Genomic DNA, 144,179 nt, shown 5'->3' on the forward strand with positions numbered 1-144,179 from the left:
CATGATCCACAGCGACCAAGGGAACAGTAGCCTCGTATTTTTTGTTATATTGCTTTTCTTTCTTTCCCTGGCAGGGGAAGTCCTGTAGCGAGTAAACTTATACTCGCTCCATTATCTCATCATCTTAATGGCATAACTAACTACACAAGTTATAATCCTATCCTTATTTACAGGGAACGGTTTTTACACCCTCCTATCTTACTGTGAGCTGTGGTCACCCTATATAAGCCAGCGATTTGATGAATAGCAGCAAGGATCGCACTTATGATACGGGAGACATCTCCCATCACACAGGGTGCAGTCGCACCTCCACAGATCTCCAGTATCAGCTCTTGATACTGGTAATGGCTCAAAAGGGCCACCACTTACAGGCTATTCATGCCCGTGCCACCTCTTGGGTGGCTTAATCTTTATCAATCAATCAATCTGAATAGCAGACGGGAGACATCTCCCGTCACGCAGGGTGCAGCCGAACCTCCACAGATCTCCATGACTTCAGATGGAGTCATCTTCAGATCTCCATGACTACAACATGACTTCACGATGACTTCTTGACATGCGCATGATGACTTCATGTTGATGGCTCAAAAGGGCCACCACTTACGGGCTATTCGTGCCCGTGCCACCTTTTGGGTGGCTTAATCTTCATCAATCAATGAATAGCAGACAGTTCAATTTCCACAGTCAACAATGTAGCACATGGCGTGTACAGTTCTAATCGACCCAAGACACTACAGCTTCGACACAGAGCAGACAGCAGACTACGACCGCATCGAGCCGCCACGCTCTCGCTCCCCGAGTTCAGACACACAATTCCCAATCGAGCCGCCACGCTCTCCCACATAGAGCTCCACGACTCCGGCCTCACTCAGCTGTCTGCTCTGCTCCAGGCTTCGTCTCAACGTCTACGACACTGCTGTATCCAGGACTACTAAATAAATATGAAACTCACTAAACACTGTGTATCTAATCTACCTGTAACGATTCTATTGTTACGTAAAGTACGGTGACAATAAACACAGACACTAAGAGAATATATATATATTTAGTCGAGTATACAGAAGTACGCAGGTGATACCTTGGCGAGCAATGGTGTGAGTTGAGCGCACTGAGAGTCGGTATGGTATCTCGCAAGTGTCTGTTCTAGACCACACTTGAAAGTAGACTAGTTAATATTTGATTGATTGATTGATGAAGATTAAGCCACCCAAGAGGTGGCACGGGCATGAATAGCCCGTAAGTGGTGGCCCTTTCGAGCCATTACCAGTATCAAAAGATGATACTGGAGATCTGTGGAGGCGCAACTGCACCCTGCGTGACGGGAGATGTCTCCCGGACCAAGTGGTGACCAAATGGTGAGTTAATATTTGCTATTCTGCTGCTTATATGCTCGGGCAACACCTCACCTCATTCATCTCCAAAGGTTGACAGGAATATTAACAAAGCATTTGGCGAGTATATTATTGGGATAATCTTCTCGCTACAGAACTCCCCCTCTCTGGGGATGAAAGGAAAAATACTTGATCAAGGAACCTAGCTGGTCGGTGAATAGTACGCCCTGCTCGCGTTATATAACCATAAAAGTTAACTTCCTCCTCTTCACTGATGTCATCTAACTGGGATCTTAGGGTAGGAGGTCGCACTGGATCGTCCGTCGTCGTAGGATCAGGTGGCGGTGCGGCTGGTAACTGTGATCGAAAAGTGAACGGCGTAGTCGGCGGATGTGTCTCTGGAGGGATGTCTGGGGCAGCGTCACAGTGTGCTGGTTTAAGGCGATCGATGGAGATGTTTACCCGCTGTCCTCGGCGTTCAATGGTGAAGAACTTCGGTGTTCGAGAAACCACTTTAAATGGTCCTTCGTAAGGTGACTGTAGAGGGCGTCGAACAGCGTCGACTCTTACAAACACGTGTTCAGTTGTGTGGATTGATTGATAAAGATTAAGCCACCCAAGAGGTGGCACGGGCATGAATAGCCCGTAAAGTTGTGTGGAGCTCATGAGGCACATATGTAGCACGAGTTGTCGATTGGCGTGGTGGTGTAGGCACCTATGCTCGGGCAACACCTCACCGTGTTGCTCGGGGCAACACCTCACCTCATTCATCTCCAAAGGTTGACAGGAATATTAACAAAGCATTTGAGCTAGTATATTATTGGGATAATCTACTCGCTACATACCCAACAACGTAACATAATCGTACGTTACAGAACATTTCAATTTTTATTTATATAGATTTATTTATTTATTTATATACAAAAAGGTACATTGGGTTTGAGAGAATACATAGCATAGTATTTACAATCTTGTAAAGCCACTAGTGCGCACAGCGTTTCGGGCCTTAATCTTTTAGTTTAGTTCATTTATTGTGCACCCCATACCCATCTTGTGGGCGGTAGTGGAAAGGGTTACAGAAGCACATAATGGGCTCAGGGACTGAACCCCACAATTCATTTAGCTATGCAAGTTACAATCTTGATGAGCTAGTTACAAAATTCAATATAAATCGCGCTAACTGTAGGTAGTAACTGAGTGATTTTAACCTATCCACTGCTGCCCACTGTATGGGGGGGGGGCGGTGTGCAGGACAAACATATCAATTTTAACACTAGCTCTCCACATATGTCAGTTGCTTAACACTTCCCTGGATTTTCCCCTTGGAATTACGGGCGTTTTGCTTAACCGCTTGTCGGATCACGACGTAAATTTACGGACCGTGTTATAGTGGGTATTTACTACTCGATCGACTTGGGGTTTGTATGAATATGTTTGCCATTAAATTTTTGTTTTCTCTAACAGGCACAGTGCCTATTTGAGAAAACGGCAATGTATTGTAACTTAGAGGAGAGACTATTGAGTTGGTGACACAACGAGGGTAATCGCTCACTCCACACACTCTTGTGCTGGCCGCGATCATGATTCTACATTTATATGCATATGCCTGTGTAGAGAATTTTATTCCGAACACTATACAAACAAAAAAAATGGTGTGAAACAAGTATAAACTTGAAAAAAACATGAACAAAGTAAAAACTTTTTACGCTCACGGGTACAAACATGCGTAAGATTTTATTCGCCGCAAATTTATTTGACACTCTGTTGGCCAATTCTACCCATGTTCTTATAGAACTTTCTATTGTTATATATAAAACTTTTTATTGCGAACACATTGCTATAAAAATGAAATACGTAGCTCGAGAAATAATGTCAGGACAGTGAAATAAGTATAAACTTTCAAAGCGCTGCATCACAACAGTGTCGTCGCTGCTGAAATCACGGCTAACGCTTCGCCCAGTTCCCACACTCGTGCGGAACATAATTAGACATTGATAGGCATATGTCTGGGTGGGGAATTTTATTGCGAGTTCAGTGATATCAAAATAAGCGCTGTAGGATGACTGTGAGGCGAGTCAAGGTTCAAGGGTGCCGAGTCTGTCCTGTCTGTGGGTGCAGTTTATAGAATTCCTAACACTGATGTGTCCGAATTCCACTCAAACCTTAGAAATCTAATACTTGATAACAGACTGAACAAAAACCACCTAATTATCGCAGGGGACTTTAATATTGACCTCTGCGAGCCTGAACACCCTACTGCTGTTAGCTTCCTCAACTGTATGAATTCCTGCTTCCTCATACCCTTAATCACTAGACCTACTAGAATCACTGATAGCACTGCCACGACGCTAGATCACATCTGGACAAACATAACCTCTCCGCTTACTTCAGGTATAATCACCGATAGCACTACAGACCATTACCCCACATTTCTCTTAACTAACATTAGCAAACCACCTCTTGAGTCAAGAGAGATACGTTTTAGACTACACAATGAAACTGCTATAGACAATTTTATAACTGCTGCTGATAATGTCAACTGGGAGTCCGAGTTAGGTAACATAGTGGGCATCAACCTAGCAGTGCAATCTTTTCTTCAAAAAACTCTTAGCCTTTATAATACCCACTGTCCTATGCTTACAAAACAAGTCACAACCAAAAGGCTTAACAATCCCTGGCTTACAAAGGGAATACTTAAATCTATTAATAAAAAACATGACCTTGAGAAGAAGTATAGGTTAGGAATTGTCTCCAAAGAATTCTCAAAGAATTACTCATTATTGCTGTCTAAGATAATTAGACGAGCCAAAACTAAATACTACGAAGATAAATTTACCCAAATAAAGAGCAACATTAAATAAACTTGGAGAACAATTTCACAAATATTGGGATCAAAGAAGTCTTTAAATAACAAACCGACTCTCCTGTCTAATAACGATGGTCAGCTTTCAGCCTCTGATTCTGCTATTGAGTTCAATAGGTTCTTCTCTTCCATTGGTTCATCCCTTGCAAATGATATTCCATCTTCCAGTACTGACATTAAGGACTATCTTACAGGTAACTATCCACAGTCTCTGTACCTAAAGCCTATTAATTCCACTGACGTCAATGAGATAATCCTTTCCCTTAAAACCAAGTCTGGTGCCCTTGAGGAGATACCAACTTTAATTTACAAAAAAGCCTCCAGATCTTTAGCCCCTGCTATTGCTTTGCTCTTCAACAAGTCACTTGAACTCCAAACCTTCCCAGATATTCTAAAAAAAAACGAGAGTAACGCCTGTCCACAAATGTGGTGATCTCACAGATGTTAACAACTACAGACCTATATCTATCCTGCCAAACTTGTCAAAAATTTTTGAAAAACTAATCTATAAGCAGCTTTACTCATATCTAGCCAAACTCAATATACTTAGCCCTTGCCAATATGGCTTCAGACCCAAAAAAAGCACTAACGATGCACTTATTAGTATGCTTAACTCGATTCATACAGCTCTTGATAAAAATGAGTTCCCTGTTGGGTTGTTTGTGGACCTGCGTAAAGCTTTTGATACTGTCAACCACCAAAACCTTCTTCTTAAATTACATCATTATGGAGTCAGAGGACAATCCCTACAATACCTCAAATCCTACCTTACTGACAGGCTCCAATATGTTTCTGTGAATAATACAATTTCTCCCACCCTACCCATCAACATTGGTGTTCCCCAGGGCAGCATACTTGGCCCTCTCCTCTTTCTCATCTACATTAATGACCTTCCAAATGCCTCCCAACACCTCAAACCAATTCTATTTGCTGACGACACAACCTTCATTTACTCCAGTCCTGATCCCCTTGCTCTAAATGCCACAGTAAATATTGAGCTAAATAAAGTCCATCTGTGGCTAACTGCCAACAAACTCACCCTTAACATTGACAAAACTTTCTATATTCTGTTTGGCAATAAATCCTCTAATCAAATAAATCTCAAAATAAACAATACCGAAATTTGTAACAAATTAGATGGCAAATTCCTTGGCATTCTCATTGACCACAAGCTGAATTTCCAGGGACACATTCTAAATATATCAAAAAAAGTTTCAAAAACTGTGGGCATTCTTTCTAAGATCAGATATTATGTACCACGCCCTGCCCTGGTGACTCTCTATTACTCCCATATCTATCCATATCTCAACTATGGTATTTGTGCTTGGGGCTCTACTACCCAAAATCACTTACGTCCTCTAATTACTCAACACAAAGCTGCTATTAGGACAATATCCAATTCTGGCCCCAGACATCACTCGGTACCCCTACTTAAATCTCTGAATATGTTAGACATTAAGTCACTGCACATTCTCTCATGTGTATTATACATATATAAAACGCTAAACTATAATGCCAATCCTGATCTCAAAAGCGTCATAGAAGGTTGTAACAGAACCCATGAGCACCACACCAGAAATAAATACAGTTTTGATATTCCTAGAGTACGACTTAATCAAACTAGAAATGCTCTACAAATCAAGGGGCTCAGAATGTGGAATGACCTTCCCAACCATGTTAAAGACTGTACCTCTCTCAACCAGTTTAAGTTAAAAACGAAGCTATACCTAATAAATTCCCTGTAACCTACCTTACCCTTCTATTGTCAACCAATGTCTGTTTTTCTTTAAAGAGCGCTGTTTGTCGACATAATTGTATTTGTGCTGCTTTTTCATCTATGTTTTCATTTCTTGTTTTCATTCTACTCATTATGCTCAATTAGTCTTAAGCTTGTCATTTAAGTTTATCATGCCCGAAACGCTTTGCGTAATAGTGGCTTTAGGCATTGTATGTACTAGCTCTACCTATAAGTCAACCAATCCTTGTAAAAATTTATTGTATGTATGTACCTTACCTAAATAAAATTGTATTGTAACATTTACTTCCTGTTTGGGTGTCACGGCGAGTCATCTTCGTGTTTATTTACTTCGTGGTGGGATAGCAAATGCTTTGGTGACATTTTATGCATATGATCTTGTAGAGAATTTTATTGCCAACGCATTGATACCAAAATGAAAAACGTAGCTCGAGAATTGATGTTAGGAGCGTGAAAAGATTATACACTTTTTTGTGTTTACACTTGAGCGCCCAGAACGCCGCGCCCACAAGGCGCTTTTTTTTCACGAGTGCCGCGCGCACTAAAGTGCTTATTAATTTAGAACCTGTACTTGAAGTCGATCTCGAACCCATTGTTGATGTGACGACTTATATTGAATTTTGTAACTAGCTCATCAAGATTGTAACTTTTTAGTTTTTTAGTTTAGTTCATTTATTATGCACCCCATACCCATCTTGTGGGCGGTAGTGGAAAGGGTTACAGAGGCACATAATGGGCTCAGGGACTGAACCCCACAATTCATTTAGCTAAGCAAGTTACAATCTTGATGAGCTAGTTACAAAATTCAATATAAGTCATCACATCAACAATGGGTTCGAGATCGACCACAAGTACAGGTTCTAAATTAAGCAACTGACATATGTGGAGAGCTAGTGTCAAAATTTATATGTTTGTCCTGCACACCGCCCCCCATTCAGTGGGCAGCGGTGGATAGGTTACAATCACTTAGTTACTACCTACAGTTAGCAAACTGGGGATATTTGGCTAAAATTTCTGGTAGCAGATCATTTGAATGAAATATTGACACATCGCTGGAACATTGGTTATAGAATTGTCTCTAAATTCACGTATCTTTTCGCACTCCATCACATAGTGACGGAGGGTGTGCGAATAATTTTGTTGACACAGTTTACATTTGGTCAGGTCTACATCAGCAGATAATGAGAATTCCCAGAGATACTTGTAACCGAGTCTAAGCCGAGCAGTAGTAACATCTAGAAGTCTGCTGATTTTATTGGATGATCCATAGATGTGTGGCTCCTCTTGCATGATAGTATGATGATAGATGGAATTACTGGTGTCAATTTCACTTTGCCTCAGATCTACAAGATCTTGTTGAAGTTCTCGGTGTACTGCTGCTCTCAGATTGCTCATTGACAATCCAAGGTTACACTCAACGGCTCCTTTAAAGGCAGAATCTTTGGCTAACTTATCAGCTCTATCATGCATTCGGAGGCCAACATGAGATGGAGACCACATGAAATGGACTCTGTTACCATCCTTAATAATTTTGTTGTATTTGTGTCTAGCTTCGGACACGAGCATGTTACAGTTATGTCTTAAAGAGTTGAGAGCATTTAAGGATGATAAGGAGTCACTTACAATTAATGTATCAAGTTTTGAGACTTGTACACATTTCAGTGCAAGGATCAAGGCAAATAGTTCAGTCTGAAGGGTAGAGGCCCAGTTGTTTATACGGACTCCCCACTCAAAGTATAGGCCATCGCCCATTGTCAGGACAACTGCACTTCCAGCTGCACCCGTGGTGCGGTGTAGGGAACCATCAGTGTATATAATTTGAGAGAGAGAATGCTCTGTGGACAGAGCATCAATATGGCTTAAGGCGTTGAGCTTTGCCTCAAGACGAAGCTTGGGCTGATCTCTAATTTGCTTCTTGGGTGGAAAGGGAGGGATTAAAACTGGAAAGGGTGTAACCTCCCACGGTGCAGGAAAGTGCCGTTGTTGTTTCTCTTGGTACAAATCATGAACCCCATACATTCTGAGTTGAGTTCCAGTTTTTGTTATCCATTTGCTTAGCTAAATGAATTGTGGGGTTCAGTCCCTGAGCCCATTATGTGCCTCTGTAACCCTTCCACTGCCGCCCACAAGATGGGTATGGGGTGCATAATAAATGAACTAAACTAACTAGTCGTCACATCAACAATAGGTTCGAGATCGACCACAAGTACAGTTTCTAAATTAAGCAACTGACATATGTGGAGAGCTAGTGTCACAATTGATATGTTTGTCCTGCACACCGCCCCCCATCCAGTGGGCAGCGGTGGATAGGTTACAATCACTTAGTTACTACCTACAGTTAGCAAACTGGGGATATTTGGCTAAAATTTCTGGTAGCAGATCATTTTGAATGAAATATTTACACATCGCTGGAACATTGGTTATAGAATTGTCTCTAAATTCACGTATCTTTTCGCACTGGCCAACATAAGAACTGCCTTCAGAAACTTGTGTAAGGAATCTTTCAGAACCCTGTATACCACTTATGTAAGACCAATCCTGGAGTATGCAGCTCCAGCCTGGAGTCCATACCTAGTTAAACACAAGACAAAGTTAGAGAAGATTCAGCGGTATGCCACCAGGCTCGTCCCGGAACTGAGAGGATTGAGCTACGAGGAAAGGCTAAAGGAGCTGAACCTCACATCCCTGGAAAACAGAAGAGTAAGGGGAGACATGATAACCACCTACAAAATTCTCAGGGGAATTGACAGGGTGGACAAAGACAAACTCTTCAGCACGGGTGGGACACGAACAAGGGGACACAGGTGGAAACTTAGTACCCAGATGAGCCACAGAGACGTTAGAAAGAATTTTTTCAGTGTCAGAGTAGTTAATAAATGGAATGCATTAGGAAGTGATGTGGTGGAGGCTGACTCCATACACAGTTTCAAATGTAGATATGATAGAGCCCAGTAGGCTCAGGAATCTGTACACCAGTTGATTGACAGTTGAGAGGTGGGACCAAAGAGCCAAAGCTCAACCCCCGCAAGCACAATTAGGTGAGTACAATTAGGTGAGTACTCCATCACATAGTGAATCTAACAGATAATTTTAAGTAGGTAAATTCTAGCAGAATTAATGAAATGATAACAGATACATTGCAAGAAAAAAATGAGATAAGAGAGATACAAGCATCTTGCATGTGCATGACATGAGTTAGTTAGTTTTGCTCATTTATTATGCACCCCATACCCATCTTGTGGGCGGTAGTGGAAAGGGTTACAGAGGCACATAATGGGCTCAGGGACTGAACCCCACAATTCATTTAGCTAAGCAAGTTACAATCTGCATGGCATGAGACTTATAGTTCTGTAATTGCCAGGGATAATGGGCTTCAATATGGGAACGATTATTGCGTGGGCAACACTCAGAAATTATATATTAAACAGGTAGAGTAGTGGATTCCCAGACACTTCACACAGTGCATTGAGTATGGCGTAGGTGACGCCATCTTCACCAGGGATTCGTATCCTGTCCGGGGAGGATTGACTGGGCGCCAATCCTTAACTGTATCCTCTGTTCACCCAGCAGTGAATGGGTGCTGGTTGTTAAACGATTTGGCGGATCGTATTCCGGGGGAAAAAAATGGATTAAGGACCTGCCCGAAACGCTATGCGTGCTAGTGGCTTCACAAGAATGTAAGAACGCATGACTATATAAAATAAATAAATGAAAACTGATTACAAGGTCGAGGTGTTATCGTGATCAGCCGCCGACGACGACCTCCTCAGGAGCCGTACAACATGCCTGCACATTTCGGTGTGCGAGAAGTGGTGGAGGCCTACAGCAGGATCAGTGGGCATGTGCACAGGACGCCAGTCTTCACCTCCCACAGCCTCAATGTCTTGGCCGGCACGCAGCTCTACATGAAGGCTGAAAACCTCCAGAAGACTGGCGCCTTCAAAGCCAGAGGCGCCTGCAATGCTGTTAGTTCCCTAAACCTCATATTTATTTATTTACCTGTGGGCCACTAACACACTAGTGGCCTCAACGAGGATTGGAAGCCGGAGACTTGTCAAAGGTCCTCCCATTTGTCTTGATGATTTGTTTATATTGTATAGGGTAATATACAAACTAGTTTGTATAGTCATACTGAATTACTGCTTTCTCATCATAATTATTTTGACTAAAAAGGTAGGTTAGGGGTCAGGATAATGTTTGCTTATTATGTTTGGCTCATCTATGAGAGTGGTCATTGAGAATACTTAATCTGGGAGTAATCTTAATACTGTGAACATATTAGGATACTCGTCATTTCGTACTCAAAACGAGATTTGGTTATATCGTACAAAAGCATTTACTGGAGGGAAACTAACCCTAGTGGCCTCGACGAGGACAGGAAGCCGGGTGCTTGTCGAAGGTCCCCCCCTATTTGTCCTGATGAAGGAAGAAAGGGGACATCACCCTTGATGAAGGAAAAGGGGGACATCAAACTCAACATTTTGACAAGACTCCTTTTCTACTTTTCACAACAGTTTAATCATTAGTCATAATCATGGGTTATAAACCCATGGAACCACCTACCTGCCAAAGACATAAATGCCAAAATTATGTTAAGGTAATAAAATTTACCTGAAAAAAATCATCAAGGCAAATACAGGGGGGGAAGACCTTCGACAAGCCGCTGGCTTCCTGTCCTCATCGAGGCCACTTGGGTTAGCGACCCTTAGCTAAATTAGGTTATACTGAATCAGGTTAGTTGGCTTACCAACATGTTAAATCTAAGTAAGGTTACCTTCCTGTTGATGCAAGATTACCTGTTGATGACTTCAAGGATCAGTGTCCCCATGGCCAAGTCTCTGACTAGTCCTCCTAGTTGCTAGTCTAATCAACCAGGTTGTTAGATCCTTACAGCTGATGTACAAGTCACAGCCTGGTTGATCAGGTATACTTTGAAAGTGCTTGTCAAGTTCTCTTTTGACCACTTCGATAGGTTGGCCAGTTATATCATGTATGTAATTACCTAAGTGTAGTTACAGGATGAGAGCTATGCTCATGGTGTCTCATCTTCCCAGCACTCTTATCATATAACGCTTTGAAACTACTGACGGTTTTGGACTCCACCACCTTCTTACCTAACTTGTTCTTACCTAACTTATTCCAACCGTCTACCACTCTGCGAAAGTGAATTTTCATATATTTCTTTGGCATCTTTGTTTAGTTAGTTTAAATCTATGACCTCTTGTTCTTGAAGTTCCAGGTCTCAGGAAATCTTCCCTATCATTTTTATCAATGCCTGTTTCTATTTTGTACGTAGTGATCATATCGCCTCTTTTTCATGTATTTCTAGTTTTGGCATATTTAATGCCTCTAACCTCTCCTCATAGCTCTTGCCCTTCAGTTCTGGGAGCCACTTAGTAGCATGTCTTTGCACCTTTTCCAGTTTGTTGATGTTCTTAAGATATGGGCACCACACAACCGCTGCATATTCTAGCTTTGGCCTAACAAAAGTGGTGAACAATTGCTTTAGTATTTCACCATCCATGTATTTAAATGTGTATGGGGAAGAGTGTTGAAAAAGTCTTAAGCCTTTGGTGTTGAATGAGTTCTCTCTCAGCATGCCTACTGCACCACTGCTTTTCAGTAGGACTATTTTGCACATCCTGCCATGCTTTCTGGTCTCGTGTGTGCAGATTTGGAATCATTCCTTCTATTGTTTTCCAAGTGTAATTATTATGTATCTCTTCCATCTGTGCTCTAGGACTTAGATTTAAAAATTTTAGGTTAGGTAGATTTTAAAATCTGTTGGCAAACCATCTGATGTACAATGTGACATATCATCCAAGATAGTTTGCCAGCATTATAATGTATACCCAAGACAACTCACCCTAGCCTACTGCATATACAGTATTTGAAATAATAATGTACAAACATCTTTACTCATACCTAGATAAACATAATAATAATAATAATAATAATAATAATAATAATAATAATATTTTATTTAGGAAAAATACATACATAGATGCAGTTACAAACATTCTGATTTATAGATAGGGCTAGTACATACAATACCTAAAGCCACTAGTACGCATAGTGTTTCGGGCAAGGTGAGGTAGGGAGAAAACACTTAGACTAAAACTTAATAGTAATTGAGCTTAAAGTATAAATTGTGTTGAAAGAAAAAAATAAAAGATAAAAAATGTGAGGGGGGGGAACATGGTAGAAAATAGCTAATGTACAAGTTGGTCAACAAACGGTATTGTTTAAAAAAAATAGTAAGACGAGTTGACATTTAGGGGTAAGGTATGTTACATGGAGTTAATTAGGTAGTACTTAGTTTTCATCTTAAACTGGTTGAGAGAGGTACAGCCTTTGACATGATTGGGAAGGTCATTCCACATTCTGGGTCCCTTGATTTGTAGAGCATTTCTAGTTTGATTCAGTCATACTCTTGAAATATCAAATAGGTATTTGTTTCTGGTGTGGTGCCCATGCGTTCTGTTACAACCTTCTAAGAAGCTTTTAAGGTCAGGATTGACATTACAATTCAAGAGTTTTCAATATATAGAGAACACATGAGAGGATGTGCAGTGACTTAATATCTAACATATTCAGAGATTTGGGATTTAATGCCTCTCAACACCTCAAGGCAATTTTATTTGCTGTCAGCACAACCTTCATTTTCTCCAGTCCTAACCCTCATATTCTAAATGACCCAGTGAAACCTGAACTAAAAAAAAAAAAAAAAGTCTTTGGATAACTGCTAACGAACTCTACCTTAAAATTTGATAAAACCTGTCTATATTTTGTTTGGTAATAAATCCACTGATCAAATTAACCGAAGAATTTACAATATCCAGATTAGGAATGGAATAGATGGTAAATTCCTTGGTGTCCTCATTGATAATAAGTTTGAACTTCCAGGGCCATATACGTTTATACCAAAGCAGGGATGCAAAACTAGGAAACAGGATTGGTTCAGCAAAAGTTGCGAGAGGACCAGAGACCAAAAGACTCAAAAATGGAATCAATATAGGAAGAGGCCAAACCCCCAAACATACAGCGATACAAAGTTGCAAGAAACTACTACACGGCAGAAAGATATTTTGAGAAAGGGATAGTGGAAAAATGTAAAACAGAACCAGGCCTGTTCTATAAATTCATCAACAACAAATTGCAGGTAAAGAATAATATTCAGAGGTTGAAAATGGGAAACAGATTCACAGAAAATGGAAAAAGAAATGTTTGAAACATTAAATGAAAAGTTCCAAAGTGTGTTTGTACAAAATTAAATCTTCAGAGAACCAGACACAATAAGAATTCCAGAGAATAACATAGAGCACATAGAAATGTCTAGAGGTGAAGTGAGAAAAATGCTCATGGAACTAAGTAAGAACAAAGCAGTTGGCCCAGATGGAGTTCACCATAGGTTCTGAGAGAATGTGCACCTGAGCTCAGCATTCCACTTAACTAATTTATAAGGCATTCCTGGGCACAGGAATCATAGCAGAAGTGTGGAAAAAGGCTAACATAGGTCCAGTCTACAAAAGTGGCAGCAGGGAAGACCCACTAAATCATAGACCTGTATCATTGACAAGTGTAATAGTCTAAATATTGGAAAAATAATTAAAACTAAATGGGTAGAACACCTGGAGAAAGTGATATAATAACGGACGGACAGTATGGTTTTCGATCTGTAAGATCCTGGGTAACAAATTTACTCAGTTTCTATGATTGAGCCACTAACATTTTACAGGAAAGAGATGGTTGGGTTGATTGCATCTATCTGGACCTAAAAAAGGCTGTTAACAGAATTCCACATAAGTTCTGGAAACTGGAACATATTGGAGGAGTGACAGGTAGGCTTCTAACATGGATGAAAAATTTTCTGACTAGAAAATGAGTTTGTTTACTGATGATGCTAAGATAATAGGGAAGATAACAAACTAGGTGATTGTCATGTCCTTCAAGAGGACCTGGACAAAATAAGTGTATGGAGTACCACTTGGCAAATGAAATTTAATATGAATAAATGCCATGTTATGGAAAGTGGAATAAGAGAATGTAGACGCCACACAACCTATAAGTTATGTGAGAAATCTTTAAAGAATTCTGATAAAGAAAGAGATCTAGGGATGGTTCTAGAGAGAAAACTATCACCTGAGGACCACATAAAGAACATCGTGCGAGGAGCCTATGCTACACTTTCTAACTTCAGAATTGCCTTTGAATACAGTGGTAGATACCGTTTACTAAGCCGTTAGAAGCCGTTTACTAATTTAATCTGTTCCCAGAGAAGGTTTGTAAACCGAAACAAATTATTTCATAAGAAATAATGTAAATTAAATTAATCCGTTCCACACTCCCAAAAATATTAACTTCAAAATACATTTCATACATAATATTACAAATATTTTGTACTATAGTATGTACAAGTTATAGCTTACCTTTACTGATGACTCTTGTTGGCATATGGAAGACGGTGAGGATGGGGGTGGGGGGGGAGGTGTTAGTGTTTGGAAGGGGGAGTCCCCTTCCATTATAACATCAGGCAATAATGACTTCTCTGGGGTACTCTCTCTCCTACATTACACAGACATACCACTAGGACCTAGTTGTGGGTCTCTGCTTGCTTGTCTTACTAAGAATCTGTATGTAGACATTTGGTTTTTCCCTACGTTTAAACACTTGTCTGTAGTGAGACATCACATTGTCATTAAAATGGTTAATGCAAAGACCTATTAAAGCTTTATCTGGGTGACACTTTTCAGCAAAACTTTGCAATTCTTCCCATGCTGCTCACATTTTCTTAATTAATGAGGAAGGGACATCCTCTCTTGCTTCCTCTTCCCTTGAAGAAATTTCCTCAGCCGTCTATTATTGCTGCTTCTTGAGAAGGGCTAGGAGTTCGTCGGTGGTCAGTTCTTCGCTGTGTTTCTCCACCAACTCCTCCACATCAGCACCATCCAGCCTAGCTTGTACAACCACCCTCATACCATTTTCATGTTTGCAAATGATCTGTTGTTTTTTCTTAGGTTGAATCTTACCATTGATTTCTTGGGACCCATGGTGTGTCATATAATACAGTAGAACCTCGAGTGATGATCACCTCAGTTTGCGAGCATTTTGGGTAATGAGCGCCCAGATCGCAGACAATTCGTCTCGTATGGCGAGCACTCGTTTGAATAACGACAACACCTCGGGATGGGGGTCGCGCCACTTCTCGCACATTTTCGGATGCCTTGAACGATGCAAATAAATTATGTTTTTCTGGGGGGAGCCCCGTCGGCTCCCCGGAGCTATCCAGGCTGATTGGATATGTATAACTTTCTAGCATCAGTCAATGCATGGAGTTCTTGCCTACTGGGGACCATGAGCCAGAACCTGGCCCCCCTCTAGAGAGGCACGAGAAGCAATAGCCTATAGAGAAACCCCCCCCCCCCCCGTATGATTGGGAGTATTCTATGTCTACCATCGACCGGGATAGGCACCCAGAAAGGTAGGCGCCCCAAAACAAACCCCTATTCTGGTAAACTATTGCGACAGAAGACCGAACAGGTGGACAGAACACCCCAAACGAAAATTAGCTAACCAGCATGACGTCACCACGTCGCCGCGCCGCTGTCTGCGCAACCCCCCCCCCCCCTTCCCTGGAAGGGGGAAGGGGAGCCCCAGACCCAACCATTACGATTACGAGAACTGGATTATGAGAACTTTCAAATCCAGGGATCCCATCACAATGGTGGTACTCTTCAAGTCACTTGTGTTGTCCCGTCTTGAGTACTGCTCAGTACTCACTTCCCCCTTCAGAGCAGGAGAGATTGCTGAAATAGAGGGAATACAGAGAACATATACGGCACGCATAGACGCAATAAAGCACCTAAATTATTGGGATCGTCTCAAAGCCCTCCAAATGTACTTGCTAGAAAGAAGACAAGAGAGATATCAAATAATATACACCTGGAAGATACTGGAGGGCCAAGTACCAAATCTACACAGTAAAATAACAACGTACTGGAGTGAACGATATGGAAGAAAATGCAGAATAGAACCAGTGAAGAGCAGAGGTGCCATAGGCACAATCAGAGAACACTGTATAAACATCAGAGGTCCGCGGTTGTTCAACGTCCTCCCAGCAAGCATAAGAAATATTGCCGGAACAACCGTGGACATCTTCAAGAGGAAACTAGATTTATTCCTCCAAGGAGTGCCGGACCAACCGAGCTGTGGTGGGTATGTGGGCCTGCGGGCTGCTCCAAGCAACAGCCTAGTGGACCAAACTAGGTACAAGTCATGCCTGGCCTCGGGCCGGGCTTGGGGAGTAGAAGAACTCCCAGAACCCCATCAACCAGGTATCAACCAGGTATTAGTTCTTAGGCTGATGGGATCTGGTGCGGTCATGCCTCTGGCTCCTGTTTTCCTTTGCAGTTCTGTGTCTTGTGGTGTGAGCTGTCCCTTCAGGTGGTGTGTGGGCCAGGAGTGATATTCCATGGTGCTCGGCTGCATGCGTCTAGGGTCACCTTCCCTAGATGCCCTGTAAGTACTGCCCTTGGAGCTTAGGGGCACCTTCCCTGGGTCACCTTGAGGTCTACCTCCGCTGTGCTGTGTACTGCTCGGTACTTAGCCGCCCTTGGGGTCTGCTGGGGTTTTTTCTTGCCCTTGTTTGTCTCTGGGCAGGGGGTAGTTTTCGTCACTGGCAGGGGCGCGGGGTACTGCACAGCTAGTTTTCACCATTAACAGCGGCCAGCTCTGTTCTGCTCGGGTGCGTTGTCCTCTTGCGAGGTTTTTCTTTTGTTTTTGTTTTCTGCCTGTTGGGGGGGGGGGGGGTCTGCCTGTTGGTCCCTCATTGCTGTTCTTGGGGTTTGTCTAATTCTTTATTCCTCCAAATTTGTGTTGGTGGTCCCCCCCCGCTTGGCCCCGTGAGTGTACATGTCCCGGGAGTTCAGCTATAGCAGTTTGTTTGGTAGTTTGGGGTGCCGGTTCGCAGTACCCTGCCTGGGCTTCCCTTAGCGTGTTACCAAAGCTAAGGGCCCTGGAAAACCCTATGGGAGCTCCGTGGTCCGAAGGATGTGACCCCTGAGTTCCCCCTTGCATCCTGCGAGTTTGAGGGTTGCTCTGTTCCCTTGTCTCAGGGGGGACACTCACCGGTTTTGCCTCCGCCATGCTGCCTGTTGGGTCGGTGATTGTTTTGACTCGGAGTCGTGCAACATGTGTTGTCTGTATGTTCTCCAGTTCACCCAGGCTACTGTGCCTTATATGTGGGTGAGGGCAGCTGAGGCATTGCATGCTCGCTTTAGGTTGCTGCAACACGCTGGGTTAGTTGCTGCCTTGGATGCCCCGAGACTGCCCCGTTTTAGTTATAGGGACCCGGACATGGGGGTGGGAGTCTCTTCGGCTCTGGTTCCGTCCGCCCCTCCGAGTCCTTCCCCTTCTGTTGCCTATTCAGTCTGCCCCCCCCCCCCCCTTGCTGCCGGCTCCTAAACATCTGAGGGTTTCGGGTTTAGTTGGTTGTGAGACTCGGGCGGTCTCGGGGGGTGTCCCCTTCTGGGGCGGTGGCGGAGGCATTCGAGCCTGGTCCTTCTGTCGGAGCTTCTGGGTCTGGCCAGTGGACCCCCTTTGTTCCTGCTTTTTCGGCTGCTCCCACCTTTTCCTTGGGGGTGGGGGCTCAGGAGGACGGCTCGGTCCCAGGCCCTCTGGGCGAGGTTCCTGGGGTTGGGGGGGGGTTGGCTTGGGGGCCTTGGGCCTGTTGGACCCTGCCTGGGTTTTTCTGCCCTCAGAGCGGGGCTTGGTGTTACAAGGAGAGGGGTTCTCTTTCACTCCCTCCGCGTACGAATTGGATTTGGTGTCCACCCCCTCCCCGGGTTCAGTTCCGTGATCCCGCGGGTTCTTCGGTTCCGGCTTTCCGTGTTTCGTCTTCGGAGGTGCGGGAGGCCTTGGCGGCTTACCTCCTGCGTGACCCGGATTATGCCTTCATGATAGATCCACATTCCTTCCTGTACGGATCCCCTGGTTCATGCTGGTTTCGTTATGAAGTTCCGGAGTCGTCCTGGTTGGCAGACTGTCCTCTCTTTTTGCTAGAGGCTCGGCACACGTTCTGTCGGTCCCGCGCGCTTGAGTGGCGAGAGGATTCTACGGCGTTGCAGGTTTTCCTGGGGGGCGCCTTCGAGCATCTAAATGCTTGTTTGTTTGCCCCTACCCTTCCGCGGGATGTTGGTGTCATGCAGCTTCACGTGCAGGTTCCTTCCCTCTCGACTGCCTTGATTGTGGAGAATTTGCGGACTCGTGGCCTGCTTGCTTCAGCTCTGCGTTTCTTTTCCCTCCTTGAGCTGTCCTCAGATTGGCTCGAGTTGGATGTGGGAGCGCTTGGGGCCGCTGCCGGGTCCGGTGCGCTGCCCTCTGTGGTGCGGATGTCGTCTGCTTTGTTGAAGCTCTTCGCGCCTGTCCTGCGTGATGCGGTTTCGTGGTTCTATGCTTCTCGCCATGCGTGTCATCAGGTGGTGCTGGCTTCCTCCTTGGAGTCCGCCTGGGCCCTGGCTCTTCATTTGTCTTCGCCCTTTTGTCTGTTGCTGTTTGCGGAGTCTGCTGTGGTGCAGTATCTGCAGGCGGCCTCGGTCAGTTGTTGGCCTATGTCTGAGTTGCTGCTGCTCCGGGGGGGCTCGCGAGGGGCCTTCCTGGAAGGGTCGTGCCAGGGCTCGGGGGTCTTTCCGTCGGGGTAGGCCTTTGGTGCCAGATTCGGGGCTGGCAGCGCTTTCGGTTCCGGCTGTTGCTGGACAGAGTGGGGTCCGTCCTGTCCGCCGCTTCGGTTCTCGCAAGGCGCGTCGGCCTTTTCGCGGTTCGTCCCATTGATGGGGCGATGGGGGGGGGCGGCTCGCCCAGTTTGCTCATGCCTGGTCCCTCGATTTGTGGGCTTTTCGGGTCGTTTCGTGCGGCCTGTGGTGGCATTGGGTGGCTGCTCCTCCCTCGGGGGGTTCGGGGCTGGTGGGGCAGGCCTCTAATCTTGCGCTCTGTCTTGTCATCTCGGAGTGGGTTCGCTTGGGCATGGTCGAAACGACGGCGTCCCTCAGGTGGGTTTCCCGCCTGTTTCCAGTCCCGAAACGGGACTGCGTGGACCTCTGGTTCATTCTGGACTTGTCCCGTCTGAACCTGTGGGTTTTGTGCCCCTCCTTCAGAATGACTACACTGTCCCAGGTCTGTCTTCTCTTGGAGCGGGGTGCTTGGATGGTGTCCCTGGATCTCAAGGATGCGTATTGGCATGTCCCGGTTCATCCGGAGTTCAGGGACTGGCTCGGTTTTGTTGTTGGGCGTCAAGGTTACCATTTTCGTTGTCTTCCCTTCGGGTTGAATCTGGCACCTCGCGTTTTTACACGCCTTACTTGGGTCGTGGTGACCCGCCTGCATTTGCTAGATGTTCGGGTTCTGGCCTACCTCGACAACTGGCTGGTTTGGGCTCCCAGCCGGTCCACGTGTCTGCTCGCCAGGGATTTGGTTCTTTCCCAGCTCGCCGGGTTCGGAATCTTGGTGAATTGGAGGAAGTCCCATCTGGTTCCCTCTCGGGTTCGGTATTGGCTGGGACTGGTTTGGGATGCTCACACTGCTTCCTTGTCTCTACCTCCGGCGGCTCTGTTGTGCCTGCGGTCTCACCTTCACCTGTTTCTGAGAGGTTCCCGGGTCACGAGGCGGTTTCTCGAGAGTTTGTGCGGGAGCCTAAACCTTGCCATGATGGTCTACCCGCCGGGTCGGGTGTGGCTTCGTCGGCTGTTCTGGTTCCTTCGGGGACAGCCCTTCCGCCTCTCTCGCGATCGTTGGGTTCGGCCTCCGGGGGCTTTGCCTCGGTTGCTATGTTGCCGGCTTCCTCTTCGGGTTTTTCGGGCTTGGCACCGAACCCCAAAAAACCCCGTCTCTTGGCTGGGGTTTTGTGACCAGTGCTCACCAGGCCGGCCAGGGGCAGTGGGGTCTGTCCTTCCGTCAGGCTCACAGCACGGTCCGGGAGTTTGCAGCGGTGTGGATGTCGCTCTGGAGGGTTCGAGTTGCTTGCGGATCAATGATCAGGCTCAGGATCGGTCCAGCCCTGTACTAGGCTGGTTCGGTCTTCTCCTCGAGTCTTCACGTCTGGTGTTTTTGACTCGGGTTTATCATTCCTTATATGGTGCGCAGGTGGTTTCGTTGTTGGTCTCCCACCTGCGTGCTGTCTCAGCGGCAATATGAAGTTTCCTGGCAGTCCTTCCTGTTTTTCCCATCACTGCGTCGGTATTCCTTGGTCTCTGATAGGGTTGTTCTGTCCTTTCTCTCTTGGTTGTTTCAGGACCATCATCTTATGCTGAATGCTGTCGCCTCGTATCATGCGGCATTGGCGGAGCTGGTTCAGCTTGCTTTCGGTGTTGATGTTACTTCTGCCCCGTTTCACAAGTTGTCTCGTGCATTGCTTCACCTCCGGCCTGCTCATGCGCTGCCTGAGCCATCTTAGTCCTTGGACCGCGTGCTCTCGTTTCTCTCTTCTCCTTGGTTTGTTGTGGCCCCTTCCGTTCAGGATTGTCTTTTTAAGGCTCTTTTTTTCCTTTTGGCATTGGCCTCTGGGGGTCGGGTTGGGGAGCTTCATGCTCTACTCCGGCGCAGAGGTTTCTGCTCTTTCGGTCCTGGTGGTTGTTTTGTTCGCTTGCAACTGTCTCCCTCTTTTCTGGCGAAGAATGAGATGGCTGCGTTCCGGAGGGGGCCGTGGGTTGTTGATGCTTGGTTGGTCAGGCCGGGGGTGCATCATGTGTTGTGTCCGGTTGCGGCTCTCTGCCACTATTTGTGTGCTTCGGTTGCCAGGGATGCGCTCTGGGTTGATCTGGTTGTCCTTCTTCCCTGTTCCCGGGCTCGGGTTTCTCAGGTCGTCCGCAGGGTTATGTGTAGCCAGCTTGCAGTTTTTCCCCGGGCCCACGACATTCGTAAATTTGCTGCTTTGGCTGCCGTCTTTGGCAACATGTCTTGGGTGGACATTCGGGCCTGGGGTTTTTGGAGATAGAACAGGGTCCTAGCCGCTTGCTACCTGGTGAATGTTCGTGGGCCTGGTTGGGCCTGCATTGCATTGGGTCGGCGATTGCAGCCAGTTGTCTCAACTTCGCGTCGAGCAGTGAGGACGGACTGCCTCCTGGGTAAGTCCCTGTTTTTTTTCCTTATCTTTGGGTAGTTAGCTCCGGGGAGCCGACGGGGCTCCCCCCAGAAAACCAGCGTTGAATGTAATGAAACGCCATTTTCTGGGCGAGTCCCAGAGGCTCCCCAGCATCCCTCCCTCCCTCCCGTCGGCAGTGTTTTCGCGTTTTTGACATCCAGCCTAAGAGCTAATGATTGGGTCGCCGACGGTGGGGTCTGGGGCTCCCCCCCTTCCCCCACCCAGGGAGGGGGGGAGGTTGCGCAGACAGCGGTGCAGCAACACATGATGACGTCATGCTTGTTTGTTAATTTTCGTTTGGGGAGTTTTGTCCACTTGTTCGGTCTTTGGTCGCAATAGTTTACCAGAATAGGGGTTTGTTTTGGGGCACCTACCTCTCTGGGTACCTATCCTGGTCGATGGCAGACATTGAATGCTCCCAATCATAAGGGGGGGTCTCTGTAGGCCATTGCTCCTCATGCCTCTCTAGAGGGAGGGGGGGCAGGTTCTGGCTCGTGGTCCCCGGTAGGCAAGAACTCCATGCATTGACTGATGCCAAAAAGTTATACATATCTGTGGGACATTTGGGGCTTGACTCTATTTATTTGAATATTAATGTAATGAAATTCTATTACGAAGGACCACCCGCTTTTATAGTAAAGAGGGAAACTAATAAATTATGATCATTAGAAAATTCCTAGATGAACCAGTAACTATGGATAAATACTAGAGAATATGATCACTTATATAAATTAATGGGCTGTATAATTTAACTGAATCAAAGCCTCAAACACCTACATTGGGGGGTTATTACTGGAACTTCATATATGTCCAGGAACTAGTGTGGTTCATGCACCAGTTCATTATGCAATAATCTAATCCTATGACCAATTATAGAATCATTGTATTTGTCACCAATAAGAACATAGATTATGAACATGAGAAATTAATAATTATAATAAACACATGTCAATCCAAAGAAAACAGTGCTCTGCATGAATAATACTACAGATAATGGAATTTAAGGAATACGGAAAGGGTCTTAGCTTGAAGACGATTTCCAAGAAGTCGGTTACGACTCATCCTCGGAATCTCCTGGACTCATCATGGAACACTGGGAGATGATTAACACGGGAAATGACAGCTCGGGGAATTCTTCACACACGCTGTAAATCAAATTATATTCAGTAGCAACAGATTAAGCTACTAGACATCTATGTTCAAGAAATTAAATTAAATAATAGAGGTAAATAATAACCTGTGGTTTTTTATAGTCGCTCTGCGTGACGACAAGCTACCCAGCTATAACCCCCTCCTAGATAATGCATCAAATGGGAATAAAGGTACTTAGCTAATAGGGCACTGTGTAAGTTAAGGCTTGCCGAAGTTCGCGTCCTAGGTTCAGGCGTCGTTGTAACGATCACGTGGTGTCGAGCCTAGCCTAGATGTTGACGCGCTTATCTGGCCGGTCACGTTGTGCTACACGGAACAAATTTAACGGGTTCCTGATTGAATGTCAAATTAAATCTCTTGACAATTCAACACGATGTGTAAAGTGACACTGACACCAGCTAAGTTGTTGTCTGCAAAGTTCTTCACACCTCACAGTGGCGACTTTCTTCTGGAGCTCTTGGTGGCGTCTACCCTGGTGGCTTGGGTAATGGCGTCTCTCTCGGAGCGCGTCACCTCGTGTACTCGTGTCTCCCCTGCCCCGCTCCGCGTCCCGCGTTTGATACACAAATTATTTACTACGAATATTATCATTTCTCGCAGTTGTGATTGAAATGCTCGGATAAGGACGGGTTTATTATTCAGAGAAGTTAAATATTATTATTTGCCCGTTTTACGATGGTAAACAAGCAATGGAGATGAATTAAAGTCTCTCCAGGGCATTCACGCGTGACGTTAAATTTATTACCAGATAACAGTTATAACTATAAACGCTCTATTTGGCATTAGTTGGGGATCAGTTTATCTGCAATTAATTATCACACAGAAAACCTTTGTTTTATAGAGAATCAAATTCAATTCTCAGACACACTGGATATAGTTGTGTTTATTATAATGGAATCTGACACAATACTGGCGTCTGGTGACGTAAGAATTCTAGCCTTATTGTACAGATGTAATTATTAGTACATGTGAACTCTACGTTTGGTTAATTTTAATCACTACAATGATTAGTAGATTTAGTAATAATTAATAATAATATAACAGTGTTGTATTTAGTGTTGGAAATTTCCAATAATATCCACTCAGCCTGGATAGCTCCCAGGAGCCTCCGGGACTCGCCCAGAAAATGGCGTTTCATTACATTCAACGCTGATATTTTTTAAGATTTTAGTTTTTTCTCCTTTGTTTATTGTCTGATTTTGTTGTAACCTTTACATCCTGGAGAGTGCATACCCTTCCCTAACTATGTGAAGATAGAATGAAATTGGTCAACAAATAAATCAGTCATAACTCTCAGAACTTAGGACTGAATTTTTTTGGCTGATTTTCCTCAGATTTCAAACTCTATTTTCTTTGTCTCTTTAGGTTTTTTGATGATAGGGACCAGATTAGGGCTTTTTTACTTATATCAAGTATACCCTAAATATATCCCCTAAATCATTAAAATGATTATAATTATCCCTATATATATATTTTTTGGGGGGTTGGGGGGATTTTTTCTTGACTGCATTTCAACACACATTGACCTACAACTTTCACATATTCAAGTACGAATGCCAAACAATGTTTATTAAAACATTCAAATAAATTAACGAATTAGAACTACCTTTATTCATTGTCGATAACTTTAACTTCAATTATCTCTGAAACTAGAGTTTCAACTAAAACTGAAACCTAGAGTGACTTCTAAAATTCCGGCTTTTGACCAATTCTCACCATTTTGACATACAGTATTGTGTGCTCAGCTGTCTGTTCTACAATCCCTTCAGAATGTATTTTTCATAAACCCTTATACGTTTGGATTTATAATTTTTTCGGTCTAATTTTGCAGCATATTTCAAATGCCATATTGACAATATTTTTTTACAGTAAACTATACTGAAAACATATATTCTAATTTGATGAAACTGAAGATCATGTGCTATTCTGAGAGAATAATAACACCAAATGAACAATTGGTGATAGATTATATTTTTTATTCTGATTTGAAAATCTAAAGTTTTCAATACTGTATTCAATTATAAAATTATTTATGATTCTCTTGTTTTTCAAACTACGTTGTGATCATTTAGACAAAATTGAAGCATTTGCCTGGTTGATTATACACAAAGTTTTAAAAACTTGAGTTATGTCAAATCGTATATGTATGTTTTGCACGGTTTCAGGGTTATAGAGAAGAAGGTAGTGATTAAATCTCTGGTGCACCCCCATTTGGATTACTGTATCCAAGCATGGAAACCTCATCTTCAGGAGGACATAAAGAACAATGGTGCCTCCCCCCCCCCAACCTCCACTCACCGAAAAAAAGGACTCACGGATATGTTAAAACACTAATCATTATATTGCTATGTTAAAATTTTACTTTCCATAATTAGTGAAATTAGGAGTTGTTATATAACCTATATCTACAGGTTTTTCTGGAGAAGGAGAAAAATCCGAATAGCCCAGGAGTGGTAACACACAGCAGTGGAAACCATGGCCAGGCTGTAGCATATGCTGCAAGTAAGTCTGCAAGTTTATGGCATTTCACTTTCATTATGCATCTAGCACTGAATAACCCAGCAATGGGCTACAGGCTTAAATTCTGTTTAATAATAACAATAGTTAACTTTATAGCATTATAGCTCACCATGGCAATTCATGGCCTTAATAAGCAAACCTATAGGAGCCGTAATGAGGTGTTCGAACCTATGCACTGGGTGTTCCCAGGCACACGCACTAGACAACTATGCTATGACATGGTATATGTCGTGGTATAATTGTCTAAGAGTGTGTGCCTGGGAACACACAGCACATAGGTTCGAATTCATGGCCTCTTTCCACTTTTCACCCATTTTTGTGTTATACACATTAACTGAATTAATTAATTTATGCTACATTGAGCATTGTTTTGTATTTTTGTTAAAATTTCAGGGCATTTAGTCTATATTAAATTCCACTTTCAGGTATTGCTGGCTTTTAATCGGGCTCATTTGTGTAATTAGGCATCTATATGGATTGCCATGTGAAAGTGCTTGTTTGTTGCCTACTTGATTTATTGTATCCACCTTGGGTTTTGCTTGAATAATATCCAGCTGTGAAGGTTATTGGTGGAGACTGATCCACTTTCAGTTTCATGTTGTAAACTTTTGGTTGTTTCCGAGGTGGAGTTCCTGGTATTTCATGACTAGTCTTATGCCTTCTTCCTTGTTAGGATGCAGGGCATTACTTTGTTCTCTTGGTTGGTACATATCTTAATACCAGCAGTAGGGTCTGTGGTTGGAGACATGCCCGTGGTGACCTATTTATTTTTCCTCATTCCTGCAGGGATCATGATAAGGCTTGAGCTTTTATAAATAATGGCTCTCTTGTACATCTGCCACCCTATTATGATATGTAGATTTGATCTGTTTGCCAAAAAAATATTTTGACAGTACAATACTGCCTCTTGCTTCTTATCCCAACCGTTCTTTTCCCTAATCGGACAATTTCTTGTTAGGCAAAAAGAGCTTTCACTGTTAATTATGCAAGATTTTCAATGTTTGGGTATCTACCCTTTTGACAATTTATCTGAGTGTGCTGGTTTTGAGGTAGCAGCCGAATAAAGTAAAGGGTTCAAAATATGAAAAGTAGCATTATTTTCCTTCCCATGCTTCTGGAGAGAATCCTGAGGGGAAAAATCATTCACTTTCTCACAGCAAACAATCTTGTAAAATCAATGCAATATAGGTTTGTTAACCCATGTTGCCACCCACTGCTTCTCTGTCCTGGCAGATGGGCATAGACATTGGTTCTCCCCTGGTGCCCTCTGATTCAGTTCCCAGGGCAGTGGGAGTTGGTTGCGGGCCCCCTTGGGCTCCTATGGGCTTTCGTTGGCTGTTGTGCCTTTCATGGTGGGCCTTTTGTTGCAGGAGGTAAGCTTTATCTATCCTCTCCCTGTATGTTCTGATTGTGTGTGACTCTCCCTTGGGTTCAGTCCTGTGGGCATTGGGTTGTTGAGGTTGGTGCCCCACAGGTGCTTACCTCTTGGGCCCCCCTTCATGATGCCTCATGTGGTGTTTGCTTCTGCCCATCTTGGAGTGTGGGGTTCATGCAGCTGGCCTTCTGTTCTTCTCTGTGATACTTATGGCATTTCGCCTTTGTGCTCGTCTGCATTTGGGTTCCTCTCATGCGTGCCTGGACCTCTCTGAGCTGCTTTCTGCAGCTCTTAGGTGGAGCTTGGCTTCCACCTTTACTGAATCCACTGCGTTTCATGCTATTTGTTCCCGTACTCTTGGTGGCAGTGGCCAATTCCTTGATGTCCTCTTTTGGGGTATCTGACTGGTTGGTCTTTTCTTTGGTTTGGCGTTGGCCCTGACTCTCCTGTCCACTTTTTTTCTAGCTCTTTCTGCCGTGTTGGGAGTTGATGTTCTTTTGTGTTGCTGCTTCTCCACACATTTGGGGTTTATGTCCCCCATGTCCTCATTCTCGTTTCGTGGCGATTGGTTTGGGCTGAGGCATTGCCTGTTGTGGGCCAAGGTAGGCTTTCTGGGGAGTCAGATGTCAGGTCTCCAGTGTTCCTGGCCTATTATCCATCTGGTTGGTTCTAGGCTCTCCCTCTTGTGTGGGCAGCTTCTTCCATTCATGCTAGCACGCACTTTTTCTCTCTTCCCACTTTCTGGGATTTTTGTATTCCCCTAGGTTCACTTTGTGGTTGGACACCCTTCCCCTCCCCTTCCCCCCTTGTTCGGAGGTGGCGGGGTGGGTTCCGAGTGGGCCTCCTCCTTTCGCCTGTTTCAGGTCACCTTGGCACAGGTTGCTCCAGTGTTGGCCGCTTCAACTTTGTCGTTTCAGTAGGGTTTCCCCACGTATTCCATGTTCTGTCCTGTGGTTTGTTGGTCTTTTGTCTTTCACCAGCCCATCCTCTTTAAGGTTTCCCAACGTCAAGAAAATGGTAAAATTAAAGTGTTCTCTCCTAATCTATCAGAGCATCCAAAACAGAAAATGGGACAGTACGTCACTTTCACGCACGGCTTCCATTTTCAAGCACAGTACGGCAATTTTTGGCCTCATGGTAATGCATACGAACGAAATGCTACGTTCTTTGTTAGAGGACAGGTTGCTTTCACTGCTGTCCTGGTTTTCTCTTGCCACTCTTCAGCTGCTGACTTAGTCTGCAGTTGGTCTTCTTCTTAGGGTCTCCTCCTGGCTGATTACCTCGACTTCTTGGATATATCTTGGCTCGTCCATGTTTTGGTTAGGGTTTAGCTCTTTTTGGAATGTATGGGGTGAGTCAACTTGACATCTGACTTGCCTCTGTGCAGTGCCTCAGTAAAAAAGTGCCTTTGAAGAAGTTTTTTCAGTTTGGCTCCTTGCATGTTCACACGCTTGCCTTGGGTCATTGTGGCTTGTTATCGTGTTTTGGCTTACCTTGACAGCTGGCTGGGGTGAGCTCCCAGCTGTCTCTGTGTCTGCTAGTCAAGATTCAAGGGGTCTTCCTGGGTTGCCAGGTTCTGTTTCCTGTTGGGCTGATGGTAGTCTCTGTTAATTCTGTCCCAGCTTCGGCCTTGCACCTGACTGCTGTTCCACAGTCTGTAGGTTTTGGATCAGCCCTAGGTGCCTCGGCAGTTGGCTGGGCAATTGTGCATGTGCCTGCGCTTTTAATTCTCAGTGGCCTTTGCCAGTGTGACGCTCATTTAGGGACAGGCTCTGTTGACCCTCACTGGCTGCTGTGACACTGGCTTCTTCTTTGGGCTTTTGCATTTCTTCCCAGGTGTTTTCCTTGGCTTTATGTAACATGAGTTTGCATTCATGTGGATTGTACTGTGTGTGTGGGGGGGGGGGGGCATGGCTCTGTGTTCTGGCTCCTTTGGGGTTCACTAGTGTTCCCTATTCCTCTGGGAAAAGGGGGTTTCATTGCTCTCTTTCATTGTTTAGTTCCTAGAGGCTGGGCACTGTGTCTGGGCCTCTGCTGGGCTCTTGGTGTTTAGCTGTCTGCTGGTGTTTCTGATGGGGTCTCTTGTCTTCGGGGTCAGATTTCCAATTTCTTTCCTATTCCCCAGGTTGCTCTTCTTGGCCTCACCCCTTTACTGTAGTTTCTGTCTTCCCCATATGCTCGGCTCCATTCCCCATTGCATTGTGAGGCTCTTCCCTGGAAACACAAACCGTAACTGTGTCTATTTTCCGCTTGTTACAACTTGTAATAAAGTTGTTACATCTTGGCTTAACGTGTTTATGACGTATTAGAACGTTGTTACAACTTGCTATATTGGTTGTTATAACTGGTTAGGTGGCGTTAAAACTTGTTCGAACGTTGTACCAACGTTGTAGTTTCGGTGTGTGTTTGGTGGGTTGCTGCATTTGCTTTTGGCTGGTTTCTTCAAGTGGCAGTACGTGGGCCTTGCCCCTCTCATCACCCCCTCCCCCCCCCGGCCAGCTTTGGCTCCTGTTCCTTGCATGGCTGGGGTCTGCTTCAGGAGCCTTCCCAGTGCCTTGGTGGCTGGCTCAGCTTGGTTTAGGTGCTTCTTAGTTCCGGCCAATTTCCACGGCTCCGCTTCTCAGTGGATCAGCCGGTGTTAGTCTTCGCTAGCCTGTCCTTCTCCTTTGCTATTCACATCTGGGATTTTGATGCATTCTTCTCGCCATTTTCCAGCGGGATGGTGGTTTCTCGGAAAGTGTTCTACCTGTGACTTTGTAGTAACAGTGAGAGATTTGTGGCTCTTGTTTTTGCCACTTTCTTTCTCTTCCTTGTGGTTCATTGGTGTTTGAGCATGGTGTACTCTCCTTTCTGTCTTGTCTGTTTTTGGTCAGTTTCTTCTGAATACTGTCCCCTCTTGTGTGGTATTGGCGGAGCCGCTGCGGCTTGCGTTTGGGGTTGATGCTGCTTTTGTTTCATTTTGCAGGCTGTTTTGTGTGCCCCAGGCCTGCTAGTACACCACCTAAGCCTGTTCCATTTCCTGGTCAGGTTCTTTCTTTTTCTTCTGCTTAGTTTCCAGTGTCCCCTTTGGTCCAGAGTTTTGTTCCTTAGACCCTCTTGGGTATCTTGTATGTTCATGTTGGCTCCTCTTCTAGCAGAGTCCAAGTCAGTTGGCTTCTGAAGGGGTCCCCTGGTTGGCTTGGCCAGAGGTACGTTATGTGTTATCTTTGGTGGCACTTTGTGCTGCAACCTTTGTATCTCTCATTCTGCCTCGGTAACTCCTTGTGGGTTGTCTGCTGTGTCATTGTCTCACCAGTCTGCAGTCTTCTTTGAACCCTTTCTAGCCATTTGGTTCTTTGCTGCTTCTCGGGTGGCTGTGCAACCATTTATGGAATAATTTTGGGCGCACGGGTGTTGGGGCTCACCCAGAGTTTTGGTGGCCTGGCCTGGCCTCGCCTCGCCTCTTGCTGTGCCCGGTCCACGGCGCCCTTGTGTGGCTTTCAGTTGTGTGTCTTACCGAGTCCATGAGGTCTTTCAATTTGCCTAGTTTGTGGCCTGTTCTCATGCCCATTCTTTTTGCAGTTGTGCTGCTCTTCGGCTGTTCTGGCATATGTGTGCTGGGCTGCTTTTGGAGGAGGGGAAGGGGGAGGGGGCTTTTGGGAATTGTCCTATTTCTGGTTGCTCGGTGTCTTCTCTTTGTGCTCAGTCGTTGATGACTTTATTTGGCTTTAGGGGTCGCTTTTTGTGGCAGCGTGTCTTGTTTTTGTCTTGTTTTCTGCGGAGCTTTCTCCTCCCTGGTTGTTGCACTGTTGTTCCTTCTTTCTGTGTAGATAGCTTCAGGGAGCCACAAGGGGCTCCAAAAAAATCAGCACGTGAATGTAATGAAATACTAACTTCTTGGTGAGCTCTGGTGGCTCCCTGAAACCCTGAAACTGAAAAAAACTGAAAAGGGAGCCGGTCGGCCAAGCGGACAGCACGCTGGACTTGTAATCCTGTGGTCCCGGGTTCGATCCCGGGCACCGGCGAGAAACAATGGGCAGAGTTTCTTTCACCCTATGCCCCTGTTACCTAGCAGTAAAATAGGTACCTGGGTGTTAGTCAGCTGTGACGGGCTGCTTCCTGAGGGTGGAGGCCTGGTCGAGGACCGGGCCGTGGGGACACTAAAGCCCCGAAATCATCTCAAGATAACCTCAAGATAACCTCCATCCCTCCCTCCAGGGAATCGGGTTGTTTCCATTTTTCATATAACTGAGGGGGAAGTTCTTTCAGTGGTTTGGAGGCTGTGGTGGCCTGTTTTGTTTATCTGACTTTCTGGGTGCCTTCCCCAGTGGGTGGCAGACATGAATCATTTCATATAAATTTTTATCATACGTGCTGCTGCTCCCTGCACCTTTCTAGAGGGGGTCAGGTTATAGCTCAGGGTTCATGGTAGGCCTAAAAGCTCCATGACTGATGGCACCTTGTAGTTTGGCACTATATCAGCTTAGTAGCTTCTGGGAGCTAGCGGGGCTCACCCAGAAATTGGCATTTCATTACATGCAACACTGGGTTTTTTTCTATGATCAGGGAATGCATTTTAATAATACAGTATCAAAAAGGAAAAATATTTTCATTTATTTTTCCCCGCACATTATAAGATTGTTAGGGATTTTTTTTAGTTTTTTTTTATTTATTTTTTTTTATTATTTTCTACCACAGACGTGGCCACACATTTACAATGTTAACCAGCATATATACATTTTCTTCTGTCCTCCATGGACAGGGTTAGAGATGTGTTAAACATATAGTTCAAGGGTTGTTAGGGAATAATAGGTATGCAGACCAAACCACACACCAGAAGATAGAGGCGACAACGTTTTGGTCCATCCTGGACCATTATCACAATCGACTTAATAATGGTCCAGGACAGACTGAAACACCATCGTCTCTTCATATTTTGGTGTGCGGTTTGGTCATCATATCTTCAGTTATTGTGACTCATCGTCTGTAAATAGGCATGCAGCGCAAGGGTTAACATGCATGAGAGGAACCACACACACAACAGGGTTATATTTATCACAAATCCAATAATATTTACACTGAGCTAAACACCTCACAACAGTGAGATTGATGCTCCACTGTGCAGTCTAGAACACACCACCACCTTCGAATAGAAGCAGCTCTTCTTTGAGTGGCAAGAAGCGGAGAGTAGAGAAATGTTGCACAAAAGCGTGGAAAAGCTACTTATTCTACATACACTAATATAAACATTCTCCCCATTCATAAAGGGTCATTGAAATAATAAAACTGAAACAAACTTACAAAATACTAAAACATTGAAATTAATCAAAATATAAACTAGACATTGCAACTGTTTTGTGATTGTAATAAGTATTGATCACTATATGTACTGTACAGTATCTTTGAAAGCGTCGGAATTACTTTTACTGAAAAAGTGGCTTCCCACATGCTCAGTGCATATTTTTTCACAGAATGCGCTGGTCTTGCTTGCAGTGTGGTTGTTCCCAGAGGGACTCCTAAAGTGAAGTGTGATGCTATCAAAGAATATGGTGCTGAACTTGTCTATTGTGAGGCTACACCAGCATCAAGGTTAGGCACTTAAAAGTTTATGTTTTTATGTATTCAGTGCGACATTAGTTATCTGGACCATTTGGCATTTCCAGATGTCCGGATATCTGAAAATAAGATAATTGAATTCACACACTAATTTTCACCACCCTCTGTAGGTGAATTTCACTGATCTCAATTTGAATTTAAACCTCTCATATGATGGATCTACCTAGAAAACGTATCTGTAATGAAATTTTGCCTCGTGTGGCAAAGGGTAGTACAGTTGGGTTTGTTCTTGATGCACAATTAAAAATTCCGGGTAGGAAATCCGAAATATTTTTTCTCCTATGCAAAATCAAGATCAAAAACCACATCTAGTATCAGTCACCTGCAAAAGGGAGATGGAACTTTCACTGATGACAACAAAGAAATGAGCGAGTTACTGAAGAAGCCGAACGACTCTGTTTTCAGCGACCCACTAAACGCACTAAAGATTTATAACCCAAATGAATTTTTCACAGATACGATAACAGCATCAAATCATATATCAGACGTCACCCTATCCCCCACTGGATTTTGAAGAAGCCATAAACACTTCTTCTTGGAACTCCATATTCATCAAGAACTGTAAAAAACTACTATCGCAGGGCCTTCACATTCTTTGGACACAAAGCCTAGATACTGGCATTATCCTTGACATACTAAAAACAGCAGAGATAGCACCACTCCATAAAGGAGGAAATAAAGCAGAGGCAAAAAATTACAGACCGATAGCACTAACATCGCACATCATAAAAATCTTTGAAAGTGCTAAGAAGTAAGATCACAAAATACATAGAATCACAGCATCTCAATAATCCCAGACAACATAGCTTCAGAACAGGATGCTCTTACCTGTTACAGTTGCTGGACTATTATGACATGGCATTAGATGCCATGGAAAACAAACAAAATGCTGATGTAATTTACACAGATTTTGCAAAGCCTTTGACAAATGTGACCATGGTGTTATTGCACATAAAATACGTTCAGAAGGAATTACCGAAAAAATAGGTAGATGTATCTACAATTTACTGACTAAAAGAACCCATTGTGTAATAGTCAACAAAATAAAATCCGGTCCATCAACCGGGAAGAGCTCAGTCCCACAGGGTATTGTGCTTGCTCCAGTACTTTTTCTCATCCTCATATCAGACATAGATAAGGACACAATCTATAGCACTGTATCATCCTTTGCAGATGACACTAGGATTTTCATGAGAGTAGGCAACATAGAGGACACGGCAAACCTCCAATCATATGTAAATCGGGTCTTTCTATGGGCTACAGAAAATGATATGGTGTTTAACAAAGATAAGTTCCAGCTCATGCGCTATGGAAAAAATGAAAGTATAAAAATGGAAACCACGTAAAAAACTCAGTCAAATCATAACATAGAACGAAAAGGCAACGTAAAGGATTTGGGTGTACTCATGTCGGAAGACCTTACCCTTAAAGAACATAATAAAGTAGCTGTCACAACTGCAAGAAAAATGACAGGTTGGATAACAAGAACCTTTCATACTAGAGATGCTATACCGATGATGATATTTTTCAAAATGCTAGTGCTCTCTAGAGTGGAATACTGCTGCACAATGACAGCCCTTTTCAAAGCAGGAGAAATTGCTGACCTGGAGAGCGTGCAGAGATCCTTTACTGCTAGAATCCATTCAGTAAAACATTTAAACTGCTGGGACCGACTAAAGAGCCTAAATCTGTATTCCCTTCATTGCAGGCGGGAGAGATGCATAATAATTTACATGTGGAAAATAGTAGCGGGGCTGGTCCTAAACCTGCACACAGAAATAACATCACATGTTCCTGAAAATAGTATACACCAATGTAGATGGAGTGAGATCGAAGATACTGGAGTTAAGTGATATAATACAGCTGCAGACACCAGACATTGTTGCACTCACGGAGACAAAACTTGAAGATGTTATTTTAAATGAGGTCATATTCCCAAGAGGCTACTCAGTTTGGAGACGGGACAGAAAAATTAGGAAAAGCGGTGGCGTTGCTATGCTGGTGAAAGAACACCTAAAGGTGAACGAAATAATGATTGCCAATCCACGAGAAGTTGACGTAATAGCACTAGAAATCTGCAATGAGGATGATAAACTAATGATCATAAATGCATACAGTCCACCGCTAAGCAGCACATGGACAAAGGAGGAGCTAGATAGTAAACGAGAGGGTCTTATAACAATAATGAGAGATTATAGCAAGAGCTGATAAAGATAGATCAAGACTGTTGATAGTCGGCAACTTGAACTTGAAATCCATAGACTGGGAAGCATATGAAGCTAGAACAGAAGATTTTTGGACCTGTAGATTTGTAGACCTCATCCTGGAAACATTCTTGTATCAACATGTTAAACAAGCTACGAGGATGAGGGAAGGGGATGTTCCCTTCATGCTAGATTTGATATTTACCAGGAAGGAGGAAAAGATATTTGACATTCAGTACCTTCCTCCTTTGAGTAAAAGTGACCATGTCTTTTTGGGATGCAATGAAGTATGCAATGCATTATAATCTGGAAGAAAATAAGGAAGTTGAAGCAGTTGAAAAACCTGACTTCAGGAGAGGACATTATGGCGACCTTAGAATTTTTTTTAGTGAATATAATTGGACAGACTTGTTGCTAGGCAAGGAGGTAAATGAGATGTATTTCAAGTTTTGTGAAATATATGATAAAGGCACAAAAAAATTTATACCAAAGCAGAAATGCAGAACTTGGAAACAGGATTGGTTCAACAGAAATTGCGAGAGGGCCAGAAACCAAAAGACACAAAAATGGAATTAATATAGAAAGAGGCCAAACCCCCAAAGATACCAGCGATACAAAGATGCGAGATACAACTAGACAGCAGTGAGGAGAGAGGCAGAAAGAAATTTTGAAAAAGGGATTGCAGACAAATGTAAAATAGAATCAGGTCTATTGTATAAATTCATAAACAACAAATTGCAGGTAAAGGATAATATTCGGAGGTTGAAAATGTGAAATAGATTCACGGAAAATGAAAAGGAAATGTGTGAAACATTAAACGAAAAGTTCCGAAGTATGTTTGTACAAAATTAAATCTTCAGGGAACCAGACACAATAAGAATTCCAGAGAACAACATAGAGCACATAGAGGTGTCTAGAGATGAAGTGGAAAAAATGCTCAAGGAGCTAAGAACAAAGCAGTTGGTCCAGATGGAGTTTCACCATGGGTTCTGAGAGAATGTGCACCTGAGCTCAGCATTCCACTTCAACTGATTTTTCAGGCATCCCTGTGTACAGGAGTTGGAGCTGATGTGTGGAAAAAGGCTAACATAGTTCCAATCTACAAAAGTGGCAGCAGGGAAGACCCCTCAATTATAGACCTGTATCATTGACAAGTGTAATAGTCTAAATATTGGAAAAAATAATTAAAACTAAATGGGTAGAATACCTGGAGAAAAATGATATAATATCAGACAGACGGTATTGATCTTAATACTGCCTACTCATCACACGGCACTGGCAGAGCCTCTTCAGCTTGTGTTCAGGGAGGATGAATCTTTGGTCCCGTTCTGTAAGCTTTCTCATGCTTTGTTTCACCTCTAGCCTGCTCATGCGCCGCCTGAGCCATCCTGGTCCTTGGACAGGGTGCTCTCCTGTCTCTCTCTCCCATGGTTCATGGTGGCCCGTTCAGTTCAAGATTGTTTCTCCAGTGCTCTTTTTTTTCTGTTGGCATTGGCTTCTGGTGGTCGGGGTGGGGGAGCTTCATGCTCTCCAACGACGCACGGAGCTTCTGCTCTTTAACCCTTAAATGGCGCCTGGCTATTTAGCATGTCACCCACAGGCGCATACCAAAAAAAAAAAAAAAAAAAAAAAATATTCTTCTAAGCCTGTTAATTTGTGTTCACTGATCATGGGAAAATAATAAAAAATTCGTAAGTGGCATATATTGCCCGCTATAGGGTGGGGAAGTCTGGCAAAAAACAGGCGCTGACTCAGCGTGCGTCCCAGGCGGTCTGTTGCTCGCCAGCTGTCAGGCCGGAGTTGCCACAAAGAGATAATTACCTAATTATTTCAATGTCTCTGATTGATTTTTCGTAGTTTTTTTGCTGTAATATTATTCAATAGTGTGTAATGTGATATATTTATATAATAAAATGAGTGAATCATCGCTGTACTCAAAAATATGGTGTGCATATTGTTGATTCAGTTATGTTCATCAAACAGTGAACATATACTTTGTCGGTTATTACACTATATACACAGGTTATATATGAGTACTGCATGTTTTGTTCACCATAACGAACCACTAAGTTGCTATTATGAGTCAAAAAGTAACGAGGCGTGACCACCACACACCAGCCAGCCACTCGCTGCCACTCGCTCCCTCAACACCTCACTCCCCCACATTCTCCTCCCACCATACTGTTTTTGCTTTTATTCACTATATACAGACGTTATATACAAGTATCTACATTCATGTTCACCATAACGAACCACTAAGTTGGCATGCAGAGTGGCAGTGGCAGTCCGCCACTGGCTGCTACTTCCTCTATTTCATTGGCATTTTGTTTTGTCTTCCATGGCATCTAAGGCCACATCAGAGTGGTCTAGCAATTGAGAGAAGCAGGAGCACCAAATCCTGAACCTATGTTGCCCAGGGTTATGTAGACACTGATTCCATGCATTTTGTGATATTACTTCTTAGCATTCTAAAAGATTTTTGATGTGCGACAATAGAGCTATTGGCCTATAATGTTTTGCATCAGCTTTACTACCTCCTTCCTCAAGTGAAACAATCTTTCCTGTTGTAAATGTGTCAGGGATAACACCAGTATCTAGGCTTTGTTTCCAAAAGATGTTCAGGGCCTGTGATAGTGGTGTTTTTGCAATTCTTGATGAATATAGAATTCCAGGAGTCTAGGCCTGGTGCAGAGTGCATGGGCATGCTGTCTATAGCTACTTCAAAGTCCAGTGGGCTTAGGATAACATCTGATATATGGCTCGATGGAGGTGTCGCATTCATAAAAAATTTGTTTGGATCATTGATCTACAATGTGGTTCAGAAGTTCACTGAAAATGGAATCATACTGTAACCTCAGTACAGTATTTCACCCATTTCTTTGCTATCATCTGTGAAGGTTCCATCACTCTTGCACAAGGGTCCAATGCAAGATGTAGTTTTTGTTCTAGATTTTGCATAGGAGAAAACGTATTTTGAATTCCTCTCTATTTCACTTATGGCCTTTTACTCTATGTCTGTCCTGGATTTTATATGATTCTTGCAACCTTAGCTCAACCAATTCTCTCTCTCTCTCTACATAGCCTTCTTTGTCATTCTTGGGATAGAGTTAAGCATTTAAGATGTTCTGCAATTTGTTTTTGTTGTCTATAGAGGGAATGCTACTCTTGTTCCAGTTTGCATGTTTTTCTCTTTCTCCTTAGTGGTATGTAGCCTCCACATTTCTAGTGCTACCGTACCTAAAATGTCAAGGCACTGGTTTAAGTTTGCAGTATCGTGCCCTCACTTCCAGCATATTTTTTTTGAGGGCTTGGTTTATTTGTTCGCAGTTAATCTGTTTGTTATTGAAATTTAATTTGCTGAATTCTCCTCTTGGATTTAAGTCTTTCTGCACAGGTCTATTGCCCATGCATGTCTGAACTTCAACTAGATTGTGATCTGAGTAACATGTATTTGTAATCATTATGTCCCTAATCAGTTCATCATTGTTTATAAAGATAAGATCTAATATGTTTTGTTTCCTAGTTGGTTCTACTATTTGTTAGTTTAAGGCAAATCTGTCACACATCTGCAAGAGGTCATCTGTGTGTGACTGTTCACTTTAACTGCTTCCTGGGATTCTCTCTGGTATAACTGTACATGCCACATTCTCCATTTTAGGTGGTGTAAGTTGAAGTTGCCAAGCAAGATGATGTGTGGGGCAGGGTTTGTAAGATTATCTAAGCAGTATTCTATTTTTGCAAGTTCGTCTTTAAACTGCTGAGGATTTGCATCTGGTGATTTATATACAAGGACAATCACCACATTTAGGATTTCTTTTCTGTGGAGAGCCCCTTCGGCTCCACGGAGCTATACCGGGCTGATGTGTATATATTAGACCATGGCAACAGTCAGTCGAAAGAGTTCTAGGCTTACCGGGGACCAGAGCCAGAACCTGGCCCCCTCAAGATAGGCATGAGGCGCAATGACCTAAAGACACCCCTGTGTAATTGGAAGCAGTCTTTGTCTGCTATCTACCAGGTCAGGCACCCAGAAAGGTAAGAATTCCAAAACAAACTACTGCTGATAAAAAAAAAAATTGCAAACTGAAAGCCGAACAAACAACAGAACTCGCCAATCAAAACCAAGGAAGCAAGTATGACGTCACCACAAGTGCCGGACATCAGTCTGCGCACCCCCCCCCCTCCCCGGGAGGGGGACAGGGGGTGGCCCAAACCTCCACGCTGGTCAGTTCACAGGCTGTTGTGAGGGCGAACGGTTGATCGACTCTGGCTCCATCCTTAGAGCAGTGCTGCAGTGCGGTGGTGTTGCTCAGTTTTGGTATCGTGCGAGCCAGGAGTAGCACAAGAGTACTGGAGCTGCATGCACCTAGGGCTGCCTTCCCTAGGTGCCCTGTAAGTACTGCCCTTGTGGCTTCAGGGTTATCTCCCTGAGCCATTCAGGAACTACCTCCGTGTGGTTCTGTTGCTGTTCGGTGATTGGCCGCCCTTGGGGTTCAGCTGGGGTGGTTCTAGCTCCTGTTTTCCCTTGGGTAGGAGGTAATTTCATCGCTGACAGGGGCGCGAGGTACTGTGCAGCTGTCTGATAAACACACAGTGGCCGGTTCTGTTCCCCTAGAGACGTTGTGCTTTTGCGGGTTTTTTCTTTTATTTTTGTTTTGTTTTGCCTGGCGTGGGTCTGCCTGGTGTGGCGGTAGGACCACTTGTAGGATTGTGGTGGCCTTCCACTAGGTCTCTGTGCTTGCACACGTCGCAGCGGTTCAGCTTATAGTTATTTGCTTGGTAGCTCTGGGATAACAGATTAGTAGTACCTCGCCTGGGCTTCCCTTAGCAGTCAGCCTAAGGGCCCTGGAAACCCCCTTGGGGGTTCATTGGTCCGATGGAAGAGACCTCAGAGTCCCACCTCGCCTTGTGCGAGTTTGAAGGTTACTCTGTCCCCTTGACTTAGGGTGACACTCACCGTCTTTGCCTCTGTCATGCTGCTTGTTGGGTCAATGACATCTTTGACCCGGAGTCCTGCGAGTGGTGTTCCTTGTTTGTACTCCAATTCACCCAGTCCAATGAGATTAATATTCGGGTGCAAGCAGCTTTGGCGTTGCATGCAAGGTTTGGGTTGCTGCAATGCGCAAGGTTGGTTGCCTTTCCGGATGCCCCGCAGCTGCCCCGCTTTGGTTGTAGGGACCCGGACTTGGGGGTGTTAGTCGCCTCAACTTTGGTTTCATCTGCACCCCTAGTCCTTCCCCTGCTGTGGCTCATCCTGCTCCCCCCCCCCTGCTCCCTCCCCCTGCTCCCCCCCCCCTGCTCCCTCCCCCTGCTCCCCCCCCCTGCTCCCCCCCCTGCTCCCCCCCCTGCTCCTCCCCCTGCTCCTCCCCCTGCTCCTCCCCCTGCTCCTCCCCCTGCTCCTCCCCCTGCTCCTCCCCCTGCTCCCTCCCTGCTCCCTCCCTGCTCCCCCCCTGCTCCCCCCCTGCTCCCCCCCCTGCTCCCCCCTGCTCCCCCCCCTGCTCCCCCCCCCTGCTCCCCCCCTGCTCCCCCTCCCTGCTCCCCCCCTGCTCCCCCCTCCCTGCTCCCCCCATGCTCCCCCCCCCTGCTCCCCCCCCCTGCTCCCCCCCCCTGCTCCCCCCCCTGCTCCCCCCCCTGCTCCCCCCCTGCTCCCCCCTGCTCCCCCCCTGCTCCCCCCCCCTTCTTCCCCCCCCATGCTCCCCCCCTGCTCCCCCCCTGCTCCCCCCCCTGCTCCCCCCCTGCTCCCTCCCTGCTCCCCCCCTGCTCCCCCCCCCCTGCTCCCCCCCCTGCTCCCCCCCCTGCTCCCCCCCCTGCTCCCCCCCTGCTCCCCCCCCTGCTCCCCCCCCTGCTCCCCCCCCCTGCTCCCCCCCCTGCTCCCCCCCCCTGCTCCCCCCCTGCTCCGCCCCCTGCTCCGCCCCCTGATCCCCCCCCTGCTCCCCTCCCTGCTCCATTCCTGGTTTCCCCCCCCCCCCTGCCCCCCCCCTGCTCCCTGCTCCCAAATGTCTGTGGGTTTCAGAGTCGGCAGGGTTTGCCTGGTGGTGAGTCTCGGTGAATGCCTCAGATCGGCGGTGGAGGCATTCGAGCCTGTTCCTCCTGCTGGAGCCCTTGGGCTGTGCCAGTGGGCCCCCTTCATCCCAACTTTTACGGCAGACTCTGCCTTTTCTCCAGAGGCAGAGGGTTTAAAGGACTGCTCGGCCCCGGGTCCTGACGTGGAGGTTCCCGGGGCTGGGGAGGAGTTGACTTAGAGTGCTTGGGCCCTGTTTGACCCCGCTTGGGTGTTGGTACCCTCGGTATGGGGCTTGTTGTTAAAGGGGGAGAAGTTTTCTTATCCACCCTCCCTGTACGAGTTTGATATGGATGCGACTCCTCCCCGGGTTCGATTCCGGGTTCCCTTGGGTTCCTCAGTTCCCTCCTTCCAGAGGTTTTCGGCTTCCCGCATCACATCAAAGGTGGCACAGGAAGCCCTTGCAGTTTACCTCTTGCGAGACCTGGATTACATCGGCCCTTTTGCGGGTTGCCCCATTGACGGGGTGATAGGAGAGGGAGGCTCGTGCTGTTTACTCTCGCCTGGTCCCACGATTAGTGGGCATTTCGGATCATTTCCTCCGGCCTGCATTGGCGTTGGGTCGCTCCTCCTCCTTTGGGAGGATTGGGGCTGGCAGGGCAGGCTTCTTCTCCTCTGCTCTGTCAGGTCATTCGGGAGTGGGTTCGCTTGGGTGTGGTCGAAACGACAACGTCCCTCAGGTGGGGTTTCTGCCTGTTTTCAGTTCCGAAATGGGACTGTGCAGATCTGCAGTTCATACTGGACTTGTCTCGTCTGAATCCCTGGGTCTTTTGCCCCTCCTTTCAGTTGACTACTCTGTTTCAGGTCCGGCTGCTTTTAGCGCCGGGTGCCTGGATGGTGTGTCTGGACCTCTGGGACGCGTATTGGCACGTCCCGATTCATCCGGGATTCAGGGACTGGCTCAGTTTTGTCGTGGGGGTGACAAGCTTGCCGCTTTCGTTGCCTTCAACGCGGCTTTAATCTGGCACCTTGAGTGTTCACACGCCTTACCAGTGGGTTCGGGTTCTGGCTTACCTCGACGACTGGCTGGTGTGGGCTCCCAGCCAGTCCACGTGTCTGCTCGCCGGGTTCGGGTTCTTGCTGAACAGGAGGAAGTCCCATTTGGTTCCCTCTCAGGTTCGGACTTGGCTGGGTCTTGTGTGGTACTCTCGGACCGCTTCCTTCTCTCCCTCCTGTGACGCTATCGCGACTGTGGTCCCGCCTCTGGCTGTTTTTAGAGGGCACCCGGGCCACACATCGGTTGTTCGAGCAGCTGTGCAGGAGCCTGAACTTCGCCATGTTGGTCTACCCATCGGGTCGAATCTGGCTGCGGCGGATGTTCTGGTTTCTTCAGGGTCGTCCCTTCCGCCACTCTCGCGATTGATGGGTTCGGATCCCGGGAGCCTTGTGTCGGCTGCTGCGTCACCGGCTTCCTCTGCGGGTTTTTCGGGGTTCTGTGCCGTGGCGCCTCCCCGAGCTATCGCTTGATGTGCTCATGGATACCTCGTCTCTCAGCTGGGGTTTTGTGACAAGTGCTCACCAGGCCGGCCAGGGTCGAAGGGGTCTGTCTTTTCGTTGAGCTCACAGCACGGCGTGGGAGTTTGCGGTGGTGTGGCATTAGCTTCAGAGGATTCGTGTTGCTCGAGGAGCAACGATCCGGCTCCATTCGGACTGGTCCCTGGTGGTTCATTGCCTGAACTGCGGGGGTTCGATGTGGTCCTTGGTTCTTTGGGGCTGGTTGTTTCGGGTGACTCGTCTGCTGAGTTCTCGGGGTTTGGCTTTCCTGGCGGTTCATGTTCAGAGAGTGTCAAACGTCCTGGCAGACGGCCTTTCTCGGTTCATTCCCCTGTCCATGGAATGGACGGTTGACACGACTCGTTCCTTTGGCTCTGCTGGACGTACGGGCGCCCAGAGGTGGACCTCTTTGCATGGGCATGGTGGAGGCATCTTCCAGTTTATGTGGCGTCCTTCCCAGACTGCGAGGCCGTCACGGTCGATGCCTTTCGACTGAACTGATCGAGGTGGAGTTACCTGTACCTCTTCCCACTTGTCAGGTTGTTGCTCCGGATCCTGGCTCTGTTGGAGACTTACCAGGGGAGAGTTTTCCTGTTGGCGCTTTGGTGGCCAGCCCAGTCCCAGTTTCAGGCTCTTCTTGCTCGATGTCCGAACCCGAGGGTCTTCCTGCAGCTCCGCCTCTTTCAGCAGATTGGTCCGGTCCGGTACGTGGCTGGTTCCATCTTCTCCTCCACTCTTTGCGTCTGGTCTTTTTGACGCAGGTGTATCACCACTTGTATGGTGATCAGGTGGCTTTGTTGATGGTGTCCCACCTGCGAATTTCGTCTTGACGGCAATATGAAATTTCTTGGCGGTCCATTCGGCATTTTTTGTCTCTTCGTAGGTTGTCTTCGATTTCTGATTGGGTTGTTTTGTTCTTTCTCTCTTGGTTGTTTCAGGATCGTCATCTTATGCTAAATACTGTTGCCTCGTATCGTGCAGCGCTGGCGTAGCCGCTGCAGCTTGCATTTGAGGTGGATGTCACTTCTGCTCCGTTCTGCAATCTTTCTCGGGCGTTGTTTCACCTCCGGCCTGCTCATGCGCCGCCTGAGCGGTCCTGGTCGTTGGACTGGGTGCTCTCTTTTCCTGTTGTCACACGAAATAATTAAATCAAAATGAAAATATATTGAAATCTATGCAAATTCAATTTGTCAATGCAATCGGAAACATTGAAATGGAATGGTATCATATTTACTATAGCGTGTTTTGCTCTTACGCGAAACAGATGGTGCTTTTTTTTTTGTTAAAAGCATGTTTTTTCCTGTCACAGGTGAGGCATGTATATAGTATGTATATAAAAATCCGCTCGGATACGAATGGAACGTTTTGTCAAAATTTCAAAGCAATCAGTGAAGAACTTTCGGAGATTAGCGATTTTGAACAAACATTTTCATTTTTATTTATATAGATGAAATGTAGATAGTTATATATGATGTGTGTGTATATAGTGTGTAGTGGAGGCTATCAGTTATTAACAGGTGAGCAGTCCAAGGATTAAATAGAGATTTGGGTCTCATGATCATATTTGAAATAACATTTTTGACACCTCCACTGAGCCAAATTCAAATCTTCATAGAAAGAAACTTGCTGAAACTCCCGATATCCAAAACATAGACCATATGATTTTTTTCAAAAGAGCCCATTGACTGCCACATCTCAAACCTGTATATTTTATAATTAAGATTTTCTATGGCATTTTTTATTAACCCTAAAACTCCATTATTGAATATAATAAAATGCCAATTTTTGGGTGAGCCCCAGTGGCTCCCTGTAGCTATTTGCCGAGATCATTATCCTCTACTGAGTCATATCAGTTGTGTAATTCTAGAGGCCCACCCGGGACTGGAGCCAGAACCCGAACCCCTCTTCCTCAGAGGTGCAAGGAGTGGGGACTTTTATTTTCACTACCTTACTGGCGAAGGCAACCAGGTCATAGTCAAAACAAAGTACTGTACTGTACTGCTGGATTCAAAAGATACCGAAGCTTCGAAACGATCTGAAAGAACGTCCCCAACAATGAAAAAAATATATCAAATTCTTTGGAGACTAGCACAAGCTCGTTCGCCCCACCTCTCTCACTTGTTTGTGGTGAGGGGTGAGGTAGCCTATCAGCACCCAGCATCTCCAAGCTCATTTCTGGTGCTGATATAGTGGTTACTGGGTCGCCTCTCTCCTGTACTGGCTCTGATGTCCTGTTTATTCAGCCAAGTAGTGTATGTCTGAATTTCGATTAGGTTGTGATTCGAGTAACAAGCATTTTTTAATCATTGTCTCTGACCAGTTCATAATTTTTAGTAAAAATAAGGTCTAGGGTGTTTTCTTTCCTAGTTGGCTCTACTATTTGCTGGTTTAAAATAAAAGTAGTCACACATCTGCAAGAGGTCATTTGTGTTTTACTGTTCATTCAGACTGCTTCCTGGGAGTCTCTCTGCTATAACAGTATTTGTCACATTTTTCCATTTTAGATGCCTTAAGTTGAAATCACCAAACAATGATGCTAGGGGGCAGGGTTTGTGAGGTTTCTCAGTCATATTATATTTTCATAAGATGGTCTTAAATAACTGAGGATTTGTCTGGTGATTTATATACAAGGACAGTCATAACATTTACTATTTCTATTTTTATTATCGACACTTCTACCGTATCGTTTGTGGTGTTTAGCAGTTCGGTGCAGAAGAACACATGGTCAAAAGAGAACTCGACAAGCACCATCAAAGGATACCTGATCAACCAAGCTTTGACTCATGTCAGGCTGCGAATAGTCACATCAAATAGCCTGGTTGACCAGACCAGCAACCAAAATGCCTGGGTCAGAGACCAGGCCATAGGGACATTGATCCTAAAATTTTCAAACAGGTATTCAACAGGTAGGCTCGGCTATAAGTATCTCGAGGAATTTTCATTACCTGCTTATATAGACCTAATAAAATGTAAGCTGTCGGTAAAATTATTTACACATCCTCCGTCACTATGTGATGGATTGCAAAAAGATACGTGAATTCAGAGACAACTCTATAACAAATGTTCAAGAAATGTGTAAATATTTCATTCAAAATGATTTACTACCAGAAATTTTAGCCAGATATCCCCAGTTTGCTAACATTTATAATAGATGTGGGTGATTGTAACCTTTCTACCGCTGCCCACTGGATGGGGGGCGGTGTGCAGGATAAATATATCAGTTGGGACACTAGCTCTTCACATGTGCAAGTTGCTTAATTTAGAGACTGTACTTGTGGTCAGTCTTGAACCCATTGTTGATGTAACAATATACATTAAATTTACCTCCGATTATCTTCAGTTGTATGTTTTTTATATTGTATATATATGTGGAGGTTTGAATAATGTACAGTATATCCAGATTTCTGTCCATGTATGTTGAAGGTTTGCCAGAACTTGACTTGGAAGTTGACTGGTTCTTGAACTCTGGACTTGACTTGGATGTTCTGCCAATTTGCACTTTCTGGCCAAACCTCCAATTATCCAGATTACTATCAGGATATTGTCAAGTTTTGCCAAAAGATTATCCAGATGTGATTTTAGCTGGATACCTCAAATATTCGATTAGTGGAATCTGGATAAGCGAGCTCATACATTATTAATATATAAAAATAAATAGTTATTAATGCTTCAGATTACATAGTGTATTGGAAGCTTAAATGCATCTGATGGAATGATTCTGAGGAGGACTGGGAGAATATTATGATTATATGGAGTGAATTTTAATACATAAATCTCATTAACAGGCAGGCAGTTTGTGCAGAGATTGAAGCCAGGACAGGCAGAGCTGTCATCCATCCCTTTGATAACTATGATGTGATGGCCGGTCAAGGAACTATTGCATTAGAACTGCTTGAAGAGGTATGATAATAGCAATGACAAAACTGTTTACCTCTAAACCTTTGATGTTTTGTTTCTTGTTTGAACTGAGATACAAGGGGTGACAGAAACCTACATGTAGCCCCAACTAACCATAACCTACTATGTTCCATTTTCTCTTGGAATTATGCCCATAATTGCCGAAGTGTAATAACGTAAGTGTAGTCAGAGGATGAGAGCTAAGCTCGTTATGTCCTGTCTTCCCAGTACTCTTTGTCATATAACATTTTGAAACTACTGACGGTTTTGGCCTCTACCACCACCTAACTTAGCTTGTTCCAACCGTCTACCACTCGGCTTTCAAAAGAAAACTCCCAATGCATTTGAAGAGAAGCATTTGAGATAGAACTCCTATACCACAGCCAGTGTTTATGCAGGCAATGTGTAAAACCTCTGATATGAGATCAGAAGGTGCCTCAGGAACCTTAGAAGATTCAGTGGAATCCAAGGTTGCATTACTTTTGTAGTATATCATTGCCTAGTGGTTTAGGGCATGTGCTTAGGAGTACCCAGTACTGTAATTACCTAAGTTTAGTTATAGGATGAGAGCTATGCTCGTGGGGTCCTGTCTGCCCAGCACTCTGTCACATAGCACTTTGAAACTTTGAAACTACTAACGGTTTTGGCTTCCACAACCTTCTCACTTAACTTACTCCTGCCATCTATCACTCTGTTTGCAAAAGTGAATTTTCGTACTTTTCTTCAGCAGCTTTGTTTAGTTATCTATGACCTCTTGTTCTTGAAGTTCCAGGTCTCAAGATTTCTTATCAGCATTTTTTTTTTTTTATATATACATGAGGTACATCTGCATTTGTGCAGCTACCCTAGACTATATGAAGTGGAGTACAGTGTGTCAAAAAAAGCTAACTAGGTGATGCTAAAAAAAAATTATCAGTATTGTTGATTCCCTTCCTGACAGGGGCCTGACAGCTGAGTGGGTAGTGCTTCAGATTCGTAGTCCTGAGGTTCCGGGTTCGATCCCTGGTGGAGGCGGAAACAAATGGGCAGTTTTGTTCACCCTGATGCTCCTATTCACCTAGCAATAAATAAGTACCTGGAAGTTAGACAGCTGCTATGGGCTACTTCCTTGGGGGGTTAACAAAAAGGAGGCCTGGTCGAGAACCGGGCCACGGGGACGCTAAGCTCCGAAATCATCTCAAGATAACCTGTAACTATTTTGTGTGCAAGTTCAAATCTTCCTCATGGCTACTGCTGATTTTCTTATTACTGCATCATGTTAATATTATCTCTTCATATATTTAAAAAAAATGTTGGGATGAAGCTCGTACACCACAGGCAGAGTGTATGCATGTAATGAGTAAAACCCTCAGTCGGGATCAGAACATGCCTCAGGAACTTTAGAGGATGAATCCTTGGTTGCCGTACTTTTGTAGCAGAAGGGACATTTGCTACTGCCTCATCCTCCTCCACTGGAGAAACATCCTCAGCTGGGTCTTCTTGCTGTTCCTTTTGAAGGGCTTGGAGTTCTTCGGTGGTCAGTTCTTCGTTATGTTCTTCCACCAACTCCTCCACATCATCACCATCCAATTCCAAGCCCATTTGCCGGCCCAGAGTAACAATTTCCTCAACAATAGGTGCATCATTTGCAGGCTCAAACCCCTCAAACCTCTCAAACCTCTTTGAGAGGTTTGTGGCTTCAGTCACTTCAAAACATTTCCGGAAAAGTGCCTTTTCATAGAGTTTCTTAAAATTCGCTATAATTTTCTGGTCCATAGGCTGAATTAAAGGAGTGGTGTTAGGAGGAAGGAACTTTATTGTGAGAAATTTACTGTATCTGTGCATCAATTCATGTTCCAATTCATGTTTGAAAACCCTTCGATTTTCAGAATGATACACTAGGAAGGGTTTAATTTTCAAATCGCCACTCGCATTTGAACAGAGCACAAGTGTTAACCTATCTTTCATAGGCTTGTGTCCGGGCAAGGATTTTTCCTCCTTGGTGATGTATGTCCTCTTAGGCAATCTTTTCCAAAACAGTCCAGTTTCATCACAATTAAACACTTGTTGCGGTAGGTATCCCTCGGCCTCTGCAAACTCTTTAAATTCTTCAATAAATCTTTCAGCGGCTGGTTTGTCTGAGCTGGCAGCCTCCCCATGCCTCACAACACTATGAATACCACTTCTTTTTCTAAATTTTTAAACCATCCCCTGCTTGCCTTAAACTCTTTCGTATCTGCATTACTCGTTCCAGGGGATTTCTTTACAAGGTCTTCGTGCAACACCGTGGCTTTCTCACAAATGATGGCCTCCGAAACACTATCACCCTTTAACTCCTCGTTGTGTATCCTAATTAATAACAACTTTTCCACTTCTTCAAGTATTTATGGTCTTTGTTTCGTGATTGTTCTTACGCCTTTTGCCACTTTAGCACTCATAATGTCCTTTTTCTTGCTAAGTATAGTGCATATTGTTGACGTGGCTTTGTTGTACTGCCTACAAAGTTCAACAACACATGTACCATTTTCATGCTTCCTAATGATCTCTTGTTTTTCCTCTATTGTCATTCTCACATGAGCTTTCTTGCCTTGATCCTTACCACTGGCTTTCTTGGGACCCATGGTGAGATATATAATATCAACTTTTATGGTCAAATGACCAAAAATCCAACAAAACACTGAAAATCCGGGTGAAGAATTGACGTGGGATAGTCACTGGGTGCGAGGCACTGGTAAACTGAGGGGTGAGGGGCGGAGGAGCGACGATCGCCGTACCACCACGCGCTAGGTCGGCCTGGACGCATATCGACAAACTCGTGTTCCGAGGTAACCCTCGCCTTCCGAGGCACATTTTCCGAGCAAATCCTGCTCGTATTCCGAAAAACTTGTATACAGGGACACTCGTACTCGCCTATTTTACAAATTCATAAACAACAAATTGCAGGTAAAGGATAATATCCAGAGGTTGAAAATGGGAAACAGATTCACGGAAAATGAAAAGGAAATGTGTGAAACATTAAATGAAAAGTTCCAAAGTGTGTTTGTACAAAATGAAATCTTCAGAGAACCAGACACAATAAGAATTCCAGAGAACAACATAGAGCGGATAGAGGTGTCTAGAGATGAAGTGGAAAATATGCTAAAGGAGCTCGGGAAGAACAAAGCAGCTGGCCCAGATGGCGTTTCACCATGGGTTCTGAGAGAATGTGCATCTGAGCTCAGCATTCCACTTCACCTGATCTTTCAGGCATCCCTGTGTACAGGAATCGTAGCAGACGTGTGGAAACAGGCTAACATAGTTCCAATCTACAAAAGTGGCAGCAGGGAAGACCCTCTCAATTATAGACCTGTATCATTGACAAGTGTAATAGTGAAAGTATTGGAAAAGCTAATCAAAACGAAATGGGTAGAACACCTGGAGAGAAATGATATAATATCAGACAGACAGTATGGTTTTCGATCTGGAAGATCCTATGTATCGAATTTACTCAGTTTCTCTGATCGAGCCACAGAGATATTACAGGAAAGAGATGGTTGGGTTGACTGCATCTATCTGGACCTAAAAAAGGCTTTCGACAGAGTTCCACATAAGAGGTTGTTCTGGAAACTGGAAAATATTGGAGGGGTGACAGGTAAGCTTCTATCATGGATGAAAAATTTTCTGACTGATGGAAAAATGAGGGCAGTAATCAGAGGCAATGTATTGGAATGGAGAAATGTCACAAGTGGAGTACCACAGGGTTCAGTTCTTGCACCAGTGATGTTTATTGTGTACATAAATGATCTACCAGTTGGTATACAGAATTATATGAACATGTTTGCTGATGATGCTAAGATAATAGGAAGGATAAGATATTTAGATGATTGTCATGCCCTTCAAGAAGACCTGGACAAAATAAGTATATGGAGCACCACTTGGCAAATGGAATTTAATGTTAATAAATGTCATGTTATGGAATGTGGAATAGGAGAACATAGACCCCATACAACCTATATATTATGTGAGAAATCTTTAAAGAATTCTGATAAAGAAAGAGATCTAGGGGTGGTTCTAGATAGAAAACTATCACCTGAGGACCACATAAAGAATATTGTGCAAGGAGCCTATGCGATGCTTTCTAACTTCAGAATTGCATTTAAATACTGTACATGGATGGCGATATACTAAAGAAATTGTTCATGACTTTTGTTCGGCCAAAGCTAGAATATGCAGTTGTTGTGTGGTGCCCATATCTTAAGAAGCACATCAACAAACTGGAAAAGGTGCACAGACATGCTACAAAGTGGCTCCCAGAACTGAAGGGCAAGAGCTACGAGGAGAGGTTGGAAGCATTAAACATGCCAAAACTAGAAGACAGAAGAAAAAGAGGTGATATGATCACTACATACAAAATAGTAACAGGAATTGATAAAATCGACAGGGAAGATTTCCTGAGACCTGGCACTTCAAGAACAAGAGGTCATAGATTTAAACTAGCTAAACACAGATGCCGAAGAAATATAAGAAAATTCACCTTCGCAAATAGAGTGGTAGACGGTTGGAACAAGTTAGGTGAGAAGGTGGTGGAGGCCAAGACCGTCAGTAGTTTCAAAGCGTTATATGACAAAGAGTGCTGGGAAGACGGGACACCACGAGCGTAGCTCTCATCCTGTAACTACACTTAGGTAATTACACTTAGGTAATTACTCGTATTCCGAGGTACCACTGTACCATTTCACAGGCTTCCAGTTCCCCATCACGTTTTAGGAAAAAAAAATTATTCTTCATTCCTACTCACAATTAGACATTTGCCTTCATCAAGATGTACTTTTAGCTTCTCTCTGTCTTCCTTTGAAATATTTTGTCTTAATGACCCTAGTTTTCCATCTTCATCACTTTGCAATCAATTTCTAGACATTCCAAAGGACTTTTACCATTTGTTTCACCCAATTAAATATCACCCTTAACCACCGTGCTGCGCCGTGTTTATTGTGAAATTCCCCCTGTGCGCATGAAATAAAGTGTTCCCCAAAAATTCTTTTTCCTTCGTAAAATGATAAATTCCCTTCCCTGAACATGTCTATGTAAAAATAAATACCAAATTCCACTTTGGCTGTGGGGACGTGGACGAGGTGTGCTGTGACGTCATCAGGGGCTGGTCGCTCGTGCATGACTCGTCCAGACACGGTCGCGTGGGCCATTCAAGCACCGGGTGTTGCCACAAATATATTTTCAATTATTTGTTCTATGTATTTCCAATTCTGTTTTATTTGTTTTTTTATTGTATATGATGCATATTTGTGACCTTTACAATATGTATACAGTAAAACGTTCATAATGTTCTATGGAACTGTAATACGTGTCAGTAATGTGTCCACAATAAATGTTTATTGTCGTAATATTACTTGTTAAAAATTACTTGTTAAATTACTTGTTAATTTAAATCGTTAAATTACTTGTTAAAAAACTTGTTAAAGCGCGACTTCGCTCTTGTTGCACCAGGTACAGATAAATTTTCGCTTAATGTTTCTTCATTCTGTGTGCTTGCAAATAATGCACTCACGTACACCCTTGGCTTTAGTACTTGTAGGTTGTATGTAGCCAAGCTTGTAAAGCATAAGGTAATATTGAAAAGATTATAGGAAAAGATCAATTTGTAAGGTAGTCTTGAAAAGATCGCTTTGTGTGGTCCCACACAGAAAGAGCTTCAGCTTGCCTCAAAGAGTGTCCGTCAGTCAGAAAGAGATTCAGCTAGCCTCAAAGAGTGTCCGTCAGTCAGTAAGAGATTCAGGTATTCTTGAAAATATCTATGGAAAACACCACCATGGAAGCCGCTAACACTTCATCTATGGTACTTGTATCAGATGCATCATCACTGAACACGGAAAACGATTCATCTATGTATCATCTAAATAAATTGAGATAGCATAGGATTGCAAGGGTGACGCTCAGAGCTACAACTTGATACGCTCGCTGTATCGTCCTCATAGGTGCTGTATCACTTGCAACCGACCTTTGTGTTAGGTCCTTATTGCGCCTAGCTTCATCAATATTATGACCCTTATGTTCTTCAAACAATAAGGTTTGAATTTCACCGACAGGGCGTTATCTTTCAACACCGCATGAGACAGGTGTTTGGGAGTCAGAGGCGCGTGCGCTACCCATGGTTACTCACTTGGTTCTAACCCAGCCAGCAGCCCTAGGGCATTTTGGGATTTTTTTCCAAGATGGCTGCCTCTCACTGGAGGTCCTAAGAGTCCATTTTGTACACAACCAACCTCGCACATAATTAGAATGAGTACGGAAAAATCAAAGATAATTTTCTTGGTTGTCGCAGTTTCCCGCCGACCAAGAATACTTGGTTGGCGCAGTTAAGTGGTTAAGGGGTAATTCTTTTCTTTTTCACATTTGCCTATCCTCCTAAAATCAGACATTTTTCTTTGCTGTGAGACTTTTTCCGTGACCTACTATTTTCTCAATGGTTTTTCCTCTTCTGCTGCTCTCTCCCAGATGATATTTCCTTTCCCAAACACCCAAACATTATGATGTACAGTACTTGCTTTTATCTACAGTATTTTGTACATATTTACAGCTGGCGGCCAGTTCTTTCCAATTGCTTGTGTAATGTCCGTTTCTTGTTGCTTATTTCTGTTTTTGACTTCCAAACATAATTCTTTGATCGTTTCCTTCTCTTTTTACATCATGTGCATGTTTATTTTATATCCACTTTGTATTTTCCAGTCCTTTAGTAACCTGCGTGTGAGCTGTCAAGGTAGTTTCTCTTAGCATATCCTGCTAGGCTTCCTGTTTTGGCTTGCCTAAAGAGTTGCTCTGAGTTCTTCTCCACATGTATCGATTTTCCCTGTTAATTTCTTAGTCACCCTCTCCCCCCTCATTTTCTGTATCTCATTTTCTTTTTACTAGTTTATCGATTTGTACTTCCTGTCTCTTTACCTTTGTCAGTCCAGCTGGAAATTGTCATATCCTACTGAAAAATACTTCCTTTTAAATTATTAATTTCAGTCTTGAGACCTTCACTTTCTTGCTCTAATTTGAGAAATTTTCATTCATAATTCTTTAGGAAATTCTCAATCATCACTAACCTGCCCAAAAAAACTTTCATAATTTCTTCCTTAATGAAACCCTTGAAATTCTTGTCTGTTCTTGTGTTGTCCTTCCATATAGTGGTGGAAATCTTAGTTTTGTAGTGTGGTTGCCACATTATTGAGGGGTGTGTTAGTGTTCCTGGTGCCTGAGGTGAACTTTGTGTCAATGTGGATGCCCTGGATTTGGCTCCAGTGCATTTCTTGGATTCAGAATCGAGATGGTTGATATTTTCACCTTGGTCTGTGTTTACCTCACCATCCCCTGGCCTGTCTGGTTTTTGTTCTTTGGGCTTCCAGTCCCCCTTCTTGGTTCTTCCCTTGGGGCCAGGCCATTTCTGGGGGTTTGCCTTTTCCCATCAGCTGTGGAGGCAGATCAGCCCATGCTTTTCACTGGAGTTCCACTGCTAGTTGGGTGCCAGATTTTCACCCTCAACTTGTGCCTCTCTTGGAGGGCCAGGTTCTAGCCGTGATCCCCAGTAGGCCAATGAGAACTTTAACGACTAATGTGACCTTTTAGTATGGAACAATCTCGGCAAGACTGGCTTTCAGGGAGCCACCGGGGCTGCTCCAAGAAGAGGCATTTCATTACATTAAACTCCGGATTTTTATGCAAGACATCGAGCGTTACATTTGTTCTACTCGTACTGCAAGTTGGCAGAGCAAGCAATAACACATTCTTAAACATACAGGCAAAGAAGAAAAAGAAAACCTTAAACTATTAAAAACATAAGTCTTGCACCTTGTCCAGGCACCAGCTGGGTTCCACTGGGATGTGAAAGGGTCTAATAATAAAAAACACTCTACCTAACTTTTAAAAGGAAGGTAAGAAAGCTCAATTCTAAAAATGCGCTGTCCTGGATCTACCAGTGATGTTTGGTAGGTTATGATAGTATTAGGCATAAGGCTTCTTTCTCAAAATAATTAGATGAAGAAAGACATAAGCATAGAAATGGAGTGTCAAGAAGCACATCTCAAAATAATAAATTACTACAGAGACTGCCAAGTCATCTTTATACAGTACTTCTTTCTTGAAGATTTCTTATTTACCTGAATTTACCTGAGTGCCACTGACAACAGTGGCCTCAACGAGGGCAGGAAGCTGGTGGCTTGTCGAAAGTCCTCCCATTTGCCTTGATCTTTTCCAGTTGGATTTTGAAATTCAAGAGAGTCGTGCCATTTACGGCTCCGGTGGGTAGGCAGTTCCATGGGCTTATAACCCAGTGGGTGAAAAAGTATCTCCTGTCCTACATTGTGGCTTGTCAAGCTTGAAACCATTGCTCTTGGTTTGTGTTACATTCGACCTTTTGAAGAAATTGTCTGGATCAACATCCTCCAAATTGTTCAGTACTGTATTTTAAAAGACTGAGATTTGCCTTATGAGACTGAATGATGATATCTCAGACATTCACATTATAAAGATTAAAATATATTCTGCATTATAAATTCTACATGTGATGATCAGTGTAGAGCTTTGAGCAGGTCGAACAAACGTGATGAAAGATCTTCATGAGATGGTAAAGGGAAATCTTTACAGGAGCTGGACATCATACACAGTCTACTCTAGTATAAAAACCTTAAATTTACTACAGATAAACCACAGTAGAGCTGTAAACCACAGTGGGAGAACCAGATGGAACCAATGAGGATAATGCGACCAACGAGATGCTTTAAATTCCTCGGAATCAGTATCGAGGTGCTGATGCATTTAGATAATACAAATGCTGTTTGAAAAATGATTATTAAAGATTGTGCACAGCGGGAAAAGAATAGAGGCGTAGACCTCATCTAATAAATCATCTTGATGAAGAACGCAAGCAGTATGGAGAAGTCTGTTAACTACTGCTCACAGGTACACCACCAGTGAAGAGCTTGGTGTGTGTGTGTGTTTGCATGTACGTGTATAATAAAGCATAATATACAAATAAAATACGTGTATACCATGCAAGGTGATGGAGAAGATCGTGAGACAAAACCTAGTAACACATCTGGAGAGAAGGGACTTCGTGACAAATCGACAACATGGATTCAGGAAGGGTAAATCTTCCCTGACTGGCTTAATAGAATTCTACGACCAGGTGACAAAGATTAAGCAAGAAAGAGAAGGCTGGACGGACTGCATTTTCTTGGATTGTCAGAAAGCCTTTGACACAGTACCGCATAAGAGGCTGGTACATAAGCTGGAGAGACAGGCAGGTGTAGCTGGTAAGATACTCCAGTGGATAAGGGAGTACCCAAGCAATAGGAAGCAGAGAGTTACGGTGAGGGGTGAGACCTCGGATTGGTGTGAAGTCACCAGTGGAGTCCCACAGGGCTCTGTACTCGGTCCTATCTTGTTTCTGATTTATGTAAATGATCTCCCGGAGGGTATAGATTGATTTCTCTCAATGTTTGCTGACGATGCCAAAATTATGAGAAGGGTTGAACAGCATTGCTGTTCAGCTTGTGGCCCCAGCATCGCCGAAAAATGTCAAAATAAATATATAATTGCTATTATTTAGCGATGACAATATTACAGATGATCCCTGACTGTGATATAAATAACCAGGGGTGTGATAATAGCAGGATTGTTGTAATAATTAGCGCTGTGGGAGGAGTGATGCTGAGGGACGGAGGGAGATTTGCATCGTTTACTGACTGTGTGGTCACCTGTTATTGTCTGCATTCACCATACCAGCTCAGTGGTTCTCTATGGTGAATACAAATGTAGATACTTATATATAATGTGTGTATTAGTGTAATAACAGCAAAAGGATTATGTTGGGAGGAGCCATTTGGGTGATGGAGGTGACGTCGTCTGCATGATTTGTCTAGATGTGCAGAGGGTGGCCACTATGTTCTTTGGGCACTCTACAAGCTTAGGTGTACAGTTACGGTGCATACAACATGTAGATACTTATATATAATATGTGTATATAGTGTAATAACACTGCAAACAGTATTGTTAGGGGAGAAAGTTTAGTGCGTGTGACCTTGAATGAGTGAGGGAGCCGCCAGCTGACTGTGTGTAGAGCAACGACTCTTAGTGCCTGAACTAACTATATCAGCTTAGTTGTACAGTTGTGTTGAATAAAACATGTAGATCCTTATATATAACGTCTGTATATTGTGAATAAAGTATAAAGTAGGATGGTGGGAGGAAAAAGTGGGCGAGTGAGGCATTGTTGAGGGAGTGGCTGGTGTGTGGCGGTCACTCCTCGTTGCTTTTCGACTCTCAATACCAACTTAGTGGTTCGTTATGGTGAACAAAATATGCAGATACTTATATATAACCTGTGTATAGAGTGTAATAGCAGCAAAACTATTTGTTTATTGTTTTATGAACATAATAATTGAATCACTAATATGCACACCATACTTTTGAGTATAGCAATTATTCACCACTTTTATTATATAAATATATTACAATACACACTATTGAATAATATTACTGCAAAAAAAAATAAGAAAAAATCAATCAAGAGACAGAAATAGTTAAGTAATAATATTTTTGTGGCAACTCGCACCTGTCAGCACGGGTGACGCTGACCGGCTCTGACTACCGCTCTGTCAACGCCCTTTTTTTGCCAGACTTCCTTGGTCAATTTCGCCCAAAATATGTCACCTACGATTTTTTTTTCCCCGTTCTCAGGGAACACAAATTAACATTTTAAGAAGATGAAATAATTTTTTAGAATTTTTTTTTTCTTGCGCACAGGGGTGTAAATGTCCTCAGGGCCCCTGAGCAGTGGAAGGGTTAAGACAGAGAAGGACTGCTTGAGGCTTCAAGAAGACCTAGACAAGCTGAAGGAATGGTCGAATAAATGGTTGCTAGAGTTTAACCCAAGCAAATGTAATGTAATGAAGAAAGGCGTAGGGAGCAGGAGGCCAGATACTAGGTATCATCTGGGAGATGAAATTCTTCGTGAGTCAGAGAGAGAAAAAGACTTGGGGAGGTTGACATCACACCAGACCTGTCCCCTGCAGCCCATATCAAGAGGATAACATCAGCGGCATATGCCAGGCTGGCCAACATAAGAACGGCATTCAAAAACTTGTGTAAGGAATCGTTCAAAACTTTGTATACCACATATGTCAGGCCAATCCTGGAGTATGCAGCCCCAGCATGGAGTCCATATCTAGTCAAGGATAAGACTAAACTGGAAAAGGTTCAAAGGTTTGCCACCAGACTAGTACCCGAGCTGAGAGGTATGAGCTACGAGGAGAGGCTACGGGAATTAAACCTCACTTCGCTGGAAGACAGAAGAGTTAGGAGGGACATGATCACCACATTCAAGATTCTCAAGGGAATTGATAGGGTAGATAAAGACAGGCTATTTAACACAAGGGGCACACGCACTAGGGGACACAGGTGGAAACAGAGTGCCCAAATGAGCCACAGAGATATTAGAAAGAACTTTTTTAGTGTAAGAGTGGTTGATAAATGGAATGCATTAGGAAGTGAGGTGGTGGAGGCTGACTCCATACACAGTTTCAAGTGTAGATATGATAGAGCCCAATAGGCTCAGGAACCTGTACACCTGTTGATTGACGGCTGAGAGGCGAGACCAAAGAGCCAGAGCTCAACCCCCGCAAGCACAATTAGGTGAGTACACAAACATATAATTGTGTGCGTAGATATATATATATGTCGTACCTAGTAGCCAGAACGCAATTCTCAGCCTACTATGCAAGGCCCGATTTGCCTAATAAGCCAAGTTTTACTGAATTAATATATTTTCTCAAATTTTTTCCTTATGAAATGATAAAGCTACCCATTTCATTATGTAAGAGGTAAATTTTTTTTTATTGGATTTAAAATTAACGTAGATATATGACCGAACCTAACCAACCCTACCTAACCTAACCTATCTTTATAGGTTAGGTTAGGTAGCAGAAAAAGTTAGGTTAGGTAGGTTAGGTAGTCGAAAAACAATTAATTCATGAAAACTTGGCTTATTAGGCAAATCGGGCCTTGCATAGTAGGCTGAGAAGTGCGTTCTGGCTACTAGGTACGACATATATATATATAAATATATATATATAAATATATATATATAAATATATATATATATATATATATATATATATATATGCGAACAAGCCTGAATGGTCCCCAGGACAATATGCAACTGAAAACTCACACCCCAGAAGTGACTCGAACCCATACTCCCAGGAGCAACGCAACTGGTATGTACAAGACGCCTTAATCCACTTGACCATCACGACCGGACATAATGAGGTGATAGCCGAAGCTATTTGAACCACCCCACCGCCGGCACTCGGATGGTAATCTTGGGCATAGCATTTTACCAAATCACCTCATTCTTTGGGGCACACGTGAGGAACACAAATGCGAACAAGCCTGAATGGTTCCCAGGACAATATGCAACTGAAAACTCACACCCCAGAAGTGACTCGAACCCATACTCCCAGGAGCAACGCAACTGGTATGTACAAGACGGTATGTGATGGCAACTGGTATGTGATGGTCAAGTGGATTAAGGCGTCTTGTACATACCAGTTGCGTTGCTCCTGGGAGTATGGGTTCGAGTCACTTCTGGGGTGTGAGTTTTCAGTTGCATATTGTCCTGGGGACCATTCAGGCTTGTTCGCATTTGTGTTCCTCACGTGTGCCCCAAAGAATGAGGTGATTTGGTAAAATGCTATGCCCAAGATTACCATCCGAGTGCCGGCGGTGGGGTGGTTCAAATATATTCGGCTATCACCTCATTATGTCCGGTCGTGATGGTCAAGTGGATTAATGCGTCTTGTACATACCAGTTGCGTTGCTCCTGGGAGTATGGGTTCAAGTCACTTCTGGGGTGTGAGTTTTCAGTTGCATATTGTCCTGGGGACCATTCAGGCTTGTTCGCATTTGTGTTCCTCACGTGTGCCCCAAAGAATGAGGTGATTTGGTAAAATGCTATGCCCAAGATTACCATCCGAGTGCCGGCGGTGGGGTGGTTCAAATAGCTTCGGCTATCACCTCATTATGTCCGGTCGTGATGGTCAAGTGGATTAAGGCGTCTTGTACATACCAGTTGCGTTGCTCCTGGGAGTATGGGTTCGAGTCACTTCTGGGGTGTGAGTTTTCAGTTGCATATTGTCCTGGGGACCATTCAGGCTTGTTCGCATTTGTGTTCCTCACGTGTGCCCCAAAGAATGAGGTGATTTGGTAAAATGCTATGCCCAAGATTACCATCCGAGTGCCGGCGGTGGGGTGGTTCAAATAGCTTCGGCTATCACCTCATTATGTCCGGTCGTGATGGTCAAGTGGATTAAGGCGTCTTGTACATACCAGTTGCGATGCTCCTGGGAGTATGGGTTCGAGTCACTTCTGGGGTGTGAGTTTTCAGTTGCATATTGTCCTGGGGACCATTCAGGCTTGTTCGCATTTGTGTTCCTCACGTGTGCCCCAAAGAATGAGGTGATTTGGTAAAATGCTATGCCCAAGATTACCATCCGAGTGCCGGCGGTGGGGTGGTTCAAATAGCTTCGGCTATCACCTCATTATGTCCGGTCGTGATGGTCAAGTGGATTAAGGCGTCTTGTACATACCAGTTGCGTTGCTCCTGGGAGTATGGGTTCGAGCCACTTCTGGGGTGTGAGTTTTCAGTTGCATATTGTCCTGGGGACCATTCAGGCTTGTTCGCATTTGTGTTCCTCACGTGTGCCCCAAAGAATGAGGTGATTTGGTAAAATGCTATGCCCAAGATTACCATCCGAGTGCCGGCGGTGGGGTGGTTCAAATAGCTTCGGCTATCACCTCATTATGTCCGGTCGTGATGGTCAAGTGGATTAAGGCGTCTTGTACATACCAGTTGCGTTGCTCCTGGGAGTATGGGTTCGAGTCACTTCTGGGGTGTGAGTTTTCAGTTGCATATTGTCCTGGGGACCATTCAGGCTTGTTCGCATTTGTGTTCCTCACGTGTGCCCCAAAGAATGAGGTGATTTGGTAAAATGCTATGCCCAAGATTACCATCCGAGTGCCGGCGGTGGGGTGGTTCAAATAGCTTCGGCTATCACCTCATTATGTCCGGTCGTGATGGTCAAGTGGATTAAGGCGTCTTGTACATACCAGTTGCGTTGCTCCTGGGAGTATGGGTTCGAGTCACTTCTGGGGTGTGAGTTTTCAGTTGCATATTGTCCTGGGGACCATTCAGGCTTGTTCGCATTTGTGTTCCTCACGTGTGCCCCAAAGAATGAGGTGATTTGGTAAAATGCTATGCCCAAGATTACCATCCGAGTGCCGGCGGTGGGGTGGTTCAAATAGCTTCGGCTATCACCTCATTATGTCCGGTCGTGATGGTCAAGTGGATTAAGGCGTCTTGTACATACCAGTTGCGTTGCTCCTGGGAGTATGGGTTCGAGTCACTTCTGGGGTGTGAGTTTTCAGTTGCATATTGTCCTGGGGACCATTCAGGCTTGTTCGCATTTGTGTTCCTCACGTGTGCCCCAAAGAATGAGGTGATTTGGTAAAATGCTATGCCCAAGATTACCATCCGAGTGCCGGCGGTGGGGTGGTTCAAATAGCTTCGGCTATCACCTCATTATGTCCGGTCGTGATGGTCAAGTGGATTAAGGCGTCTTGTACATACCAGTTGCGTTGCTCCTGGGAGTATGGGTTCGAGTCACTTCTGGGGTGTGAGTTTTCAGTTGCATATTGTCCTGGGGACCATTCAGGCTTGTTCGCATTTGTGTTCCTCACGTGTGCCCCAAAGAATGAGGTGATTTGGTAAAATGCTATGCCCAAGATTACCATCCGAGTGCCGGCGGTGGGGTGGTTCAAATAGCTTCGGCTATCACCTCATTATGTCCGGTCGTGATGGTCAAGTGGATTAAGGCGTCTTGTACATACCAGTTGCGTTGCTCCTGGGAGTATGGGTTCGAGCCACTTCTGGGGTGTGAGTTTTCAGTTGCATATTGTCCTGGGGACCATTCAGGCTTGTTCGCATTTGTGTTCCTCACGTGTGCCCCAAAGAATGAGGTGATTTGGTAAAATGCTATGCCCAAGATTACCATCCGAGTGCCGGTGGTGGGGTGGTTCAAATAGCTTCGGCTATCACCTCATTATGTCCGGTCGTGATGGTCAAGTGGATTAAGGCGTCTTGTACATACCAGTTGCGTTGCTCCTGGGAGTATGGGTTCGAGTCACTTCTGGGGTGTGAGTTTTCAGTTGCATATTGTCCTGGGGACCATTCAGGCTTGTTCGCATTTGTGTTCCTCACGTGTGCCCCAAAGAATGAGGTGATTTGGTAAAATGCTATGCCCAAGATTACCATCCGAGTGCTGGCGGTGGGGGGGTTCAAATAGCTTCGGCTATCACCTCATTATGTCCGGTCGTGATGGTCAAGTGGATTAAGGCGTCTTGTACATACCAGTTGCGTTTCTCCTGGGAGTATGGGTTCGAGTCACTTCTGGGGTGTGAGTTTTCAGTTATATATATATATATATATATATATATATATATATATATATATATATATATATATATATATATATGTATATGTATATATGTGTGTGTGTGTACTGTATATTGCCATGATTTCCCTATATAGGTACCAGATTTGGATGCTATACTAGTACCTATCAGTGGAGGGGGCATGACATCCGGGATTGCTGTTGCAGCCAAAGCCTTGCAACCAAAGTGCAAAGGTAAGACACTTAATATAATTTGCCATTATAAAATGGGATACTCAATCTTATAAATTCTACATGTTCATCCATTTTTCAGTAGTTTTTTCTGGGGGGTGCCCCTTCGACTTCCCAGATTTAACCAGGCTGATATGAATGTATTAGATCCTGGCATCAGTCAATGTGCATGAAGTTCTTCGCCTACCGGAGACCACGAGTCAGAACTTCGCCCCCCCTCAGTGAGGCATGAGGAGCAATAGCCTATAGAAACCCCCCCTGTGGTTGCAAGCATTCCATGTCTACTATCAACTGGGTCTGGCACCCAGAAAGGTAAGCAGCTCAAAACAAACCCATATTCTGGTTTAAAATGATGAAAATAGACAAATGAATGGACAGAACTCCCCAAATGAAAACGAGCAAACGAGCATGACGGCACCATGCTGCTGTCTGCACAACCCCCCCCCCTCGCCAGGAGGGGGAAGGGGGAGCCCCAGACCCCCTCGCTGGCTATCCACCCCAGTTCTGTGGCTGATGTGAACTGGCAAGTTCATGCACCTCTGGCTCCTGTGTTTCCAGTTCTGTGGCTTGTGGTGTACTTTCCTAGTTGCCTAGTTGTACTTACCTAGTTGTGCTTGCGGGGGTCTGCCATACTGGAGTGAACAATATGGAAGAAAATGCAAGATTGGTCCAGTGAAGAGCAGAGGTGCCATAGGCACAAATTAGAGAGCACTGTATAAACATCAGAGGTCCGCGGTTGTTCAACGTCCTCCCAGCGACTATAAGAAATATTGCAGGAACAACCATGGACATCTTCAAGAGAAAACTGGACTGTTTTCTAAGAGAAGTTCCGGATCAGCCGGGCTGTGGTGGGTATGTGGCCCTGCAGGCCGCTCCAAGCAACAGCCTAGTGGACCAAATTCTCACAAGGCGAGCCTGGCCTCGGGCCGGGCTTGGGGAGTAGAAGAACTCCCAGAACCCCATCAAGCAGGTTGAGCTCTGGCTCTTTGGTCCCACCTCTCAACGGTCAATCAACTAATGTACAGGTTCCTGAGCCTACTGGGCTCTATCATATCTACACTTAAAGCTGTGTATGGAGTCAGCCTTCACCACATCACTTCCTAATGCATTCCATTTGTCCACTACTCTAACACTGAAAAAATTCTTTCTAACGTCTCTATGGTTCATTTGGGCACTCAATTTCCATCTGTGTCCCCTAGTACATGTGCCCCTTGTGTTAAATAGTCTGTCTTTATCTACTCTATCAATTCCTCTGAGAATCTTGTATGTGGTGATCATGTCCCCTCTAACTCTTCTGTCTCCCAGTGACGTGAGGTTTAATTCCTGTAGTGTCTCTACATGGTGTGGTACTGTCTGATGGTATGCAAGCCAGGAGTTATTTTGCAAGTACTCAGGCTGCATGCACCTAGGGTTCCCTTCCCTAGGTGCCCTGTAAGTATAAAAATCAAAATGTTCATTCTGGTAAAAGTACATAGAAGATGAGTTAGAAACATAATGTTGGACTTATAGATAGAGCTAGTACATACAATACCTAAAGCCACTAATATGCACAGCATTTTGGGCAAGGTGTGGGCAAAAAAACACTTACACTGAAGCTTAATACTAATTGAGATTAAAGTATAAATTGTGCAGAAAAAGGAAAAAAAAGGAGGGGGGAAACGTGGCAGAAATCAGCAATTATACAACTTGGTCAAAAAACAGTATTGTTTGAAAATAGCAAGACATGGGTTGACAAGTACTGCCCTTGGGGCTTGAGGCCACCTTCCCCAAGTCACCTTGGGGTCTACCTCCACAAGGTCTATTGCTGCTCGGTGATTGCTCTTGGAGTCAGCTGGGGTGTCTCTTTCACAACTGTTTGCCTGTGGGTAGGGGGTAATTTCATCACTGGTTGGGACGCAGAGTACTGTGCAGATAGTTTTCACCTCTCGTAGTGGCTGACTGTTCCGACTGGGTATGTAGTCCTCTTGCTTTTTTTTTTTTTTTTGCTCCTGCTGCTGTTGTCTGGTAGGGGGTTTGCCCCTTGGTTTTGGTCACACGCATTTATATCTTGGTGGTCTTCCACTAGGCCCCTGTGGGTGTACATGTCCCGGGGGTTCAGCTTTAGCATTTTCATTGGTAACTTTTGGGCGCCAGTTAGCATTGCCCTGCCTGGGCTTTCCTTAGCGAGATTGCACGAATAAAGGGCCCGAGGAAACCCCGTGGGGGCTCTCTGGTCCAATGGATGCGACGCATGGGTCCCTTCTCACTTTGTGCGAGTTTGAAGGTTGCTCTGTTCCCTTGTCTCAGAGTGACACTCACCGTTTTTGCCACCATCATGCTGCCTGTTTGGCCGGTGACACCATCGACCCGGGTGTTATGAATTCCCAATATAAATCTATGTTAAGTGGGAGTGAACCTACAGCATCACTGGAAAACATACCCTGGCCAAACATCAATAAGTCTAGCAAAAAAGTATTCCAGTTTACTGGGCATTAACATAAGTCAACATAACATTATACATAACATAAAAATTAATTCCTGAATAAAAAAGAATACAATCTCTAATTAATCACACTCGGTTACTTATCCAGCTTCTTATCAGCTGGGCATGATCATCAACAGGTCTTATAACTGCATACAATCAGCACTAGCTGACACCACGCTCTATCCTGGCACAGTGGGACAATAGCGCCTGTTATGTTGCTAATACCAGTACAGGGTGATAGTGTCACAATCATTAACAAATGAGGAATTGATATCATACACATCACAGTGGCATTACTTAAGATCCTCAGGTACCCACCTCACTAAGACATAAAAAAGCACCTACCACCTGGTATAAATGATGCACAACAGTAGAAATGATCCATGGTATACATTATAGCAACATGACAAATATCCTAGCAGTCAAATGACACAAATAAGGTCACAAAACCCGGACCGTAGTGCCAACACATGCGTTCGACCATTCAGTCCCGTCATTCTGGAGGATTTTGCCCTCCCGCATCCCGCCTCATGTGGTGCAGGAGGCTAATGCGGCTTATCTCCTGTGTGACCTGGATTATGCCTCTATAATGTATCCTTCTTTTGTGTTTGGATCTTTTTTTCCTTACTAAGTTCATTATAAGGTTCCGTATTTGTCTGGGCTTGTGGACTGCCCCTTTTTCTCATTGGAAGCATGGCATACATGGCGTTGTGATGCTCCCATGCGCTTCAGTGGCACGAGGCTCATATGGTGGACAAGGTTTTCCTGGGGGCGAATTTGAACACCTTGATGCTTGCTTGTTCGCCCCTGCCCTTCTTCGGGATGTTGGCACTGTGCAGCTTCACGTACAGGTTCCACCCTGTTGGCTGCCCTCATTGCTGAGGACTTGCGTGCCCATGGCCTGTTGGCAGAGGTCTTGCAGTTCCTTTCCCTTCTTGTGCTGGCCTTGAACTGGCTTGAGGAGGACGTGGAGGCACTTGGGGTCGATCCTGGGTCTGGTGCATTGGTCTTGGCGATGTGCACGTCGTTTGCTCTTTTGAAGCTGTTCGCGCCGATCCTGTGGGATGCGGTGTTGCTGTTTTTGCTTCCCGTCTTGCGTATCGGCAGGCAGTGCTTGCTACCTCCGTGGAATCCGCTTGGACACTGGGTCTCAGATTTTCTTCGCCATTTCGTCCTTTCCTATTTGCAGAGTCTGTGGTGGTGCAGTATCTGCAGACAACTTCTTCCAGTTGTCGTCGCGTGTCCGACTTGTTGGTTTTCCAGGGATAGGAGCCCATGGGGGCTCTTCCCAAAAGGGTAGTGCCAGAGCTCGGGGTTCCTCCTGTCGTAGTAGGCCAGTGGTTCCAGTTTTGGAACCGGCGCAACCTTCGGAACTGTCTTCGTCTGGTCAGCGAGGTACTCGCCTAGTTGTGTTTGCGGGGGTTGAGCTCTGGCTCTTTGGAGGTGTTCGCTCTGTGAGGAGGTCAGGATCATCTGAGGGGTGTCGGTCCTTTCGCAGTTGATCCCATTGACAGGGCGATGGGGAGGGAAGCTTACGCTGTTTGCTCATGCATGGTCTCACGATTTCTGGGCCTTTCGGGTCGTTTCGTGCAACCTTCGATGGTGTTGGGTGGACCCTCCTCCTTCTAGAAGTTTAGGGTTGGCGGGGCAGGCCTCTTCTCCTGCACTCTGTCGGTTCATCTCAGAGTGGATTCGCTTGGAATTGATCGAAACAACCTCGTCCCTCAGGTGGGGTTTTCCACCTGGTTCCGAAATGAGACTGCACGGACCTGTGGTTCATTCTGGACTTGTCCCGTCTGAACCCCTGGGGGTCTATTGCCCCTCTTTTTGGATGACTGCTCTGACCCAGGTCCGTCTCCTCTTGGAGCCAGGCGCTTGGATGATGTCCCTGGACCTCTGGGATGCGTATTGGCACGTCCCATTTCATCCAGGGTTCAGGGATCAGCTCGGTTTTGCTGTGGGGTGTTAGGCTTACCCCTTTCGTTGCCTTCCATTTGGCTTTAATCTAGTACCTCGCATATTCACACGCCTTACTAGGGTCATTGTGACCCCTGTCTGCATCTATTAGGGGTACGGGTTCTGGTCTGCCTCGACGAAGGTAGGAGTATGGGCTCCCAGCAAGACCGCGTGTGTGCTCACAGGGGATTTGGTTCTTTCCTAGCTCGCCGGGTTCAAGTTCCTGGCGAACTGGAGGAAGTCCCATCTGGTTCCTTCTCAGGTTCGGTCTTGGCTGGGTTTTGTGTGGGACTCTCAGACTGCTTCCTTGTCTCTCTCTCTGGAGGCTCTGCTTTAGCCGCAGTGAAATAGGCAAAGGCTCTGCCTTCGCCTATTTCTGGGAAGCTCCCGGGTCACCCGATGGTTGCTCGAGGGTTTGTGTGGGAGCCTGAACTTTGCTGTGATGGTCTACCCGCCACGTCGGGTTTGGCTTCGTCAGCTGTTCTGGTTTCTTCGGGGACGTTCCTTCTGCCTCACTGGCGATCGCTGGGTTTGGCCTCCGGGTGCCTTGCATTTGCTGCTACATCGCCGGCTTCCTCTTGGAGTTTTTCCGGGTTCAGTACCTTGGCACCTACCCGAGCCCTCAGTCCTTGGCAAGCGATCCGAGCTGCTTGCTTGGTATCCGAATTTAAGGGTGTTCCCACAGCTCTGCCTTTTTCAGCAGATCGGACTGGTCAATTACATAGCTGGTTCGATCTTCTCCTAGAGTCTTCGTATCTGGTCTTTTTGACTCGAGTCTATCACCACTTGTATAGTGAACAGGTGGCTTCGTTGATGGTGTCCCACCTGCGTGATTCTTCTTGGCGGCAGTATGAAGTTTCCTGGCAGTTCTTCTGTTTTTTCTTATCCCTTCGTAGGTTTACTTCTGTCTCTCATAGGGTTGTCTTGTCCTTCCTTTCATGATTGTTCCAGAACAGGATTGTTCCATATTATGCCGAATACTATCGGCTCATATCGCGGCGCTGGTGGAGCCACTGCTGCCTGCGTTCGGGATTGATGTTTCTTATGCTTTGTTGGTTTGGCTGGGAGTGCATCATGTGTTGTATCCAGTTGTGACTCTTCGCCGTTGCCTGAGCACCATGGCCTCGGCGGCCAGGGACGCACTTTGGGTTGACCCGGTTTTCCTTCTTCCCTGTGCCAGGGTTCGGGTCTCCCAGGTCGTCCACAGGGTTATTCGGTCCTGCCAGCCTGTGGTCTATCCTCATGCCCACGTCATTTGTCAGTTTGCTGTGCTGGCTGCCGTCTTTTGTAACATGTCTTGGGCTGACATTTGGGCACAGGGTTTTTGGAGGTTGAACAGGGTCCTGACCACTTGGTACCTTGTCAGTGTTCCTGGGCCTAGTCAGGCCTGTGTTGCATTGGGTCTGTGATTGCAGCCAGTTGTTTTGACTTTGCATTGAGGAGTGAGGGCCAACAGCCTCCCGAGTAAGTCCCTCTTGTTTTGTCTTTGGGTAAGGGGCTCCCCCCAGAAAACCAGTGTTGAATGTAATGGAATACCAGTTTCTGGGTGAAACCCGGAGGCTCCCTGGCATCCCTCTCTCCCTCTGATTGGTGGTTTTTCAATGGTTTTTGACATCCAGCCTCAGAACTGCATGGTGGATTGCCAGCGCGAGGGTCTGGTGCTCCCCTTTGCCCTTCCTAGGGAAGGGGAGGGAGGGTTGCTTAGACAGCTGCACATGTCGGAAAATCCGACACCATTTAATATATCATACAGATAATTGCTGCTGTATTACCAACAAGTTAACCATAGAAAACGTAACTTGTAGTGGAATTACCGTCTAAAGAAAACGGGATATCATCACCACATACTATTATATTCTCCACCTATTATGGTGGGAATTATTCTTAAATACATTAGTCTTTGGACTTTACCATTATAAAAACATCTTATATAAATTAACTTAATTATCAATATTAAAGTAGAGTAAATGTGACCCTTCTATCACTTTCTGTCATGTGGACAATGTAAGCCAGGCGTCAGTGGTGAGGGGGCAGCCATTGTTGATACTAGACCAGAGGCACACGGGAGCAAATACGGCTCCTGTTAATTTTACTTGGACGTAGTGTTATGGAAACCAAAGGTGTACCATTTTCAACACGCTGTCAACAAATTCAAGTTAAGTGTTCTTTCCGAAACCCGTTTATTTTCATTTATGGCCATTAATGTCATTATATAGGGTGACCCGGTTAGAGCACGTGGGAGCCTCAAACTAAAGGTAATTAAGCCAGGTCTTTATTGTTCCATGTACAGTTTTCTCTGATATACCTGTCATATATAGGATTCTGGCTTCACAGCTAGCGCACTTTTGACAGGTCAAGACGAGGAAGCAAGATTTTGTGCACCAGTTACTGGGTGATGGAAGCTACCTCAAAGAGGATAATTTGGTGTCTACACCCTAGTTATACCTGGTGGACTAACCTGCTGTACTATAAGATAAGGAACCTCTTCAATGTATGTAGTCTATTACTGTAGTTTGATTGGCTGCATATATATTTAATTAATATAAACCCCCCCTAATGTGTAGAGGATCGATTTGTGAGATTATGAGATTATTGCAGAAATACAGTCCACTTATCATTATACAAATTGCTATCGAAGTATATAAATTAACGTAAATATAAATTCATATAAATTAAATAAATATAAATCTCACAGGTCGGTTCCCACATTAATTGGTCATCTTCGAACCGGATGACGGATTATTTGATCCTTTGAACCCACATTTGGTCATCTTAGTACCGGATGAACCAGTTAACCAGTGGATTAATTAAATAAACTAGTGCAGTGTGATTTAAACAAAGGCCAGCCAGTCAAAGACAGCGCCTCGTGGGAGTTCAGGAGCCCCCCTCAACTGAGTTCAGCTTCGTCAGCGGTTTCATGCACACCCACAGATATTTGGTGGCGTGTTACTTCGTGAAATGACAGCGCTAATATTGAAGCCAGCCAAATTAGTGACTGTGTCTTCGCGATATTGTTCACGGATTTCGTGGTGTTAAATTTCGCGAGAGATTATCTACGAATTTTGTGGACTTTATTTCGCGAGGTCACTAATAATATTTAATACTTCTAGATAATATTAGAAGTTTCATAGAGGCTAATTAAGAGGCTATTATCAATAATTGTGTATATTATTTCTCCAAAATAGAGAATTATTTAATATATTGCACTAGTGATCACAGTATAATATTTACTAATTGCCAACCCACAACAGGGTAGGATATTAACACTGACTAGTTGAACTATTATCGTTCATCCTAGTCCCATTATTACCATAGTCAGTTGTACTATATTGATCAACCTAACACCATTAATGAATGGTCCAGACCCTATTTTGGGTGTAATTTTTATCAACTCGAATTGAGTTGTATATATAATAATTTACTTATGATCATTACACCTTTGAGTGATTAATTAGTGTCTCTACCATCCTAGGGTGATATAGAAGAGCTAACCTAAAGGTACTTCCAGTGACACTGGTTTATCACTCAAATCATTAGTGTGTATGATTGTATATATATATAATGTGTATTAATTTTAAGTGCTAACCTCTAGTAGAGGTAGGATTATTGCCTAGTGAGTGCATTTTACCCTAGGCTACCATTAGTGTTTGTTCAGTATTATGAGCAGCCCAAGTACAAGTCCCACAAGGCTTCACCAACGAGCCAGTATGGATAATGCAGGGAGAATGAAAAGAACCCTTGCAGGTCTTAAAGGCCACTTAACAAGACAGATCAAGAAATGTGAAGATTTGTCACAACAATCTCAAGTTGATTATGCTGACCTGGAAAGCTATTATCAAGCAGCTGCAGGTAAATTTGAGCAAATCAAATGCCAAATAGCAACATATGTGGCTGAACTTGCCAACACCAATTTATCAGAAACAGAAATAGACGACATTATGGTTGATCTTGCGAATTATGAAGATCAAACTCAGGCCACGTTACAGAATTATGTCAAATTAATTGCCCAGAACAAGGCAACAGCAACAACAACAACAGTTGCATCTAATACGAGTCAAGCAGAAGCTCGACTCCCTCCAATTAATTTACCCACTTTCTCAGGAAAAGATGAGGAAGATTGGGACGAATTTTGGAACAAATTCGTTGACCTTGTAGACTCAAAACAATCTTTACCAAAGAGTAGTAAATTCTCTTATTTGCAAGGCCAATTATCAGGTGAGGCTAAAACAGTAGTATCCCATCTGAGATTAACTAATGACGGCTATGATCTGGCAGTAAAACTCCTCAAGGATAATTATGCTGATCCAGAAGTAAGAACATCACATTTAGTTCATGAGCTGTTGCATTTACCCCCACCGGAGGCTTCAGCTGATTCACTCCAAGTCTTCAAGCTGGAGATAGAATCATTGATCAATGCCCTCAGCCTGACAGCAGATACAAACGGGGCTGAGTGGGTCTTGAAAATAATTGTCCAGGAGAAAATACCTAGGGACATATTGAGACAAATGAGTGCTCATTACAATAAAAGTATCTTATCCATGAATGAAATATCTGAAGGTTTAAAGTCAGTAGTTCATCAATTACGAACACATGACAAATTAAAACCACCAAGTAAACCCTCAGAAACCAATAATAGTAAACCACAGAGTACCAAAGGTACTCCAAATCAATCTAGACAATATAATTCAACACCAAAGTGGAACAGTAGCAGTGTGGGCGTATATGCAGTGGGACCCTCCAAGCCTATACAGTAGTTACTGTGTCACCCAAGAACGTGACACCAAAGGGTACAGGAAGCTATGGAACATGTTTGTTCTGCAATGAGAAACATTCAATGTACCACTGCCCTAATTTTCCTGATAGTGACGCCCGTGTTGAGCGACTCAAAGATTTGCAACATTGCACGAGGTGCCTCAGGAAACATAACATCAAGGATTGTGATACCCAATTACACACCTGTAATAGGTGTAACAAAGGTCAGCACCATGCAGCATTGTGCAGAGACACCAAAACAACGTCTCCAAACCCCAAGGTGGAAGATAGCATTCCCACCACAGTACAGTACTGCAAGGTGCAACAAACAAAGAGTGTCCAATCGGCAAAGTCTAAAGGTAATACGACTTTGCCTACTGCCCAAATTACCATCCTGAATAAGAGGGCCAAGGTCCATACCCGTGGGTTGTTTGACCAAGGATCCCAGAGAACATTTGTCACTAAAAAGTTGGCAGATGAACTACAATTAAGGCCTGTAGCCCAGACGTCATTCAACATCTCAGGGTTTGTAACAGATGCAGGACCTCAAGTCTACCAGGTGGTACAACCATCAGTACGTTTAGGCAGGTACGTCTGTCGCGTACAAGCCATTGTGGTGGACAAAATACCAGTAGACCTACAAGTTCAAGGTCTGAGATCAACAGCCAAATTCCTGAGAAATAGAGGAATAAAATTGGCAGATAATATTAAGTCTGATCACCTCACCGACTTCGGTCTCCTTGTTGGGACAGACTATTGCCATCGATTCATCGGTAGCCCTACTAAATATCAGGGTATAACCATGTTAAACTCTGCAAGAGGTAAATTACTCTCAGGCCCAGTATCCAGCCTGGGGAGACCTATGCCTGCAGATAAACAATACCAATAGAAATCTAAATTTGTCAGCTGATTATATTTCTCCAGTAGCATTATACTAAGGAGATTACAGCTGACTATACCAACAGAGGTTGATGTTAGTATCATCATTTAAAGCTGAAGATGAGTTCATGAGGCCTCAGTGGCAAATCAGTGAACAGTAGCCTAAACAGCTACAAGTCACTGTGACCAATGTCACTGAACCCACTGCAGTCTCAGAACCATACTTTACTTCAATGATGAGCTATTCAATCTTCTGAATCAATTAACTAAATTAAACCCCAATAAATCTGATGACTGATTTGATACATTTATTATTTAATCAAGATGTATTCCATGGGCCTCAGTGTTAATATATCAGTGACCAGTTACCTGAAGAAACTTCAAGTTATATCTAATGTCACTGATCTCACTGCAGTCCCTGAATCATACTTGACTGTAGTACTTGATCACATTCAGTCTTCTGGGTTAAATAATATGTATAAGGCTTGAATATTAGCCTTTCAAGAGTTGACAGGGAAATGAAATCGCATTAGACTTCTAACCCCTACAACTCTAGTACGGGACATCCGTCCTGTACGAACAGACGCACAAATGTGTGATTACTAACTACTAACATCAAATTAATCTAATAATTCGAAGGAGGAGTATCGGTGTTCGTCTGTTCTAAATAGGACTTCGACCCGTGAGCAGCCCCCTGGGGAATTATGTCGGAAAATCCGACACCATTTAATATATCATACAGATAATTGCTGCTGTATTACCAACAAGTTAACCATAGAAAACGTAACTTGTAGTGGAATTACCGTCTAAAGAAAACGGGATATCATCACCACATACTATTATATTCTCCACCTATTATGGTGGGAATTATTCTTAAATACATTAGTCTTTGGACTTTACCATTATAAAAACATCTTATATAAATTAACTTAATTATCAATATTAAAGTAGAGTAAATGTGACCCTTCTATCACTTTCTGTCATGTGGACAATGTAAGCCAGGCGTCAGTGGTGAGGGGGCAGCCATTGTTGATACTAGACCAGAGGCACACGGGAGCAAATACGGCTCCTGTTAATTTTACTTGGACGTAGTGTTATGGAAACCAAAGGTGTACCATTTTCAACACGCTGTCAACAAATTCAAGTTAAGTGTTCTTTCCGAAACCCGTTTATTTTCATTTATGGCCATTAATGTCATTATATAGGGTGACCCGGTTAGAGCACGTGGGAGCCTCAAACTAAAGGTAATTAAGCCAGGTCTTTATTGTTCCATGTACAGTTTTCTCTGATATACCTGTCATATATTGGATTCTGGCTTCACAGCTAGCGCACTTTTGACAGGTCAAGACGAGGAAGCAAGATTTTGTGCACCAGTTACTGGGTGATGGAAGCTACCTCAAAGAGGATAATTTGGTGTCTACACCCTAGTTATACCTGGTGGACTAACCTGCTGTACTATAAGATAAGGAACCTCTTCAATGTATGTAGTCTATTACTGTAGTTTGATTGGCTGCATATATATTTAATTAATATAAACCCCCCCCTAATGTGTAGAGGATCGATTTGTGAGATTATGAGATTATTGCAGAAATACAGTCCACTTATCATTATACAAATTGCTATCGAAGTATATAAATTAACGTAAATATAAATTCATATAAATTAAATAAATATAAATCTCACAGGTCGGTTCCCACAGCACAGTGACGTGGTGACGTCATGCTCGTTTGCTCGTTTTCACTTGGGGAGTTCTGACAACTAGTTTGGCTTTTAGTAGCAACATTTTAACCAGAATAAGGGTTTGTTTTGGGGTGCTTATCTTTCTGGGTGCTTGACCCGGTCGATGGCAGACATAGAATGCTTCCAACCACACGGGAGTTTCTATAGGCCACTGCTCCTCGAACCTCTTTGAGGTGGCCCAGGTTCTGGCTCGTGGTCACTTATAGACCTAGAACTCCATGCACATTGACTGATGCCAGGGTTTAATACATTCATATCAGCCTGTTTAGCTCCAGGGAAGCCTCCGGGTCTCGCCTTGAAACTGGCGTTTCATTACACTCAACGCTGGGTTTTTTCTGGGGGGAGTCCAGTCGGCTCCCCGGAGCTTACTAGGCTGATATGCTAATGTCAGACTTTGGCATCAATCATGTGTATGGAGTTCTGTGGGCCTACTGGGAACCACGAGCCAGAACCTGGCCCCCTCAGAGAGGCATGGGGAGCAATGGCCTATAGAAACCCCCTGTGTGGTTGGAAGTATTCTATGTCTGCCATCAACTGGGTCAGGCACCCAGAAAGGTAAGCATCCCAAAACAAACCCCTATTCTGGTGAAAATATTGCTACCAAAAGCTGAACAAGTGGATAGAACTCCTATAAAAGAAACGAGCAAACGAGCATGACATCACACATCACCGCACTGCTGTCTGCTCAGCTCCCCCTTCCCCGGGAGGAGAAAGGGGGAGCCCCACAGCGGCTATTCACCCTTCTGTTCTAAGGCTGATGCTAGAGGCTGAGGTCGTGTGCTCTGGCTCCAGTGGTTGTTTCAACACTGTGCCTAGTGTGTGGTGACTGTCTTCTAGGTGGTGCGTGAGGCGGGAGTGATTCTCCAGTTCTCGGACTGCATGAGCCTAGGGTTTCCTTCCCTAGGTGCCCTGTAAGTACTGACCTTGGGGCTTGGGGCCACCTACCACAAGTTCCTTGGGTTCTGCCTCTGCTAGGCCGTTTACTGCTTAGATTTCAGCCGCCCTTTGTGTGCGAGGGTGTTCTGTCTCCTTTGTTCGCCTTAGGATAAAGAGCAGTTTGCACTGGTAGGGGCGCAGAGTACTGCACAGCTTGTTTTCACCAATCATAGCGGCCGGCTCTGTTCCGCCTGGGTACGTTGTCCTCTTGTGAGATTTTCTTTTTTTTTTTTTTTTGTCTGCCTTGGTTCTTGCCCCCCTGTGTACTAAGTACTCTTCCTTCTTCCTTTGGTTTCCCTTACTAGGTCTTCCATGAGTGTACACGTCCTGGGGGTTCAGTTCTTAGAAAGTTGTTTGGTAGACTTGGGTGCCAGTTAGCAGTACCCTGCCTGGGCTTCCCTGAACGTGAGTTCCGTCTCAGGGTCCCTGGGAATCCCCACGGGGACGCGCGGGTCCAATGGATTTGACCCTGGAGTTCCCCTCCCCCTTCGCTTTGTGCGAGTTCGAGGATTGCTCTGTATCCTTGTCTCAGGGTGACTCTAACTATTTTTGCCTCCATCTGCTGCCTGTGGGGTCAGTGGCACCTTCGACCCAGAGCCCTGTGAGTTTTGTTGCTTGTTTGTGGCTCGATTACCCAGTCTTCTGCTGACTATGCGGGTGCAGGCAGCACGGGCGTTGCACGTTGAATTTCGGTGGTGGCAACGCGCTTGGTTGTTTGCTCCCCTGGAAGCCCAAAGGCTGCCCTGTTTTTGGTTGGTGTGACGGGGCTTGGGGTGTCGGTCTCTTCGGTTTTGTTTCCTTCCATGCCCCCTCGTCTTTCCCCTGTTGTGATCTAGTCTGGTCCCCCCCCCCCCCCCTTTCCTCCCTGCATCCGGATCCTTACCATTTGTGGGTTCGGGGTCGGAGCGGGGCTTCGATGGTCTTGAGACTCGGGCGGTCTTGGGGATTTCCCCTTCCGAGGTAGCGACGGAGGCATTCGAGCCTGTTCCTCCAGATGTGTTGTATGGGTCTGCCAGTGGGGTCCCTTCTTTAGTACTTTTCCGGTTGCCCCAGCTTTTTCTTGTGAAGTTGGGGCTTTGGGGGAGACAGCTCAGCCCCGGTGCTTGCTATGTGGGTTCCTGGGGCTGGTGAGGGGCTGACTTGGGGGCCTCGGGCCCTGTTGGACCCCGCCGGGGTTTTTCTATCCTCTGGGCGTGGCTTGCGATTACAAAAAGTGGGGTTTTTTCTTCCCCCCTCTCCGTACGAGTTGTTGGGTGTCGGCCCCTCCCCAGGTTCGGTTCCATGTCCCTTGGATCCGTCGGTTCCCTCCTGTCGGTGGGTATTTTTCTCCGTTTCTCCGCCCTTCTCGGGATGGATCTACGCCGTCATGTTCCCCCTCTTCTCTGGGTTCTGCATGACTTTTGGTCTTGGGGTGCGTCTGTGCCTTCGGGCTTTACGCCTGCTTGTATAGCTTCTCGAAGGTTCGGGAAGGTTTTTGCTTCTTCCTGTATTATTGGAACGTCTGTCATCTTCCGGTGTGGCTTCTCTCCGGTCCTTTCTAGGGTTTGTTGCTCCTCCTCCGTGCTTCTTCCCGGGTTTCGTTTCTGTTTTGTTTTTTCGTGATTGTATCTTCTCTCCGTGCTCTGTCTCAGCACTGCTCATTTTCTTCCATATTCCTTGTTGGCGCCTTCCTGCCGAGCAGGTTGTGTGGTTTGGACCTCCTGTCCTGTACTGCAGGGTTGCCAGATTGGGGTCCTTGTAGCCCGATTGAGCTACTTGTAGCCCATATGAAGAACTATGCTATGCATGTTTCGCTACTTCCTACTCTTTTCGCCTGCTGTTCACAGCTGACCTGTGTACTCTGAAAAGGGAATTAATCATTGCCAACAATATTTTGTCTGGTTTATGGTCACATTCGTGATTTTTATTTCTTCAGCTCGCGACTTCTAGCGAACCAAATCTGGCATCCCTGCGACTGCGCATGGGCCGTGGTAGTTTTTGATATGGGTGGTGTGCACGTGTGCTGGTGTTCTGCGTCCTTTTCTCTTGGGTGCTTCGCCTCTCGCTCCTCTCATGTCTCCAGTCCAAGCTCCATAGCTACTGAGGGTGTTCTGGATTGCAGCTATGGGGAGGATGCAGGGTTTTCCCTGCGTATGGATGTGGGGTGCCTCCTTCACCTCTACCCTACTCTTCTCCTGCATGTGTGGCTTTGCCGTCTTCCACTGGCGGTGCTCCCGGCATCTTCATGTCTACGTTGTGTCATGACACGTTCGTGCCTACGTTCTGCAGGTGAGTTTATGGGGTCTGGCGTCTCTTTCGGTCAGGCGCTGGTTCGTGGTTTTTGGATACGAATATACGGAACTCAGGTGACTGCAGCAGGCCTATTGGGCCATACGAGCAGCTCCTATTATACCCATCCATTCCTACTCTTATGCATGTCCAGCCCATACTTGAGTCCAGCAAGGGGGGCCCCCACCTCCACCAGGTTACAAGGTACAGTGGTGGGGGTGTATGTTATGGGGTAAATGTTCCTGTGTCGGGATGTTATGAGATGACTTTTGCTGCAGTTTTCTTACTGTGGATGCATGTTGGGGATTGGTTGTAGCGTTTTGTTTGGCCCTTCCGTGCTTCTTCCTGGAGTCTTCCTGGAGCCTGAACACAATAAAGTAGCCGTCACAACTGCAAGAAAAATGACAGGTTGGATAACAAGAACTTTTCACACTAGAGATGCTATACCGATGATGATACTTTTCAAAACGCTTGTGCTCTCTAGAGTGGAGTACTGCTGCACAATGACAGCCCCTTTCAAAGCTGGAGAAATTGCTGACCTGGAGAGCGTGCAGAGATCCTTTACTGCTAAAATCCACTCAGTAAAACATCTAAATTACTGGGACCGACTAAAGAGCCTAAATCTGTACTCCCTTGAGCGCAGGCGGGAGAGATACATAATAATTTACACGTGGAAAATAATTGAGGGGCTGGTCCCAAACCTGCACACAGAAATAACACCACATGAGACCAGAAGACATGGCAGGATGTACAGAATACCCCCGTTGAAAAGTAGAGGTGCAACAGGTACTCTGAGAGAGAACTCTATCAACATCAGAGGCCCGAGACTGTTCAACACGCTTCCACTACACATAAGGGGCATAACTGGCAAACCCCTCACAGTGTTCAAGAGAAAACTGGATAAGCACCTCCAAAGGATACCTGATCAACCAGGCTGTGACTCATACGTCAGGCTGCGAGCAGCCGCGTCTAACAGCCTGGTTGATCAGTCCAGCAACCAGGAGGCCTGGTCGACGACCGGGCCGCGGGGACACTAAGCCCCGGAAGCACCTCAAGGTAGCCTCAAGGTAGGTAGGTAGCCTTCCTCGTTCGTCTGGGTTATGGTTGCAAGAGGGGTCATGGCCCTGTGTTTCGTGGTCTTATCGGGATCACTCATTCCTTGCCTGTCTTGCAGTGCCTCGCTTAGCCCTTCCATATACGTTGGATTCTCTTTACTTACCTAGTTGTACTTCACTAGTGGTGTTTGCGGGAGTTGAGCTCTGGCTTTTTGGTCCCGCTTCTCACCCTGTCAATCGCTAATGTGCAGGTTCATGAGCCTGCTGGGCTCTTATCATATCTACGCTTGCAGCTGTGGTATCATCCTCCACTACACCGCTTCCTCATGAGTTCCGTTTATTTTCTACTGGAGACAAACGGAGACTGCCCCTGGAGTCCCGTAGTCGATCTTTCTCTGCCCTATCACGTCCTTTGAGGATCTTGAATGTAGTGATCATATCCTCGTAGCTTGTACTCCTTGGTTCGGGTACTGGTCTGGTGGCATACCTTTGCACCCTTTTTTCCATTTAGTCTTGTGTTGGGACACATCAAACAGCTGTGTGTTGTTGGCGAGGCTTGTTGGGACATGACCAACGGCCGTGTGTATTGTTGGTCATGTCCCTTTCATTCTCGTTTGCTCCTTGCCTTCTTCGTTCCTCATCTTCCTTCTACGCTCTTGTCCCTGGACGTTGGTGCTGGGGCTTTTCTGGTCTTTTCTTGTATTTTCTGTTTTCTCTTTTTATCCTACACATTATTGTGTGTTTTCTTTGTGCCATTTGGCTCTCCTATTGCCAGGTTTGGGTTCCTGTTTTCCTGGCTTCCCCTGCCTGTTGGCATTTTCACGGTCTCACAGTGTCCCTTCTCTAGAGTCTTGCATCGGACCCAGCATCTCCAATCTCCTGGTGGGCTCGCTGGCATCGGGATGTTTTTCTGTACGGCAGACGTTCCATCTCCTCCTTTGCCAGCTTGGGTTTCCAGCTCTGCTGGCTCTGTAGTCGCACCTTAGATCTTCCCACGGCTCCGCCTCTTCATAGGCTCATTTGGCCCATGGCGGGGGTGGTTCGGTTCTGCCTCGAGTCTCTCACCTTCAGTTGGTGATCGGGTGGCTTCGTTGATGGTGTCCCACCTGCATGCTTCTTCTTGGCGGTGTGTGGGGATTTTTGGCAGTCCTTCCTTTTCTTTCTGTCCCTTCTTAGGTAGCTGCATTTGTTGGCGTGGTCTTGTCCTTCTCTTGTTGGGGATTGGGGCCGTCATCTTTCCCCATACTGTCGCCTTGTGTCGTGTGGCGCTGGCGGAGCCGCTTCAGCTTGCTTGCTTTGTATTGATGTTACATCTGTGCCGTTTTGTAAGCTGTCTCGTGCGTTGATCTCCTCCGACCTGCTCATGCGCCGCCTGAGCTGTCATGGTTGTTGGGCAGGGTGCTCTCTTTTTCATCTTCTCCACAGTTTGTTATGACCCCTTCGATTCAGGTTTGTTTCTCGGAATCTCTCTTTCTGTTGGCATTGGCCTCTGGGGGTCGGGTCGGAGTGCTTCATGCTCTCTTCTGGCGCAGGGGTTTTCTGCTCCTTCAGTCGTGGCGATAGGCTTGTTCGTCTGCAACCATCTCCTTTTCTGGCAAAGAATGAGACTGCTGCTTTCCAGAGGGGTCTTTCAGTTGTTGATGCTTGATTGGTCGGGCCGGGGGTGCATCGTGTTTTGTGTCTGGTTTCCCTTCTTTCTTGTTCGCGGGTGCGGGTCTCCCTGGTCATCCGCGGGGGTAATTAAGGCTAGCCAGCCTGCAGTCTATTCCCGTACCCATGATGATTGCAAGTTCGCTGTTCTTGCCGCCGTTTTTGGCAACATGTCCTGGGCTGACATTCAGGTGCAGGGATTTTGGCGGTCGAACAGAGTCCTGGCTTCTCGTTATCTCATGGAACGTTCCTGGGGCTAAACAGACCTGTGTCGCTTTGGGTCGGTGGTTGCAGCCAGTTGTCTCGACTTCGAGTTGAGGAATGAGCAGCGACCGCCTTCCGGGTACGTCCCTCTACTTTCCTCTGTGGGTAGTTAGCTCCAGAGACCCACAGGGGCTCCCCCAAGAAAACCAACGTCGAATGTAATGAAACGCCATTTTCTGGGTGAAACCCAGAGGCTACCCGGCATCCCTCCCTCCTTCCCTCCGGTCGGCGGTTTTTGCGTGTTTTGACATCCAGCCTCAGAACTGAAGGGTAGATAGCCGGCACAAGGGGTCTGGGGGCTCCCCCTTCCCCCTCCCCTTCCCGGGGAGGGGAGAGCTGCGCAGACAGCAGCGTGGCAACGTGTAACGTCATGCTCGTTTGCTCATTTCTTTTAGGGGAGTTCTATCCACTTGTTCGGCTTTTGGTAGCAATATTTTCACCAGAATAGGGGTTTGTTTTGGGATGCTTACTTTTCTGGGTGCTTGACCCAGTCGATGGCAGACATAGAATGCTTCCAACCACACGGGGGGGTTTTATAGGCCATTGCTCCCAATGCCTCTCTGAGGGGGCCAGGTTCTGGCTCGTGGTCCCCGGTAGGCCCACAGAACTCCATACACATGACTGATGCCAAAACCTGACATTAGCATATCAGCCTAGTAAGCTCCGGGGAGCCTCCGGGTCTCACCCAAAAAATGGCGTTTCATTACATTCAACGCTGTTTTTTTTTTTTTCATGTTAAAATTACGTCCATTTTCAGCCATACGGGCAAACAGCCAAATTCAGACGTACTTTGTAAGAGGACAGGTTGGCTGAAAATTGCTTGGGTTCAGACAACAGGCACCAAAACCCATAGCTGGCCACCAAGAAACCAGAAAGATCACCCTCCCTCAGGACGACTCCAGACTGACTGACCAACACCTGGAACAACTACCACCAGTAGGCCAACACACACACACCTAACAAATGCAGCCAGGCCACAACAACCTGTGCTGGCCTGGGAAACAAGCAGGGGGGACAAGTTCAAGTTGAAGGGAACAACCCTGAAGTGGTAAGCATGATGCCCCATGACAAAAAATAACCAGTCCTGAACCTTGGAGGAATATATATGTCAGTCCATGTCCTGGAGGCCCAGGAACACTATGCTTCACCCTGTAATTGCAGGCAAATGTGAGACAATGTGGTCATGCAGTAGGTCGGGCAGGGAATGAAACTGTTTAAACACAAAAGATCAAGGATGTTCCAGAGATCTGCTGAATCCTGCTTTGGGATTGGGAACAGCCAGGATACCCACCAAAGAGATGAGGTCACTTGACCGCACCCAACGCCAACTAGTCAGCAATGACCAAACACGGTGCCAGGAGGCCTCCTGACCCAACTGACCCGACCCCTAAAAAACGGAAGAAAAGGCTGAACAGCTCCACCAAAGACCATGAGAAACTACCTGAAACGCCCACAAATCATGGTACCAGGTGATAGCAAAACAGGCCAGATTGACACCACAACAGTATAATTACCTAAGTGTAGTTACAGGATGAGAGCTACGCTCGTGGTGTCCCGTCTTCCCAGCACTCTGTCATATAACGCTTTGAAACTACTGACAGTCTTGGCCTCCACCACCTTCTCACCTAACTTGTTCCAACTGTCTACCACTGTTTGCAAAAGTGAATTTTCTTATATTTCTTCGGCATCTATGTTAAGCTAGTTTAAATCTATGACCTCTTGTTCTTAAAGTTCCAGGTCTCAGGAAATCTTCCCTATTGATTTTATCAATTCCTGTTACTATTTTGTATGTAGTGATCATATCACCTCTTTTTCTTCTGTCTTCTAGTTTTGGCATATTTAATGCCTCTAACCTCTCCTTGTAGCTCTTGCCGTTCAGTTCTGGGAGCCACTTAGTAGCATGTCTTTGTACCTTTTCCAGTTTGTTGATGTGCTTCTTAAGATATGGGCACCACACAACCGCTGCATATTCTAGCTTTGGCCTAACAAAAGTCGTGAACAATTTCTTTAGTATATCGCCATCCATGTATTTAAAAGCAATTCTGAAGTTAGAAAGCGTGGCATAGGCTCCTCGCACAATATTCTTTATGTGGTCCTCAGGTGATAGTTTTTTATCTAGAACCACCCCTAGATCTCCTACTTTATCAGAATTCTTTAAAGATTTCTCACATAATACATAGGTTGTGTGAGGATAAACTGCAAAAATGCCAGCACAAGCCCTGAGCAAAACTAGACTGCACCCACGATTGCAATGTTGAGTGGAGGAGGAAGTCTTCAGGTAATGCAGTGGCCTGGGAACTTGCCCCACCCTAGAACCTATGTCGACCAACAACAGGCGAGGTCCCCACCCGACCGAACTGGATCACCTCTGAAAGGAGACAGAATCTTTCAAGCAACACCTGATCAATGGGATAGCATGATAAAGCCGCTGCTGAAGCATCTCGGCTACAATATTCTCGGGAAAGAGGAGAGGAAAAAATGGGGAAATGGCCACAAGGGTAAGAAACCACATCAAATCTATAGAATGGGCCAGCACAGCCTGCTGACATGTGAGGTGGCCCAAATAAAACACCACTGCTGCCTCTCGAACGAAAGGGGGGGGAGCACCTTGGGCAAGGCCAACAGGAGCCAGAACCTTGTGCCACACAGCCTCCACACCCGGAGCGGACCCCAGTGGTACCACATTCTCGCAAAGATGCTCAGCAATCTGCAGTAAGAGCCCGGAAACAGGCAGCTGCACTTGCTGCCACTTGCCCACATCCATGGGAAGTGCCAAAGCAAATAGGCAGGACTGAAGAGAGGCAAATTGAACTCTTACTTAGAAGCACCTGAAAGACGGAGCTAACCTCCTGCCAGTGATGCATGTGTGAAAGACAGACCCCCCCTCCCTCCCTGCCAAGACCCAAAGGAAAGGAGAGATTTGCCAGTCAACCAGGACGAGATCGAGACTACAAACTGCATCCAAAAAGCAGAGATAGATCAGATTTCAAAAGAAACTGGGACCATCATTGACAAAGAGTTCCAAACTCCACAGGAGGTACTGAAGCAAATATGTACGAACCACAGAAGGTGCAGCACAGGAGGACAGAAACCTACAGAAAAACAACGAATCCATTTCACCTAATGGGACTTGGGAACAAATCCAAGGGAGGGCAACCGAATGATCCAATTCATACACGGAAAGGGGGATAATAAAAATTATTATCCTTTTTTCAAGAGCACTCCTCAGGGTCCCCTCTGGTCCTTGGAAACTTGCCATGGAGGCCTCGGGGCAGAGCTGAAGTCCTTGCCCAACACCCGAGACAGAAAGGTGTCCTCCCAAGGAGAAGGCTCGGGGCAAGGGGTCAGCGGTGAAGGCGAGCACTTCAAAACCCCAGCAGAACTGGAAGGCTCATCTACCTGTTATTGACTTGAACGAAACCACTTAACGAAGGCCAAGCTACATCCCGAGCTAAACCCAGACCCAACTCCAAAACATTTGGATGCTTCAGTGCCAGAACCAATTAAATGACAACATACTGGAGTGAATAATATGGTAAGAAATGCAGAATAGAGCCAATGAAGAATAGAAGTGCTGGAGGCACATTTAGAGAACACTGTATAAACATCCAAAGTCTACAGTTATATGAAATTAAATATTTTTGTGATCGCACCACCCATCAAAGGAGATATCTCGGTGAGTGCAGTACGGGGGCTAAAGACGACACTTCACTAGGGTGGTGCATGTGCTGTGTCTTATAATGCTTGTTCTTCCATGCCTGAACTTGGCCCTCTACTATTTATGAAGGAGCACATTGTTGCCAACATATTGTCAAGGTTATGCTTGGAAGTTGAATCTTTCTTATAATGATGATCACAACCATGATGTCAGATGTCACTGATTTGTGAGGAATTCTGTGAGGCACTGTACTTGATTACACATAGGACTGTGCAGTTATTCCAAAGATAGCCTGCTTTACAGCAGTATTAACTTCCATTATCATAAAAGTTCTGAAAATATGATGGGTCAAATGCTTTCTAATCACCTATCAGAAAAAAAATTCTTTCATTAACATCACATCTATGTGGTGAATTTAAAAAAAAAATTTGGTACTAGTTGTAAGAGATGTTGGTTAAGTTTGCTTTGCATCAAAGGTCAGGGGAAAATTTACTAAAACTATAATTTCTACAAACTGAAAATAAAATCCCACTCATTAACTATATTTATTTTAAATGTGTTATTTTTTATCTATTGACCAAGTTTTCTGTTTTCTGCATTGCTACCTCTTTATCAGCAGAATTGGTCAGTCTCATTATTGTTTGCATATTGTGTTTTGCCAACACTATTTTTGTCTTATATTTGTAATGTCTGGAAATGTGTGATTTCTATTTCATTAGTGTATCCTGTTGAGCCTTTTGGGAAGCAGCTACAGAAATGCCTGGAAAGCAAGCAGCGATTGTGGCCTAATCCTCCAAAGTTCATTGATTCGGTTGCTGATGCTATTCGCACTCAACAGGTAACAAAGCAACGTGATCCCTATCTGTTTCAATGCTTTATTTTAAGTCAGTCTTGTAGTAATTTTTGTTTAGAGTATAAGGTCACGAAGTTTGTAAGCCGTACCCTAGAGTACGAACGCATGAAACCTGTCCTTAATTTCTTATTTACAGTACTGTATAGGTATGTTACTTTAAACTAGGGATGTAGAACCAGTGGGCATTTATACACACTTCAAACACAAGAATGACCACGTGGGACCGGTACCATATTTTTGCATTGGCAGGACTCAAGAAACAACCAAAGTGCATGCATTACATTTATTTAACCTTTAAATGGCGCATGGCTATATACCATTTGACACCCACAGGTGCATACAAAAAAAAAAAAAAAAAAAAAAATTCTTCCTAACCTGTTAATTAGTATAACTGATCATGGGAAAAAATAATAAAAAAATCATAAGTGGCATATATTGCCCGCTATAGAGCGGGGAAGTCTGGCAAAAAACAGGCGCTGACTCAGCGTGCGTCCCAGGCGGTCTGTTGCTCGCCAGCTTTCAGGCCGGAGTTGCCACAAAGAGATAATTACCTAATTATTTCAATGTCTCTGATTGATTTTTCGTAGTTTTTTTGCTGTAATATTATTCAATAGTGTGTAGTGTGATATATTTATATAATAAAATGAGTGAATCATCGCTGTACTCAAAAATATGGTGTGCATATTGTTGATTCAATTATGTTCATCAAACAGTGAACAAATACTTTGTCAGTTATTACACTATATACACAGGTTATATATAAGTTTCTGCATGTTTTGTTCACCATAACGAACCACTAAGTTGGCATGCTGAGTGGCAGTGGCAGCGGCAGTGGCAGCCCGCCACTGGCTGCCACTCCCTCCCTCCCTCACCTCACCTGACTTGCCACCATTCTCCACCCACCATACTGTTTTTGCTTTTATATACAGACGTTATATATAAGTATTTACATGTTTTGTTCACCATAACTGTACATCTAAGCTTGTATGGTGAGTAAAGGCACAAAGACGTAGCTACTCACACAGTCAGCTGATTGCTATCGACCTCAAGGCCAGACGCACTAATATTTCTCCAACAATACTGTTTGTGGTGTTATTACGCTATATACACACATTATATATAAATATCTACCTGTTTTATTCACCATACTTGTACAAGTAAACTGGTATGGTGCCCTAAGACCATCGTGTGAAACAAGAACAGTAAACAACATGATAAATCGTGCAGACGACGCCACCGCCCTCACCAAAATGGTGGCTCCCAACCTCCTACTCTTGCTGTTCATACACACGTTATATATAAGTATCTACATTTGTGTTCATCATAGCGAACCACTAGGCTGGTATGGTGAGTGCAGTCAATAAAAGGTGGCCACACACAGTCAGAAGACATCGCCACCACCCTCCCTCCCACAGCATTACTCCTCCCTCCATCGAGCACAGCGCTAAATATCACCACAATCCTGCTATTATCAGAACCCTGGTCAGTTTTATCACAGTCAGGGGTCTTCTGTAATAATATCACCGCTACATAATAGCACGAACAAGTATATTATGGCATTTTTAGGCGATGCTGTGGTCACAAGCTGAACAGCAGCGCTGTGAGCTCATGCTGCGTGCGTCAGGCTTGGTAGCTCACTCAATACTGAGGCCCCTTACACCCAGGAATTTGGCCCAAAATTTAAAAAAAAAAATGGCGTCTGTTTACAAGAGCCCTGATGAAGGTGTGGTGAACCCTGTGTATCCGCGGGCCGTTTAAATCTGGCGTAGTACTCCAAAGCATCATATGATGCGATGCGCAATTTACTGCAAGTCGGTCAAAGCATCATATGATGCGATGCGCAATTTACTGCAAGTCGGTCAAAGCATCATATGATGCGATGCGCAATTTAAGGGTTATCCACAGGAAAAGGCTGGCTGGTTGGCCTGCTGCCAGCCAGCCCCCATTCTCTCCCCACTCCCTTCCCCTCCCCTCCCCTCCCCTCCCCTCCCCTCCCCTCCCCTCCCATCCCATCCCATCCCATCCCATCCCATCCCATCCCATCCCCTCCCCCCATCTTTGTCTCCTCCTTCTTCTTCTTCTTTTTCTTCTTCTTTTTCTTCTTTCTCGCCATCCTAGAGGCGTTACTGTGGCTCCGGTCCCGCCTTCGGCTGTTCTGTGTGGATGGGGCTCAAGCTGTTGTATGGGAGTTTGACCTTCATCATGCTTCTTTCCCAGCCGGGTCGAGTCGGGCTTCGGCGGTGGTTTTAGTCCCTTCCGCCTCTCTCGCGATCACTGGGTTCAGCCTCCGGAGGACTTGCGTCGGTTGCTGCATTGCCAACTCCCTCTTTGGGTTTTTTCGGGGTTCAATGCCTTTGTGCCTTCCCGAGCCTTCACTCAAGGTGTTCACGGATGCCTCGTCTTTCGACTGGGTCTTTGTAATCAGTGCTCACCAGGCCGGCCAGGGGCAGTAGGGTCTTTCTTTCCGTTGGGCTCACAGCACGAGACAGATGTTCGCGGCTGTTTGGGTGTCGCTTCAAAGGGTTTGAGTCACTGTGGTTCCACAATCCGGCTTCATTTGGACTACTCTCCGGGGTATTCACTGTCTGAACCTCAGGGGTTTTGTTCGGTCCTTGGCTCTTTGGGGATGGTCGTTTCGAGTGGCTTGTCTGCCAGATTAGCTCTCCATGCAGCTCCCATCCAGGGTGTGTCCATTGTCCTTGCAGACAGCCTGTCTTGGCTCCTTCCCCTGTCTGCGGAATGAATAGTCGACACCAACTCTTCCTGTTGTCCCTGCCGGACGTACGGGCGCCCGGAGGTAGACCTCTTCGCGTCAGCATGGTCTGGGGGTCTTACTGTATGTGTGGCACCCTTCCCTGACTGCAAAGCCTTTGCGGTGGACGCTTTTAAGCAGGACTGGTTGAGGTGGGGTTACCTGTATCTCTTCCCCCCTGTCCAGCTGTTGCTTCGGGTTCTGGCTCAGTTGGAGCCTTAACAGGGGAGAGTAGTCCTGTTGGCCTCTTGGTGGCTAGCCCAGCCTTGGTTTCAGGCGCACTTACTTGGTGTCCAAACCCACGATGTTTTCTGCGGCTCCACCTCTTTCAGCAGATCAGTCCCATCTAGTACCTGGCTAGTTCAATCTTCTCCTCTGCTCTTCGCGTCTGGTCTTTTTGTATGGGTTTATCGCCACTTGTATGGTGATCAAGTTGATGGTATCCCACCTGAGAGCTTCGTCTTGGCAACAATATGAAGTTTCCCGGTGTTCTTTCCGCCGTTTCCTCTCTCTTTGTAGGTTGTCTTCTATTTCTTATCAGGGTTGCTTTGTCCTTTCTTTCTTGACCTTTTCAGGGCCGTCCTTTGATTCCTCATACTGTCACCTCGTATCGTGCGGTGCTAGAGGAGCCGTTCCTGCTTGCTTTCGTGGTGGATGTCACTTCCTCCCCGTTCTGTAAGCTTCCTCATGCTTTGTTTCATCTCCAGCCACCCGAGCCATCCTGGTCTTTGGACCGGGTGGTCTCTTTTCTCTTCTCTCCTAGGTTTGTGGAGGCCCCTTCAGTTCAGGTTTGTTTTCCCAAGGCTCTCTATCCTGTTGGCCTTGGCCTCTGGGAGTCGGATCGGGGAGCTTCATGCTCTCCTCTGGCGCAAAGGTTTCTGCTCTTTCGGTCCTGGTAGTAGGTTTGTTCGGTTGCAGCCATCTCCTTCTTTTCTGGCAAAGAACATGTCGGCAGCTTTCCGGAGGGGCCCTTGGGCTGTTGATGTTTGGTTGGTCAGGATGGGGGGTTGCATCACATGTTATATATGATTGTGGCTCTTCGCTATTGCCTGCACTCCACAGCCTCTATAGCCGGGGATGTGCTTTAGGTTGACACGGTCTCCATCATTTCCTGTTCTGGGGCTCGAGTCTCTCAGATCTTCCGCAGGCCTATTAAATCTAGCCAGTCTGCGATCTACCCTCACGCTCATGATGTTTAGAAGTTTGCGGCTTTGGCTGCTGTGTTTAGGAACATGTCTTTGGCTGACATTAGTGCATGGGGTTTTGAAGGTCGAACAGGGTTCTGGCTGCCCATTATCTCGTTAACACTTTCGCGCTTTAGATTAGAGATAACTCGTCACCGTTTTTTCTTACGATTCCGCATAACAGCCTACTTTTCTCGTCCATCGAAAAAATATTTCTATAAATTCCATTTTTTAACCGAAATGGATGGGGATACTCTCAGATTATATACGTTTTGTAGAGAATTTATTTGCGAATTTTTTGGTACCAGAATGAATATTATATCACATAAACTTCTATGAGTAAAAAAAAAAAACACAAAGTATGTTTGGGGGTGTGGCGGGTGTGGCTCTGGGTGTGGCGGGCGTGTGGCAGTGGGTTCCCTTTAGCCGTTGATATATCCAACACGTGGGAAATATTTGTATGTGTTATGTATATGTCTGTGTAGGGAATTTTACTGCGATCACTGTCATACAAATTATAAAATGTTTCAACAAGTATAAAATGACAAACATCAAACGAACGAAAACAATGCGTTCGTTTCTGCCGCGAACGCATACTGAGCGACGTGGTTCTATATTTGGCGCTTCTCTTACACATGCTTTGTACAAATGTTATACATTCATCTTATAGAAAATTTTATTGCAAACACATTGGTATAAAAAAGAAATACGTACATAGAAAAGTAGGGTCAGGAAACGTATAAATGTATAAACTTTCCAAGCATGATTTCCCCCCTGTGTTTTCGCCAGTGCGCTCGCGGCTAACTACTCTCCACTTCACACACTCTTGCGGGTGGGCAATTACCTATATTAAACATTCATATGCATATGTCCGTGTAGAGAATTTTATTGCGATTCCAATGATACCAAAATTAGCGATGTAGGACAACTGTAGGCTTCGCAACCATTAAGAGAGTGGAAACATTTTGTTGCTGTTTGGCGCTCTCGGCGAGTGATCTGCATAGTTTTTTATTTGGTGTTGATACTCCTTATGCTTGGGCGGCATTTTATAGGTATGCTCTTATAGACAATTTCATTGCGAATACAGTGATACCAAATTTAAATACGTGCGCCTTCAATTATTGTCAGGACAGTCAAAAGAGTGTACACTTTTTCGGTCTTACCGCGTAGGCGTGCGAAGTGCCGAAAGCATCTGGGGTATTGTTTTTTTTTGAGCGCCGAGAGCGCGAAAGTGTTAATGTGCCGGGCCCTCTACGGTCTTGTCGCCTTGGGTCGGCGGTTGCAGCCAGTTGTTCCGTCTTCGTCACAAGTTACGCGGTGCGTCCGCCTCCCGGGTAAGTCCCTCTTTTTCCTACTCTTTGGGTAGCTAGCTCCAGGGAGCTGACGGACTTCTCCCAGAAAACCAGCATTGACTGTAATGAAACTCCATTTTCTGGGTAGAGCCCCAGAGGCACCCTCCCTCCCTCCGTTTGGGGTGCCTACCATCCTGAGTGTCCAATTCCAGTCGATGGCAGACATAAAAACTTTCATGCAAGGGAGTTTCATAGGCCATTGCTCTCTGTGCCTCTCTGAGGGGACCATATTGTGGCTGGTGGTTCCTTTGTAGGCATGACCGGCTCCGACCAAGGGAACCGGTCGGCCGAGTGGACAGCATGCTGGACTTGTGATCCTGTGGTCCCGGGTTCGATCCCGGACGCCGGCGAGAAACAATGGGCAGAGTTTCTTTCACCCTATGCCCCTGTTACCTAGCAGTAAAATAGGTACCTGGGTGTTAGTCAGCTGTCACATACTGCTTCCTGGGGGTGGAGGCCTGGTCAAGGACCGGGCCGCGGGGACAATAAAGCCCCGAAATCATCTCAAGATAACCTCAAGAATGACAACTCCATATTACTAATGCCCCAGACTAATAATAACTAATATTAGTCCAATAGCTCCAGGAAGCCTCCGGGCTCTACCCATAAAATGGGGTTTCATTACATTCAACACTTGTTTTTTTTAACATTGGTATAGATGTAGTGGTCTGTTATCTTCCAAAAGGTTTCATCATCATTGTGGTTACATTGAACATATATATAGTTTTCTCTTTTATTGTTCATTTTATATGAGTGGAAACTAAATTTATTTTTAGTATTACTAAATAATTTTGTTTATCTTTCCTATTTAACAGGTTGGTCACCTAACATTCCCAATCTTGTGTGAGTATGTCGAACCTAAAGTGTTCACCATCACAGATGAACAAATGATCGAAGGAATGAAACTTGTATTTGAGCGAATGAAGGTAAGCCTTTTTGGAATGCTTGTAATGCAGATTTTTTTTAGATACCCTGGGAGCTCTATATAGCTTGCACTCTAGTGAAGCCAAGACCTAAGAAGTACACCAGGTTTCTGAGACCTATGCTGATCTAGCAGGAGCCAGGACCAGAATCTGGCTCTCTCTATGAGGCAAGGGAACCTTTTGGAGCAGAGGTTGACCAAAAACCAAGAAAAACCAATCTGAGAGAGAGGCAAAACAAAACTAAACAAACTTTTGCTTGAAGAAATTAAGAAATTTTCAATTAAACAAGGCAGTCAATCATTGCCTTTGACAAACATTACTGTACTATGATGAACCTGATGGCCACCAGATGGTGGTCCAGGTCATTCGGGAACCCAGCCAACCATCCTCTTCACTCACCTGGTGCAGTTGAGGCCGCTCGCTCTTCTTTCAGCTAAGTGGTGATGACAAATTCTGGAACTGTAGCTCTATCGGAGGCTATTGCTTTATTTGATCCAATTTTGTTTCATGAATGTGTTCAGTTCCACCAATATTGTGTATTCTCTGTATACTACTTTGCTCTGGTTGTGTGCCAGGGGTTACCTTCCCTAGTAGCCAGCCTGCATTTTCCTTGCTGTATCATAGATACCTGCTCTTGAGAGTTGGGTTTCACCTCATGTTCTCAGTTGACTGGGACAAGTTCATATCCCGAGTTCATTCCATGTCGGATTGTGCAGTTTGCAATTTCACAGGTTGTAATTCGTAATTTTTTAGTATCATTGATTCTTTCTCTTGGATGTATGGCTGCCCTCAACCTTCCCTTGTGGATGATTGTAGATCTGTGTCTTGCCTCCCATGGTGTTTAATGGGATTTTTGAATGTTTTCCTGTTTCTTTGGGCTCTTTGCCCTCATCTTTGGAGTTTTTACATTTGGCTTTTCTAGTTCTAGGCTGTAAGAATGGTTTGGCTCATTCTGGCTGCACTGCATGCTCCTTAGTCTGCAGGCTTTGTGCCCTTTGCCTTTCAGGCACCATTCCTGGTCATAGTGAAGTGTTCTGTTTATTTTCACTTTGGGTCTGAGGCCATTGGTTCTCTCTGGTTCGTTGGTTGATTCTCTGGGCTGTGTGCTCTTGGTTTGTGTTCCTTACACCTAGTTCTTTTGAGGAGTGGGTTCCTGGCTTGGGTTAGGGTTCCTCCACTTCACGTATGTGACTTTCTGGCTACCTCTTTCCCCAGTTTTGGGAATGCCAGGTGTACCTCAATCTTAGGCTGGGTTCTCTTCTTCTGGTGGTTAGTTCTGTGCATTTGTCCAGCTTTTGAGGTCCTTTCTGAGTCAGAAAGTTTGAAGTATTTCTTTCTCTGTTTTTCTCATTCCTGGTGCTATTTGGATATTATGTTCTGGCTGAGGTTCTTTGGTGTCCTCGAGTAAGTTTTCTATCCAGAACCACTACTAGATCTCTCTCTCTGAGAATTCTTTAAAGCTATTTCAAATAATTTATAGGTTGTGTGTGTGGTCTATTTTCTCTTATTCCACATTCCAGAATGTGGCATTTATTCACATTAAATTCCATTTGCCAAGTGTTGCTCCATTCACTTATTTTGTCCAGGTCTTCTTGAAGGGCATGACACTTGTCTAAGTTTCTTATCTTCCCTAGTAGCTTGGACTCACCAACAAACATGTTCATATTATTCTATATTCCTTCTCGTAGATCATTTATATGGACAATGAACAATGGTGTCCATATACTACTGAACCATATAGTACTCCTCTAGTACCATTTCTCCAGTGTGATACATTGCCTCTGATTACTGCCTTAATTTTTCTGTCAGAATTTTTTTTATCTGTCAGAAATTTCCCTGTCACTCCTCCAGTATTTCCAGTTTCCAGAACAACCTCTTTTGTAGGACTGGAAAGCCTTTTCTATGTCTAGAAAAGTGCAGTCAACCATATTATCTCGTTCCTGTAAAATCTCTTGTGGCTCTGTCATAGAAACTAAATACAATAGATTTGTTACACAGGCTCTTCCTAATCAAAAATTTTGTCTGTCTGTTTTTATATCATTTTTCTCCAAGTGTTCTACTCATTTGGTTTTAATTATTTTTTCCAATGTTTTGATTACTATGCTCATGAAGGACACAGGTTGTAATTAACGGGGTCTTCCCTGCTACCATTTTTGTTTATTAGAACTGTGTTGCCTTTTTCTATATATCTGCCAAGACTCCTGTACACAAAGATGACTAAAAAATCAATTGAATTGGAGTGCTGAGCTCAGATGCACATTCTCTCAGAGCCCAAGGTGAAACTCCATCTCGGCCAACTGCTTTGTTCCTACTTGGCTCTTTGAGTAATTTTTCCACTTCGTTTTGAGACACCTCTATGTACTCTGTTATTCTCTGAAATTTATGTTTTGTCTGGTTCTCTGAAAACTCAATTTTGAAAACAAAAACTCAAACAAACACATCTTGAAAATGTTCATTTTGTGTTTTCACACATTTCCTTTTCATTCTCTGTAAATCTGTTCTCGATTTTCAAGCCCTGAATATTATCCTTTACCTGCAATTTGCTTTTAATGAATTTATAGTACTGTACTGTATATGCCTGGTTCTGTTTTACATTTGTCTGCTCTCCCTTCTCAAAAATTTGTTCTGCATCTCTTCTCACTGCCATGTAGTTGTTTCTTTCTTCTTTGTATTACTGGTCTTGGAGATCTTCTGCCCTTCACACGGCTTTGCTTCACCAGAACACAAGCTTTGGGGAGCTACCGAGGACCTACCAGAAAAAAGTACAGTATTTCAATATATTCAACACTTGTTTTAAGCAATACAGTACCTTATTGTCCTGATTTTAATCTTTTTAATAATATAGTAGAGTATGGATTTTTACAGTTTACAAATAATAATACTGTATAATTCAACATGAAATTTTAGATTGTGTATACTGTTTTCCGTGATCGCTACTGTCTTCGCTACTTTCCATGGTCTCTACAACACCCTCACTCTCACTTATGTCATACTTTGACCATTACCTTTCCTCTGGGCCCTGTTTCCTTTCACCACCTTCCCTTTTATGTACGATTGTCATGCTTGCAAGGTTCTCTCTCGGTTCATGTTACCAATGTTTCTCCTTGTGTCGTTCCATCCTTGCCCCCCCCCCATGGAGGGGACCTTTTTCCTAAGTTTTGAAGAACCTTGACCCACATGACTAAAGCTTTTACCCCTCCTACAGTTCTGAAATGCCTTTTCCTTGCTCACTTTTCTTCACACTCCCGCTCCATCTCCGTCTTCACAGATGGGTTTAAGTCTGCTGATGGTGTAGGCTACTCTGTTTTTCCTGACCGCACTTATATGTGTCGCCTTCCTCCAGAGGCTAGCATCTTCACAGCAGAACTTTATGCTGTTCTCTTGTATTATTATTATTCTCTTCTAAAATACTCCCTTGTATTTCCTGACTGCACCAATATGTGTCACCTGCCTCGGGAGACTAGTATCTTCACGGCAGAACTTTTTGCAATTTTGTGTGCTCTTCATCAACTGCTTTCTCACTGTCATTCTTCCTTTGTTGTTGTCGTTGACTCTCAGAGTGCCCTCATGGCTCTAAAGTCCTTTAATCCTGTCCATCCTGTGGTTGTCAAAATTCAATATTAGCCGTTTCTTATCACCAGCATATTTGAGACAGTCGAATTTTGCTTGGTTCCCAGCCATATTGGTGTTTCCTTAAATGAGCATGCAGATGCTGCCGCGAAGGAGGCTATCTGCGCTTGTCCCATTTCCCGCAGTGGTGTTCCTTATTTCGACTTCTACCCAATTATTCATTCCTCAAGGTCTCCTGTTACTGGTAACAAGCTGTGTGCTCTTAAAGGTAGCGTGTCCCTGTGGCCTTCCTCCTACCACCGTAACCGGCGGTGGGAAACAGGTTACACATTGGCCATACCCATTTAACTCACGGGCACTTATTGGAGCGTTGCCCTGCTCCTTATTGTCCAAACTGCATTGTCCCCTTATGTACGTGCATATCCTTGTTAAATGTCCTGACTTTCAGGATGTGTGTGTGTCTTGCGTTTCGACTGTCCCTTGTGGTCATCGGGCCCTCGATAGTATCCTTGGTGAATCTGATACCTTTAATGTTGTTTGCCTTATGTGCTTTTGTTCTCGTATTGGCATCCCTAGTGATATTTAGCGCCTTTTGAATATCACGCACATTTGACGGTGCTACAAAGCCTCCTCGGCTTGGTGCCTTCTTTTGATAATTACATACTTCCCTGGTGCTGTGGTTACAACTATTCACCCTCAGAGTTGTCTTCTTTGAGGTATTCTTCTCTGGGAGAAACCTTTTGAGTTCACTCAGTGCTAATAATTGAGGACCTGGCCATTGAGGAGAGATCCTTAAATAAAGAGGGAAAACTGTGTAATTTCTGACAGTATATTCTGAACTATGGTGTGTGCCCCTTTAGTTTATAGGAAAAAGAGTACTTGCAAGGTTACTCGTCTCATTGGGGCTGGTCACCTAGGCCTGATGAGCCTGCAGTAACATGGGATGACCTAGTGGACCGAGCATCTGGAAAGCTCAGGAGCTTTCTAGGTGCTGCCCAGAAAAGAGCATTTCATTCCACTCATCATTTTATTTCTTTTTCCAGTTGGTTGTAGAGGCTGCCCCTGGAGCTGCTGTGTATGCTGCAGTCAAATTAATGAAAGAGTTTGATCCAACAGCTCAAAAAGTTGGCGTCATTCTCTGTGGAGGCAATGTGGACTTGGAATGTTTGCCATGGGTCACTTACAAGAAGTCCTATTAACTGGCATTGCTTTTAGACATTTACAGTATTTTTAATTATTTTTACCTACACACACACACAACCTATGAAGCAAGAATGGAGGCCATTTGAACAGGCTGATTTGTAAACCTCATCCTGGAAATATTCATGCATGAACACATTAAGCAAGCTACAAGAATGACGGAAGGGGATGTTCCATCAATACTGGATTTAATATTCACTGTGGATTTACTGGATTTAATATTCACTGTGGATTTACTGGATTTAATATTCACGGTGGATTTATTGGATTTAATATTCACACTGTGGATTTCATGAGTAATAGAATCATCATAGAAATCCAGTCTTCCTGATTCTTGTGCAAGAGAAAGCAAAAGTCTTTTTTTTTTTTTGATGACTTAAGTAAGAAATTCGGTGCAACTGATTGATAAAACAATTGTGGCAGGTCATAAGGGTTTAACAGATCTAAGGGTAGTGTAAATTTACAACATGGAGCAACTGAATTTGTTCCAAATTGGTCAAAATCATTGAAGGTGGAAACTATGTGGAAACTATTGGGCTTAACAAGTGTCTAATGTTGATGAAACTGGCATGTTGAGAAAAAAAATGCCTGATAATATACATTTCCAAAGAAAAAAAAATACCTTTCTTCAAGGCTGCAAAAGACTGCCGAATTCTGTTGCTTGGAGGAAATACGGCTGGTGATTGTAAACTAAAGCCTCTGCTTGTGTACCCTCCACAAAATCCCAGAGCTTTAAAGACTGTGCCAAAATCATCTCTTGGCAGTGGTGTGGAAAGCTGCTCCCAAGGGTAACATAACATGTATTTAGAGACTTATATTTACACCAATTTGTGCCTAAAGGAAATTATATTGTGCTAAAAAGAAGATTGATTTTAACGATTTGTTCGTACTGTACAGTGCACCTGGACACCCTATATACTTTGACAATTTGAATAAAAGTATCAAGGTTGTATTTTTGCCACCAAACACAGCCTCTTTGCTGCTACTGATAGACCAAGGAGTGATAAGATCATTCATCACCCAGAGAACCTTTGTCTAGGCACTTCATGTAACTGATAACATAGGCAGTTACCTCATGAAGCTGGACAGGTTACAACATGTAAGAGTCATTTAAGAACATGGAAAAATCGTGGGGTGAAGTTAGTGACCAACATGAATGGTGTTTGTCGTCAATTTGTGAATCATTTCAAGAGTTGTGAGGAATAGTTGAAAAAACTGACAGGAAACATTGTTGATATTGCAACAGAGCTAGATGTTGAGCTAGATGAGGAAAATGTGGAAGAGTTGTTCAGCTCTCATTCAGAGGAGCCCTTTGATGATGACCCGCTTGTGTTTGCAACCCATGCATCATCTTAAACATCAACAGCAGCCACTGACAGTAAAGATGACCAGACAACCTCTGCCACCTGTGCACCTACTGCCTCTTGCACCACCAACTAAATCTCTTCTCTCCTCAAAAACAGCTAACTTTGACAAGCAGGAGAACTCCATCTTTCAAGGTAATTAATGTAGTGTGTCTTTGTATGTCACAAAAATACTGATGTTGTGGTGAATTTTGGTGGTCTGGGAACGTATCCCTCTTTTATAGCATTGCAGTGGAAAATCTTGTTCTGCATTTTGAACAACTGCTCTTCGAAAACTGTTTCCGAATGTAACCTGGTTATAAATGAGGGGAACACCCTGTATTTCATATTTTGTCAAACTTCTCCCTTTAGTACTGTATTAAATACTAATAAAAAATCATTTATTCTTTTTTTAATATTATCCTTGGTTAACCCCTTGCTAATACTGTAATTAATCATTTAGTATTTAGATTTATAACTTTTCTGGGGGAAAAGGCCCAAGGTGGCTCCCTCCAGCTACCTACCCGGGTAGCCCTACACATATTAGTGATGTGTCGCACAAGGCCCTTGCACATCATAAACACTGGAGACCACAGACAAAATCTGATTCACTCAGTTAACTATGACCGAAAAAGTAAGATTAATAATTCTAACACAAATTTTCTCAATATTTCTTATGTTTCTTTTCACTGTCGATGGTAATTGAAAAATCAATTCTTCAAAATTCATTTTTATTTCTAGTCTGACGCGACACTTGAACGCGTTTCGTAATAACTTATTACATTTTCAAAGACTTTAGTTTACACACACACACCTATAACCTGCAAACACTAAACAGAGTTCTACTATGCTATGATTTAAACAGCTTTCATCTTATATACCCGCATTTTGGGTGAGGTGATATGTTACAATAGTTTTGGATGAGGTGAACAAAACTTTCAACACAAGACAGAACACGAAACAATGGGTATAAATTGGGTAAATTAAAGGGAAGAATGGAAGTAACTGCAAAGGGCCTATTGGCCCATATTTCTTGATTCTTCTATATTGGTGCGGAGTCTTGAAGTGGGTAGAATATAGTTGTGCATTAATTGGCTGTTGATTGCTGGTGTTGACTTCTTGATGTGTAGTGCCTCGCAGATGTCAAGCCGCCTGCTATCGCTGTATCTATCGATGATTTCTGTGTTGTTTGCTAAGATTTCTCTGGTGATGGTCTGGTTGTGGGAAGAGATTATATGTTCCTTAATGGAGCCCTGTTGCTTATGCATCGTTAACCGCCTGGAAAGAGATGTTGTTGTCTTGCCTATATACTGAGTTCTTTGAGGCTTACAGTCCCCAAGAGGGCATTTGAAGGCATAGACGACGTTGGTCTCTTTTAAAGTGTTCTGCTTTGTGTCTGGAGAGTTTCTCATGAGTAGATTGGCAGTTTTCTTGGTTTTATAGTAAATCGTCAATTGTATCTTCTGATTTTTGTCTGTAGGGATAACATTCCTATCAACAATATCTTTCAGGACCCTTTCTTCCGTTTTATGAGCTGTGAAAAAGAAGTAACTGTAAAATAGTCTAATAGGGGGTAAAGGTGTTGTGTTAGTTGTCTCTTCAGAGGTTGCATGGCGTTTCACCTTCCTCCTTATGTCTTCAACGAAACCATTGGAGAAGCCGTTGTTGACTAGGACCTGCCTTACCCTACAGAGTTCTTCATCGACTTGCTTCCATCCTGAGCTGTGGCTGAGAGCACGTTCGACATACGCATTAACAACACTCCTCTTGTACCTGATGTTAGACATCTGCAGGAGCTGAAAGAGGCATTTAAGCGGAATTCTGTGTTGCTTTTCACTTACGAGATGGAGAAGGATGGGAAGCTGCCCTTTCTAGATGTAACAGTCATGGAAAGGAGCGGAGGTTTCACACTGCAGTCTACACTAAGGAAACAAACATAGGAATGTGCCTCAATGCCAACAGTGACTGCCCAGACAGGTACAAGAGGAGTGTACCTGTCTGGGTACACCCCCCCCACAAAAAAAAAGTCCCGCTTTCCCTTCCTGATCTTATAAGCACCTGGACTCCTTGCCTGAGCCGGTACTCCTGTTGGGTGATTTCAACTGTCAACGTACCCCTCTGGGGTGATGTTCTGACAAACACTCGAGGCTGTCTTCTCGAATCATTCGTCCTTTCTTCTTCTCTTGTCTCTTCTGAATTCTGGTGAGTCCACCCATGTGGACTCTCGAACTCGCACCCTTTCCTATCTTGATCTTTTTCTCTGCTCGTCGTCCCCTTACTTAGATCTCATGTGGCGGGTTCTTGATGACCTCCATAACAGTGAAAATTTCCCCATCCTTGTTTCCGTTTTCTCTTTACACCCGCCGCTCTCCTTCCCTAGGTGGCAGTTTGCCAAAGCTGACTCGAACCTATTCACCCTCCATGCTACTCTCTAACCTTTCCTCTCTGCCTCTTCCTCGCGCCCTCCTCCTTTTTCATGACACTGTCTTTGACGCTGGCCTCCACTCTATTCCTCACTTTACCTCCCGGGGCACGCGGAAGTGTGTTCCCTGGTGGAATGCGGACTGTGCTCAGGCTGTCCACTGTAAGCGTGCAGCCTGGAAGAAACACCGACGCCGGCAGACGGCTGATTCTTTTATTTTGTTTCAGAAAGTAAGTGTGGTGGCTCGTAGGACCATCCATACAGCTAAACATGAGAGTTGGAAATCTTATGTTTCACCATTATGTCCGATACTCCTCTGCCGCAGATCTGGAAGAAGATTCGCAAGATTGCGGGCAAGTTCGTTCCATATATCTCGCCGGTTCTTCACCTCCGTGGTACTCCTGTGGCGAACCGAGTGCAGTTCGCGACCGAACTGGGTTCCCACTTTTCTTCTGTTAGCTCTAGTTCTCATCTTTCTCAATCCTTCCTTCTTTGTAAGCCCGTTCTTGAATCTCATCCCTTAGATTTTCACACTCATCTCCGCCTTCCCTATAACAATCCCTTCTCTCTCTCTCTCTGATCTTCAGTCTGCCCTGGCTCTCTGTGGTTCTACAGCAGCGGGCTCAGATGATATTCATTATGAGATGCTTCGCCATCTCCCTTCTTGCACGTCTAGGTATTTACCGAGTCTGTATAACCAGGTCTGGGAGTCGTTGTCAGTCCCTGAGGACTGGCTCGATGCCATTGTTTTTCCCATTCGGAAACCGGGGTCTCTCGGGACATCCCCTAAAGACTTCCGCCCTATTGCTCTCACGAGTTGTGTCTGCAGACTCTTTGAGCGTATGGTAATTGTTCGTCTGATGTGGTTCTTGGAACACCATCACCACCTCTCTCCTTCTCAATTTGGTTTTCACAAGTGCTGTAGCACGACTGATGTCCTGGTGAATTTGGAGGTCTATATTCGTACTGCTTTTGCTGTGAAGACCTCCGTTGTTGCTGTCCTTTTTGACCTGGAAAAGGCTTATGACACAACCTAGAGATACCATATTCTGTCCCAACTTCGTTCTTTTATCCTTCGTGGTAATCTCCCTCTCTTCCTCCAAAGCTTCCTTTCGAGTCAGGCTTGGTGCCACTCTCTCTCTGCCTCTTTTCGGCAATGCGGATGTGTACCCCAAGGTAGTGTTCTGAGCACTACTATTTTTCTGGTTGCCCTCAATGATCTTCTTTCCTCCCTTCCTTCTGGCATCTTCTCCACTCTTTATGTCGACGATCTTACTCTTTGCTGTCGAGGTGATGATTCGCCTCTCCTTCAACAGCGGCTTAAACTTGCGATTGATGTCGTGTCGTCTTGGGCCACCAATCATGGTTTCAAGTTCTCTGCAACTAAGACTTGTACCAAGACTTTTACTCGAAAGCATGTCGTCCTTCGTCCTTCTTTCTTGCTTTATGGTCATCCCCTTGTGTACAAATATTCCACGAAGCTTTTGGGGTTAATCTTTGACGCTTGTTTGTCTTGCTCGCCCCATATCTCTTGCCTCCGTGTTGAGTGCTCTAAGGTCCTTAACACTTTCGCTCACCCCGCACGCCACCCCTCAATAGTGCGATATGGGACCCAGGGTGTCACGGGAGCGTGCGTAAATTCTGAAAAGTGTATGCTCTCTTCAACTTTGTCACCTTAATTCTCGTCCTACAAGAATAAATTTGGTATCATTGTGTTCGCAATAGAATTCTCTACAGCACTAAATGCATATAAACTCCAAAAGCCCGGCTAATTACCCGCAGCAAACAGAGAAAGTGCGACGAGTTACCCAGGAGCGCGCAAACGCGATAAAATGTTTTCACTATTTTCACTCTGGTCACATCAATTTTTGTCCTAGGTCTTTCATTTTGGTCTCAATGGGTTCGCAATAGAATTCTCTAGAGGAACATTAGCATATAAAATATAAAACCTGGTCACGCTCCAACCGCCGACGAGTTGAAGACGGGCCACACGTTAGCCGGGAGTGAGCGCTCAGACGCCTTCCAGCTACACTCCCAATTCCCTCCCTTTTCAAGCCTTTCTTTCGCAATTTTCTTCCTGGAAGGGCCTTGTTCATGATCACTATCCATCGTGAAGTAAGGGTAGATAGTTTCTAAAGCCGCAGTAAGAAATATAGCCACGGAAAATAGCCGAAATGTTCACACGTTTGAGATGCGAGGGGAGGCGACATTGGTCACAACAGTGGAGCGAAAACAATGGGCCCACGGCATGTGCCAATCCACCTGAGGGCCACGAGGCTCAACAAAGAAAATGGGAAGACATCGGCGCACATTTTAAAACCAGTCCCCAAAAAATCGGATAAAAACCTGATTTTTGGCGATTATTTAAAGTGGATGACGCAACACTGCGTCATCCCCGGTATTACCGCCAGTAAACGGATGACGCAATGCTGCGTCATGCCCGGGCGAAAGTGTTAATCTACTTAAGGTTCTGTCACTTACTTCTTGGGGAGCAGATAGGCGCACGCTCTTCTCTTTGCATTCTTCTCTCATACTGTCTAACTCGATTATGGTTGCCCTGCTTACTCTTCTGCTTCTCCTACTCTTAGCCGTCTTGATCCTTTGCACCATACTGGGTTGCGCCTCAGATCTTGTGCTTTTTGTTCGACTCCTACCCTTAGCTTGTATGTTGACACTGCCTTCCTGTCTCTCCAGGAACGCCGAGTTCGCTACTGTCTTCGCTACCTTTCGCGGTCCTTACAACACCCCCACTCTCGCCTGCGTCGTGCTTTGATTTTTTCCGCTCCTGTAGTTCCTGTTCCCCTTCACCACCTTCCTCTTTCTGTCCAGTTGTCTCACCTGCAACATTCTCTTTCGGTTAGTATTATTAATATTTCTTCTCGTGTTGTTCCATCCTTGCCCTCGTGGAGGGTCCCCCCTTCCTCAATATTGCAAATCCCTGACCCACATCACTAAAGCTATTACTCCTTCAGTTCTGAAAGGCCTTTTCCTTGAGCACTTTTCTTCACACTCCCGCTCCGTTTCCATCTTCACCGATGAGTAAGTCTGCAGACGGTGTAGGCTACTCTGTTGTTTTTCCTGACCGCACTTATATGTGACGCTTCCTCCGGAGACTAGCATCTTCACAGCGGAACTTTATGCTATTCTCTATGCTCTTCGTCTCCTGCTTTCTCGTTGTCAATCTTCATTTGTAGTTGTCGTTGACTCTCGTAGTGCCCTCATGGCTCTCGGGTCCTTTAATCCAGTCCATCCAGTGGTTGTCGAGATTCAGCATTGGCTGTTTTTTATTTCCAGTAAATTTAAGTCAGTTGAGTTTTGCTGGGTTCCCTGCCATATTGGTGTGTCTTTAAATGAGCGTGCTGATGCTGCCACAAGGGAAACTGTCCGCTCTTGTCCCAGCTCCCGTAAAGGTATTCCTTATTTCGACTTTTACCCAGTTATTCATTCCTCCATCCTTACCCGTTGGCAGAAATGCTGGTCTTCTGTTAATGGTAACAAACTGCATACTCTTAAGAGTAGTGTGTCCTCATGGTCGTCGTCCTACCACCGTAACCGGCAATGGGAAACGGCTCTGGCGAGGTTGCGTATTGGCCATACACGCTTAACTCATGGTCACTTAATGGAACGTCGCCTTGCTCCTTATTGTCCAAATTGCATTGTCCCTCTTACGGTTGTGCAAATCCTTGTTGAATGTCCTGACTTTCGGGACTAGCATGTTGTTTTTGACCGTCCCTCGCGGTCTCGTGTCCCTCAAGCGTTTCTATTCTCGTATTGGCATCCTTGGTGATATTTAGCGCCCTCTGATTATTCCGCACATTTGATGGTGCTACATAGCCTTCCCGGTTTTGTGCCTTATTTTGATAATTACTTGGAACTGTGTTTGGATAGTCCGCCTCCGCCACATCACCAACATGGTGAGCACCCCAAGTATGAGCGTGCTCAATAAACCCACTTGGGATGAATATGGAGTGCCCAATAAACTACAGTACCACTCAGGGTGAGTATGGGGTGCACAATAAACCACAGTACCATTCAGGGTGAGTATGAGGTGCACAATAAACTACTACTAAGATGAGTCTAGGGTGCACAATAAACTACAGTACCCCTCAGGATGAGTATCTGGTGCACAATGAACTACAGTACCACTCAGGATGAGTATCGGGTTCACAATAAACTACAGTACCACTCAGGATGAGTATCGAGTGCACAATAAACTATAGTACCACTCAGGATGCATATGGGGTTGTTACGACCCTGGGTTCCTCAGTGGAAACCAGAGGTCAAAATTTAGCTATTAAACTTTCGTATAGTATAGTTGGACGCATCACGAGCTGAAATTGTTTGTATCTTCCCTGCCAGACGTAAGACTATTCTTGTTTCTCAAAGAGCATTTAAAGACTGAGCTTGGGGTTGATTATTAAATAATAACATAGGCACCAACTATGTTTACTAATACTTTCTAATCATTTGTAAAGTAACAATATGTTGCATAGGGGAAGATTTTTAATGTGCTTAGCTGCACGATCAATTAGGCTCCTCCCGGCACCACCACATGCGGGAGGCCTGAGCTGGTCGCTGGGAGCGTTCTTCTCTAGTTGGCGTTTGTGGGGACGAGACCTACTCTGTGGCAGCACTTCTCTTCTCCCTTCTCTTATTTCCCTTACCTTAAGTTCCTGTACCATTAAGTTAAGTACTGTGTGTTTAAGTGTGCCTACTCTGGTAGTAACGATTGGTGAGACCTGGGGGTAATATTTGCCAGTGTTTTGGGTACCCCTAAGTGTTGTGTTTTTGTATTAGAGTACCACGTGGTCTCACTACTCTAAGCTGCATCCAGCTTCAGTGCTTATCCAGTAGTACTTTACCCTAGCTTGTTCTCAGTGTAAACCTTGTATCCTGCCTACGTGGACCAAGGCTTTTAACGTAAGATAGTGTGGTAAAGTAATTATTATTATTGTTATTGGTGTGAGTGTATATGGGGGGGTTGTTAAGGGGTTAATAAATAAGTTTGAACGGAGTATCCCATCTTCCTGTGTGGGAGAGCAATGATCAACCTCTAGCCTGACATGGTCTAGTAGCAAGTTATTATTACTGTGGATAGTTTATTTTGGGGGCCGGGCCTTTTAGTTCTCCCTCATTTGATAACTCTGTATTCTAACTACCTTACCTTGAGGTTACCTTGAGGTGCTTCAGGGGCTTAGCATCCCCGCGGCCCGGTCGTCGACCAGGCCTCCTGGTTGCCGGACTGATCAACCAGGCTGTTGGACGCGGCTGCTCGCAGCCTGACGTATGAGTCACAGCCTGGTTGATCAGGTATCCTTTGGAGGTGCTTATCCAGTTCTCTCTTGAACACTGTGAGGGGTCGGCCAGTTATGCCCCTTATGTGTAGTGGAAGCGTGTTGAACAGTCTCGGGCCTCTGATGTTGATAGAGTTCTCTCTCAGAGTACCTGTTGCACCTCTGTTTTTCAACGGGGGTATTCTGCACATCCTGCCATGTCTTCTGGTCTCATGTGATGTTATTTCTGTGTGCAGGTTTGGGACCAGCCCCTCTAATATTTTCCACGTGTAAATTATTACGTACCTCTCCCGCCTGCGCTCAAGGGAGTACAGTTTTAGGCTCTTTAGTCGGTCCCAATAGTTTAGATGTTTTACTGAGTGGATTCTAGCAGTAAAGGATCTCTGCACGCTCTCCAGGTCAGCAATTTCTCCAGTTTTGAAAGATGCTGTCATTGTGCAGCAGTACTCCACTCTAGAGAGCACAAGCGTTTTGAAAAGTATCATCATCGGTATAGCATCTCTAGTGTGAAAAGTTCTAATCCAACCTGTCATTTTTCTTGCAGTTGTGACGGCTACTTTATTGTGTTCTTTAAAGATAAGGTCTTCCGACATGAGTACACCCAGATCCTTTACATTGCCTTTTCGTTCTATGTTATGATTTGCCTGAGTTTTGTACGTGGTTTCCGTTTTTATATTTTCATTTTTTCCATAGCACATGAGCTGGAACTTATCTTCGTTAAACACCATATTATTTTCTGTAGCCCATAGAAAGACCTGACCTACATCTGACTGGAGGTTCGCCGTGTCCTCTATGTTGCCTACTCTCATGAAGATCCTAGTGTCATCTGCAAAGGATGATACAGTGCTATAGGTTGTGTTCTTGTCTATGTCCGATATGAGGATGAGAAAAAGTACTGGAGCAAGCACAGTACCCTGGGGGACTGAGCTCTTCATGGTTGATGGGCTGGATTTTATTTTATTGACTATTATACATTGGGTTCTGTTGGTCAGGAAATTGTAGATCCATCTGCCTATTTTTCCGGTAATTCCTTTTGAACGCATTTTATGTGCAATAACACCATGGTCACATTTATCAAAAGCTTTTGCGAAATCTGTGTAAATTACATCAGCGTTTTGTTTGTCTTCCATAGAATCTAATGCCATATCATAGTGGTCTAGCAACTGCGACAGGCAAGAGCGCCCTGTTCTGAAACCATGTTGTCCGGGGTTATGGAGGTGCTGTGATTCCATGTATTTTGTGATCTTACTTCTTAGCACTCTCAAAAATTGTTATGATGTGCGATGTTAGTGCTATGGGTCTGTAATTTTTTGCCTCTGCCTTATTTCCTCCTTTATGAAGTGGTGCTATCTCTGCTGTTTTTAGTATATTAGGAATAACGCCAGTATCTAGGCTTTGTCTCCACAGAATGTGGAGGGCCTGCGATAGTGGTTTTTTACAGTTCTTTATAAATATGGAGTTCCAAGAATCCGGGCCTGGTGCAGAGTGCATAGGCATACTGTTTATGGCTTCTTCAAAATCCAGTGGGGATAGGGTGACGTCTGATATATGATTTGATGTTGGTATCATATCCATGAAAAATTCATTTGGGTTATCAATCTTTAGTGTGTGTAATGGCTCGCTGAAAACAGTCGTACTGCTTCCTCAGTAGCTCGCTCATTTCTTTGTTGTCATCGGTGAAAGTTCCATCTCCCTTTCGCAGGGGCCCGATACTAGATGTGGTTTTTGATCTTGATTTTGCATAGGAGAAAAAATATTTCGGATTTCTCTCTAATTTCACTGATGGCATTTTGCTCTCTTTGCCTCTCCTGGGTTTTGTATGATTCTTGTAGCTTCCGTTCAATTGTTTCTATTTCTCTACCTAACCTTCTTCGCCATTCTTCAGATAGGGTGCGACTCTCAAGTTGTTCCGCGATTCGTTTTCTTCGCCTATACAGTATAGGGAACGACGTTCCCGTTCCAATCTGCATCTCTTCCTCTTTTTTTTCTTAGAGGTATGCGGTTTGAATATATTTCTAGTGCTACTGAGCTTATTTTTTCCAGGCACTGGTTCAGGTTTGCATTTTCTAGCTGTTCTTCCCAGTTTATTTCTGTGAAGTCCTGGTTTATTTGTTCCCAGTTTATCTGTTTATTATTGAAGTTGAATTTGCTGAAATCTCCTCCACCGGGAATCTGGACTGGTTTTGAAGGTCTACTCCCCATGGTTGTCATAACTTCAATTAAGTTGTGACTACCCTTACCCCTTAATAGTACCAGTTTCCCCATAGCAAGCCCACCATTTACATAACAGGGGTGCACAAACTACCACTCAGGATGAGTATAGGATGCACAATAAACTACTACTAAGGACGAGTATGGTTATCTTGAGATGATTTCGGGGCTTAGCATCCCCGCGGCCCGGTCCTCGACCAGGCCTCCTTTTTATTACACTCCCCCCCCCCCTCCCCGCTCAGCTCGTTGTCGCCGTGTGGGGGCTTCGTGGGCGGCTGCCGGAGTGTGATGCTCCTTAGGACAGTCCTCTGTCCTTTTCTAGCCTTGTGCTCCTGCTGCCGTCCTCTCCAATTCTGCTGGGCACCTTTTCCTTTTCCTTCTGTTTCGTTTTTCTCCCCCCTCTTCTCCTATCTGCTTGCCGTTTCCTGCCGACCTTTTGCTCGTTCTGGTTCTTCCATGGACTTCTTCTATTTTGACGCCCGGGTGCTTGAGGAGGCATACTCATGCACCCGTAGAACTGCAGTACCCGACGTCGAGAGCGAGGGGAACCTTTTATTGTCAATCCCCACTTCGTCACTGAACCCGATCTCGACGGACTGTCGGTTTCTTAAGGTGGCGTTTGTGGGGCGTATACTCACGACGCACCCCTAGGAGGCCCCGACAAGATCGGCGATAGCTTCTTGTTGGGTGTCCTGCCTCTAATTGTGGCTCCATGGTGGGTGTGGGGGCACATTCGTGAGTGAATTCTTCTTTTCGTCAAGATGATAACCCCTGTTTCGGCTGCTTCTAGCTTACCTTCTCAGGCTCGTGGGGTGGGCGACCAAGCCCCTGAGTCGGTCCGTATTGGAAGACCGGGCTCTGTAGCCTCCGCTGCATTGGGCCCCGACCTTGCTCCTCCTTTGGCCTCTCTGACTCCTTCCCCTGGCTCCCCTCCCTCCTCTGTGGGTGGGTCGAGCCCCAAGCCCCCAGTGGTGACTACCTCGTCCCCTGGTGCGGCTCCTTCTCTAGTTGTAACTACTGCGCCTTTTAACCCCTCTCTCTCTGGGGGTTCTCACCGCCGTCCTCGTCATGGCCGCCCTCGCTCGATTCCTTCCAGTTCTGCTACCTATCAAGCCTTGTTTGGTCCCGCTTCGTGGGCCAAATATTTTGATCTCCTCCCTCTTGATTCTGCGCCTCCTGACGATTTCTCCCTTCATCGACATCTCATTGATTCCGTGGATGCCTCCATTACTTTCAACCCCACTCGTCTCGGTACACGTGTCGTTGCTGCTCCTTCTCAGGATGCTGCTTCCCGCTTGGCTGCCTTATCCTGCCTTGGCGAGACCCCCGTTCGGGTCTCGAAGAACGCTCAGTTGAATGCCAGTGTTGGCATTATTTTGCTCCCGCCCCATGTTGCAACCGGTGTTCGGGACCTGCGCGACTGCCACGACGATATTCGACATATCCTCGCTGCCCAGGGCCATTCTATTCTCCAGGTGGACACGTTTACTCGTCCCCCTCGTGGTAGTCGCCGTCAACCCCTCCGGGTTGTGAAGATTACCTTTGATGGTAGAACCCTTCCACCCTCTGTCATTCTTGCTGGTGCCAGGTGCTCTGTCCAGGAGTACATTCCTTCTCCTCGGCTCTGCAACAAGTGCTGGAGGTTTGGGCATGGTGCCCTCCGCTGCTCCAGGACTGTCTCTCTCTGTCCTTGATGTGGTGGCGAAGGTCACTCTAAGTCGGAGTGCACTTCTCCCCAGGCTCGTTGCCTCAACTGCGGTGAGGCCCATCCTACCTTCTCCCGTGCATGTGTCCATTACAAGCTTGAGGCAGCTGTCCTCAACCTGAAGCACCGGGAGCGTTTATCTTTTCCTGAGGCGAGACGCCAGGTTCGCCGGCTCCCGCCTTATGCTAATATCTCTTATGCTCGCGTGTTGCGCTCTTCCTCTCCTCGTCCTTCCCGCCTTCATCAGACTCACAACCGTTTCCGGGCCTTGGACCCTGATGCGCCCACTGCCCCCTCCTCTGTTCCTTTGGGTTCTCTCCCGAAGGATCCTCCTCCTGGTCCTCTGTCTGGGGTTCCCCTTCCTTCTACCCGGTCTGTCGTGTCTTCTGTGTCTTCTTCCTCGTCCCCCTCCGATCCTCCTTCCCATTCTCTTCCTCCATCTATCGGCTCTCCCCACCGCCTGTCGGTGCGGGCGGATGTCCATCACTCTCCTAACGGCCGTCGTGTGTGCTCTCGTTCGGCTTCTCCTGTTGAGACACTGGAATCCGTTGCCCGGTACGTAGTTGCTGGGACACCGGTCTCTTTAAGTCAGAAGCGTAAGCCTGGCTCCTCTCCTTCCTCTTCCCCGGCGGGTAAGAAGGCTTCGCTTTCTTCCTCAGCTCCTCCTGGCTCTGTTGCTCCTTCCCCTCCCATTTCAGTGCTTGCGCCCCCTGTTCCTGCTATGGAGGTTTCTTTGGCCCCTGCTTCCCTTTCGGTTGCTGCTCTTGCTGGGGTGCGCTCCCCTCTTTCTACTCCCCCTCCTGCTGCTGTCCTTGACGGCTCCTCTCCGTTGTCTCCTCCTCTTCCTCTTCCTCCTCCGGACCCTGCCCGCCCACCTCTGATCTGTTCTCTCGTTTCCTTCCCTCCGTCTTTGCTCAGTTTACCCATGCCCCCTAACCCTGACTTTGCTGACCCTGATCCCGACCCTGATATTCTTTAACGTGCTCTGTTGCTCTTTCGCCTTTGTTTCTTCCTTGTTCTCTGTTTTTGTCCTTTCTCTTCTCGTCGTTGTCCATTCTTCAATGGAACGTTCGAGGTTATTACGCCAATTTCCTCGAACTCCAACTTCTGATTTCGCGGTTTTCGCCCCTTTGTGTCTGTCTCCAGGAGCCAATGCTTGGTGCTCGTCCTGGTCGTTTTCGTGGCTATTCCTTTCTCTTCCCCCCCCCCCCAGCCATTGCTGGGGCTTCTAATTCTTCTGCTCTCTTGATTCGGGCTGATGTTCCCTTTGTTCCTTTACTTTTTCCTTCGCCTCTCCATTGTTCTGCTGCTCATATCTTTGTGGGGAAATGGTACACAGTTTGTTCCATTTATCTCCCCCCGAGTGTCCCACTCTCTCTTCCTGATTTGAAACACCTCCTGGACTCCTTGCCGGAGCCTGTGCTCCTGCTGGGTGACTTCAATTGTCGTCATTCTCTTTGGGGTGACGTTCTGACGAATACCCGGGGTCGCCTCCTTGAGCCGTTTCTCCTCTCTTCTTCCCTGTCTCTTCTGAATTCTGGTGAGCCCACTCATTTGGACTCTCGGACTCGCACCCTTTCTTGTCTTGATCTTTCTCTCTGCTTTTCTTCTCTTTACTTAGATTTCACGTGGCAGGTTCTTGATGACCTCCATGGAAGTGATCATTTCCCCATCCTTGTTTCCTTTTTCTCTTTTCGCCCTTCCCTCTCTTTCCCTAGGTGGCAGTTTGCTAAGGCAGACTGGACCCTATTTACCCTCAGTGCTGCTCTCCTCCTTTTTCATGACACTGTCTTCACCGCTGCCCTCCGCTCTATTCCTTGCTCTTCCTCTCGGGGTCCACGGAAGTGCGTTCCCTGGTGGAATGCGGACTGTGCTCGGGCTGTCCGCTGTAAGCGTGCAGCCTGGAAGAGGCACCACCGTAGGCAGACGACCGATTCTTTTCTTTTCTTTCGGAAAGCGAGTGCGGTGGCCCGTAGGGCCATCCGTACGGCTAAACGTGAATGTTGGGCATCTTATGTCTCAACAATTACGTCCGAGACCCCTCTGGCCCAGATCTGGAAGCGTATCCGCAAGATAGCGGGTAAGTTCGTTCCCGATGTTTCACCGGTCCTTCACCTCCATGATACTCTTGTGGCGGACCCGTTGCAGGTCGCTTCCGAACTGGGTTCCCACTTTTCTTCTGTTAGCTCTGGTCTTCATCTTCCCCAATCTTTCCTTCTTCGTAAACCTGTCCTTGAGTCTCGTCCTTTAGATTTCTGCACTCATCTTCAGCTTCCGTATAATGATCCCTTCTCTCTCTCTGAACTTCGTTCTGCCCTGGCCCTCTGCGTTTCTACAGCGGCGGGCTCCGATGGTATTCATTATGAGATGCTTCGCCATCTCCCTCCGAGCACGTCTCAGTATTTACTGAGTCTGTATAATCGGATCTGGGAGTCGTCGTCAGTCCCTGAGGACTGGCTCGATGCCGTTGTCCTCCCTGTTCGCAAACCGGGGTCTCTGGGTACTTCCCCTAAGGACTTTCGCCCTATTGCTCTCACAAGTTGTGTCTGCAAACTCTTTGAACGTATGGTTAACGTTCGTCTGATGTGGTTCCTGGAACACCATCACCTCCTCTCCCCTTCTCAATTTGGTTTCCGCAAGTGCCGCAGCACGACAGATGTCCTGGTGAACTTGGAGGTCTATATTCGTACTGCTTTTGCTGCGAAGACCTCCGTTGTTGCCGTCCTTTTTGACCTAGAAAAGGCTTACGACACCACTTGGCGTTATCATATCCTATCTCAACTTCATTCTTTTGGCCTTCGTGGTCATCTCCCTCTCTTTCTCCGCAGCTTCCTCTCTCGTCGTTCCTTTCGGGTGCGCCTTGGTACCGCTCTCTCTCCCTCTTTTCAGCAATACGAAGGTGTGCCCCAGGGTAGTGTTCTGAGCACTACTCTTTTTCTTGTTGCCCTCAATGGTCTTCTTTCCTCTCTTCCTTCTGGTGTCTTCTCCGCTCTCTATGTCGATGATCTTACCCTTTGCTGTCAGGGTGATGATTCGCCTCTCCTTCAACGCCGGCTTCAACTTGCAATTGATGCCGTGTCGTCTTGGGCCACAGGTCATGGCTTCAAGTTCTCTACTTCTAAGACTTGTGCCATGACTTTTACGCGGAAACGGGTTGTTCTTCGTCCCTCTTTGTCACTTTATGGTCATCCCCTTGAATACAAAGATTCCGCGAAGCTTTTGGGGTTATTCCTTGACACTCGTTTGTCTTGGTCTCCCCATATCTCTTGCCTCCGTGTTGAGTGCTCTAAGGCCCTTACCCTCCTTCGGGTCTTGTCCCATACTTCTTGGGGGGGCAGATAGGCGCACTCTCCTTGCTTTACATTCCTCTCTCGTCCTGTCTAAGCTCGATTATGGTTGCCCTGCTTACTCGTCTGCTTCTCCTTCTACTCTTCGCCGTCTTGATGCTTTGCATCATACTGGGTTGCGCCTCAGTTCTGGTGCCTTTTGTTCGACTCCCATCCTTAGCTTATATGTTGACACTGGCTTCCTGTCTCTCCAGGACCGCCGTGATCGCTACTGTCTTCGCTATCTTGCGCGGTCCTTGCAACATCCTTCCTCTCGCCTCTGTCGTGCTTTAACTTTTACCCCTCCTGCGGTTCCTGTTCTTCTTCACCACCTCCCTCTTTCTGTCCGGTTATCTCGCCTACAGGATTCTCTCTCCGTTCGTATTTCTGATGTTTCTCCTCGTGTTGTTCCTTCTTTGCCCCCGTGGAGGGTCCCTCTTCCGCGGTTTTGTACTTCCTTGACCCGTATCACTAAAGGTTTTACCCCTCCTACGGTTCTAAAACGCCTTTTCCTCGAGCACTTTTCTTCTCACTCCCGCTCCGTTTCTGTCTTCACCGATGGGTCTAAGTCAGCGGACGGTGTTGGCTACTCTGTTGTTTTTCCTGATCGCACTTATATGTGTCGCTTGCCTCCGGAGACTAGCATCTTTACAGCGGAACTTTATGCTATTCTCTATGCTCTTCGTCTCCTGCTTTCTCGTTGTCAGTCTTCCTTTGTGGTTGTTGTTGACTCTCGTAGTGCCCTCATGGCTCTCGGGTCCTTTAATCCGGTTCATCCAGTAGTTGTCGAGATCCAGCATTGGCTGTTTCTCGTTCACAGTAAATTTAAGTCGGTTGAGTTTTGTTGGGTTCCCAGCCATATTGGTGTGTCATTAAATGAGCGTGCGGATGCTGCCACTAAGGAAGCTGTCCGCTCTTGTCCCATCTGTCGTAAAGGCATTCCGTATTCCGACTTTTACCCGGTTATCCATTCCTCAGTCCTTACCCGTTGGCAGGCTTCTTGGTTGTCTGTTACTGGTAACAAGCTGCGTACTCTTAAATGTTGTGTTTCCTCGTGGCCGTCCTCCTTCCACCGTAACCGGCGGTGGGAAACAGCTCTGGCGAGGTTGCGTATTGGCCATACTCGCTTAACCCATGGTCACTTGATGGAGCGCCGCCCTGCTCCTTATTGTCCTAGTTGCATTGTCCCTCTTACGGTCTTGCATGTCCTTCTTGAATGTCCTGACTTCCAGGACGAGCGTGTGTCTTGCTTTCCGACCGCCCCTCGCGGTCACCTGTCCCTCGATAGAATTCTTGGTGATTCGGATACTTTTGATATCGTTCGCCTTATGCGTTTTTGTTCTCGTATTGGCATCCTTGGTGATATTTAGCGCCCTCTGATTATTTTGCGTATTTGATGGTGCTACATAGCCTTCCCGGTTTGGTGCCTTCTTTTGATAATTACTTACTTACTTACAGGACCACTCAGGGTGAGTATGGGGTGCACAATAAACTGCAGTACCACTCAGGGTGAGTATGGGGTGCACAATAAACTACAGTACCACTCAGGGTGAGTATGGGGTGCACATGCAATGAAATACAGTACCACTCAGGATTAGTATTGGGTGCACAATAAACTGCAGTACCACTCAGGGTGAGTATGGGGTGCACAATAAACTACAGTACCACTCGGGGTGAGTATGGGTGCACAATAAACTGCAGTACCACTCAGGGTGAGTATGGGGTGCACAATAAACTGCAGTACCACTCAGGGTGAGTATATGGGGTGCACAATAAACTGCAGTACCACTCAGGGTGAGTATGGGGTGCACAATAAACTGCAGTACCACTCAGGGTGAGTATGGGGTGCACAATAAACTACAGTACCACTCTGGGTGAGTATGGGGTGCACAATAAACTACAGTACCACTCGGGGTGAGTATGGGGTGCACAATAAACTACAGTACCACTCTGGGTGAGTATGGGGTGCACAATAAACTAAAATAACAGGATGAGTACGTGGTGCTCAATATGCTGTCACTCAGGATGAGTATGAGGTGCACAATAATCTATAAACCGCTTACAGGATGAGTATCTTGTTTAATTACTGTATAGGCTTGATATATACTTTTAAGAATAAAAGTTAAAACTTAATAAATGCAATGGCAACAATGTAATAAACGAATTAAGAAAAAAAAACAGTCTGGCAGCGGTGGGATTCGAACCCACGCCTCCGGAGAGACTGGTGCCTTAAACCAGCGCCTTAGACCACTCGGCCACGCTACCTGACCCAACCGTTGACACTCGTAAACGTTTTAAGCCACTAGACAATTTTTGTAATTTTAATAACTCATTGTGTTGGGGGGGACAGGCCGCCAATGTATATATATTCATACATACGTTAGGATTATATTTATATATACACAAAGGTACGTTGAGTTTATGAGAGAACATTGATGGTTTTATATTTTTATAAAGTCACTATACAAGCTTATAGCGTTTCGGGCAGGTCCTTATAATCTAACTGATGATTTTAAATAGGTAATTTCCAGCAAAATTGATAATTGTTAACAGGTACATTGTAAGAAAATTTGACGAAGATTAGTAGGTTTATAGTAAATTATAAGATTAGAGCACATAGTAAAATGTGAGGATTATCAACAGGTACATTATAGCATAGTTTGAGGATTATTTCTAGGTATAATGTAGTGAAATGTGTTCAGTATAAGAACCATGATATAAGATAATAATAATAATTTATTTAGGAAAAGTACATACGTAGTTGCAGAGTTACAGTACAAACATTGTTTGATTTAAAGATAGAGGTATAGTACATACAATACCTAATTAAGCCACTAAAGCCATCATACCTAAAGATGGTAGCAATGATTACAGTGGTGAAGTTGAATGGCTTAGGCAGATATATTGGGGGAGTGGGTAGCACAAGATATAGTGCGAGTTTAAGGTACTATATAGGTAGGAAACTATAAGGATGAAATTAAGTACTTTATATCGAGTTCCCTCCTAGGATGCTACCCTACAACAAGCTGACCTGGGTACCTACTAATTGTTATTACGGCGTGGTGAACAGGTGCATTAGGTGATAGGAAATACGTCCAACCATTTCTGTCCCGCCCGGGATTCGAACCTGATTGCAAATCAAGAACGAATCCTACTGTGCTACTGGGATCCTCAACTATTATATTTTTGCGTATATCTTTTCAAATATACTTATGTATTTTGATAAAAATAGTAAGTTTTTATTTTTTGTTTGTTTGGTTCTAATGTGGATGATCTATTTGTGGTGGTTGGAAGTCCCCATTTTGATGTGATGCCACGGCTTCCTGTCCCCGCGGAGGCCACTACAGACGGTGGCCCGGCTGCTCTATTCAGGTGAATATACTCTTCAATTAGTTTGCATATAATGCAACCCCCATACCCAACTTGAGGAAGTAGTGCACCCAGTACCCATCCCGTGGGATGGGGAAGAGGGTTATGCACCCCATCCCATCCCGATGGGTATGGGATGGGGTTAGTTTTTTTTAGTTTAGTAGATTTATTATGCACCCCATACCCATCTTGTGGGCGGTAGTGGAAAGGGTTACAGAGGCACGTAATGGGCTCAGGGACTGAACCCCACAATTTATTTAGCTAAGCAAGTTACAATCTTGATGAGCTATAGTTACAAAATTCAATATAAGTCGTCACATCAACAATGGGTTCGAGATCGACCACAAGTACAGTTTCTAAATTAAGCAACTGACATATGTGGAGAGCTAGTGTCATAATTGATATGTTTGTCCTGCACACCGCCCCCCATTCAGTGGGCAGCGGTGGATAGGTTACAATCACTTAGTTACTACCTACAGTTAGCAAACTGGGGATATTTGGCTATAAAATTTCTGGTAGCAGATCATTTTGAATGAAATATTGACACATCGCTGGAACATTGGTTATAGAATTGTCTCTAAATTCACGTATCTTTTCGCACTCCATCACATAGTGACGGAGGGTGTGCGAATAATTTTGTTGACACAGTTTACATTTGGTCAGGTCTACATCAGCAGATAATGAGAATTCCCAGAGATACTTGTAACCGAGTCTAAGCCGAGCAGTAGTAACATCTAGAAGTCTGCTGATTTTATTGGATGAACCATAGATGTGTGGCTTCTCTTGCATGATAGATGGAATTACTGGTGTTGATTTCACTTTGCCTCAGATCTACAATATTTTGTTGAAGTTCTTGGTGTAATATTGCTCTCAGACTGCTTATTGACAATCCAAGGTTATACTCAAATTCTCATTTAAAGACAGATTTGGCTAACTCACCAGCTCTATCGTGCATTCGGAGGCCAACATGAGATGGAGACCACATGAAATGGACTCTGTTACCATTAATAATTTTGTTATATTTGTGTCTAGCTTCAGACACGAGCATGTTACAGTTATGTCTTAAAGAGTTGAGAGCAATTAAGGATGATAAGGAGTCACTTACAATTAATGTATCAAGTTTGGAGACTTGTACACATTTCAGTGCAAGGAGTAGTTTAGTTCATTTATTATGCACCCCATACCCATCCTGTGGGCGGTAGTGGAAAGGGTTACAGAGGCACATAATGGGCTCAGGGACTGAACCCCACAATTCATTTAGCTAAGCAAGTTACAATCTTGATGAGCTAGTTACAAAATTCAATATAAGTCATCACATCAACAATGGGTTCGAGATCGACCTCAAGTACAGGTTCTAAATTAAGCAACTGACATATGTGGAGAGCTAGTGTCAAAATTTATATGTTTGTCCTGCACACCGCCCCCCATCCAGTGGGCAGCGGTGGATAGGTTACAATCACTTAGTTACTACCTACAGTTAGCAAACTGGGGATATTTGGCTAAAATTTCTGGTAGCAGATCATTTTGAATGAAATATTGACACATCGCTGGAACATTGGTTATAGAATTGTCTCTAAATTCACGTATCTTTTCGCACTCCATCACATAGTGACGGAGGGTGTGCGAATAATTTTGTTGACACAGTTTACATTTGGTCAGGTCTACATCAGCAGATAATGAGAATTCCCAGAGATACTTGTAACCGAGTCTAAGCCGAGCAGTAGTAACATCTAGAAGTCTGCTGATTTTATTGGATGATCCATAGATGTGTGGCTCCTCTTGCATGATAGTATGATGATAGATGGAATTACTGGTGTCAATTTCACTTTGCCTCAGATCTACAAGATCTTGTTGAAGTTCTCGGTGTACAGCTGCTCTCAGATTGCTCATTGACAATCCAAGGTTACACTCAACGGCTCCTTTAAAGGCAGATTCTTTGGCTAACTTATCAGCTCTATCATGCATTCGGAGGCCAACATGAGATGGAGACCACATGAAATGGACTCTGTTACCATCCTTAATAATTTTGTTGTATTTGTGTCTAGCTTCGGACACGAGCATGTTACAGTTATGTCTTAAAGAGTTGAGAGCATTTAAGGATGATAAGGAGTCACTTACAATTAATGTATCAAGTTTTGAGACTTGTACACATTTCAGTGCAAGGATCAAGGCAAATAGTTCAGTCTGAAGGGTAGAGGCCCAGTTGTTTATACGGACTCCCCACTCAAAGTATAGGCCATCGCCCATTGTCAGGACAACTGCACTTCCAGCTGCACCCGTGGTGCGGTGTAGGGAACCATCAGTATATATAATTTGAGAGAGAGAATGCTCTGTGGACAGAGCATCAATATGGCTTAAGGCGTTGAGCTTTGCCTCAAGACGAAGCTTGGGCTGATCTCTAATTTGCTTCTTGGGTGGAAAGGGAGGGATTAAAACTGGAAAGGGTGTAACCTCCCACGGTGCAGGAAAGTGCCGTTGTTGTTTCTCTTGGTACAAATCATGAACCTGATACATTCTGAGTTGAGTTCCAGTTTTTGTTATCCATTTGGAACAATGCTGATCTTCAATAAAGAAATTCTGGAGGGCTTCTGTGCAAGGATTAGGATGAGTTAGCCTAAGCATTTTTATACCAATTTGACAGTTAATTTCAGTAACACGATCAACAACGCTCAGAATATTAAGTTCCTTTCTCATATTAAGTATCTTTGTGGTACGAGGGCACCCAAGGATTATCCTCAAGGCTTCGTTTTGCAATTTTTCAAGCCCTCCAAGCTTTCTTTCAGGCATCAAAACAAGCAGAGGTGCAGCATAATCTACTAAAGATCTGATGTATGCAAAGTAGCAAGGCAAATAGTTCAGTCTGAAGGGTAGAGGCCCAGTTGTTTATACGGACTCCCCACTCAAAGTATAAGCCATCGCCCATTGTCAGGACAACTGCACTTCCAGCTGCACCCGTGGTGCGGTGTAGGGAACCATCAGTGTATATAATTTGAGAGAGAGAATGCTCTGTGGACAGAGCATCAATATGGCTTAAAGCGTTGAGCTTTGCCTCAAGACGAAGCTTGGGCTGATCTCTAATTTGCTTCTTGGGTGGAAAGGGATTAAAATTGGAAAGGGTGTAATCTCCCACACACCTAATACCAAGCCTGTGAGGGTAGTGAATCCCATACCCATCCCTTGGGGGTAATGCACTCCATACCCATCCCTTGGGGGTAATGCACTCCATACCCATCCCTTGGGGGTAATGCACTCCATACCCATCCCTTGGGGGGTAATGCACGCCATACCCATCCCTTGGGGGGTAATGTATCCCATACCCATCCCTTGGAGGGTAATTTATCCCATACCCATCCCTTGGGGGGTAATGTATCCCATACCCATCCCTTGGGGGGTAATGTATCCCATACCCATCCCTTGGGGGGGGGGGGGGTAGACAAAGCTACATAATGGTCTCAGGAACAGAACCCTAAGATTCATTTAGCTAAGCAAGTAAACAGTCTTGCTAGCCTCATTATACAGTATAATGGATTTGACCTGAAATTACTTTGAGGTCACTAAAGTGGCCTCGACGGGGACAGGAAGCCTGCGACTTGTCAAATGTACCTCCATTGTTACTGAGGATTTTTGTTTTGAATATAATTTTGAACAGAAGTCTTGACATTTACTACTTCGGCGGGTAGGCAGTTCAATAACCCTATCGGTGCATTGATTAGGCGTCAGTCCTTAACCGTATGCCACTGTTCACCCAGTAGTGAATGGGTACCTGATTGTTAAACGATTTGGCGGGTCGTATTCCAGTTAAAATTAAGACTAAGGACCGGCCTGAAACGCTTTGCGTCCTAGTGTTTTGCAAGAATGTAAAAACTCTTGTATATATAACTCAAATAAAATAAAACATCTGTTTTCCGTCCTACATTGTGGCTTGTTGAGCTTGAAGCTGCTCCCCTTTGTTTGTGTTACCTTTGACCTTGTAAAGCAATAGCGTTACCTTGAGGTGCTTCCGGGGCTTCGCGTCCCCGCGGCCCGGTCGTCGACCAGGCCTCCTGGTTGCTGGACTGGTCAACCAGGCTGACCAGGATGACCAGGCGTGCATTAATATCCTCCAAGGTGTTCAGTATTTTAAAGGTCTCGGTGAAGTCAGCCCCGTCATGCCAGTTTGGCAGTGTTGGCATCCCTGTGGCCTATACAGTTCCTAGCATAAGAGTCGACTTAGTTCGGGGGATGATTGTTGCTGCCCGGTGTTGAACTTTCCCCAAAGTCAAAATATGCTTGTGAAGGTGAGGTTTCCATACGTGGACACAGTAATCCAGACGAGGGCCAACCGGAGAACTGTACAGTCCAATAACCACGTGATTTTCCTTAAAGTCAAAGGTTCGTTTAATTATTCCTAATTATTTTTTTTTTATACTGCAGCTCCCACTTATTTCAATGAGCAACTTTCAATGACTGGTTGATCCTAATTCATATCCCTTTCTCCTTATCAATCAGCTGCATGATAGTGTTGTTAATTTAATAGTTGGGAGGTGCACTCTTATGCCCCACAATTCAAGATTTTAAATTTTTCAGTATTGATGGTCATCTGCCAGTCGTCTGACCATCTGTGTTGTTCATGTTGATGAACAAGGCTGTGAGGCCTCGGTAATGTTTTCGCTCCTTACTTTATCATAACTCTTAATACCATCTGCAAATTTGATGATGTGGTTTGTAATATTTTCCTTTATATATATGACAAAAACGGCCCCAAGATGGTACCTTGCGGTGTTGCGCTTGCCAAATATTTCTAATCCTATTCATTTCTGTTTAGGACGATCACTTACATTCATTGTTTTCACTAAGGGGGGTTTATCCATTTTAGTATTTTACTATTTATTCCCTGTGTGTTGTAATTTCCTCCCCAGCCTATTATGTCGTACTTTATCAAAATCTTTACAGCAGTCCATGTATACCACATCTCCTGGAAGTCCTTATTTATATTTATTTATTTATAAACAAGAAGGTACATTAGGTTTATGAGAGTACATAGCATTAATGTTTGATCTTTCTTTAATTTGTCGGTGATCTTTCTGACTATATGAAACATTATGGGAATATCCGTTAATTCATTCTCTTTCCGTGCTTCCAACACTTGCGTGGGGTATTGGGATGTTGTTTGATCTTTCTGCTGTGAACACATGTAATGTTTCCATTCAGGGTTGTTGCTCTCTTGTCGTCAATTAGAACTTGGCGGGTCTTACCATTTATGGGTTCTTCTCAGTCTTCTCTCTTGGTTTGACTTCTTATATAGACGTAAAAAAGACTTGGGATCTTTCTTAATGCTTAGATCAAGTTTTATTTCATAATTTATTTTGGCTGAACTGATATCCTCGTAGTTTAGTTCATTTATTATGCACCCCATACCCATCCTGTGGGCAAGAGGTGGTCGACCCCATACCCATCTTGTGGGTGGTAGTGGACCCCATACCAATCCTGTGGGTGGTAGTGGACCCCATACCAATCCTGTGGGTGGTAGTGGACCCCATACCCATCCTGTGGGCGGTGGTGGACCCTATACCCATCCTGTGGGCGGTGGTGGTCCCTATACCCATCCTGTGGGCGGTGGTGGTCCCTATACCCATCCTGTGGGTGGTAGTGGACCCCATACCCATCCTGTGGGCGGTGGTGGACCCTATACCCATCCTGTGGGCGGTGGTGGTCCCTATACCCATCCTGTGGGTGGTAGTGGACCGCATACTCATCCTCTGGGTGGTAGTGGACCGCATACTCATCCTGTGGGTTGGTAGTGAACCCCATACCAATCTTGTGGGCGGTGGTGGACCCCATACCCATCCTGTGGGCGGTGGTGGACCCCCATACCCATCCTTTGGGTGGTTGTGGACCCCATACCCATCCTGTGGGTGGTTGTGGACCCCATACCCATCCTGTGGGTGGTGGTGGACCCCATACCCATCCTGTGGGCGGTGGTGGACCCCCACACCCATCCTTTGGGTGGTTGTGGACCCCATACCCATCCTGTGGGTGGTGGTGGAAAAGGCTACAGAGGCATATAATGACACTTTTTTTTCTAATAGTCTTCTAGCTAAGCACATTACAGTCTTGACGAGCTAGTTACACGGTTTGATATTAGTAATATAGCAACAAAGCGTTCGAGAACGACAACAAGTACAGTCGCTAAGCTTAGCAACTGTTGTATCGGGGGGGGGGGGGACCTGCTAGAGTAAAAATCAAGGTAAGGGAGTACCATGTAATGGGGTTAGGATAGGCCCGGCCCCTTGGAACCAGTTCCCAACAAAATAAGAAAGATAAGGTTGAAACTTCGGTTTCAACTCTTTTTATCCTGTCGTAGCTCAGTCGATTAAGGCAGTGTCTGGGATGCTCGCTCGGGAGCCGGTCGGCCGAGCGGACAGCATGCTGGACTTATGATCCTGTGATCTTATCACCCGGTTCGATCCCGGGCGCCGGCGAGAAACAATGGGCAGAGTTTCTTTCACCATATGCCCCTGTTATCTAGCAGTAAAATAGGTACCTGGGTGTTATTCAGCTGTCACGGGCTGCTTCCTGGGGGTGGAGGCCTGGTCGAGGACCGGGCCGCGGGGACACCAAAGCCCCGAAATCATCTCAAGATAACCAAGATAACCCCTCTGTCTTATGTTACACATCTGACTCCATCTGACTCCATCACATCTGATCATAGGAGACGAGATTCACATACAGCAAACTAGTGGTAAGTCTACGCTTCCTTCAGGGGAGAATTTACTTAACTCAAATGAGTATAATTATATCAGACATGTGTTGAAGGGTCAGTACCTGAATCTAATTACATGGAACTCCAGGATCTGACCAGGGAACACTGACAGTATTCCCGAGACTACGGGAATTAAACCTCACTTCGCTGGAAGACAGCAGAGTTAGGGGAGACATGATCACCACATTCAAGATTCTGAAGGGAATTGATAGGGTAGATAAAGACAGTCTATTTAACACAAGGGGCACACGCACAAGGGGACACAGGTGGAAACTGAGTGCCCAAATGAGCCACAGAGATATTAGAAAGAACTTTTTCAGTGTCAGAATAGTTAATAAATGGAATGCATTAGGCAGTGATGTGGTGGACGCTGACTCCATACACAGTTTCAAATGTAGATATGATAGAGCTCGAGAAGCTCAGGAATTTGTACACCAGTAGATTGATGGTTGAGAGGCGGAAGCAAAGAGTCGAAGCTTAACCCCAGCAAGCGCAACTAGGTGAGTACTAGCTGTGATACACACACCAGGAGCCACACTGCCATTATCACAAATGGCGTCACACTAGAATATACATATGACTGAACCCAATAGGCTCAGAAGCCTGTACAACAGTTGACTGGCAGTTGAGAGGCGGGGCCAAAGAACCGAAGCTCAATCCCCGCAAGCACAACTAGGTGAGTGCTTTGATTACCTCACATATGATGTCAGATTACCACACATGGCGCCACACTACCACACATGGCGCCACACTAGCGCTACTAAACACCTACACACACACCTGACCACTTTAGGTTAGCGGGACAACACCTGCCAAGCTGGGACCCACATACCACCACACCAACTATAAACAATGCACTACGGACTCACATAACCCGTGCTACTCGGAACCTTTACCTGAATTTACCTGACGGCCACTAATACTATAGTGACATCCATGAGGGCAGGAAGTTGGCGGCTTGTCTAAGGTCCCCTCCATTTGCTCTGATAATCTTTTCCAGCTGTATTTAAAACGTAGTAGAGTTTTGGCTGTTTACAGCTTCGGTTTTGTTCCGAGTAGTTGAATCTAAATCATCCACAACACACTGACAGTTGTGTGATCATGTGATGGCAGCAGGTGCGACCTCCTGGTTGCCAGTACACGACCAGTGTCTTATATTCATCAATCCATAATCATTCTAGACTTGGCTGTCGTTTTAGCTGTCAGAATTCAAGTGATTTGTTTGCACTTTTATGGAATGAATAAAGTGCACATTCTACAACTTTCTAAGATCCGGTTGGCACTCCTTGTATAGACGGAAAGCACTATATACGTATTGCTAAAGCAAGGAAGCTTGCAATTGGCTGGCTCGATAGAGTGGCATTCACAGTACCAGGAAGAAATTGCTGTATTCCAACTTCCGTTCCAGGAATCCTGGAATGGAGCCCGCATATTTCTCTGAAATTTTCGTCAAATAAGAACAGATTCCCTGTAAGACGGATGCCAGAGGTCGCTGGAGCCTGACGCTCTGATGTAAATATCCTTTATATACCGGACCTTTGGGGTAAATACACATTTGTTATCATTTGTGTTGACGGTAAAACCAACGTTGGGTAAGACTGGTTATGAGTGGGATGATTGTGATTTATGTTAAAGGAGATTGAAGTGGTTGGAATTGCAAGAGATGGCGAGGAAGCGCAATGGTGTGGCGTTGGGAGGTGGCCGATGTGGCTGCCAGCCCCAGTGTTCCCCCTGTGTTTAATATGGTATGGTCTCCCATTGTTGGGGCTACACCATGTATACAACACACATGTTAGTATACACACACACACACATGTACATACACACACACATATACACACGTGAAAAAGCTAATAGGAACATGTATATGTATATATATATACACACACACACACGTGTGTGGACATTTAAGGAGGTGACGTTGTATTGAGGAGCATGTATATGTAGGGTGTGGCGCCCCCTGGAGAGCATTCCTCTAGTTCATACCTCACATGATAACCTTATCTATCTTATCACCCTCGTGACTTGTCATAGCAAAGTGATCATCATTGCCAGCTCGTACGCCATACACTCAATACCTGCCCCATACTTGTCTCTTCATACTTGTCGTATGTCTCTACTGTTATTGTGAAAGTTATTAATTTGCATAATCATACTGCAAAATAGTGTTGGGAATGACGTCACTGGTCACATGACAGCAGAGCTGACGTCGCCTGCTATATATAGATGAGTGTGACGTCACGCAGGGTGGGGGGCGAAGCGTTTCATATTGTTTCGTTGAGTATGATGAATACAGCGACGTGAGTGTGTGTGTGCCAGCGGCTTGTCAAGCTTATAATTATGCCAGTGTGGTATGATTTGAATGATTGTAGCGATGGTGGAGGTGTGGGGGAGTGTAGAAGGGGCTGGGAGTGTGTGGGAAGGGTATGTGTGTGTGTGTGAGCGATGGTTGTGGGATAGAGAGGAGGTGGGAGAGGAGGTGGGAGAGGTTGGGGGGGTGAAGATATAGGAGTGAGGTGGCCGGCCGGAGCCAGGCAGTGCATGAGTCATCGCAGGAGGGGGAGGAGTCCGGTCAACGTTTACAGTGACGCCAACAGCCGTCCATGTTAGTCAGCCAGCCCCACCAGGTGACTGTAAGGAAGCTGTCGGCGCGTCAGGCCCACCACCACCACCCACCTCCCTCAACCATGTTCACTCGCGGCCAGACCACCACAGCCGTCACCACTACCTCACCCCCGCCACACCTCACTGGTAGCGTGGCGCACCCCACCACCGCCGTCAACAGTGACGTAGGGTCCAGTGTGAGTTTGACGATAACAGCTGTGGCGACGAGTCTAGCGGAGGGCGTCGGGGTGACGACGTCGTCGACGACGACTGCCTCGACCAGCAGCTGCAGCAGTACTCCTGTGCTCGACACCCCGACCATCACCAGCTTGGTGGTGAGTACTCAACACTCTGCCTCCAAGTGTGTGTCTCAAGTGTCAAGTGTGTGTGTGTCACTCTATATAGAAGTGTCAGTGTTTCCTGGTGTTAAATATATGCTTTGGTGTCCCGATATATGTGACTTGGTCTTGGATCAGCCACGGCTCTAGGGAACTGTCACGTCGACAGATGCTTCTTTAAGGCGGTAGGGAGACAGGAAAGCGTTTTCGTAGAGATATTAGTAAGTGATATAAAGGAATAAACAGCACAAGAAAGCATTATTGAACAGTAGAAAGAGAGGAATGCGCCACTACGTACATTAGTGTACGACTTTTTTTGTTTGTCCTCAACAAAGGTCCCAGTAATGCCACACTGGCCTGCCAAACGCACGATTCGTCTGCTCTTGTACTAAACTATTCACCAGTTCATTCCATGGCTTGATTCCCTTCCCAGTGGAGCATCTGTTGACAGTTATCAGTGGGGGGTGAGAGGGAGCCAGTACAGACGGCCACAGGTGTACTGGGAGCCAGACACGTGTACTGGACGAGGCAGCAGGACATGGGGTCCCCAAGTGACCTGCTTGTATCAACGTGTCCCCCTCACACTAGCACTAGTGTCTATACACTCTGAGGTAGTGTAGGTACTCCTTCTCTAGGTCCTCCTACACACACCCCTCCCCCCCCCCCCTTCACGGGTCCTCCTAAGATGGAGAGGAGGGGGGGGGGGTGAGAGGGGTGTAGTTGCCAAGTGTGATGTGTTGTGAGTTGATGATTTTCTTGATTGTACCAGTTAACTCCTTATGCTCACTCTCGCCCGCCACAATCAAAATAAACAACTCCATTACAGGCCTACAATTAAAACACCCCCCCCCAAACACACACCCCACACACATATAAACACACCACACACACACACACACACACACACACACACACACACACACACACACACACACACACACACACACACACACACACACACACACACACACACCCACACACATATACACACACATACACACACACACACACATTAGGAAGTGATGTGGTGTAGACTGACTCCATACACAGTTTCAAGTGTAGATATGACAGAGCCCAGTAGGCTCAGGAAACTGTACACCAGTTGATTGACAGTTGAGAGGCGGGACCAAAGAGCCAAAGCTCAACCCCCGCAAGCAATTAGGTGAATACACATACACACACTAATATATATATATATATATATATATATATATATATATATATATATATATATATATATAATAATATTTATATATATATATATATATATATATATATATATATATATATATATATATATATATATATATATATCTGAAAACTCACACCCCAGAAGTGACTCGAACCCATACTCCCACAACTGGTATGTACAGGGACGCCTTAATCCGCTTGACCATCACGACCGGACATAAGGAAGTGATAGCCGAGGCTATATGAACCACTTCCCCGCCGGCACTCGGATGGTAATCTTGGGCATAGCATTTTATCAAATCACCTCATTCTTTGGGGCACACGTGAGGAACACAAATGCAAACAAGCCTGAATGGTCCCCAGGACTATATACAACTGATATACATACAACTTTGCATTTGTGTTCCTCACGTGTGCCCCAAAGAATGAGGTGATTTGATAAAATGCTATGCCCAAGATTACCATCCGAGTGCCGGCGGGGAAGTGGTTCATATAGCCTCGGCTATCACTTCCTTATATCCGGTCGTGATGGTCAAGCGGATTAAGGCGTCCCTGTACATACCAGTTGTGGGAGTATGGGTTCGAGTCACTTCTGGGGTGTGAGTTTTCAGTTGTATATAGTCCTGGGGACCTTTCAGGCTTGTTTGCATATATATATATATATATATATATATATATATATATATATATATATATATATATATATATATATATATATAATATTATAATATTTAATCATAATTAGCAGTTGGAAGGGGTCAGGATAAGGATTTGGGATGGGACGGGGGGAAGGAATGTTGCCCAACCACTTCGATGGTCGGGGATTGAACGCCGACCTGTAAGAAGCGAGACCGTCGCTCTACCGTCCAGCCCAAGTGGTTGGGCATGGGGGTCAGGGGTCAGGTCACGTTGACCTCCTGACAGACTTGTCCCCTTAAGTGTGTCAGCACGCTGCGGCTACACCACGTGCAGCTGAACACGTGCCCACCCGTACACCACGTGCAGCTGAACACGTGCCCACACCCGTACACCACGTGCAGCTGAACACGTGCCCACCCGTACACCACGTGCAGCTGAACACGTGCCCACCACGTGCAGTTGAACACGTGCCCACCCGTACACCACGTGCAGCTGAACACGTGCCCACCCGTACACCACGTGCAGCTGAAGACGTGCCCACACCCGTACACCACGTGCAGCTGAAGACGTGCCCACACCCGTACATCACGTGCAGCTGAACACGTGCCCACCCGTACTCCACGTGCAGCTGAAGACGTGCCCACACCCGTACACCACGTGCAGCTGAACACGTGCCCACACCCGTACACCACGTGCAGCTGAACACGTGCACACACCCGTACTCCACGTGCAGCTGAAGACGTGCCCACACCAGTACACCACGTGCAGCTGAACACGTGCCCACACCCGTACTCCACGTGCAGCTGAAGACGTGCCCACCCGTACACCACGTGCAGCTGAACACGTGCCCACACCCGTACTCCACGTGCAGCTGAACACGTGCCCACCCGTACACCACGTGCAGCTGAACTCGTGCCCACACCCGTACTCCACGTGCAGCTGAACACGTGCCCACACCCGTACACCACGTGCAGCTGAACACGTGCCCACACCCGTACACCACGTGCAGCTGAAGACGTGCCCACCCGTACACCACGTGCAGCTGAACACGTGCCCACCCGTACACCACGTGCAGCTGAACACGTGCCCACACCCGTACTCCACGTGCAGCTGAAGACGTGCCCACACCAGTACACCACGTGCAGCTGAACACGTGCCCACACCCGTACTCCACGTGCAGCTGAAGACGTGCCCACCCGTACACCACGTGCAGCTGAACACGTGCCCACACCCGTACTCCACGTGCAGCTGAAGACGTGCCCACACCCGTACACCACGTGCAGCTGAACACGTGCCCACATTCACGTACATCAATTGTAATATTTCAACGCCTGATGCTTAACCCTAACCTTGAAAATAGTGAACTCAAATGACCTCAGCTTTGTGAGGTGAGATTTAACAGCAGGTGTGTACCTTGTACCAGCAGGTTTGTACCTTGTACCAGCAGGTGTGTACCTTGTACCAGCAGGTCTGTACCTTGTACCAGCAGGTTTGTACCTTGTACCAGCAGGTGTGTACCTTGTACCAGCAGGTGTGTACCTTGTACCAGCAGGTTTGTACCTTGTACCAGCAGGTTTGTACCTTGTACCAGCAGGTCTGTACCTTGTACCAGCAGGTTTGTACCTTGTACCAGCAGGTGTGTACCTTGTACCAGCAGGTGTGTACCTTGTACCAGCAGGTGTGTACCTTGTACCAGCAGGTGTGTACCTTGTACCAGCAGGTTTGTACCTTGTACCAGCAGGTGTGTACCTTGTACCAGCTGGTGTGTACCTTGTACCAGCAGGTCTATACCTTGTACCAGCAGGTCTATACCTTGTACCAGCAGGTTTGTACCTTGTACCAGCAGGTCTGTACCTTGTACCAGCAGGTCTGTACCTTGTACCAGCAGGTGTGTACCTTGTACCAGCGGGTCTATACCTTGTACCAGTAGGTCTGTACCATTTACCAGCTGGTGTGTACCTTGTACCAGCTGGTGTGTACCTTGTACCAGCAGGTCTATACCTTGTACCAGCTGGTGTGTACCTTGTACCAGCAGGTCTATACCTTGTACCAGCAGGTCTATACCTTGTACCAGCAGGTGTGTACCTTGTACCAGCAGGTCTATACCTTGTACCAGGAGGTGTGTACCTTGTAACAGCAGGTGTGTACCTTGTACCAGCTGGTGTGTACCTTGTACCAGCTGGTCTGTACCTTGTGCCAGTAGGTCTGTACCTTGTACCAGCAGGTGTGTACCTTGTACCAGCAGGTGTGTACCTTGTACCAGCTGGTCTGTACCTTGTACCAGCTGGTCTGTACCTTGTACCAGCAGGTCTATACCTTGTACCAGCAGGTGTGTACCTTGTACCAGCAGGTCTGTACCTTGTACCAGCAGGTGTGTACCTTGTACCAGCAGGTATGTACCTTGTACCAGCAGGTGTGTACCTTGTACCAGCAGGTCTGTACCTTGTACCAGCAGGTCTGTACCTTGTACCAGCTGGTTTATACCTTGTACCAGCAGGTGTGTACCTTGTACCAGCAGGTTTATACCTTGTACCAGCAGGTGTGTACCTTGTACCAGCAGGTGTGTACCTTGTACCAGCAGGTCTGTACCTTGTACCAGGTGTGTACCTTGTACCAGCAGGTCTGTACCTTGTACCAGCAGGTCTGTACCTTGTACCAGCAGGTCTGTACCTTGTACCAGGTGTGTACCTTGTACCAGCAGGTCTGTACCTTGTACCAGCAGGTTTATACCTTGTACCAGCAGGTGTGTACCTTGTACTAGCAGGTGTGTACCTACAGCAGTTAACAGGGGACTCAGCGGTCAGCAATAGGCGTCGGGAACCATGGTTTAATTATTGATCCGTCTGACTATTGTGTTACTGCATGAGACACCTCCATCGACCGTGTGGGGGGGGGGGGGGGAGTGGGGGTGTACTGGTCACCTCGTGCTAGGGGGAACCTGGGAGCTTACACGGTGGGTACACGGCCACACCCACCAGTACACATGGTGGGTACACAGCCACACCCACCAGTACACATGGTGGGTACACAGCCACACCCACCAGTACACACAGTGGGTACACAGCCACACCCACCAGTACACACAGTGGGTACACAGCCACACCCACCAGTACACATGGTGGGTACACAGCCACACCCACCAGTACACACAGTGGGTACACAGCCACACCCACCAGTACACACAGTGGGTACACGGCCACACCCACCAGTACACACAGTGGGTACACAGCCACACCCACCAGTACACACAGTGGGTACACAGCCACACCCACCAGTACACACGGTGGGTACACAGCCACACCCACCAGTACACACGGTGAGTACACAGCCACACCCACCAGTACACACGGTGAGTACACAGCCACACCCACCAGTATACACGGTGAGTACACAGCCACACCCACCAGTACACACAGTGAGTACACAGCCACACCCACCAATATACACGGTGAGTACACAGCCACACCCACCAGTACACACGGTGAGTACACAGCCACACCCACCAGTACACACGGTGAGTACACAGTCACACCCACCAGTACACACGGTGGGTACACAGTCACACCCACCAGTACACACGGTGGGTACACAGTCACACCCACCAGTACACACGGTGGGTACACAGTCACACCCACCAGTACACACGGTGGGTACACAGCCACACCCACCAGTACACACGGTGGGTACACAGCCACACCCACCAGTACACACGGTGAGTACACAGCCACACCCACCAGTACACACGGTGAGTACACAGCCACACCCATCAGTACACACGGTGAGTACACAGCCACACCCACCAGTACACACGGTGAGTACACAGCCACACCCACCAGTACACAGCCACACCCACCAGTACACACGGTGAGTACACAGCCACACCCACCAGTACACACGGTGAGTACACAGCCACACCCACCAGTACACACGGTGAGTACACAGCCACACCCACCAGTACACACGGTGAGTACACAGCCACATCCACCAATACACACGGTGGGTACACAGCCACACCCACCAGTACACACGGTGAGTACACAGCCACACCCACCAGTACACAGCCACACCCACCAATACACACGGTGAGTACACAGCCACACCCACCAGTACACACAGTGAGTACACAGCCATACCCACCAATACACACGGTGGGTACACAGCCACACCCACCAGTACACACGGTGAGTACACAGCCACACCCACCAGTACACACGGTGAGTACACAGCCACACCCACCAGTACACACGGTGAGTACACAGCCACACCCACCAGTACACACGGTGAGTACACAGCCACATCCACCAATACACACGGTGGGTACACAGCCACACCCACCAGTACACACGGTGAGTACACAGCCACACCCACCAGTACACAGCCACACCCACCAATACACACGGTGAGTACACAGCCACACCCATCAGTACACAGCCACATCCACCAATACATACGGTGGGTACACAGCCACACCCACCAGTACACACGGTGAGTACACAGCCACACCCACCAGTACACAGCCACACCCACCAATACACACAGTGAGTACACAGCCACACCCACAAGTACACACGGTGGGTACACAGCCACACCCACCAGTACACAGCCACACCCACCAGTACACACGGTGAGTACACAGCCACACCCACCAGTACACACAGTGAGTACACAGCCACACCCACCAGAACACACGGTGAGTACACAGCCACACCCACCAGTACACACGGTGAGTACACAGCCACACCCACCAGTACACACGGTGAGTACACAGCCACACCCACCAGTACACACAGTGAGTACACAGCCACACCCACCAGTACACACAGTGAGTACACAGCCACACCCACCAGTACACACAGTGAGTACACAGCCACACCCACCAGTACACAGCCACACCCACCAGTACACAGCCACACCCACCAATACACACAGTGAGTACACATCCACACCCACCAGTACACACAGTGAGTACACAGCCACACCCACCAGTACACAGCCACACCCACCAGTACACACAGTGAGTACACAGCCACACCCACCAGTACACACGGTGAGTACACAGCCACACCCACCAATACACACGGTGAGTACACAGCCACACCCACCAGTTCACACGGTGGGTACACAGCCACACCCACCAATACACACAGTGAGTACACGGCCACACCCACCAGTACACACGGTGAGTACACAGCCACACCCACCAGTACACACGGTGAGTACACAGCCACACCCACCAGTACACACAGTGGGTACACAGCCACACCCACCAGTACACACGGTGGGTACACAGCCACACCCACCAGTACACACGGTGGGTACACAGCCACACCCACCAGTACACACGGTGGGTACACAGTCACACCCACCAGTACACACGGTGGGTACACAGCCACACCCACCAGTACACACGGTGAGTACACAGCCACACCCACCAGTACACACGGTGGGTACACAGCCACACCCACCAGTACACACGGTGGGTACACAGTCACACCCACCAGTACACACGGTGGGTACACAGCCACACCCACCAGTACACACGGTGAGTACACAGCCACACCCACCAGTACACACGGTGGGGTACACAGTCACACCCATCAGTACACACGGTGAGTACACAGCCACACCCACCAGTACACACGGTGGGTACACAGTCACACCCACCAGTACACACGGTGGGTACACAGTCACACCCACCAGTACACACGGTGGGTACACTAAAAAAACCCGAAATCATCTCAAGATAACCAAGATAAGGCCAAAAATCGTCGTACTAGAAACTGGAACCGGCTCGCGAAAGTGACCTACTGTCCCGTTTTCTATTGTGGTGTCCTCTGGTAGGTTAGGTTAAGGGCACTTTAGCACGACAGTTTCTTGAACCTTTAGGAACCTTTAGGAGGTCGGAGTGAAGTGCCCTCAGACTGTCTGAACTGGATGAGAAGAAAGCATTTGTATAGGTTCAGATAGGCTTAGATATAGGCTTAATTATAGGCTTAGATATAGGCTTAGCATTGTATTAACTAATAGCAAAAAGTCCATTCAAATGAACACATCAAACACAGGACAACAAAAATATTGCTGATCTTTTGAAAATGAAGGAAAAATCTATCTTGCAGAGCATAGGCCTATTCCGTCCAAACAGTGGCGTGTCGGGTTGCACTTAGGCCTACACGAGGGCCCCCCCCTTAATAAAGGTGTTAGACACAGCCTGGCCGCTCGTTAGCAAATTATAACCATCCAATTCTGACCGTTCAGCTAGTGTCAGGGTGACAGGTGTCGGGTGTGTGTCAGGGTGACAGGTGTCTGGTGTGTGTGTGTCAGGGTGACAGGTGTCTGGTGTGTGTGTGTCAGGGGTGACAGGCTTGCATCGTATGACAGGTGTGTGGTGGCAGGGGAGCTGCCCTTCATCACCCCTGAAGGTTACGTCATGTGGTGTCAGATGGGCTGCCCTCTCCGTCTTGCAGAATGTTGCAACTTTGGTTGCATCATTCTGCAAGTGACTGGAGTTCAATGGGCTGCCCACCACCACACAAGACTGCGCCATACTACAGGTGTGTGTGGAGGCAGGCGGGCTGCCCACCACCACCACCACCACACAAGACTGCGCCATACCACAGGTGTGTGTGGAGGCAGGCGGGCTGCCCTCCACCACCACACAAGACTGCGCCATACCACAGGTGTGTGTGGAGGCAGGCGGGCTGCCCTCCACCACCACCACCACACAAGACTGCGCCACACTACAGGTGTGTGGAGGCAGGCTGGCTGCCCACCACCACCACCAAACAAGACTGCGTCACACTACAGGTGTGTGGAGGCAGGCGGGCTGCCCTCCACCACCACCACCAAACAAGACTGCGTCACACTACAGGTGTGTGGAGGCAGGCTGGCTGCCCACCACCACCACCAAACAAGACTGCGTCACACTACAGGTGTGTGGAGGCAGGCGGGCTGCCCACCACCACACAAGACTGCGTCACACTACAGGTGTGTGGAGGCAGGCTGGCTGCCCACCACCACCACCAAACAAGACTGCGTCACACTACAGGTGTGTGGAGGCAGGCGGGCTGCCCTCCACCACCACCACCAAACAAGACTGCGTCACACTACAGGTGTGTGGAGGCAGGCTGGCTGCCCTCCACCACACAAGTTTGTGTTTAACTCTCTTATCAGTCCCGCCATATCAGTAACTAATGGTAAGTGAGGTCTATCCCTCTACTAGCCCGCCTACTAGCCTAGCTTGTTGTACCTGCTGCGTATTAGACTGTCCTTGTCCACCTTATTTATCCCCCTCAGTATCTTGTATATTGTGATCATATCTCCTCTATTCTGTCCTGCAGAGTTGTGGGATCTAGTTTCTTATCCTCGCAGCCTAAACATCTAAGCGCTGGCACCAGTTCATGTTTCTCAACATTCTAATGTTTACTATCATGCACCATGCTGCTGATGTTTACTATCATCCTCCATGCTGCTGATGTTTACTATCATCCACCATGCTGCTGATGTTTACTATCATCCACCATGCTGCTGATGTTTACTATCATCCACCATGCTGCTGATGTTTACTATCATCCACCATGCTGCTGATGTTTACTATCATCCACCATGCTGCTGATGTTTACTATCATCCACCATGCTGCTGATGTTTACTATCATCCACCATGCTGCTGATGTTTACTATCATCCACCATGCTGCTGATGTTTACTATCATCCACCATGCTGCTGATGTTTACTATCATCCACCATGCTGCTGATGTTTACTATCATCCACCATGCTGCTGATGTTTACTATCATCCACCATGCTGCTGATGACACCCAGTCTATGTGTTCCTCTAGTGTTAGTGTTGAACTTATATCATCTCCCAAATATGTTTCCTGTAGTTGCCTTTCCCTTATGGTGAAGACATCTGGTCTATTTGTTTCCTCTTTCCCATCTTCATTACTTTACACTTCTTAAGGTTGAACTCCATCAACCATTTGTTTTCCCAGTCTTGGAATGCGTCAATGTCTTCCTGTAACTTTGAGCAGTCCTCCTGTATTCTGACCTTGTAGACGATACATAGCTAATGAACAATCATTGTCACTTGTAAGCTCACTCCCTCGGGTATATCAATTAGGAACAGCAGTCGTCTCGTCAGCACTGTGGAGAAATGCCCGACAGATCACTGGATCATTATCTAAGACAGTGCACAGTTACAGCCACAACAGATCACTGGATCATTATCTAAGACAGTGCACAGTTACAGCCACAACAGATCACTGGATCATTATCTAAGACAGTGCACAGTTACAGCCACAATAGACCACTGGAACATTATCTAACACAGTGTACAGTTACAACCACAACAGACCACTGGAACATTATCTAACACAGTGTACAGTTACAGCCACAACAGACCACTGGAACATTATCTAACACAGTGTACAGTTACAGCCACAACAGACCACTGGAACATTATCTAACACAGTGTACAGTTACAGCCACAACAGACCACTGGAACATTATCTAACACAGTGTACAGTTACAGCCACAACAGACCACTGGAACATTATCTAACACAGTGTACAGTTACAGCCACAACAGACCACTGGAACATTATCTAACACAGTGTACAGTTACAGCCACAACAGACCACTGGAACATTATCTAACACAGTGCACAGTTACACACACAACAGACCACTGGAACATTATCTAACACAGTGTACAGTTACAGCCACAACAGACCACTGGAACATTATCTAACACAGTGCACAGTTACACACACAACAGACCACTGGAACATTATCTAACACAGTGCACAGTTACAGCCACAACAGACCACTGGAACATTATCTAACACAGTGCACAGTTACACACACAACAGACCACTGGAACATTATCTAACACAGTACACAGTAACACACACAACAGACCACTGGAACATTATCTAACATTAGACTAGTTACAAATCTGTACATGGAAATAACTGGTCACGAAACCAGGAGTCATGGTAACAAGTGTAAAATAGCCCCATTGAAAAAATAGGTACACGGAGAGAGAGAGAGAGAGAGAGAGAGAGAGAGAGAGAGTGAGAGTGAGAGTGAGAGAGAGTGAGAGAGAGTGAGAGTGAGTGAGTGAGTGAGTGAGTGAGTTCACCAACATTATGGGACCAAGACTTTTCAACACTAAACACAATAGGGATAACTAGCCAATCTCTTAGGATGTTCAAAAGAGAACGATACCTCCTAAGGTATCATTTGAAAAATAAACACCTCCAAAGGATACCTGATCAACCGGGCTGTGACTCATATATCAGACTGGGAGCAGCTGCATCTAACATCCTGTTAGACTAGATGTGACAAAATCGGTGGAGCCACACCTAATATCATCGTGGCGGCTGAAAGAAGCTGTAGAAGTAATTTATTACACGTTATCTAACATGTTTAATAAGACGTTGAAACGCAGTCCCAGTATTAAAGGGGGGAGGTAGAAAGTGGGTATTAAACTACAGCCTAGTGTGTTGACCAGACCACACACTAGAAGGTGAAGGGACGACTACGTTTTGGTCCGTCCTGGACCATTCTCAAGTCATTCTCATGAATCGGCTTGAGAATGGTCCATGACGGACCGAAACGTCGTCGTCCCTTCACCTTCTAGTGTGTGGTCTGTGGTGAGCAGATCTGGTAGATTGTCCAAAAGGCATTTGACACTGTTCTGCATGAAAAGACTGTTGTACAAGATGAAGAACAGGCTGGGAAAACACTGGACTGTGTAAGGGTTCACTGAAAACACTGGACTGTGTAAGGGTCCACTGAAAACACTGGACTGTGTTACTAAGGTTCACTGAAAACACTGGACTGTGTAAGGTTCACTGAAAACACTGGACTGTGTAAGGTTCACTGAAAACACTGGACTGTGTAAGGGTCCACTGAAAACACTGGACTGTGTAAGGTTCACTGAAAACACTGGACTGTGTAAGGTTCACTGAAAACACTGGACTGTCCTGAAGGACAGAAAGCAAAGAGTAACAGTGTGAGAGGAGGTTTGAAGCTGGAGGAATAGCAAGTGGGGTCCCACAAGGGTCGGTCCTGGGACCGCTGTTGTTCCTAATTTATGTGAATGAGCGCCCCGAGGGAGAGAGGTCGTTCATGTCAATTTTGCAGATGACGCAAAGCAGACGAGGAATGTAAAAACAGAGGGGATTGGATGCAGGAAGTTACAGGAGGACCTCGACAAACTGTTAGTGATCAAACAAATGGTTGGTGGATTTCACTCTCAACAAGTGTGAGGTAATGATGAAGAGCAAGGAAGAGAGATCATGAAACATCTACAACATAATGAGAAGATAATTACAGGAATCGGAGAGAGAGAGAGAGAGAGAGAGAGAGAGAGAGAGAGAGAGAGAGAGAGAGAGAGAGAGAGAGAGAGAGAGAGAGAGAGAGAGAGAGAGAGAGAGAGAGAGAGAGTGTGAGAGAGAGAGTGAGAGAGAGTGAGAGAGAGTGAGAGAGAGTGAGAGAGAGTGAGAGAGAGTGAGAGAGAGTGAGAGAGAGTGAGAGAGTGAGAGAGAGTGAGAGAGAGTGAGAGAGAGTGAGAGAGAGTGAGAGAGAGAGTGAGAGAGAGTGAGAGTGAGAGTGAGAGTGAGAGTGAGAGTGAGAGAGAAAGAGATATGAGAACGGATATAATTCCAACACTAACATCGGAGGCGCACACACACATGATAACTTCGGCAACATATGTGACACTGGCATATAGAACAACATCGTATAGAAACCTAAATTAAGACTCCTTCAAGATAATTAACATAATATTGCTTAGACCAATATTGGAATATGCAGCATTTCATATGCTGCAGCAGCAGCATCGGCCTTTCGTTCAGCTCCTACCCTCAGCATGTACGGTGACACTGGCCTCAGCATGTACGGTGACACTGGCCTCAGCATGTACGGTGACACTGGCCTCAGCATGTACGGTGACACTGGCTTCCTATCTCTCCAGGACCGCCGTGATCGCTACTGTCTTCGCTATCTTGCTCGGTCCTTACAGCATCCTCACTCTCGCCTTTGTCGTGCTTCAACTTCTACCCCTCCTGTAGTTCCTGTTCCTCTTTCTGTCCGTTTGTCTCGCTTACAAGATTCTCTTTCGGTTCGTATTACCAATGTTTCTCCTCGTGTTGTTCCCTCCTTGCCCCCGTGGAGGGTCCTCCTTCCCAAATTTTGTACTTCTCTGACCCGCATCACTAAAGTTTTTACCCCTACAGTTCTGAAACGCCTCCTCCTTGAGCACTTTTCTTCTCACTCCCGCTCTGTTCCCATCTTCACCGATGGGTCTAAGTCTGCGGACGGTGTTGGCTACTCTGTTGTTTTTCCTGACCACGCTTATATGTGTCGCCTTCCTCCGGAGACTAGCATCTTCACAGCAGGTCGCTATGCTATTCTCTATGCTCTTCGTCTCCTGCTTTCCCGGTGTCAATCCTCCTTTGTGGTGGTAGTTGACTCTCGTAGTGCCCTCATGGCTTTAGGGTCCTTTAATCCGGTCCACCCGGTGGTCATCGAGGTTCAACATTGGCTGTTTCTTATCTCCTGTAAATTTAAGTCAGTAGAGTTCTGCTGGGTTCCAAGCCATGTTGGTGTCTCTTTAAATGAGCGTCCGGATGCTGCCGCTAAGGAAGCTATCCACACTTGTCCCATCTCCCGTAAAGGTATTCCTTATTCCAACTTTTACCCAGTTATTCATTCCTCCATCCTTGCCCGATGGCAGAGTTGTTGGTCTTCTGTTATTGGTAACAAACTGCGTACTCTTAAGCGTAGTGTGTCCCCGTGGCCTTCCTCCTACCACCGTAACCGGCGGTGGGAAACAGCTCTGGCAAGGTTGTGTATTGGCTATTCTTGCTTAACTCACGGTCACTTAATGGAGCGCCGCCCTGCTCCTTATTGTCCAAATTGCATTGTCCCTCTTACGGTCGTGCATATCCTTGTTGAATGTCCTGACTTCCAGGACGAGCGTGTGCCTTGCTTTCCGACCGTCCCTCGCGGTCACTTGTCCCTCGATAGAATTCTTGGGAGTCTTGGTGAATCGGATACGTTTGATATCGTTCGCCTTATGCGTTTTTGTTCTCGTATTGGCATCCTTGGTGATATTTAGCGCCCTCTGATTATTCCGCACATTTGATGGTGCTACATAGCCTTCCCGGTTTGGTGCCTTCTTTTGATAATTACTCCCCACCCTTTCCCCCGCGAGTCTCCCCCCCCCCAGCGAGTCTCCCCGCCCCCTCCCCCCCCAAGGGTGTCACCGCCCCCCCCCCTCCCCCAGCGGGTCTCCCCGCCCCCTAGGGGCTGGCCTGCTACGCATCCCGACAATGTCTGGCGTCAGTAAAGAGCTGGCTAACAGCTGGCTGTTGCGTATATAATTTAGCACAGTGAGTGAGGGGCAGCGCGCAAACTGGGGAACTGGTGCTAGGAACTGGTACTGGGTACTGGGAACTGGTACTGGGTACTGGGAACTGGTATTGGGTACTGGGAACTGGGAATGGCTGTGCCTATGCCTGGTTACAGCCGAGTTCTGGGAAGGTTAATACCGCTGTGTTGAGCGGCTGGTCATCAGTGACCTTGTACTCATATAGTTGTGTTTGCGGGGGGGGGGGGGGGGGGTTGAGCTCTGGCTCTTTGGTCCCGCCTCTCAATTGTCAGTCAACTGGTGTACAGGTTCTTGAGCCTACTGGACTCCATCAAATCAGCATTTGAAACTGTGTATGGAGTCTGCTTCCATCACTATATAATGCAGGCGATGAGTCACAATAACGTGGCTGAAGTATGTTGACCAGACCACACACTAGAAAATGAAGGGACGACGACGTTTCGGTCCGTCCTGGACCATTCTCAAGTCGATTGTCTATTTCTAGTGTGTGGATTGGTCATCAATATGTAATGCATTCCATTTACTAACTACTTTGACACTGATTTTTTTTTAATTTCTAATGTCTCTGTGGCTCATTTGAGTACTCAGCTTCCACCTGTGTCTCCTTGATCGTGTTCCACCCGTGCTAAATTATTTGTCTTTATCTACCCTGTAAATTCTTCTGAGAATTTTGTAGGTAGTGATTATGTCTCCCCTTACTCTTCTCTTTTCCATGGACGCGAGGTTTAGCTCCTGTAGCCTTTCCTCGTAGCTCATACCTCTGAATTCCGGGACGAGTTGGATATTGGTTGGATGGATGGACGAGTTGGATAAATTCTGATGGCATACCTGTGAATCTTCTCTAACTTTGTCTTGTGTTAAACTAGGTATGAACTCCAAGCTGGAGCTGCATACTCAACGATGGGTCTGACATAAGTGGTATACAAGGTTCTGAACGATTCCTTAGCCAGGTTTCTAAAAGCAGTTCTTATGTTGGCCAATCTAGCATATGCCGCTGATGACATTCTTCTGATGTGGGCCTCTGGGGACAGGAAGCCTGCGCCAGGCTTCCATCTGAAAGGGCCGTGTTTGTAGAAAAACTAAGGTCACAGGTAAATCACAGGTTGTGTGTGTGTCTCTGGAGGAAGGAAGGGATAATTGACGGTACAAAGAAGTGGTTGGCGGGACGGCTGTAGTGGTAAACAAATAGTGTTATTTTTAGCAGCAAATTAGATCTTGTGAGTGGTTGAGGGGAGGAACTTGTATGAGGACTTGAGGGTTTGGCTACAAGGACACGACGAAGGGCGAGGAGTGAGGACCTTGCTCTCATTTGCTCCTCTCTCCTATATTGGAGTCCTTGCTTTAATTACCATGACATAAATCATATATTTAGGTTTCCTTGTTTTAATGCGTTTGATGTCTTCTGTATACAGAGTTACTTTCTTCAAGTTGCTTGTTATTTTTCCTGTATGTCCTAGTTTTAGTTTTATTACAAGGTTCCGTGTTACAACTTGGTGTAGTGTGTGCCTCTGAGCGCGGAGCCCCCTAGGCTCCGTGCTCAGTCCGTCCTTCTAAGCATTCCCAATGTCAAGACGGTCAGTTTAATGCGGCCTCTCTTAACCTTCCAGAGGACCCAAAACAGAAAACGGGACAGTACGGCACTTTCGCGGGCCGCCTCCATTTTGCAGTACGACAAATTGTGGCCTCCTGTGACGCATACGCGCGAAGTACGACGTTCTTTGTAAGAGGACAGGATGTTTAGCTATACTTTGCTTGTTTTCTATACCATGGGTTACTTATTTAGAGTTTTTAGGGGGTGACTAGTGAAATATGACTTGCCACTTTTGGTGGTCATCATTTAACATCAAACTAATTGATTCTAATTTTCGTTTCATTATATATTAAAGTCAAACATTTGGAATGTCCATGGGCATCCTTTCTCCAGTCGCAGCTGTTAATATATGGATGGAATTCTTTGGAGGCAAAACTGTTTAGAAGAATTCTGGCACCTAACACCACATGGCACATATCTTGATGGGGTATGTTCCGCTGAAGAATAAAAAATATTAATCCGTGCATGTCAGTGGAATCAATCTATCTCCCGCCTGTAAAGTTCACCGTTGAAATTTAACGAAATAGTCAACCCAACATTTTGTACAAAAAAATTGTGTCGCCATCAGTGTACTGTATATCAAAATACCACGTTTCGTTCAGTATATATCTTCAGTACACAAGGTCTCCGTCCTTATTATCTTCACTTCACTAACACTGTAAGGTCACCGGTGTTCCCCAGATAACTTCGTGGGATATAAGCTGTAAGGTACCTTTTTTTTTATCTCCCTGAAACCATGGCGATCACAGAGTAGGTTTTCTGTGGTTAAAAGGAAAACGGTGATCGTGTCATGGGAAACTTGCGAAAGCTTCAAATATAGTTTTTTATGATTAATGAATGAAGAACAAACATCCCAGGATCGCCATATGGCTTATGACGTTCGTCAGGTAATGGTGCTACATAGTCTTCCCGACCAGGTGCTTTCTTGTGATAATTACTTCGTTAGTTGAAACGAAGCATTGTCAACCATTTGTATTTTTAGAATTTCAAGCATTTTCAAGACGGCCTCTTTGAATGTCAGAAGTGAGCGAAGCATTTATTAGCTTCTGAAGTAAGCTTCGAACGTAGTCGCTGAATTAAATCGAAAGCCTAGGAGCTGGAACCCTATAAGGATCTATGACCTTCATCGTGTCAAAGGTAAAAACCATGACAAATGTGTTGAATCCCGTTGACCGGGGTCCGGTTACATAGCATGGGGACAGACATGATTTTTTGGGTGAAACACAATACAGGTATGGATGTCTATGTACTGTACTGTATATGAGAAAAAAATTAATCTTATATTGTTGACAATTTGCACATTGAATAATGTGTCGAATATCTGCGGCATTCACCATCAGATTATTATGAGAGAAATTCAACGTACAACCTTCTTTTTCTTGCACGGAAGGTCAGTCTTCTCGGCCCTACTCAGAAGATGGTTTTTGTCGTGACCTTAGTCTTGACCTAGATTATCAAGATGCACATATATATATCTATATATATATATATATATATATATATATATATATATATATATATATATATATATAATCAACCTTGGTATGCCGTAGAAGGCAGAAATAAATTTTGAATATTTGAAAGCCCTATTTCGACGTGACTCCTGGTTCAACCTTGATGACGAGCGGACGTCTGCTCCGCCTGGGAGCCCCAGAATCACGTTCTGTTTCTCGATTTTGGATTTTGATACTGCTGTTTGGCATTCCTATTCACCGGTCCGGATTGTTACGACGCCTGGGTCACAGGATAGTTGGTAGATTTTAAACGTTTTCTGGCTGGTTCTCCCAGCGGGGTGACGGTGTCCGGTGCAGGCTTGACCGGCTCCGAACACCGGTTGGTGGGCTCCTGGTGTGCCTTCGGTCGTGGTGGGCTTCTGGTGTGCCCTCGGTCGTGGTTGGCTTCTGGTGTGCCCTCGGTCGTGGTGGGCTCCTGGTGTGCCCTCGGTCGTGGTGGGCTCCTGGTGTGCCCTCGGTCGTGGTGGGCGTCTGGTGTGCCTTCGGTCGTGGTGGGCGGCCGGCTTCTGCTCTGCCGGAGGACACTGGATGACTTTTGTGTTTTTAGTTGGGGCCGAGTTTTTGGTTTTGCTCCCCAGTGTTCTCTGTGTGGGGCGGGGCGGGTGCTTGTCACCCTGGGGGACTCCCCAGTGTTCTCTGTGTGGGGCGGGGCGGGTGCTTGTCACCCTGGGGGACTCCCCAGTGTTCTCTGTGTGGGGCGGGGCGGGTGCTTGTCACCCTGGGGGATTCCCCAGTGTTCTCTGTGGGGCGGGGCGGGTGCTTGTCACCCTGGGGGACTCCCCAGTGTTCTCTGTGTGGGGCGGGGCGGGTGCTTGTCACCCTGGGGGACTCTCCAGTGTTCTCTGTGTGGGGCGGGGCCGGTGCTTGTCACCCTGGGGGACTCCCCAGTGTTCTCTGTGTGGGGCGGGGCGGGTGCTTGTCACCCTGGGGGACTCCCCAGTGTTCTCTGTGTGGGGCGGGGCCGGTGCTTGTCACCCTGGGGGACTCCCCAGTGTTCTCTGTGTGGGGCGGGGCGGGTGCTTGTCACCCTGGGGGACTCCCGGGACTTCCCAATCATCTGCCCGTTCATGGGTCGCGAGGCACATTAGTTTCCCCCTGATAAGCGACATTCATTTCGCTATTAGGCTTCGCAATTAACCCTTCACGGGTACGTCACAGGGCATCCGATTCCACGATCGTCGTCGCCCGGCTGTGACGCATACGTCAGGCTGCGAGCAGCCGCGTCTAACAGCCTGGTTGATCAGTCCAGCAACCAGGAGGCCTGGTCGACGACCGGGCCGCGGGGACGCTAAGCCCCGGAAACACCTCAAGGCAGCCCCCAAATCAACAACAACGACAACAACTTGTTTCAATTATATGTTTCAACTATGTTTCAATTTTTCAACCATGTTTCAATTATATTTAATAATTGAAAAATAAGAAGCAATAAGATGCTTATCTTAACATACTAAGAAGGTTAGGTGTGGTCGGTGTTTTCTATGAAACTTTTCAAGGTAAACTAAAATATTCACAATCAATTAGTATGTCACATATGCACTTATTAAATAAGCCAATATTGACTTTAAGCAAGTGCGAGAATGGGTTGAGTACAGACGGGTTCATTCTCGACGCACAAATCGAGAATTCCGTGTTCGAATCCCGGGCGGGACAGTAATGGTTGAGCACATTTCTTTTCACCTAATGCCTCTGTTCACCTAGCAGTAAGTAGGTACTCAGGAGTTAGTCAGCTTGTTTGTGATGTTGCTTCCTGGGCGGGGTCAGTAATTCGGCCTTGGGGGGGGGGGGAGGGGTGGCCCTCGGTACAAGTCTACAGTGTATGAATACACTCTGGCTTCCTGTCCCTTGACACAATAAAATACTATTTTATATATATAATATTTCAAAATTCTTAAGTACTTTTAGCCAATTTTATTGGCAGACTTAATCAAAATTAAAGCAAACTTCAAACTAACCTTGGGGGAGATTTAGGAAGAGAGAAGTAATTCTGCATGAAATGTTTTATGTTCACTAATTCTAATCTCGTAATTACAAGCTGTACCTTTTTCTCAGAATCATCCAATAATTTTAAATATATGTTCTGTCTTTTTCGTATTTCTTTAAGGTAAAATTTTGCTTGCAATTTTTTTTTCACGATTTGGAAAAAGTTATCTATTTTGTTGTTGTTTTATAGTAATAATAATAACAGCAAGCACTAATCGAGTAAATCAACGCCTCCTTACTAAACCCTTTGATGTAGTAAGTAATGTCGCAGAAGGAATGTATGTGAACTAAATATCCAATGCAGGCGATGAGTCACAACCCTGGAAACACAAACCGAAACTGTGTCTATTTTCCGCTTGTTACAACTTGTAATAAAGTTGTTACATCTTGGCTTAACGTGTTTATGACGTATTAGAACGTTGTTACAACTTGCTATATTGGTTGTTATAACTGGTTAGGAGGTGTTAAAACTTGTTCGAACGTTGTACCAACGTCGTAGTTTCGTTGTGTGTTTGGTGGGAATAACGTGGCTGAAGTATGTTGACCAGACCACACACTAGAAGGTGAAGGGACGACGACGTTTCGGTCCGTCCTGGACCATTCTCAAGTCGATTGTGACTTGAGAATGTGACAATCGACTTGAGAATGGTCCAGGACGGACCGAAACATCGTCGTCCCTTCACCTTCTAGTGTGTGGTATGGTCAATAAATATCCAATACTCTTTCCATTTTACTTACATCCTGGAGTGGGGAGGGGTTTGAGAATGAGGCTACAGAATTCAATAGTGAACATATCATTTGATACAAGAGTTACACCGAGTGAACATGCGAAGGTCAGAAGTTACACAAGACGAAGCTTGTGTATGTGCGGTGGGTGTAACACTTGACTACTGTGCTGGAACGATCGTTATGTGCAAACTCGAGCCGTCCTGACGTCACACCTGAGTAAATGAACTTATCTGCACACTGATAAGTTCATTTAT

The 144,179-nt window shown here is 45.7% G+C and overlaps 3 protein-coding genes and 1 non-coding gene across 6 annotated transcripts in view; 2 read left to right on the plus strand and 2 right to left on the minus strand.

Annotated features, from left to right (window-relative positions):
- Positions 1-575, minus strand: part of LOC123753489 (G-box-binding factor-like) — a 2,629-nt gene extending 2,054 nt beyond the window's left edge. The window contains exon 1 of the mRNA XM_045735474.1: positions 476-575. Coding sequence (XP_045591430.1) covers positions 476-575 — 100 coding nt within the window. The remainder of the gene's footprint in view (positions 1-475) is intronic.
- Positions 576-9,450: 8,875 nt separating this feature from the next.
- LOC123753491 (serine racemase) lies at positions 9,451-96,275 on the plus strand. 2 transcript variants are annotated; one of them, XM_045735476.2, is made up of 8 exons: positions 9,468-9,915; positions 24,647-24,737; positions 31,581-31,698; positions 45,270-45,384; positions 60,983-61,079; positions 83,418-83,536; positions 89,655-89,765; positions 94,376-96,275. In XM_045735476.2, the coding sequence occupies exons 1-8, from the start codon at positions 9,733-9,735 to the stop codon at positions 94,529-94,531; spliced, it is 990 nt and encodes a 329-aa protein (XP_045591432.1). In that variant the 5' UTR covers positions 9,468-9,732; the 3' UTR covers positions 94,532-96,275. The 2 variants fall into 2 exon arrangements, with proteins under 2 accessions (XP_045591433.1, XP_045591432.1); XM_045735477.2 differs by lacking the exon at positions 89,655-89,765 and having other exon boundaries at positions 9,451-9,915.
- A 16,741-nt stretch (positions 96,276-113,016) lies between these two features.
- Positions 113,017-113,098, minus strand: TRNAL-AAG (transfer RNA leucine (anticodon AAG)). The gene has a single exon. It is a non-coding gene; the product is annotated as a tRNA-Leu (tRNA).
- Positions 113,099-123,472: 10,374 nt separating this feature from the next.
- Positions 123,473-144,179, plus strand: part of LOC123749266 (transcription factor kayak) — a 73,400-nt gene continuing 52,693 nt past the window's right edge. Inside the window, exon 1 of one of the 2 annotated variants that reach the window (XM_069305538.1) lies at positions 123,473-123,883. In XM_069305538.1, coding sequence (XP_069161639.1) covers positions 123,548-123,883 — 336 coding nt within the window. In that variant the 5' untranslated portion in view covers positions 123,473-123,547. Of the gene's footprint in view, positions 123,884-132,885; positions 132,910-144,179 lie in introns of those variants that run through there. The other variant, XM_069305550.1, reaches the window with a different exon arrangement.

This window comes from Procambarus clarkii, chromosome 6, assembly GCF_040958095.1.
Source record: "Procambarus clarkii isolate CNS0578487 chromosome 6, FALCON_Pclarkii_2.0, whole genome shotgun sequence".
Classification (NCBI taxonomy): Eukaryota; Metazoa; Arthropoda; class Malacostraca; order Decapoda; family Cambaridae; genus Procambarus; species Procambarus clarkii.

Coding starts and splice junctions, on each gene's coding strand:
- LOC123753491 (XM_045735476.2), top strand. CDS start 9,733: ATGCCTGCACATTTCGGTGTGCGAGAAGTGGTGGAGGCCTACAGCAGG. Junction 9,916..24,646: donor CCAGAGGCGCCTGCAATGCT/GTTAGTTCCCTA, acceptor CTATATCTACAG/GTTTTTCTGGAGAAGGAGAA. Junction 45,385..60,982: donor CATTAGAACTGCTTGAAGAG/GTATGATAATAG, acceptor TTCCCTATATAG/GTACCAGATTTGGATGCTAT.